Here is a 120,419-nt window from a genome sequence, read left to right on the forward strand (position 1 = left end):
CCCACAGTAGATCCCTGAGAAAGACAAAAAAAAAACCCAGCAAAACATGATCCACTTTGTTCTTGCAGAGGAAATAATTCCTTCCTGATCCCCCGATAGGCAATGAGATATTCCCTGGATCAACTTTACCTATAAATGTTAGTATTCAGTGCATATGCACATTCATGCATATGCCCTTGAACTACACACATTAATTAAAGGACAAAATCATTTTAGTGCAGCTTCATTTATTCCTATGGCTGGGCCCTATTTATGGTGGACACAGCTGTCCAGTGGAGTATGGCCAATCCATACAAATTGTGGGACAGGCACAATAGATACATGGCCTGCTGGGAACACTTTCCTACAAAACTTGTAGGGCAAGTCCTCCATCTACAAGAGCTTGCCTGCACAGTGAAGACCTCCAGAGTGGTGCTTGGGGTAATTATTTTTACTAAGTGGCCTCCACTGAGGGAGGAAGCTTTAGTAGACAACTGTATTAAAAATGAAGAACTGTTAAACAGGCTTGTACAATTTAATGAAAGGGTGATTTTTTTTCGACTCTATTAACATTCATCATACCACAGTCAGCTTGGAAGCTCAATTAACTATAAATAGATCAAGTGGTGCTGTCACAATTAGATGTACTAAAAGAACTGAATGCATCTTAGGCAAATGCAAAGTCAAAACAAAACAGTATATCATAGTGAAACACGGACATTTCAGACAATTTTCTTTTTTTTATGACCGGAATAAACGTATCAATATTAGCAAGTGTTGGTTAGCTTGATTATCATTCTATCTTTTTTTGTCTATCTACATATGTTTTACATTTTTAAGACCATATATAGCTTTATTTTGTCCACTATTTAAAAAAAATTATCCACTTTTGCTTTAAATATGCTTACAAATGGGCAAAATGTTTTAAAAATGCACACTTTACACTTAACAGTTTATAATATTTTTTTAACTTTTTTTCAACTATTGTTATTTTAATTGCAGCCTGTTCCTTCAGCTATCAATGTGACTTTATATGTGCAAGACACAGTAACAGGTGAGTGGGCATGTGATCTCCATATTTGGCTGCCATGATGATCAGGAACCATTCAGCATGGTGCCCACAGTCATTAATTTGCAACCAGTGCTGTTAGTGGGTGCCCATACTACATTGTTCAGTTAATGTCCAGTTATCACATGGAACTTTTTAAAAATGAACACAAATGTAGCACCCTCCTAGTTAGGTGCTAGGATTTGTATAGTTAGGATAAGTATAGTTGTGTTTCTCTGTTTAAAGATAGACTATTAGGAAAATCTAATTGGATTCTCTGCTTAACAGAGTGCTGTGATGGATTAGTCAGGTCTGCTCATGATGCTCTGGTGCTGTTTGAGTTTGTCTGAGTTCTGCCCACCTTCAGGAAGCCATGAGAGCCTTCCAGAACCTGAGCGGGAACTAAGCAAATGAGCAGCATGAATATGGACACAGTCCTGGCCGATTGCAGGGGAGGGTGGACCCATTGCATGCTGCAATTGGTATTTATGTTATGTAGCACATGGGTTCAGCGTCTTTTCCGGGAGAGGATTGCACCAAGCCAGGCTAGAGGCAGGCTTACCTTGGCACTTGCTGCCATGCGGGCCTCAGGTGGGAAAGCTGAGGGCCTGAAATTAGGAAGAGTGACCCTGGTTCTAAAGTAAGCTGACTGAGGGGAGCCGTCTGCCAAAGATCTGTCTGGTCTCACTGGAGAAAGTCACTTGGAAGATTGGAGGGAGGCTGCCATTCTGTCCTTGGCCTTGTGAGTACAGACACTGAGAGATCTTGGGGACTCTTTACTACCCCTCTGGTGCTTGATAGTCAGTGTGAGTCTGAGAAAAGGAAACACTGGCTGGTGTTCTGAAGAGTTTTTCCAACTGTTGCTACTGCAAAGGACCTTGCTCAGTTCTATTACTTTTGGACTGCCACAGTCTGCCGTAACAGGCTTGGATCGGAGGAGCTCAGTCTTGCAACTACTACTACTTCTAAAGGGTCTTTGCTCACTTCTATACTATTTGCTACTACAAATTAAAGAGAAGTCTGCTATCAGCTTTCAGCCAGGACTTCAAATGTGCTTGAGAGATCAGCTAGATGTCCTCAGTGTGAATAGTTCTAGTTTTGGCGTACCCTACTAAATTCCTTATCCTATTCTCCAGTTCTATAATAAAGCTCCAAAAACAAACATCCTCTAGACTGGTCATTGAAGACAGCAAGCAAAAGAATGTGTGTACCTGGCTGTGGAAAATACTTTGTGCCTGGTGAAGCAAGGAAAGACCTGGGTAATAATACAAGTGGCTCCTCCGGGGGTAGCACTACACATATAAATACAAAAAGCTACATTCTGTGGAAAAGTACAAACTCCATTTAAAACCACTGTGAAAATAAAACACAGATAATGAAAACTGGGTTTGCAAACAGGAAAAGGAAACAAGTTTTCTATGGTTGCTTGTGTGTAGACTAAAACAAATTGGTTTTCAGCATGATGGCAATGAATTCACTTATGTCCACTGCACAGTCACCATTTTTATCTGCCACCTGTAGCATTTCTTCAAGCTCTTTGTTTGTAAAATATAATCCAGCCAATTTGGAGGCTTCTCGTAAATCTGCAGCTGTTATTTTTCCATCATTATCTGCATACCAGATAAAGAAAATTAATATTCTATAAATGTTTTTCAATTTCACACTACTTCAAAGATTGAATTGGTATTAAACATATTTCAAAGATAAACATATAATAATATAGTGTGTGTATGTGCCATTCTGCCCAGATCACCTATATTACTGGCACCTAAATGAAAGAAGGATACACCTTGGAAAATAACATGAAGATTATGGTGAAGAAAATTAGATTGTACGCCCCTTGAGGGTTAGGGGCTGATGTGAATGTACAATATACTGTATATGTAAACCACTGTGTAAATTGACAGAGCTATAAAAGTACCTGAAATAATGATAGAATAAAAGTCTTTGCTCTGTTAATTTATTTCTAGTCCCAATGGAGGAATTTTCACATATCTAGTAGTTGCATGCAGTTTAGTAGCTTATCTGGGATCCAGGATGGAAACCAACTGTCATATTTGGAGTATGAAAGGATTCTTTTCCTCCAATGACATAATTAGCCAGACATGTATCTTTTCTTCTTTCTTTGGATCCACAGAGAATGGATTTGTAAAGCAGACCTAAGGAAACCTTGCATATTGGTAAATTAGTCTAAGCAAACAAAACCTATTTTGGGATTCTTTAAGGGCTAACCTTGAGTGTTATCTTGATTTATTACTAGTGTTTTGTAAACTATTTTAACCACCGTTCTGTCTATTCCTAAATAAAGATACTCAAGTTCACCATCACACTTTATCAGTGTATCTATATATTATTTCTACATTACATACACAGAAAATAGCTAATACTTCTCAAGTGACATTAATCTAGCACAAATGCTAGCACAAACTGGTCTTTGGAGTCAACTGAATTGGTCTGTCCAGTGAGTGAACTGACTTGTCTCATTACCACAGAATGTTGTGGTGTAGGGATCTGGAGTAGAACTGGGAAAAGTGGACTTTAGTGCCCTATAGACTGGGAATAGCATAGGTAGAAGCTACAGGCTGACCCTCAAGTTTTAAAGTGGTGTACACAGTGTCAATAATGACTGACACAATTTCCTTCAAGCAGAACCTCATTGTAAAAGGGAAGTTCTACTCTTGTCCTCCCCCCCCCCAACACTTTAGGACTTTTTTTGGGGGGAGGTAGTGGGTACCTAGTTTTAGTAGGTTGGATCATCTAGGCGATTCCTCTGGAGGTTCAACCCCCCTTGGTATATGCCACAGGTCCCAGGAGGCTGCAGGACCATTCATGCAGCACAGCATGGCTCATGCATGCACAGTGGGAAGTTGGCTGAGAAGTGACAAGGAGTCACAGCCGGCTTCCCACACTAAACATACTGGTGCCAGAAACCCAAACACCAGTGAAGAACCAGCCTGGGTGCGAAAGGTGTTGGATCATTGAACATGTAAGTGTCCTTTTAGTAAACATCAGCTACTACAGTATTTGTAGCTGCTGACTTTTATTTTATTTTTTTCAAACAGGCTGAATATTTTCTTCAAGTTTGGGGGTAATAGCAGAAGACTGCAACCTTTTTTTCATAGACTCTATCAGACAAAGCCTCAACAGCTGAGCCCTGTAGGGCCACAGACAGGTCAGATAAGGATTATTCAGGGGATGGCATGGAAGCATGCTTTTGGGCTTTGCGGTCAGAGACAGCAAATAAATGAGTTATTGGGGCCAATCCTGCTCAAATACTGTGAAATCTCCCCAAGTTAGGACTCAGGAGGGGACATAGCAGAGGACAATGCCTGAAAGTCACATTCCAGGCTCATGTCTGGGTACATTACTCTAACGGTAGATTTAGGAAAAGGTGATCCAGATAGCTAAGTAGAAAGACTAGCTCTACAGCAATGTAGCAGGAATGTTAAAGGAAAAAAGTATGAAAAAAGTAGCTTGCTAAAAAGTGGACTTCTAGGACACTACCAAAAAACGAAGGTGTACTGAAAGTAGGGGGGGTTATATTGGGCTGGCTACAACGTTTCTCTTGTCAGTGGCTTTAGATAAACTTTAACTCATAGTTATAAAAAAAAGCTTATATTTACTAACCAGCATACCTGAAAATTCTAGTCTGACTGCATATAGCCATTGGGCATGGCAGTGCAATTAACATAGCCCAATATAGTTTGAAGCAATTATCGGAAATACATTTTTTTAAAAAATAGATACAATTGTTTTCTCACCAGTATCGATTACTGAAAATCCTTTCTTAAGCTCTCTGTAGAAATTTCGGGCCAAACCATGCCAGTCTGAAACAAGTTTTTGGAATGCTTCAAAGCAAAGACTCCTGAAACAGATCATATACAGGAAGATCACAACACATAGTTGTTTTCATGAAAACCCTTTCACAACAGTTGATAAGATTAATCAGCAGATAAGCACCTTGGTGCAGCACATGAGGACTTATCAGATAATGGAGGTTTTACACAGTACTTCCTCCTCTACTTACTGTCTGATGTTGCTGTCTTGCTACATACAGTAGTACAGTCATCTCTAGCAGGAGAGAACTGGGAAATAGTAGTTGAAGCTGCAGCAACAAATTGGAGCCATTTGCTAATGTATTGTGTGCCTTCCCAACTCTTTCAGTAATATTTTTGTTTCTAACAAGATGCCTAAGGAAGTGTAATTTCCCCTGAACATATTGCTTGTAGGTGAATTCTTTTTAAAGTGTCAGACTTATTCTGCTTAAATGCTAAAAAGCCTGCAAAAGAAAAACAATAAAAAGGAAAGGTGATTTCAAGATTGGGTTGCTTTAAATTTATTTCAGACTGAATGATGAATAAGAAACTGAATTTGCATGCAAACCTTTGGCTAAACTTTTGAGTAAACGCTAGTGCAAACATCATCAGTTTCCATGCAGTGATACTTTCGCTGACAGTGTAATGAGTGTGGATCAATAATTGGATCAAGCTTCATTAATAAAAAAAAATCATATGGGAACATGCTGAAATAAGGTATACAAAAACATTTCAACCTTTAGAGGAGCAGGCTGAATGAGTTATATAGGAAAGCCAGCAGCAAAACAACTAAGTGTAGAATTGTACTGCGTTATATACAGTGGATATAAAAAGTCTACACACCCCTGTTAAAATGTCAGGTTTCTGTGATGTAAAAAAGAGACAAAGATAAATAATTTCAGAACTTTTTCCACCTTTAATGTAACCTATAAACTGTACAACTCAGTTGAACAGCAAAAATCATTTAGGTGGAGGGAAGTAAAAATAAAAAACTAAAATAATGTGGTTGCATAAGTGTGCACACCCTTAAACTAATATTATATTGAAGTACCTTTTGATTTTATTACAACAATCAGTCTTTTTGGGTATGAGTCTATCAGCATGGCCATTTTACCCACTCTTGCTTGCAAAAACATTCCAAATCTGTCAGATTGTGAGGGCATCTCCTGTGCACAGCCCTCTTCAGATCACCTGCAGATTTTTTATTGGATTCAGGTCTGGGCTCTGGCTGGGCCATTCCAAAACTTTAATCTTCTTCTGGTGAAGCCATTCCTGTGTTGATTTGGATGTATGCTTTGGGTCGTTGTCATGCTGAAAGATGAAGTTCCTCTTCATGTTCAGCTTTCTAGCAGAAATCTGAAGGTTTTGTGCCAATATTGACTGCTATTTTGGAACTGTTCATAATTCCCTCTACCTTGTCTAAGGTCCCAGTTCCAGCTGAAGAAAAACAGTCCCAAAGCATGATGCTCCCACCACCATGCTTCACTGTGGGTATTGTGTTCTTTTGGTGATGTGCAGTGTTGTTTTTGCGCCAAATTTATCTTTTGGAATTATGGTCAAAAAGTTCAACCTTGGTTTCATCAGACCATAACACATTTTCTCAGATGCTTTTGGGAGACATCAGATGTGTTTTTGCAACATTTAGCCAGGCTTGGATGTTTTTCTTCGTAAGAAAAAGCTTCCATCATGCCACTGTACCCCATAGCCAAACCGAGCTCCTAGTTTTCCCCCAAGCCCGCACCCCCCCCCCGACTTCTCCATCACTACCAACAATGCCACCATCAGTCCCACCCCGCAAGCCAGACTTCAGACTGATAAGGCCACATATAAAGAATTGTCTCTTCCAGAACTGGTAATTACTGTATGTAAAAGAACATCATATCTCTAATTGTGTTTTTCTACCTCCATTTATTATTTTCTGTTCTGAAATTCCAAACTATTTGTCTACTAAAGAAACAAAACTTGTGTGTACATTTCTCAATATCGAGACCAAAACTGATAATCCAGTTGATACAAAGTAATGTCTGTAATTTATTTCTCTATGTAAATGTGATTCAAAACAATGGAATCATTTCCCTTTTCTAGATATACTGAGCAAATTTACTAAACAAATTATTGATATCTAGTCATGTACATGCCCTTTGTATTTTCTCTCAGTGTTTTGACTGATAACAGTAACAATATTGCAAATTACTTGAAATAGAAAGAAAATTCAATATTACAAACACATTTGTAGAATGATTATTTGATGCAGGGAAATACAGATGATTTACTATTTTTTTTTGTAGAAAGGTAGACAATAAAATAATGATGTAGAATTAAGAGACATTTGGTGTTTTTTTTTTTTTTGCACTGGTCACCCTTTCAATGCTCCAGCGCTGTCATCCATACCCTATAATATTGTTTGGTGCTCACACATCATTACATGAGCACCCTTCAGTGCTGCAGTAGGAACTACTCATTAATGCTACTAGGCAAGAAAAGGAAGGACACATAAAGCGTTGGCAAACAGATAGCTAAAATAAAAGTGAAGTTCTACTTTAGCAGTCAAAATAAAGAAACCCCCTACTATATGTTCGTTAGGTTCCCCCATTCACAAAGCTTACCTAAAATAATAAAAACAAAACATTTTTTTCTTACCACTCGAGTTGTTTCTTTGGAGCAGATTTATATAGGACTGAAAACTATCAATCTTAACAATCAACTATCAAAAGTAACAATCTTAATGTGAGGTGTGGTAAAAGGGTGTTGGTACCATTTCCTGTTTGGCCACTAGTTGGTGCCTTCCCCATATATAAATAGTGGGTTATGTTAAAGAGTGGGAAGTTGAGAGAACAGAAGTAGGACTCCAGAGCTGGCCCCCATGGGACTTGGTGGGGTCTATTCTACAGAGATATAGTGCTTCCAGTGATTGGTATTTCCCGGCTGGGGAATACTTGGAGAGGTCCTGTTGCCCTAGAAAGGATGGAGTTGGGGGGCAGGACCAGGGGCGGACTGACAACTCATGGGTCCCCCGGACAATAAGGGATCATGGGGCCCCTGTGTCCTTGCCCAAACTCAAAAAAGCCTATGAAAAAGGTACCAGGGGCATCTCATGGGGCCCCCTACTGACCCCGGGCCCTCGGGCAGTGCCCAAGTTTCCAAATGGTCAGTTTGCCCCTGGGCAGGACATAGTTGGCCCCACATAGAAAAGTGCCAATGCAATTAGCAGCTTGGCCTCCCTGTTGTTCTTAGGGTCAACCTAAACCATTGGTCAGTTGAGGTCCAGATATTAAGTCTTCTAGTGAAGTGGTCCTTAAACTCTTGTTGGAGCACTCATTCTCTAATTGAGAGATAAAGGAAAGGCAATGCAGCTCAAAGGCAGGGCTCTGCTGGCAGCTGTAAAGTTCCAAAGTGTACTACAGATAAAGGTGTCCAAAAGCCTCTCACCACATACTGTAGATGCTTTTCAGGGGTCCTCCAATCAGCTGTCTGCCCCTTGATGGGTGTTCCTGTGGACTAGATGGAAGTAGACTGTGCCACAGGTTGGATGATGGCACATGATGGGTGTAGGCAATACCATACTGTACTGCTGCCATGTTTCTAGGAAGGGATTGGGGTTTGCCCTGCATTCTCCTCTTCTCCCCCAGTCTTCTCTCCCAACCCACTGCACAGTCCTCTTTATAGGTTTCCTGCAGCTCTCCCTTTCCCCTGTCACACTTCCAGTCCAAAGGGTTGGGGTTATCTTCCAGCCACAGATATGGTCAATCACTTTGTTGCCTCTTCCTCTCTCTCTGCCACCTGTTAGACACTGGCAGGAAGGTAAAGGAAAACTGTCACCCGTCTAACCAGCAAGAGTAGAACAGCGGGGGCACTATCACTCTCATGGCCTGTGGCCTGCAATCCGTGTGTACAAAGTGATATTTGTTTGCTCAGTTTTGCATATTGGATAACCTCCATAATTATCTACATATTGATTAGTTGTTTAAACTCGTTTGAATTGGGAGATAGCCCTATCCAATACATATTTATAGCGGATAACTTATGAGTTGAGAGGGACTGTTTTTTAATAAAGGTTTGCATGGGCTACATGCAGCATGTTCTGAATTTATATCTTTGAGCCCACCACCTCAGCACAGACCCCATTCTCAGTCCAACCTCTCAGTACAGACCCCCTTCCCAGCCTAACCCCCAGTAAAGCCTCCCTAGTACAATCCCCCTCCCAACCTAACCCCTCAGTACAAACCCCTTAAGCACAAACACCCCTAAGTACAGACTAACCAGTACAAAGACCCCCAGTACAGACACCACCTCATTTACAGCATTCCCCCACTACAGGCATCCACAAATACAGACACTCCCCAGTGCAGACACCCTTAAAACAGACCCCTAATAAAGACATGCGCTCAATACAGACCCCCCCCCCCCCAGTACAGACCCCCTTCAGTACAAACGCCTTTTAGTAAAGACACTCTTCAGTACAGACCCTCTTTAGTACAGAGGCCTCCAGTACAGACTCCCCCCAGTACTGACCCCCCAGCACAGCCTCCAGTAAAATCACCCCCTAGTACAGATGCTCTCCAACTACAGATCCACCTTTATTACAGATCTACTTACAGATGCAGGTAGTTTAGAGTGATGAAAGTTTTGCCCTCGGCTTGGTCATGTGACGATAATGGAGAAAGAGCCTTCAGTTGACTCTGAACAGCCGCTGTCAAACAAGCAGAATCGGCACTGCAGTTCCTATAATGCGTTCCTATAATGCTAGTACTACAGTGCTGCTTCTCCCCATTTCACATCACTGTGCAACAATAAAAACCACCCCTGGAGTGCAGGTACACAGTGCTAACTGCACCCCCCCCCCCCCATAAGTACACAACTTGGGTTGAGACAAACCATTTAACACTGTTGGGGGTGCTTACAATGACCAGCCTTTATTCATTTGTGTAAAATCTTTAACCCAAATGAAAAAAAAACTTTATGGTAACTGCTTAAAATGGTTTGCTGGAGTTTGGCTTTTTTTGTTAGTCAAGCCCATTTAAATGTGCTAGTGCATCTAACACTACCCTCTCCCCAGATTGATAATGCTCAGAGGCTGACTGACAACTTTTGGTAAGTTGGGGGGTAAGTACAACCCAGAGGCCCATGATGCAGTGACTTGGCTTCCATCCTGGACATTATAAAACAAAAGAATAGTAGCGAGGTGCTAATTAGTCTGCTGTGGCCTTGCCCTCTGGGTCTCTTCCATCTTGTGCAGCTACATAGGATGCTGAAAGGAAGTGATAATGGAGGTGTCACTTCTGCCCTTATCACTTCCACCCTCCTAGCACTACCTTGGAATTAGCCAGCCCACCCCGCTAGAAAAAACTCTCCTCCTCCCACCCCCCTGCAAGAACATGTGTATTCGTGTGCTGCATAAGAACAGGTGAGTGGCCTCACGGCTGCCGTGTGTGCTATTTCAGTATTAATGATAGCCAGTGTTGCCAACCTATCAAAGGGAAATTTACTGACACGACACTAAAAATGTACTGATACAGCCAGTTTTTTACTGACATTTCACAAAAGTTACAATATTATAGTTTCAAGTGCAAATTTAGGTATTTAAACTACAGGCAAGTACCATATGTGATTTGAAATGTGATTTAAAGTAGATCTGAAGGCAAAAAACATATTTCTTATTTCAGTATAGTAAGGGTGGTTATTTTAACCCATTGGTATTTTGTCACCTATGTTCAACTGGAGAGATTTCCCCTTGACCACTTCCCGACTGCCCTATAGCAGGTATACTTCTACAGGGCAGCAGGGGTGTGCAAAATCATGTATCTATGCAATTTTGTATTTCCAGGTAGGGGGCGCATGCGCAACTCGGCTGTCGATCACCAGGTCCCGGCTGGTGATTCCCATCCAGAGCCCGTTGATTACTGAGCATCTCCAACGGGGAGGAGGACTGCTTTGTCTACTAACAGTCCTTCTCTCTGTTAGCTCGGGCACACTGTGCTGGATGGCTGTGCACAGCACAGCCATCCAGAACAGTGTTCCTACAGTGAAGCACCAACACACTGCCTCCAGTAAAACACTCCCAGCACACAGTTAACCCTTTGATCACCCCTCATGTTAACCCCTTCCTGCCCAGTGTCATTAGTACAGTGTCAGTGCTTCTTTTTTAGCACTGATCACTGTATTGGTGTCACTGGGGATATCAAGTCAGTTCTAAGTCGCCGATCGCCGTCATTACTAGTAAAAAAAAAAAATTCTAGTATCTATACCGTCATTTGTAAACGCTATAACTTTCACATAAACCAATTACTTTACATGTATTGGGATTTTTTTTTTAGCAAAGACATGTAGCAGAATACATTTTGGTCTACATTTATGATAAAATTTGATTTTTTAAATTTTTTTATTGGACATGTTTGATAGCAAAAAGTAAAAAATATTGTTTTTTCCTCAAAATTGTCTCTTTTTTTTATAGTGCAAAAAATTAAAAACGCACAAGTGATCAAATACCACCAAATGAAAGCTCAATTTGTGGGAAAAAAAAGGACGAAAATTTAATTTTGGTGCAACGTTGCATGAACGCGCAATTGTCAGTTAAAGTAACGCAGCGCGTAATGCAAAAAATGACCTGGTCAGGAAGGGAGATAAATCCTCAGGAGGGCAAGTGGTTCATTTCTGTCTCCAGACAGACAGAGAGCGAGAGAGAGAGAGAGAGAGAGAGAGAGAGAGACAGCTTTGCTTCCCCACAGAGAGACTGATCCACATTGCCCACAGAGAGAGAGAGACTGCTTCACATTGCCCACAATGAGAAAGAGAGAGAGAGACCGCCTCACATTGCCAACACAGAGAGAGATTGGTTCACATTGCCCCCAGAGAGAGAGAGATACTGCTCTACATTGCCCTTACATGGAAAGAGAGACTGCTTCACATTGCCTGCACAGAGAGAGACTGCTTCACATTGCCTGCACAGAGAGAGACTGCTTCACATTGCCTGCTCAGAGAGAGACTGCTTCTCATTGCCTGCACAGAGAGAGACTGCTTCACATTGCCTGCTCAGAGAGAGACTGCTTCACATTGCCTGCACAGAGAGAGACTGCTTCACATTGCCTGCTCAGAGAGAGACTTCTTCACATTGCCTGCACAGAGAGAGACTGCTTCACATTGCCTGCACAGAGAGAGACTGCTTCACATTGCCTGCACAGAGAGAGACTGCTTCACATTGCCTGCTCAGAGACAGATCACTCAACATTGCCCACACAGAGAGAGAGAGAGACATTACTCCACATTGCCCGCACAGATAGAAACAGCTTCCCATTGCCGAGAGAGAGAGAGAGAGAGAGAGAGAGAGAGAGAGAGAGAGCGAGCTTGCTCTACAATGCCAGCAGAGAGAGAGAAAGACGGCTCCACATTGCTCCATAGATAGAGAGACTGCTTTACATTGCCCACACACAGGGAAAGAAAGACAGAGAGAGAGAGAGAGACTGCTCTACATTGCCCACACACAGAGAAAGAGAGACAGAGAGAGAGAGAGACTGCTCTACATTGCCCGCTCACAGAGAAAGAGAGACAGAGAGAGAGAGACTGCTCTACATTGCCCACACACAGAGAAAGAGAGACAGAGAGAGAGAGAGACTGCTCTACATTGCCCGCTCACAGAGAAAGAGAGACAGAGAGAGAGAGACTGCTCTACATTGCCCGCTCACAGAGAAAGCGCTCCATATTGCCCGCACAGAGAGAGAGACATTACTCCACATTGCCCACACAGATAGAAACAGCTTCCCATTGCCCACAGAGAGAGAGAGAGTGAGAGAGAGAGAGACTGCTCTACAATGCAAGTACAGAGACAGAGAAAGAGAAAGACTGCTCCACATTGCTCCATAGAGAAAGAGACTGCTTTACATTGCCCACACACAGAGAGAGAGAGACTGCTCCACATTGCCCGCTCACAGAGAAAGACCACTCCATATTGCCCGCACAGAGAGAGAGATCGCTTCACATTGCCTGCGCAGAGATAGCGAGAGAAAGACTGCTCCACATTGCCCCCGTAGAGAAAGAGAGAGAGAGAGAGAGAGAGAGAGTGTTTTACATTGCCCACAGAAAGAGAGAGAGAGAGACTGCTCCACTTTGCCTGCACAGAGGGAGAGAGAGAGACCGATGCACGTTGCCTGCACAGAAAAATACCACTTCACATTGCCCAGAGAGAGATTCCCAAGTAATCTGCTTGGCCTTGCAATGAAAAATCAAACCAGTGAACATGACAAAGATTAGGAAGGACCTGAAGGATGCAAAACAAATCCTGTGGTGCGTGTAGCAGGTCGTGGCAAACTATGGTGATGGCCGGGAATGTGCGTAACAGTGGGATTGGCTTAAAGGAGGACAATTAAACAGAAGCTGAGTATAGTCACTGTATACACTATGCACATATACAGAACCACAGTCCTTGTACCCACACTATACTCTATATACACTATACTCCTAACTACAAGTGTGCCACAAGTGTGGAGAGGGGAGAAGAAAGGAGAGAGACAGGGATAGGGAGAGAGAGTGAAAGAAAGGGGGTGCAGAAAGGGGAAGAAGGGGAGACATACTCTAACTAAATTACATTTAAAGTTCGGTCTATCAAACAGTTATGTTATACAGTACAGTGCCAAAAATGTTAAGTCAATGAACCCTGCAATATATATGCATAAAACCCTGTGCTAGCACTATGCACTCCACAATACAGTCATGGCCGAAATTGTTGGCACCCTTGATATTTTTCCTGAAAATCAAGTATTTCACACAAAAAAGGTATTGCATTAACACATGTTTTGCTATACACATGTTTATTCCCTTTGTATGTATTGGAACAAATATAAAACAGAGGCAGAAAAGCAAATATGACATAATGTCACACAAAACCCCAAAAATTGGCTGGACAAAAGTATTGGCACCCTTAACTTAATATTTGGTTGCACACCCTTTGGAAAACATAACTGAAATCAGTCGCTTCCTATAACCATCAATAAGCTTCTGACACCTCTCACCCGGAATTTTGGACCACTCTTCCTTTGCAAACAGCTCCAGGTCTCTCTTATTGGAAGGACACCTTTTCCCAACAGCAATTTTAAGATCTCTCCACAGGTGTTCAATGGGATTTAGATCTGGGCTCATTGCTGGCCACTTCAGAACTCTCCAGCGCTTCTTTGCCATCCATTTCTGAGTGCTTTTTGACGTATGTTTGGGGTCATTGTCCTGCTGGAAGACCCAGGATCTTGGACGCAAACCCAGCTTTCTGACACTGGGCCCTACAGTGCGACCCAAAATCCTTTGGTAATCCTCAGATTTCATGATGCCTTGCACACAGTCAAGGCACCCAGTGCCAGAGGCAGCAAAACAACCCCAAAACATCATTGAACCTCCACCATATTTTACCGTAGGTACTGTGTTTTGTTCTTTGTAGGCCTCATTCCGTTTTCGGTAAACAGTAGAATGATGTGCTTTACCGAAAAGCTCTATCTTGGTCTCATCTGTCCACAAGACGTTTTCCCAGAAGGCTTTTGGCTTACTCAAGTACATTTTGGCAAACTGTAGTCTTGCTTTTTTATGTCTCTGTGTCAGCAGTGGGGTCCTCCTGGGTCTCCTGCCATAGCGTTTCATTTCATTTAAATGTCGACGGATAGTTCGCGCTGACACTGATGCTCCCTGAGCCTGCAGGACAGCTTGAATGTCTTTGGAACATGTTTGGGGCTGCTTATCCACCATCCGGACTATTCTGCGTTGCAATCTTTCATCAATTTTCCTCATCCGTCCACGACCAGGGAGATTAGCTACAGTGCCATGGGTTGCAAACTTCTTGATAATGTTGCGCACTGTGGACAAAGGCAAATCTAGTTCTCTGGAGATGGACTTGTAACCTTGAGATTGTTGATATTTTGCCACAATTTTGGTTCTCAGGTCCTCAGACAGTTCTCGTCTCCTCTTTCTGTTGTCCATGCTTAGTGTGGCACAGACAGACACACAATGCAAAGGTTAAGTGAACGTCTCTCCTTTTTATCTGCTTTCAGGTGTGATTTCTATATTGCCCACACCTGTTACTTGCCCCAGGTGAGTTTACAGGAGCATCACATGCTTGTAACATTCTTATTTATCCGCAGTTGTGAAAGGGTGCCAATACTTTTGTCCAGCCCATTTTTGGAGGTTTGTGTGACATTATGTCGAATTTGCTTTCTTTCCTCCCTTTTTTTGTTTTGTCCCAATACACACAAAGGGAATAAACATGTGTATAGCAAAACATGTGTTAATGCAATACGTTTCGTGAGAAATACATGATTTCCTGGAGAAATATCAAGGGTGCCAACAATTTCGGCCATGACTGTATATCTAATAATCAGGGTACAAGGTGCATGAAATATTAACCTTTTTCATGTGCTGCCAAGAAATCACATTACTCCACTCAAAACCAAACTTCTGTATATATCTGATATCAGTATCCAGTTTAGATGTACCATACTATTCGTACTGTTTTATAAGGTTGGCCATACATTATACAATTTTCTATCCATCAACCACAGTTTGAAGGAAAGAAAGTTGCTTCCCCTTCAATACAGTTAGTGTTGATGGGGGAATCCCTCCCGCTGTTCAATTGTATTCTGTCAGTAGGAAGTTTCCCAGCCATCACCAATTCACAAAAAGAACATTGGGGAACTGGAGAAAGTATAGAGAAGGGCAACCAAACTGATAAGAGGCATGGAGGAGCTCAGCTATGAGGAAAGATTAGAGGAACTGAATTTATCCTCTCTTGAGAAGAGGAGATTAAGGGGGGATATGATCACCATATATAAATACATCAGTGGTCCATATAGCGAACTTGGTGTAGAGTTATTCACCCTGAGGTCAACGCATAGGACAAGGGGGCACTCTTTACGTCTGGAGGAAAAGAAATGTAATCTCCAAACACGGAAAGGTTTCTTCACAGTGAGAGCTGTGAAAATGTGGAATAGACTCCCTCAAGAGTTGGTTCTGGCCAGCTCAGTGGATTGCTTTAAAAAAGGCCTGGATTCTTTCCTAGATACACAGAATATAACTGGATATAACATTTATAGGTAAAGTTGATCCAGGGAATATCTGATTGCGTCTCGGGGGATCAGGAAGGAATTTTTTCCTTGCAGGAGCAAATTGGATCATGCTTTGCTGGGTTTTTTTTGCCTTCCTCTGGATCAACTGTGGGTACAGGATTATAACTTTTTTTTTTTAATGGTTGAACTGTATGGACTTTTGTCTTTTTTCAGCCAGACTAACTATGTAACTATGTAATTTTATCAGAATACAGTGATCACTGCCAGCAGCTATAGCAGCTTGAATTTGTTAGTCATGTCCATCTAAATCTGCTAGCCTAACACTACCCTCTCCCCAGACTGACAATGCTACTGTCCAAAGGTGTCTGCTTTACTACTTCCTCCAGAATGCAGACACCTTAAGCCAGGGTTCACATATATGCGGTGTGGTACATCGCATGTGATTCGCACAGGAACTGCACCGCATTCCTGTGCAAATCACATGTGATTTGTGTGCGGTGCGATTGGAGCCAAACATTTTGTATGGCTCCAATCGCACCGCAAAAAAAGGTGCAGGACCCTTTTTTTGGTCCACACTAGAATCGGATCGCATGGGTATTCACACCTATGTGATCCGATTCTGCACATTGCAACACGTTTTGCGGATCACTTTCAGGGTGTTATTAACTTAACATACACACCCGCAGCGGTTCGCATGATTGGGTTGCTATTCTGATGCGGTGCAGAATTCACAAAGAAAACTCTGCGAATTCCGCACCGCATTGGTGTGAACCAGGGCTTAGACTGGATCACCAAGTAAAATAAAGGGAAAAGGTCTAAACAAAAAAACCAATGCAGCCACCACATCTAAGGATTAGTAAATAGCAAGATGTTAATTTTCGTTTTTGGGTTTGATGCTGTTTAACATAATGTCTGACATTCTGTATGTGACCCCATGGTAAGTGTGGGTTTGTACTTAAGTCTGTATGTAAGGCCATCATTATCTATCTTATAAAATATTTAGGTTCTCTATTCACTCCTGAATTTACTGTCACTAATGGCAATAGCACCAAAGTCGATCTATTCACTATCTCAACCTAATTTTAAGAGAATGTTGTATTTTTCTGTACTTTTTTTTCAGCAATCTCACATTGAATTTTAAAATCATGTCTTTATATTGGTTGTTCAGCACAGATCACCACACCATGATCAACAAAATTAGGAAGGAAATATCTTGGTTGCGATTGCGAATTTTGTTTCCTGTTTGTCAATTCACACATATGGTGTGTGAGGTCTGCTGCAACACAAACTGAAGTTTAAATTTCATTCTGAATACTTTGCTTGCTATATAGTTTTAAGTATATACAGTATGTAGCATTTCAGTTAGCCTGAGGTTGTAATTGCTAGCCAAAAATACGAGAGGGCAGTTAGATGTGCGTGCTCTAAATCTTTTAGTTGCCTTGCACATAAACTGAATGCCTGGCTCAGCTGACCATTCCTTTTTGTGCCTAAGAAGGAGACTTCTCAAGTGGGAGGATGGGGGAAAATACCCTTCAGACAAGGTTTCCAATCCTGTATGATTACACTTTCTCTCATTCAAAATAAATAAAAAGCGGTTTTCATTGGAAATTGTTTTTTAATAAAGTGAAATTGGCTTGAGTTCTTTTTTAACCTTGTTTATTTCACATGAGAACAAAGTTCTGTTGATAGATACCCTTCCCACCCAACCACTGGTGGTGAGGGGCCCCAGCTTCTTTCTGGTGGCCGGCATATGCAGCTGGGTCCTCCCTGTACATATAGCATATCAGGGCATCATGTTATGTTCATTCCAAACCACATACTGTTCTTGTGAATGGATGCCGATTCTAGACCTTTCCTTCTCATCCTGGTCACTGCACACATTAACCCCTTTATATGTGGAATATTCTGACATATGCCTATGTTTCACCTGTGGTTCAGAAGGAAGGTCCAGAAGTCCAACCTTCCACCCGTGGCTCATAAAACATGAGGCCTGGGCCACCTGATGCAAGCTATATAAGGGGATATTGTCTCACTATCAAGCAGGTGACTCTTTTTCTTTCATCGCTACCCTCTCCAGATCTGACCACGCTTGCACCAATAAAATACATCTTCAGTCTCCCAAGCATTTCCTGTATTCTGTAATTCTGTATAAATCTTACGTTACTGTATTAGAGCATCACACTGAGGCTATTTATTGCAGCAAAACTTCTTTTACTGATAACACATTTCACAGAACAGTCTTTTCCGGGGGGGAGGGGGGAGTGCTGTAAAGGGAATTTAGGTTTTGATATGGTATTCGTGTTTTGTATTTTGGTCCTATTTTTTATGTATCAAGATGTCCTTTTTTTTTGTACTAGAAAAATTTAATAAATATATATATATATATATATATATATATAAAACAAAGAACAGTCCTTTCCAATGGTAAGTAGACATGTGCAATTTATTTCAGTATGAATGGAAATTCAGACTAGGTTTTCTTTATTTGGAGATTCGGAAGTATCCAAATCTCTGAATGACAATAGTAACAAATTTCAGCGTATCCGAAATAAATAATAACAAAACAACAAATTAATTCATATTCATTAATTTCATTTGGATGACATGATGCGATAATTTGGGCCTTTTGTTAATGTTTGAAGCATCCGAAATAATGTAACGACATAATGAATGACCTGAATTTCTGATCCATGTTGTTTTTATTTTGCATTAACATTTTTCATTATTATAAAAAAAAAATGCACTATATATGAAATGGAAACATATTGCAATAAATACAGTAGGCTATAAAAGTGAAAAAGGGTGATGATTCCTACATATTGTGTTTGGGTTGGATGGAGATGGATCCATCAGAATCTCCGAATCATAACATAACAAATGAATCCAAAATTAATTTTGTTCCATTCGTTCTGTCAGATATTGTCCAATCAGCTCATTCCATTTCTCTTTGTAATGAATGAACATAACAAAAGAATCCAAAATTAATTTAGTTCCATTTGTTCTTTCGGATATTGTCCAGTCAGCTCGTTCCATTTCTCTCTGTAATAAATTAACGTAATGAATGAATCTGAAATTAATTTTGTTCCATGCTTTCTTTCGGATATCGCCCAATCAGATCATTCCATTTCTCTTTGTGGTTTGGACTAGCAGGGATGACTCAGGATGCATAAGCAATCTGCATTTTAACACGTTAAAATGATAATCTCTGCCAATTCATTTTTATTTTGCATTAATATTTTTCATTTTTATAAAAAATGTACTAGATATTAAATAGAAACATATTGCAATAAATACAGTAAGGTATAAAAGTGAAATTGGAAGATGATTCCTACTTATTGTCTTGGGTTGGATGGAAGTGGATCCATCAGAATCTCCAACATAACGAATTAATCCAAAATTAATTTTGGTCCATTCGTTCTTTCAGATATTGTCCAATCAATTCATCCCATTTAAGGTATTCACAACCCATATTAAGTCCATAAAGGCAATGTCCCCGAAGGGGAGGGAAGCCTAAGCACCCTTCAGCTGTTCTCTCTCTTCTGTGGTGCCAGGCAATCTCCTTCATCTCCAAGCTTCTCCTACTTCTAAAGGGGCACCCCACGTCACAACGCTACTTGGAGGAGGGGCAACCCTTAAAGGAACCTCTACCTGCCTACACACTGATACTTAACTTTAAAATGCTTCCCCACCACTTGATTTGCCTGAAGAAGTATAATCCCTGTATGAGCACAGTCAGTGTTTGAGTTTTCAGAGGGATAAAGTCCATTATGTGACAGTGTTGGAGCCTAGTGAATGGCAGTTCAGGACCAAGGTCTGCATTTTGAGAGGAAATGGAGAATACACAAGTTCCTTCATACCTGGAATTCTTGGGTATTTATTGCTCCCATAGGTGAGTGGAACAGCAAAAATGTGTAGTGAAGGTAAGTGTTAGTGGGTAGGAGGATGCTCTTTCCATCCTGAATTAGAAAAGTAACAGATTATTGATAAAGGCCCTCTTAATATTATTATTTGCTTTTTTTCAATAATGAAGTGCTGAAGTGGTAACAGTTACAGTGCACAATACAATGCAAGTGAGAATACTGCTTGACATGACACTTTTGCATTACTGTTTCCTACTGTATAAAGGCCATTATTCTACCTACGCACCACATGACTTGGACTGAACATCAAGAGCAGAAAGATGATTTGGTAAGACCTTCTTCTAAGGTGAGCTTGTTTGATGTTGTATGAAACATTGCACATTTCCATCACTTACCCATTGTTTGAATCCATGAATTTCCTTATGTGCTCTTTTCCTCCATTATTAACTACTAATCCAAGTAACTCTAGAGCATTGTATACTTCAATTTCATTAAGAAATCTACGAAAGAAAAGAAATGTGATTGATTTCAGGAATCTTCACAGTGATATCAAACACACAAGGCTTACAGCACCTGGTAGCCCCAGGCGGTCTCCCATCCAAGCACTAACCAGGCCAGAACCTGCTTAGTCTCTAAGATCAGGCAAAGTCAGGGACATTCAGAGCAATGTGGCTATGGGTAAGACTTGGAAATGTAAACAGATAACCAATATAAAACAGTATCAAGAAATATATCAACTGTACAGATTACTAATGAAACAATTCAAGTCCAGATCTACATTGAGACCATTAGGGATCAAAGTGTTAGCTCTATAGATCCAAAAATTTCTCTCTTGGATAAATTTGTTTTGAAATTTCCACCTGGCCAGTGCCTTAAGGTCTTTTTGATTTCCCAAAATTGATACCTTTAACCACCTCCCGTCCAATGACGGGCGCAAGGTGGTTCTCTCGTTCTGATAGGACGTCATATGACGTCCTGCCATTCTCACCGCGCATGCGCGGCTCAGGGAGCGTGCAGCGCGGTGATCGGTGGTGCTCTGTGTCCCTCGGACACAGGGGATCACCGGTCATGGAAAGAGCCAAAGATGCACAAGTCGGTCATGTGATCAGCTGTGTCCAATCACAGCTGATCACATGTAAACAGGGAAATGCCGGTTATCGGCATTTCTCTCCTCTCGAGCTGTCACGCTGACAGCTCGTGAGGAGAGGAGAGCCGGTAATCGGCTTTCCGCGGAGGGGACATGTACACTGATCATCATGGCACGGATGATCAGTGTGCCCTGATGATCAGTGTGGCCCCAGAAGTGCCACCTGTCATAGTCCATCAGTTCCAGCTGAACAGTGCCACGTGCCAGTGCCCATCAGTGCCACAATGCCACATATCAGTGCATACCAGTGCACATCAATGCCACAAATCAGTGCCCATCTGAGCTGCCCTTCAGTGTCACCCATTAGTGCCAGTCAGTGCCACCTATCAATGACAATCAGTGCCACCTATCAGTGCCAGTCAGTGCCACTTATCAGTGCCAGTCAGTGCCGCCTATCAGTGCATGTCAGTGCCACCTATCAGTGCCAGTCAGTGCTGCCTATCAATGCCAGTCAGTGCCACCTAAGAGTGCCAGTCAGTGCCGCCTAACAGTGCCAGTCAGTGCCGCCTATCAGTGCCGCCTATCAGTGCTGCCTTTCAGTGCCCATCAGTGATGCCTGTCAATGCCCATCAGTGCCACCTACCAGTGCCTCCTCATCAATGCCCATCAGTGCCACCTATAAGTGTCCATCAGTGCATCTTATCAGTGCTCATCACTGCAGCCTCATTAGCGTACATCAGTGAAGGAGAAAAATCACTTATTTACAAAATTTTATAACAAAAACTAAGAAAAAACTTTTTTTTTCAAAATTTTCAGTGGTTTTTGGTTTGTTTAAGAAAAAATAAAAAACCCCGAGGTGATTAAATACCACCAAAATAAAGCTCTATCTGTCACAAAAAAATGATTAAAATTCCATATGGGTACAGTGTTGCATGACCGCGCAATTGTCATTCAAAGTGTGACAGCGCTGAGAGCTGGAAATTGGCCTGGGCAGGAAGGGGGTACAAGTGCCCTGTAGGCTAGTGGTTAAGGGTCCTTGTTTTGATGTAATTGAAAATGCTTGGTTAACTAATGGCCTTTAAAGCCCCTTTTTATATTGCTGTCCAGTGATTCTGTTCTTTTTTTCTACTGTTTTTAAGCGAGTGTAACCAATTTTGTGCAAAAGTTTAATAATGGGATTACGCTCTATGGGCCTTTCTTGCCATTACATTTACATGTGTTAGCACACCAGATATTGGGTCTTAAAAGTGTGGAGGAGAGGTGTGCAATAAGGAGGACTAAAAGTCCCAGCAATCCCAAGACATCTGAAGCCTCCCTGCAGTGTGGAGGAGAGCTGGCCAGCAAGGAGGACTGCACGTCCCAGCAATGCTAAGATATTTACAGTTTACTGCCAGTGTAGAGGAGCAGTGACCAGTAGGGAGAACTACAAGTTCCAGTAACCCCAAGATATCTGCAGGAAAAATGCATATGACTTCTAGCATTGCACGTTAGAGTCCACAGCTGTTGGTGAGTGTGGAAACACAGGAGTGGAGCATGATATTCTGATTTCTGCACCAGTATTGGAAGATTATACATTTACTATTTATAGTGGAATACACCTTGTTTACACTTTGAAATTTAAGCAAGATGATTATGGACATTAGTTATTTTTTATGAATTTTACGGTCTTTTTTGGTGGTTTATTATCATATGTTTAGTAGTGGGCAGCGCTTTGTTATTTATATATTCAATTATGAGGGCTTATACCTGTTATTAGCAGCAGGCTACACACACTTATTTTGCTTTATTCATTTTTCTATGTATATATTGCATATTTAATTTTTTTTTTATATTATTCGCACTGTAACCATGGTGGTGAAAGTGAATGTCCGTGCAAAGTTTAGTATATATCACAAGTTGTATGGGATTACTATATTCACAATTTTTGGGGCTTTTACTGTTTTAGGCTAGGTTCACACTTGAGCGGGTTTACAGCATGCATTTCCTGCCAAAAAGACGGTGCCCACTCCATACGATTTCCCTGCAGTTCCCAGTGAAGTGACTGACCTCAGGTGATACACAGAGATGAAACAAATCCTCCTACATACGTTGTATCTGTTTATCTGCATCCATCTTTCTACTACATCCATTCAAAGTGCAGAATTTGCTCAGGATCTCTCAGCTTGGATCAGAATCAGCACTGTCAAATGATCTGGACAAGTCATCCACATGGACATTTTTGGAACCAAGCCGGAAGGTAATGTTGAAATTAAATCTGGCAAAGAAGAGAGCCCATCTTTCTTGTCTGGGGTTCAAACACCGGACGCACTGGAGATACTGGAGGTTCTTATGATCAGTATAAATTAGAATGCGATGTGGGGATCCCTCCAGCAGATGTCGCCAATCCTGCAGTGCCAGCTTGATTGCCAGCAATTCCCGATCACCAATAGTGTAATTCTTTTCAGCATCCGAAAATTTCTTAGAGTAGAAGGCACAAGGACGAAGCTTACCATCATGCATTTGGAGCAGGACGGCCCCACTCCCAAAGATGAAGCATCTACCTCCCAGAAAAAATGCTGAAAAATGTCCAGATGAATGAGAATCAATGCAGAGAGAAATGTGGATTTTAGTCTGTGGAATGCGTCGACTGCCTCAGAAGGCCAGGTTCTGGAATTGGAACCCTTTTGAGTCAAATAAGTGATTGGGGCCACCAGTGAAGAATAGTCAGGAAGGAACTGGCGATAGAAGTTAGTGAATCCCAAGAAGCGCTGTGTAGCTTTCAACCCAGAGGGCTGAGGCCAATTGGAGATGGCTTGGAGTTTAGCAGGATCCATAAGCAGCCCTTTATCTGTGACTATGTAGCCTAGAAAAGGAACCTGGGTTTGTTCGAAGAGACACTTCTTCAACTTTGCATACAGGCGGTGGTCCCGAAGAACAGGAGAACAGTACACATGTGCTGATGATGAGTTTCTTAATGTAGAGTAAAAATGAGTATGTCATCCAGATAGACAATGACACAAACATACAAAAGATCAGAAAAAATGTCATTACCAAAGTTCTGAAAGACGGCTCAAGCATTACACAAGCCGAAGGACATTACAAGATATTCATAGTGCCCGTCTCTGGTATTGAAAGCTGTTTTCCACTCATCACCCTCATGGATCCTAACCAGAATGTATGCTCCATGGAGATCTCGCTTAGTGAAAATTCGAGCATCTCGGAGTCTGTCCAAGAGTTCAGAAATCAGAGGTAACGGGTACGGGTACCGATTCTTAACGGTGATAGCATTGAGACTGCTATAATCCGTGCAGGGTCGTAGCGTACCATCTTTTTTCTCCACAAAAAAGAATCCAGCCCCAGCTGGAGAATTCGACTTACGGATAAATCCTTTCTGCAAATTCTCTGCAAATTCTCCTGGACGTATTAAGACATGGCTTGAGTCTCAGGAATGGAGAGAGGGTAAACTTTACCTCTTGGTGGAGAAGACCAGGTTGGAGGTCAATAGCACAATCATAAGGACGGTGAGGTGGCAAAGAGCCAGCAGCTTTCTTACAAAAGACATCTTGGAAGGCCTGATAGTGCGGAGGGAGGTCCTAAGGCCAAGATAGAGCCATCAACTGCAGATACTGATAGGGGTGTCATCAAGGGAACACGAGGAATGCCCAATTCAGCGGCCAAGGATTGTTCGATGAAATTTCCGGCTGCCCCAGAGTCCACATAAGCTGAAACCTGATACGAGTTCAGAGCCCAATGGATGGAGACAGGTATAACAAATCGAGGGAAGGAAGTGGAGTTCAGGTTCTGGTCTAGATCTCCTCCCTCAAAGTGTTTACCAGACGGACCGAACAAGACTTAATTACATGACCCTTAGCCCCACAGTAAAGGCATAGACCAAGTCTTAGGCGACGCGATCGCTCTTGTGGAGTGAGGCGTGTTCGGCCTAACTGCATTGGTTCCTCGGAAGTCGGCCCAGCTGCTGAGGTAGGTGGTTCAGGGAATTTGTGGAAAACAGGAGCCAACGAACCCACTTGGGAGTGATGTGAACCAGACTTTTCCAGCTCTTGTTCCTGGAAGCAGACATTGATTTGGATGCTAAGAGCAATCAAGTCATGCAGGACGGTGGGTATGTTTCTTCTGGCTAATTCGTCCTTAATACAGTCTGATAGACCTTGCCAAAAGGTTGCAGAAAGGACCTTATTATTCCATGCAAGTTCCGAAGCCAAGGTGCGAAACTGAACTGTGTACTGACCAACTGTCATGCTACCTTGGCGTAGCCGAAGAAGGGCCCCCGCAGCAGATGAAGTCCTGCCGGGCACATCAAAGGTTTTCTGGAAAGCTTGCTGGAAGGCTGGGAGACTGGAGATAGTGGGGTCTTGACACTCCTACGGTGGTGTGGCCCAAGCCAGTGCTTCACCTGAAAGGAGGGAAATCATCTATGCCACCTTGGAACGATCAGTAGGGAAATGATCGGCTGCTAGTTCAAAATGAATAGAGCACTGATTGATGAAGCCTCGACAAGCTTTGGGATCACCAGAGAAGTGAGGCGGTGGAGGCAGCTGGAGTCTCGAAGGATGGTGTTCCACTGGGGGAACAGCGGAAGGTTGAACAGCAGGAGCCGGAGCAGGGGCCGGAACAGAAGCCGAAGCAGAGGGTGAGGAAGTGGACACAGCCTGTAGCTGATCCAACCGGGAGGAGAGTTCCTGCAGACAGTGCACAATCTGTTCTTGATAGGCCTGCTGGACATTGACTCTCTGCGCCAAACCCTGAAGTTGTTCCAGGAGAGGCCACGGTGTCTCTGAGGAGCTCATGGCCTGAGCAAACTGTCAGCACCTGTGGTAGTGAGCTCTTGATCCACAACTTGGGGTTCCCCAGGGTGCGGAGTCTAAGCCTGCTTATTCATCAGGGCCCCTGATGGTGGGGATGGACTTGCAGCAGGCTGGGACCAGGTCACGGCCCCCCGGTATACCCAGCTGAGGTAGAGGAGACCGCTAGCGGGAGCAGGGTACAACGGGAGAAGACACAGGGAATCCAGTAGGCAAGCCGAGGTCAGGACAGGCGGAAAACAAGCAGGGTCAGGAACAGAGGCAGACTGACAACTCATGGGGCCCACGGGCAAATAGGGGATCATGGGGCCCCTGTGTCCTTGCCCAAGCTCAAAAAAGCCTATGAAAAAGGTACCAGAGGCATCTCATGGGGCCCCCTACTGACCCCGGGCTCTCGGGCAGTGCCCGAGTTTCCAAATGGTCAGTCCGCCCCTGGTCAGGAACGAAGCCGGGGTCGGTACACAGATAGACTATATAGGATTCATAGTAGTAACACAAGGGAGCTCCAACAACAAGACGTTGCTCAGGCAAAGCTGTACAGACTGAGCATGTCTTAAATAGACAAGCCAGCTGGGAGGCGGCCCAGGAAGTGATAGAAGGGAAGGACATAAAGCCCAGAGGATAGCAGACGACGCCCACAGGTGAGCACAGACAAACACACATGTGAAGGAATCAAGAGCAGCAAAGAGGTAAGAATAAACACACAAGAGGCTGCAGGCTAACTTGTGACAGAAGCAGTTTTTGTCTGTTCAGGGTTTCCTAAGCTGGGTATTTGATTCCTCCCCCTGCTACTGGTAGAAGCTTCCAGAATATAGTGCAGGGACAGTTAAAGTATGGCCAATATGAATATTTATCATGCCCCAGCCAATCCCTGGAAGGAGGCTTCCAAAAGGTGGCTGGGGAGGTGATAAATGTTTGGGAGGCCTTTCCAGAGTGTTCTTTCTTCTCCAGGGAGAGCTCTGGTTCCTCTGGGACTGCTGCCCTAGGGAGATAGCTAATGAGACATACATTTGCAGCCTGGGCCTCAGAATTAGCTGGACTGAGGACCTGGAGAAGATTGCTAAGAGATTCTTTGCTGAAGGACAATGTCCTGAAATTTGGATCTGTAAAAGGATCTTTTATGTCCCTTACTGAGGATCTACCTGTGGATGCTGGGTGTCAGATAGCTCCTGGGACATTGTGGGTAAGACCTTGTTTGGGACTGTAGTGTGTGCCTGCTCCTGTAAGGATTTTCAACTAAAAAGCTTGTTCTCCCATGAATTGCTGTTATCGTTTTGTGACCTTACACCTCTCTCCTGTTAAAGCGCAGCAATAAATAATAAAAAGACATTCCCTAGACAGGGCCATTATTGTTAGTGTGCGTGAGATTGTGCTTGTGACTGGCAGCCTCTGTGCCAGCAAGGAAGATCCTCAGGGGGTAAGTGCTACATGCGTTCCATGGCTAAACCTTGTCACTTCCCCATTCTATGCTTAGTAGATGCTGAGGGGCTAAACCACTTAATTGTTTTGCATCTCTAAAAGATTATCTAAGATATCTACAGTTGAGTTCCTTGGTCTGCACATATGCTGTGGCATTTTATGAAAGGGTTTATATTGTCCATGATGGATTTTTTACATTTATTTTATATTAGAGCGATCTACAAAAGAGTAATTGGAAAATGCAAAGTGGATGCCCAAATATGGCCGGTGATCCCTCTGTTGAAGTATGAAAGATATAAGAAGCCAGACTCTACCAGACTACACCTATACCTAAAATACTAATTTTGAGTGAGCTGACTATGCATGAAAATGCATCTAGCATCTGTTCTAGGTTGTGTTATTGCTGGGATAAAATGGCCGAAACCATACACCACTTCCTTCTACTGCTGTTAGACCACACAACTAGCAAGGAGACAAATGTTTATTAGCTCTGATTGACAGCACATGTCTTGGGAACTAGGCACTTACCTGAAGTTCACCAACACTAGGTATGCAGAGGGAGGAGGTGTGTCACATTCCCTGTTTCACCCCTTCTATCTTTTCCTTTGACCACAGGATGCAGGCAGCTGGGCCAAACAGTATCATTGTTTGCTAGGATGCAGACGTCTGAGCCACATAGCATCATTGGTTGCTAGGACACAGGCGACCAGACTGCACAGCGCCTCTGGTTATTAGGATACAGGCAGTCAGATGGCACAGCATCATGCTTTTCCAAGGTGCAGGTGGTCAGTTGCCTGCACCACAACAGCCAAAGAGGCTGTGTGGCCTGGCTGCCTGAATCCTTACAGCCAATGATGCTGTGTGGCCCAGACACCTGTGTCCTAACAAGCCCTGTGCAGCCTGGCTGCCTACATCCTAGTGAACAATGAAAAGACAGAAGGGGCAGAACAGAACTGGGTGGGCTACCCCAGATGCCCTTACTGCACTGGGGGCAATGGCAACTGAGCTTAATGTTAGTTATGCCCACAAATCAAGCTGCCATCGGGGAAAAAGCAGGCTTCTTTTATTGGAGAGTCTAATACAGGTATTTAGACATGAATGTATGGACCTATTTTTAATTTTGTAATGCTCATAAGAGTTTTTCTTTAAGTTTGAACCAAGGTGGTCAAAAGAAATCTGTGGTCCCAAATGTGTTGGAATTGTGTACTTACTGTATATATGTGTATCACCCTCATAGTCAGTTGGGGGGGCTAGACTCCAATTTTAGCAAGGACGGCTGAGTAGCAACCTGGGTGTGATAGCTAGCAGGGGTCAAATTATGGTCAGAGCTGAGAGGCTCTGCAGACCAGCCCTCTGGAATTTCCCTCTGCTCTATAATTTTGGAGAAAGGTCTAGAAGCAATGGGTGGATCTGAGGAGTGGCTAGTCTTTACTCTTGAAGGATCCTGGCCAATCCCCAACAGGAGGCTTGGTAAGGGGCCAGGATAACCTTTAAGAGCAACGGAGCTTGCTCAGCAGCAGGAGAGTTCAGGTGGAAAAGGAAGATGTGAGGCTGAGGAGCAGGAGCCTGGAAGGGAGCCCAGATGGGAGGGGGGCTCCCTTCCAGGCAGAAATACCTGGGAAGGCTGAAAGTTTAGGACTTCATTGGCCCCCCGAGAGAGGACCATTTGTGTGGCAGGGAAGGAACGGCCCAGCTAGAAGGTCTGGTAGCAGCCACCAACCCAACAGCAACACAGGAGAAGGACTTAATGAGTACACCTGCACCCCCTGCGCCAGATAGGGGAAGGAGGCACTCTAGTTGGAAGCTGGATTAGCTTGCCACCAAAGACTGTTTCAATATTTACGTGGCAGACACTGGATCCGCTGCTCAGGGATTCCTCCAGACAGCTGGGAAAAGAAGAGGAAGTACTACAGGAGATGCTGGCTAGCTCTCCAGAAGAGACCGATGTCTGTAACCACTGAACATAGTTCAGGACGTTTTCCTCTGTTTCTCAGTTCAATTGGGCGTCCCGTACACCCCTTACCCTATCCAAATTGAAACCCCTCTAATAAATATCAAAAAACAAGCTCAAGGACTGGTTACTGATTCCTGAGTACAAGTTGGTGTGGAAATGTGTGTTGCCTGGCTGTGCAGAACTATAGGGGGACCCAACACTTTAGAAACTCCTAAAGAGGTAGTGCTACATATGGTAGTTCACTTACCCAGTGTTACTTGAATTTACACATTTGAAAACAAGCTCTAAATCTTTTGTGTTCTTTATTGATGCCCTTCTCTCTGTATCTTCAACCGAATTTGACATGACAGCTATTTGATGTCCATTCCCCCATTCTTGAAGAGCTGACAGCAGCTAAGATGAAGAAGAAAATCAGTAGCATTAAATAAAATGATAAGCAACTCTAAGATAACATTTTAGGATATTAAATGTCATTATGGAGTTCCATGGCCAAGGTCCCTTTCATGTTAATGTTATGTTAATTTAGCAACGTTTTTAAAAGATTTTTAATATACAAGTTTACTTTAAAAGGACTATTTTTTCCTTATTGTTTTCTACAAATATAGGCATGCACATTTTTATGAACAACTATAACATAAAATACATCATATTTGTATTATGTCAGTTGCCTATTGTATTTAGTTTTTGGCGTTACTTGTTTGTTATGACTATTTTTATAATGAGATGGCTACAGAAAGGGTACTATGTTAAAGGGAGGGCTAGTGTCATTATTAGTGCAATGATTAAGGTTACAGGGTGTCAGGTGCAGGTAAAGTTCCGCGGCGCACAAATATGCACGCAAATATGCTCATGCGCAGTCCTTGCGAACCAAACAGATGTGCAGTTGCTTGGACATAGGTGCTCACACGTGTGCGCGCGCATGCGCACTCGCGCATACAGGTGCGTGCTTGTCACTAATGCTGGTGCCAAAAGGCCTATTTAAACTGGCTGCAGTAGTTGTCCCATTGCCATATGGTCTTATCCCTGCTTGTGTTCCCTGATTCCTGTGATTGTCTCCCGATACTGAACCGGCTTGTTCCTGACCTCCGCTTGACCACTACCTGCCCTGACCTCTGGCTTGCCTTGGATTACCCTTCTGTCTAGGCTCCTGCCTTCCGCTGCTGAAATGGCCTGTGACCTGACTACTCTTCCTCCTGCCGCTTAAGCCTGATCTGTCTGACCAATACCGAACCCGACTCGTCTGACCCTGCATCCTCAGTACACTGTTCTCGGGTATCCATCCATCCAGTACGGCTGCATCAAAACCCTGCTTCCTGTCTCCGGCCTACAACACATCCGCTTACCAGCTATTACTGGACTGATCACAGGCATTCATACCCCACCGTGCCCCTGCGGCCGCTGTCTCACCATCAGCGGTCCTTGAGCTGGAGTCAGGCTCACTATCCAGGTGCGTGACACAGGGAGGGGTTAGTGTTAGGGTTTTAGAGAGAATTAGTGTGAGGGTTTGTATAAGGGTTGAGGTTACAGGGAGGATTAGTGTTAGGGTTATTAGGAGGATTAGTGTAGGGGTAGGGTTACAGGGAGGATTAGTTTTAGGGTTATTAGGAAGATTAGTGTAAGAGTAGGGTTACAGGGAGGATTATTGTTAGGGTTACTAGGAGGATTAGTGTAGGGGTAGGGTTACAGGGAGGATTAGTGTCAGGGTTACTAGGAGGATTGGTGTAGGGGTAGGGTTACAGGGAGGATTAGTGTTAGGGTTATTAGGAGGATTGGTGTAAGGGTAGGGTTACAGGGAGGATTAGTGTCAGGGTTACTAGGAGGATTGGTGTAGGGGTAGGGTTACAGGGAGGATTAGTGTTAGGGTTACTAGGAGGATTGGTGTAAGGGTAGGGTTACAGGGAGGATTAGTGTCAGGGTTACTAGGAGGATTGGTGTAGGGGTAGGGTTACAGGGAGGATTAGTGTTAGGGTTACTAGGAGGATTGGTGTAAGGGTAGGGTTACAGGGAGGATTAGTGTCAGGGTTACTAGGAGGATTGGTGTAGGGGTAGGGTTACAGGGAGGATTAGTGTTAGGGTTATTAGGAGGATTGGTGTAAGGGTAGGGTTACAGGGAGGATTAGTGTCAGGGTTACTAGGAGGATTGGTGTAGGGGTAGGGTTACAGGGAGGATTAGTGTCAGGGCTACTAGGAGGATTAGTGAAGGGGTAGGGTTACAGGGAGGATTAGTGTCAGGGTTATTAGGAGGATTAGTGTAGGGGTAGGGTTACAGGGAGGATTAGTGTTAGGGTTATTAGGAGGATTAGTGTAAGGGTTGGGTTGCAGGGAGGATTAGTGTTAGGGTTATTAGGAGGATTAGTGTAAGGGTTGGGTTGCAGGGAGGATTCTTTTGAAGGTTTCCGGGAGGGTTACTGCGGGGGTTTGTGTAATGGTTAGGGTCCCAGGGAGGATTAATGTAGGGGTTATAAGGAGGGTTAGTGTAAGGTTTAGGGTTATAAATAAATGAACATAATATACATATTAAGTTGTTGAAGTTGATTCTGGAATTCTTGATTGAGACAGCGTTGGTTTTAAGGAAAATAGTTTTTATAAAGAGGATTAGATTACTGTAAGGGTAACAAGGAAGGTAGAGAGACCCAAGAGACCTTTCTTTGTGGTCCTAGTTCTTTAAGAACTCCTTTATACATATAATTTTTTATTTTGGTAATTTCAGTATTAGCAACTAGTCTAGAGATGAAAGCATATATATGGACAACAGTCAAAATCATATATTAAGTTCCACATTGTATTTGAATTATTACACTATTAATCTAATTAAAGCAGTAGTAAACTGCAGTAAAGGGGAAAAAAAAGTCCCCTGCAAGGTAATGTCATAAAGTTCTAGTATGCATCACATACTAGCACATTATGTAAAACTTACCTTAAAATGAAGCCCTCCAGTGGCGTGCTATCACCGCTGTAGAGGATTCCATCTTCACCCATCTTCCTTCCAGGTTTTCAAGCTCCGGCAATCTGACAGGCCGGACCGCGATGACGTCACTCCCGCACATGCACGCGGGAGTCCCGGGCCATGACACACAGCTCTGAAGGAATGGCATGGATATGCTGTTCCTTCAGAGCGCGTGCGCAGGTTTAAAAAAAGAGAGAATATCTCCTAAACGGCGCACGTTTAGGAGATATTCATTTTACCTACAGGTAAGCTTTATTATAACCTTAACTGTATGTAAAATTAAAAAAAATAGTTTACTGCCACTTTAAGCTTGAACTTTGTAAACTTCACAACATCCCCACACATTTATTTCCTTGAATTCTGTGACACGTACAGTAACCACTATGAGCTGTGAGTAGGCAGTGATAGAGTTACACTTGTCTTCTGAGAAGGAAGTGCTTTTTGCTGGGATTTAAAGTGCCATACACATGGTTTTTATGTAAGTGCAATTTTAAGTGTTTTTTACCTAATAAGTAAGGTGTTACGCTATGGAAGTTTCCCAGTGGTGGAGGAGTACTGTGGATGTTCTGGAGGAGTTTTCGCAAACGATTGGTCTAGAGGCGTTTCCATATATAGAGTCCGTCATCAGCGTGTAGAGGTATCAAGACCACACAAACGGCCAACTTTCCTGCAGGAGAGCGCTGCAACATCTAATGCAATATTTTACCTACCATTCAAAGTGGTTAGTTATCTGTGGTGAGTGGGGCTCTGGAGGGGGAGCACTAATTGGAGCACTACGCACAAAGAATTGCTATGGATAAGAAGTTTTACTACTGTATCACTTAGTATTTATACTTGATGCGGATAGGGTTTTTTTTTTTGGAATTTCTTTGGAATGTTCATATGTTTGCACAATTATTGGGACTTTAATATACATACACATTGGTTTCATATAAACTTAGCGTATACACAGTTTGATGGCATTGTATATATGCTATTTTTAGGACTATTGTCGTTTGAGCACGTTGAATATGCATATTGGTTTTTATTTATTTCACTCTATGAGTAAGTTGGAAGTGACAAAACGCGACAGGGCGTGATGATGCGGCGACCGGAAGTGACGTTCACCAGAACCGGAAGTGATGCGACGGCGTCAGTGAACAGTAATCTGAAGGTGGTGAGAGCATCCACGGTCTTCTGTCATTCCAGGCTTATTCAGTAATATGATACTGGGCTTTTTACTACAGTTTGCTTGTGAGTAATGTCGATTTGGATTAATAAAGGATCTTGGTTTTAATACTACACCATTGGAGCGCCTCTCTGCTTTTTGTTTTACATGGTGATCATGAAAAAGGGGAATATCATGCTTGCATGATACAAGCATTGGAATGTATGGAATCCTTAATAGTTTGAATGCCTCCATGATGGTTGTACCCCATTTTTTTATAATCCGCTTATATTTGGAGAATTATTCTTTGAAGCCTGTTTTGCCAACCACGAAAGTGGGAGGCAACAACTATTGGCGAGTGCACATCCATGTGGGGGACACTTTGATGCATCTGGTTATTATTAGACAGCATGTGGTGGATTCCAAAGAAGGAGGAACAATTTATGTGGACTTTGGATTATTATATATAATTTCTGTACTCACAGTAAATCATTAATATAATTTTTTTGATTTATTCACATATTATTGTGTTATACTCACTATATCACCCTATCACTATTAACCTCCCTGGAGGTATTCCTGAGTGTAGCTCGGAGTAAAGTTTCAGCACCACAAGCGGTAACCCTGAGCTACACTCGGGAATACCTTGCACGGAGCGTTGCTCCGGGATCCCTTCTGCACTTACCTTGTCCTGCGCTCCCGCAATGCCCCCCCTGCAGCGTCCCCGGCAATGTCCTCCGGCCGATGCCCTTCGGCAATGTCCTCCGGAACGTCGCAGGGTTCCATTCCCTGCGACGTCAGGATGTATGGGGACAGAACTGGCGGGAAATTTAAAATGGTCGAAAAGTGACATTCACTAAACACACTAAAATCACATAGTAAAACATTACTGTATCAAACCATTTCACATACATTTTGTCCCTAGTGCTTTGTCCTGTGCCCTGCCTGCATTTTTACCGTTCTTTCTGCCTGGAAACTGAGAAACGTCCATGGCGTCCAAAAAGCGTCATTTTAGGTCAAAAGCGGTTTTAGACCAGCTAGAGAACAGCGATAGTAAATTAGAACTACTTGCAGAATTGAGTGATAATGATTCGTGGGGAAATTCGTTATCAGACACTGAAAACGATTTTGCGATTTTGCTCAGTGATGTGCAAACTTATTTAAAATTTCAGTGTTTTTGGTTTGATTATATTATTGAATTAAATTTATTGTTATATTATTATTTTTTATGATTATTTATTAAATTATAATTTATGATTTCATGTTTCAAATTTTAACAAACCCGGGATGTTTACTAGACTCTTGTTCGGACAGATTTCAGTGAGTTATTCCTAAAAATTACAGGCCTACAATAAAATAACTACATATTTCCATGCAAAAAAAGTACCGCTTTGAGCACAGAAATATTGACATAATCAGACCGCTAGGGAGGCTACTTTAGTGCCACTATAACACTTTATGTGTTGTTTTATTCACTCATTTATTATGGTTTGTTTAAAGTGGCAGCAGTTTTTTGATTAATATATATATTTATTGAATATATTAGATACACTAAGCACAATTTAATAGGTGTCGATAAATATCACATACACATTTATTTAATACACTTATCTAATACATTTGATTTGTTTTTATTTATGATTGAGTCACTGGGGAGGAGGGATAGAATTGTCAGCCCATAGGACCTTGAAGTATATGCACATTTGTAGGGACTCTTTATGCAGTAGGGTGTTTATTTATTTATCCACAACATTTTCAGTAGAGGCAGTGCAGCCATTTTTATGTTTGTAGACACTGCTGTGTCACCCATTTTACAGAGCTTGCCTTCTGCTTTACAGAAGTGCTGAGAGGAGGAGTTTCAGGAGGTGGAGTCAGTACAGGAAATACTGATTGCAGGTAGCAACGTACCATGGGATATGTAGTCCTTAGAAATTTAATGTAAACAGCAGAGGAGAAGCTGCAATGCATGCAGGGAATACAGAAAGGTGTTGAAAGAGAAGATCAACAGAGAGGCAGCATCACTGGCAGCACTCACAGCATGAAAGGAAAATTGTCAAGTAAGGCTCGGTACACATGGGCTGAAAAATGTCCGAAAATGGTAAGGTTGGCTGGAATGAGCCAACGTTTGGCCTGCGTGTACAGCTCCCTGTCTGACAGAAGCAGGCCTTACAGCCAGCTTTTGTCAAACGAGCATGTTGGAAAACCAGCATTCAATCAGTGCAGGCAGCCAATAGCCAATCACTGATCAGTGTGTTCTGGCGGGTGGGGGCTGTCAGAACACAAGAGCTCAGTTCGGGAGATTGCCGCACTAACATTGCTTAGTCTATATGGCAACCTCTCAGTTTTTTTTCATTCTGCCCTCTGAGTTTAACGAAAAAAAAAAAAACTTTACACTTGTACCCAGTTTAAGCTTAAATTGGATTGTAATTACTATGAAAATACCTCAATTTGTATGGGATGTTACTGCAAATATATATTGTTAATACTGTTAATAATTGTAAAATATTGTTAACATTCACCTTATAGTATTTTTGTAGTAATATACATATTTTAGGGTTGTAGCTAAATATCAGAAAATACATCAATGCTATAATATAATGGATTTTCAAAAAGAAATATTGTTTGTTTTGCTATTACAAATTTGATATTATAAATTTCACATCTTTTTATGTGTATTTTCTAAATCTACTATAACCAGCACTGAATAATATTTGGATAGATTATGCATACCTTTTCTCCTGGGACTGGCCTGGGAGTCAGTGTGAATGCAAACAGAGGCTTTTCTACTTGGAGTTCTTTAGAAGAGGACGATTTTTTAATAGTTTTCTTCTTTAGTTTCTTTTTAGGTGCCGGCATTTCTGTTGTCATATACAAACTTTTCTACACACACATAGACTGCACTGTTTGTTTGCATTTCTATTGGCAACCAGGAGGGAAAGGAAGAGACAACTGTAAGGTTACTAATTATCCACTAGATGGCAGGCACACATTAGAGGTTTCAGCTTTCTATACTTTTAACATAAATGTGTGCGCTTCAATAATTCGTTTTTGCTCCATAAGACGCGCCTAGGTTTTAGAGGAGAAAAACAAGAAAAAAATATTCTGAACCAATGGGCTGCAGACATATTACAGGAAATGACCAGAGACTGCGGACACAGTACAGGAGATGACCAGAGACTGCGGACATAGTACAGGAGATGACCAGAGACTGCGGACATAGTACAGGAGATGACCAGAGACTCGGGACATAGTACAAGAGATGACCAGAGACTGCGTACACAGTACAGGAGATGACCAGAGACTGCGGACATAGTACAGATGACCAGAGACTGCGGACACAGAACAGGAGATGACCAGAGACTGCGGACACAGTACAGATGACCAGAGACTGCGGACACAGGACAGGAGATGACCAGAGACTGCGGACACAGGAGAGGAGATGACCAGAGACTGCGGACACAGGACAGGAGATGACCAGAGACTGCAGACACAGGATAGGCGATGACCAGAGACTGCAGACACAGGACAGGAGATGACCAGAGACTGCGGACGTAGTACAGGAGATGACCAGAGACTGCGGACACAGTACAGGAGATGACCAGAGACTGCGGACGTAGTACAGGAGATGACCAGAGACTGCCGACGCAGTACAGGAGATGAGCAGAGACTGCGGATGTAGTACAGGAGATGACCAGAGACTGCGGACACAGTACAGGAGATGACCAGAGACTGCGGACATAGTACAGGAGATGACCAGAGACTGCGGACATAGTACAGGAGATGACCAGAGACTCGGGACATAGTACAAGAGATGACCAGAGACTGCGTACACAGTACAGGAGATGACCAGAGACTGCGGACATAGTACAGATGACCAGAGACTGCGGACACAGAACAGGAGATGACCAGAGACTGCGGACACAGTACAGATGACCAGAGACTGCGGACACAGGACAGGAGATGACCAGAGACTGCGGACACAGGACAGGAGATGACCAGAGACTGCGGACACAGGACAGGAGATGACCAGAGACTGCAGACACAGGATAGGCGATGACCAGAGACTGCAGACACAGGACAGGAGATGACCAGAGACTGCGGACGTAGTACAGGAGATGACCAGAGACTGCGGACACAGTACAGGAGATGACCAGAGACTGCGGACATAGTACAGGAGATGACCAGAGACTGCCGACACAGTACAGGAGATGACCAGAGACTGCGGACGTAGTACAGGAGATGACCAGAGACTGCGGACACAGTACAGGAGATGACCAGAGACTGCGGACGTAGTACAGGAGATGACCAGAGACTGCGGACACAGTACAGGAGACGACCAGAGACTGCGGACGTAGTACAGGAGACGACCAGAGACTGCGGACGTAGTACAGGAGACGACCAGAGACTGCGGACGTAGTACAGGAGACGACCAGAGACTGCGGACACAGTACAGGGGATGACCAGAGACTGCGGACATAGTACAGGGGATGTCCAGAGACTGCGGACACAGTAGAGATGACCAGAGACTGCAGACAGTACAAGAGATGACCAGAGACTGCAGACAGTACAGGGGATGACCAGAGACTGCGGGCACAGTACAGGGGATGACCAAGACACTGCAGACAGTACAGGAGATGACCAGAGACTGCGGACACAGTACAGGGGATGACCAAGAGACTGCAGACAGTACAGGAGATGACCAGAGACTGCAGACAGTACAGGGGATGACCAAGAGACTGAAGACAGTACAGGAGATGACCAGAGACTGTGGACCTTTGGGGAGGGAGGGGGAGCGGGTACCTGAATTTGACAGGTACCTGCTCTTACGTCCGTGAAGTCGTCCAGCGAATATGGAGAGGCCGGTCCGGTATTTCCACCTCCGACACCATGTCAGAATACTGGGCCGGCCTCTCAGCTCGTCTCTGCAGCAGGACCTTACCTGTTCCTCGGTCCAGCGCTGTACAGTCTTCCCGTGCCGGCATCTTTAGTGTGGGCACCCGGCTGTGACAGCCGGGTGCCCACTGCGCATGCGCGAGAAGCACTGCGCATGACAGGTCCCAGAAGATTCCCGGCCCTTCACAAAGCACAGTGCTTCTTGCACATGCGCAGTGGGCACCCGGCTGTCATAGCCGGGTGCCCACACTAAAGATGCCAGCGCGGGAAGACTGTACAGTGCTGGACCGAGAAACAGGTAAGGTCCTGCTGCAGAGACGAGCTGAGAGGCCGGCCCAGTATTCTGACATGGTGTCGGAGGTGGAAATACCGGACCGGCCTCTCCATATTCGCTCCATAAGACCCACTGACATTTTCCCCCCTTTTTCGAGGGAAAAAAGTGCGTCTTATGGATCGAAAAATACGGTATGTAAGCAATCTTACTGTATACTGATATATTGCATATATATGTACACACACACACACACATATATATATATATATATATATATATATATATTGCTATTATTTATTTATTTAAGTGCTTTTATAGCACTGTCAATTTACACAGCGCTTTATACACATGTGTTGTACATTCACATCAGTCATTAACCCTCAAGGGGCGTACAATCTAAGGTCCCTAACTCACATTCATACATACACATACTAGGGACAATTTAGACAGGAGCCAAGTAACCATTTTCCTGCCGCCCTATAGCAGATATACTGCTACAGGGTGGCAGGGAAGCGCAAAATCATGTTTGCATTCCCAGATAGGGGGCGCGCGTGCGCGCATGCCTTGCCAGCGCCGCCATTCTCTGTCAATTACTGGGTCCCGCCCAGTGATTATATGTCGGCGCCTGGTTATTACCAAGCATCTCCGATGGGTAGGAGGACTGTTTTGTTTTTAACAGTCCTCCTTCCTGTCAGCTTGGATACACTTGCACAGCACAGCCATCCAGAGCAGTGTGATTACAGTGAAGCACACAGACACCGCCCCCCCAGTAAAACACTCCCTGCACACAGTTAACCCTTTGATCGTCCCTTATGTTAACCCCTTCCTGCCCAGTGCCATTAGTACAGTGTCAGTGCTTTTTTTTAGCACTGATCACTGTATTGGTGTTCCTGGGGATGTCAGTGACACCAAGTCAGTTCCCCTGAGTGTCAGAATTCCCACTATAAGTCGCTGATCGCCGCCATTACAAGTAAAAAGAAACAAAAATCAGTATCTATACCGCCATTTTTAAACACTATAACTTTCACATAAACCAATTAATTTACACGTATTGGAATTTATTTTTGCAAAGACATGTAGCAGAATACATTTTGGTGTAAATTTATGAAGAAATTTGATTTTTTACATTTTTTACTGGACATCTTTATAACAAAAAGTGAAAAATATTGTTTGTTTCTCAAAATTGTCGGTCTTTTTTTATAGCACAAAAAATTAAAGACGTACAGGCAATCAAATACCACCGAAAGAAAGCTCAATTAGTGGGGAAAAAAAAAATATAAATTTCATTTGTTTGCAGCATTTCATGACTGCGCAATTGTCAGTTAAAGTAACGCAAAAAAAATGGCCTGGTCAGGAAGGGGGTAAATCCTCAGGAGAGCAAGTGGTTAACCTACCAGCATGTCTCTGGAGGGGAGGATGCCATGCAGGCACAGGGAGAACATACAAGCTCCAGGCAGGTGGTACTGCGGTTGGAATTCGAACCAGTGACCCTAGTGCTTCCAGGTGCAAGTGCTAACCATTTAGCCACTGTGCTGCACATATAAAGTGTGCTTTTTTGTCTGTCATTCACATCTACTGGTTTCAAATCTTTCTGTGTCACTGACCTGAGGAGAAGCATGCAGATCAGTTTTCAGCATCCGTCTGACCTCATTTGCAGCGTACTTGTAGGTTGGTGACTCAGCGTCTATCTAACTTAGTACATAGAGAATGTACTCTGATTAAAGTAAATATTTTCATTACCAAGTGAATGTTTACTTCCCTTAGTGAATAAGGTGAAACTGTTCACTTTGCATACCCAACCATGTGTAATATAAATTATAATTCCAGCATTTTTGCTTACAGATCATTAAAACATTGAAGGGAACATTGTTTTACCGTATTCATTAAGCTAAGTGAGAGTTTACTTTGTAAAATTAAAAATCTCTACACAGTCAGTAGATGACAGAATGTCAACCAGCATTTTCAGAAGGAGGTCAGGATGGCGGTCTACATATTTCTTTCAGTGGAGGTTTCCTTTGAGGGAAATAATTCAGTAAATTCATTTTAAAGCTAATGTTTGATCTTCTCAAGATGCTAAATTTAAAAAACAACTTTCTGTTTTCATTATTTATTTTATTTAAGACTTAGCAGCATTATCAATGGGTGTCTGTGCATCTGTTTGCAATGAAGACAGATCATGGCTGGTGGGAAGCACTATGCCTCAGTATTTCTCTCAAGAACCCTTAACCCTGATGCAAGCAGTGAGCTGACCTGTGGAAGGAGTTATACAAATATCAAAATGTCTTGATGGGTGTATGTCAGAGTGGAGAAGTGGGCATTCCTTGGCAAGCTGCATATGGATGCAAACTGTCCTAGATAATGTCCACATGTGAGTCTACATGAATAAAAGGACTGAACTATAATGAATGAATATAATAAAGTGTATGACCCGAACAACCTCAGACCCATCTCCCTGCTCCCATTTACATCTAAACTCCTCGAGCGCCTCGTCTACACCCGCCTATGCTCTCACCTCAACGACAACAACCTCCTCGATCCCCTACAGTCTGGCTTCCGTCCCCTACACTCCACCGAAACCGCCTTACTCAAACTCTCCAACGACCTGCTAACCGCCAAAGCTAATGGCCACTATTCAGTGCTCCTACTCCTTGACCTCTCTGCGGCCTTCGAAACCCCCTCCTCCTCAAAAAACTACACTCCCTCGGCCTCAGAGATTCTGCTCTCTCCTGGCTCTCATCCTACCTGTCACAATGCTCCTTCAGCATTACCTATAATGCTACCACCTCCCCCTCACTCCCCCTCTCTGTTGGGGTCCCTCAAGGCTCTGTCCTCGGGCCCCTTCTCTTCTCCATCTACACTTCCTCCCTTGGCCAACTCATACACTCTCACGGCTTCAACTACCACCTCTATGCCGACGACACACAAATCTATCTCTCAACCCCCCACCTCACCCCCTCGGTCTCTGCCCGAATCACATACCTACTGAGCAACATATCAGACTGGATGTCGCTCCACTTCCTTAAACTGAACCTCTCCAAAACCGAGTTTCTTGTCTTCCTCCCACCACCCTCCACTGACTTCTCCATCACATCCAACAACGCCACCATCAAACCCGCCCCGCAGGCCAGAGTACTTGGTGTCATTCTGGACTCCAACCTATCCTTCCAGCCCCAAGTCCAATCTTTAACTAACTCATGCAGACTCCACCTCCGCAACATCGCCAAAATCCGCACGTTCCTAACCCCAGAAAACACTAAACAGCTCACCCACTCCCTCATCATATCACGACTCGACTACTGCAACTCCCTCCTCACTGGCCTGCCTCGCCGCTTCAGTCGATCCTGAATACGGCTGCCAGACTCATTCACCTTTTCAACCGCTCTGTTTCCGCCACCCTCCTCTGCCAATCCCTCCACTGGCTTCCGATTGCGCAACGGATCAAATTCAAAATCCTAACACTGATGTACAAAGCTGTCCACGATACTGCCGCGAACTACATCACTGACCTAATATCCAAGTACCACCCAGCACGCACACTCCGCTCCTCACAAGACCTCCTTTTCTCTAGTTCCCTGGTCTCCTCCTCCCATGCCCGCCTCCAGGACTTCTCCAGGGTGTCACCCATCCTCTGGAACTCCCTGCCCCAACCCATCAGATTATCACCTACTCTCCTCTCCTTTAGGCTCACCCTGAAAACCCATCTCTTCAGGAAAGCCTACCCCACCCCCTGCTAACTTGCCGACCTTCTCCACTCTTCCTACCACTCCATCCCCCACAGCTATCTCCTCCTGTACCACTATCCCCTCCCTCCTAGATTGTAAGCTCGAAAGAGCAGGGCCCTCAATAACCTCATGTTTTGAATTGTATTGGTATTGTTCTGTCACATGTTCTGTCCCCCTTTGTAATGTACAATGCTGAGCGAACTATTGGCGCTTTATAAATACTGTATAATAATAATAATAATGTCAAGGCAAAGATAAAAAAAAACAAAACATGCTGTACATCTCTGCAATACGTGCACATTTCCCTGTTTTTTAATTTGAAGAACCTGTAAATTCAGAAAAATAACTGTTAATCTGACAGTAATGCATTAAGAAATATACACTGAGTGTTGCCAGGCCTCCTTATTGTCTTTTGCCAAACTACTTAATCACTCCTACTCTTAGTTCTCTACAACATTAAAGTGTTACTAAACCCACAACAGTAAAATCAGTCTGTATATGCAGTAAAGCATGCTTGTTATACCGATTGTGGTACCTAAGGGGTTAATCCTCTGCATTGTGTAAAAAGGCTGTTTTAACCTGACTTCTCTGATCCTCCCCTTCTTCCAGTGTCTCCCTCTTATCTCCTGATAAGACATATTGTGTGGAGTCACTATGCACATGCTCAGTTTGGTGTATATTGCTAGAGAGGTTTTTGAGTGTATGTGATCAGCACAGGGCTGACAAGCTGACAAGGCTGTCCAGACAGAGGTCAGGGGTTCTACATCCTCCTAGAGCAAAATGAAAACTCCTACAAGCTTTAACATGTGCTCTGCTGGACACTAATAGAAGTCACAAGACTGCTATAACTGCTGATGAGAAAAGGTATTTAGCAGTTTATATTTACTAAAATAATTGTATTTCCATGTTGTGTGTGCTGTTGGAGGCCAGATATAGTGAATGCAGGCTACAGGGTTTAGTAACAAATTAAGTGTAATTATTCTGTAGTCCATGATAACACAAAAAGTGTGTTTTTTTGCACTTATCAAACATATAATAAAATGCTTCCAATGGTATAATAAACAGATCAAAGATAAAGAAAATAAGGGGCCTTCATTATTATTATTATTATTATTATTATTATACAGGATTCATATAGCGCCAACAAATGGCAAATAATGAGGATGCGGCTGACATAGCAGCGGTGGGATGAAATATACTTTATGTCAGAGGGTCACCAACCAACAAAAAACTCTATCCAATACTTACTAGGGGACAAGATGTTGCTTGGATCAGGTATTCAAAAACTACCAGTACCCAGATTCGCCACCAAACACTGATGTGGATAAATATGATCCAAAATCAGATACACTAATTAGGAAAATGTACACTCCTTACATATGTCTGCAGCTGATCCATCTAAAAAACAAAGCAAAAATAACTTACTAACAATATACTGCTAGAAAGTAAGAGAGTACACAATTATCCGGTTTGTCCAGAGTAATGACACATGGTACCTACCAGTCAAGGTACAGTTATCAACCCAAGAATCCAAGTCCCTCCTGCAAGTGCTGCCATGGAAGAAAAGAAAGAGGCATAATCATCCAGCTCATCATATAGTCCCTGGGTCTCGAGGACACCCCCACCTAAGCCAAATTTTGATGTGTCTGCCAGTAAAAAGTAATGCATTCCCCCAAAAGGGTTGGGAGGGGGTTGTCCTCTCCTCAATGGAAAGCCTACTCATAAATGTCACTGATTAAGAAAACCACCAATTCCAAATAAGGGCAACACCAGACATGCCTCTTATATCCATGGCCATGTGAATCACTCTCCCAAGACTGCAAGATGACTGCCATGCTGAATGTGACGTCACCACGTGAGCACGTAATAATGTCACAATGTACATCATGATGTCATGGCACAATGACCCTGAAATAACCTCGCTACAGGGCGCACAAATGGAAAAGCAAGCAAACCGCCAGGAAGATACACAACTTACATCCAGTGGGGAAATGAGCTTGAATGGAAATGAGGAACCTCACACAATCAGCTGGAAAAAGAAAAACTGATCAAGGTAGATAAGTAATAAAGGGTAAAATAAAAGAAATTAAAAATAAAAATAGAAAACATCAGGATAATAAGACATTGCACAATAACCAACAAAAAAAAGGAAGAAAAGCCACATAAAAACATTAACCATTCCTACCTCCATCTCTAGCTCTCCTATCCCCCTGGGGCTCACAATCTACATCAGTAAACAGATTTAATGAAAAATCCTCAGATGTCAGTAAATATCGTTATGTAAACTTTTCTCTACTATGGAAAGGGAGACACCACTGGCAACCATGCACCAATCATGTCTCTATCGAAAATGAGGCAGAGCTGATGGAATCACTAAAGCAGAACTCCAGGAAAACCTTCTTTACATTGCTTATTGTTTTATTGCTGCTTTCCTCCCTTCCTAGAATATGTAGTCTGTCTTCTGGTTGACTCTGTAGTTTATGAGAATCAGCATGTGCAGTTTTTAAATCATGCGGTTAATCCCATGTGTCTTCCTATTTGTAAGACTAGCGGCTGTTATGTCTTGCATTCCCCCAGCTACTGGTTTTGGCACATCTCTCCTGTAGTTCCTATGTCAGCAAGCAGTGATGCAATTCCTGCTGGCTGTAATGGGTGGACCAAACTGAGTTTCCCAATCTGAACTGCCCACAGAGGCCGGATGCCCCTCCTCCCATCCAATAATAACAGCAGGCCTGAGGCTGAAAACATTTAACTCCGTACATGCTTCACAACAACACAGGCAGGCTGAGGTAAAGAACTGCACTGCGGATTCAGAAGGCACTGTGACACCCCAGTAGGGAGACCGACACCAGTTATCACTATTAACTGTTTTGATCCCTGGGACATACAGGGAGAGATAAGGGATTTTATGGCCACTCTGTATAAGCAGAGAACAGGAGAGGGAGCTGAGCTGCTACACAGACTAAACCCCATAACTGCTGGGGGGGGAAGCTGAGCCTGTGGCTAACAGTTAACCCCTCAGTTGCCAGACACCTTTACATTGTACTACTAAAAGCACCTACTGATTAACTTAAAGTGTTACTAAACCCACAACAGTAAAATCAGTCTGTATATGCAGTAAAGCATGCTTGTTATACTCACTCTGGAACCTAAGGGGTTATGTCTCCACATTGTGTAAAAAAGATGTTTGATCCTGTCTTCTTTGATCCTCCCCTTCTTCCATTGTCCATTAAACATCTCCTGATAGAACAGAACTTTGGAGTCACTCTACACATGCTCAGTTTGGTGTGTATTGCTAGAAAGGGTTTTCTTGGCAGAGTGCATGTGATCAGCACAGGGCCAATCAGCACCATCCAGACAGAGGGAGGTTAGAGGTCTTGCATCCTCCTAGAGGAGAATGGAAACTCCTCCTACAAGCGTTAACCAGTGCTCTGTTGGACACTGATAGAAGTCACAAGACTGCTATATACTGCTGATGAGAATTTAGCAATGAGGTATTTAGCAGTTTATATTTACTAAAATAATTAAATTTCCATGTTCTGTGTACTGTGGGAGTCCAGATATAGTGAATGCAGGGTCCTGGGTTTAGTAACACTTTAAAGAAACATTGTTGGGGTCAGGGGCGGACTGACCATTTGTAAACTCGGGCACTGCCCGAGGGCCCGGGGTCAGTAGGGGGCCCCATGAGATGCCCCTGTTACCTTTTTCATAGGCTTTTTTGAGTTTGGGCAAGGACACAGGGGCCCCATGATCCCCTATTGCTCGGGGGCCCCATGAGTTTTCAGTCCGCCCCTGGTTGGGGTTTACATATACTTTAACATGACTAAATCTGGGTCATAATCAGTAAACTGACTAGAAGGCTTTTGTTTTTACGGTGAATCTGGACAAGGGAGTACAGTGTATTATCTTATTTGCATTTTATACTTTATTTATTGCACAATAAAAAACAAAAATGATATACATACAGTATATAAGGTCATCCCGATATGCGCTGACATAGTATGGCATATTACTCTAGGAAGTAGGCTTTATAAAAATTGTGTAGCCAGGTGCTGGGCTGGAAATGGAGAGTGAGCGAAACACTGCTCTCTGTGGCTGCTGCCCTGTGGTGCTGAACTGGTAAAGAGCTATTTCAGCAAAAGAAAGGAGCTGCTGAGTAGGAAGAGTTCAATAGATTCAGTCAGCCAGCAATGCACTGTGGGAACTGTAGTCCAGAGAAGAGAGACACTTTTGTAATTCAAGAGCTTTTGAACTGCAATTCCCAAAGGCCGATTGCCAGGAGGAGTGGAAAGAGCTGAATTTTCTCAAGCTGTACAGGACACAGCTTCCTCTTGCCATGAGCGAGCCCAGAGAGTGTGTCGCTGTCCAATGTGTTAATCACCACTGCTGCATAACAGCAGCCTGAATAGGATCTGGAGTGCTGAGCCCAGATGTGCCCACAGTCAGAGTCACCTGGGTGCAGAGCAGAGAGTGGCCTAATCGCTGGGTGTGACCAGATGAGCTACAGTGTGAGCTGCTGCTGTGCGGATTTAATATCTGCTGCTAGAGTGACTGAGCCATTTAGGAATTGACCATACAGCTATTTATTAGCCTTATTGCTGCCTGCAGGCTTGACTGGAACTAGTCTCATGTGCACCAGTGGTACAACTGGGCCCCAACGCTAGCCAACTGAAAAGTTAGCACTAAACACTGTCCCTTTACAGCTGCTACACCGAGACCTTCGCCTATTGCTTCTGCTAAGAGGTACCTCTCAGGGAACACTGCACCTTATCCTAGCCATTCTCCTGGCAAGCACTCTAGACTAGTAATAGCATTATTATTCACATTACAGTTAATGTTTATATGCACGATTTATTGCTGATTTTGCTAATTAATGAATTAATGCCAATCAAGTAGTATAGAACTGTATTTTACGTTACCTTGGTATAGTGAATAAACTGTCTAGTGGATTGTGCCTCAACTTACCTTCTGTGTGTTCATTTATGCTCAAAGCACCATAACCCATACCAATACATTCAGTTCATCTACCACTTAATGGTCTTGTGTTAATTTACTGGTGTTAAATCAAAGCTGAGTTAAAAGTATCTGTACTTGTGTTCTTATAAGTGCTTTTAGTAAGTTTCATGCAGCCAGGTGTGTCAGAGGGGCTGAGGGTGTTCTTGGAGTCAAGGTGCAGAACAGAGAACCCAATTTACCAAGTGGCGCCTGCAGGGGTAGAGCTACAATAATAAAGGGTAACCAAAGTTTATTTCTTTTTAGGTTTTTGTTTATTCTCTTAGGACATATTTCTAAAAATGATCAAAGACAATTCTCACAATAGTGGCATGGTACTTTGTTTTCATCTTCTATTAGAAAATTACAGCTGGAGTCTGAATGGCTGCTATGCACACATTCACTTCCCTATTCTAATCCCTATTCTTCCTATAGTAGTTTATATAAATATTTACCTACTGAAATGGCACCATGGGAAATATTGGTTCCCCTTAAAGATAAACAAGTTCAATGGTAACTGATAGGACAATACAAAGTGCTAATTTAAAACAAATATGCCAGCAGTATTAAAGAGACCCAGTTAAAGAAATTACAATTTCAACATAAATTTCACATAGTATTATATGTGCATTTAACTTATTTTAGGCATATTATTTACCTGTAAAATTCACCCCTGACAGACTTGAGACAGCTGCTGGACACTGGCATCTTAAATCTAATGTCATCAGCTCCAGCAGACGTAGAGCTCTCACTCTGTAATATCCCCCTTCCCTCCTTTGTGGGGAGGGGAGAGTCAGAGGAGCTTGGCCAGCACAGACGGTAATTAGCCACTCCCAGTAAAGGAGGGTGATGTTGTGCAAATAGGGAGGGGAGTGTGCTGGGAATTGACTAGTCAATATTTCTAGCACATTCAAAGGCACATTGTAGGTAAATTAAAAAAAATATTTATAGAAAGGAAAATCAGTTCAAATTAACCTCCCTAGCGGTATGATTATTTCAGATTTTTGGTGCTAAAAGCGGTACCATTATTTTGCATGGAAATATGTAGTTTTTTTATTGTAGGCTGTAATATTTAGGAATAACTCACTGAAATCTGTACGAACAAGAGTCTAGTAAACATCCCGGGTATGATAAAATTTGAAACACAAAATCATAAATTATAATTTAATAAATAATCATAAAAAATAATAATATAATAATAATAAATTTAATTCAATAATATAATCAAACCAAAAACACTGAAATTTGAAATATAGCGCCAAGTTCGCACATCGCTGAGCAAAGTCGCAAAATTGTTTTCAGTGTCTGATGACTAATTTCCCTACAAATCATTATCACTCAATTCTGCAAGTGGTTCTAATTTACTATCGCTGTTCTCTAGCTGATCTAAACCCGCTTTTGACCTAAAGGGACACTTTTTGGACGCCATGGACTTTTCTAAGTTTCCAGGCAGAAAGAACAGTACAAATGCAGGCAGGGCACAGGACAAAGCACTAGGGACAATATGTATGTGAAAAGGGTTGAAACAGCAATGTTTTACTATGTAAAATCGTTTTGAAAAAAATGACATTTTTTTAAAATTTTCAAATATACCGCATTTGTTTACAAGATGAACAGAAAAACACCTGTTCGTCTTGATAGAAATAATGTGTTCTTTAGCGTATTGTACACTGAACTGTATCCTCAAACAATGCTATTCGCTTTCTCAGTTATCTTCTGTGAAAAACAACGCACCTTCTCCCTGTGTAACAAAGATGAGCGGGGGGGGGTGGTGTTCTGTAGTCCTGTCTTAAGTTAACAACACTATTCCTTCATAGATGCAATACAGTGAATAAGTATTGTCACCCTAGGACTGTTAGGGTATTACTGGCAGAATCACCAGTGGAAATTAAAGTAAAAATAGCATGAATAATTATAATAATTGGATTTTTTCTTCACACTTACCTGTAAAATCCATTTCTTGGAGTACATTACAGGACACAGAGCAGGCTATTCATGACTATGTGGGTTATAGGCCACTTATAGGGTGAATGGACACTGGCCGACCAATCAGAGAGGAGGTCCTCCCCTATATAACTCCTCCTATACAGGAAGTACTTCAGTTTTTGTAGCAAGCAATGAAAATTCCACAAAAAGGGGCAGGACCTCTGTCCCGTGATGTACTCCCAAGAAATGGATTTTACAGGAAAGTATGTAGAAAAAATCCAATGTTTTTTTATTGTATATAGACCAGGCTATTCATGACTATGTGGGATGTCCCAAAGCAAAAAGAAATTTGAGGGGAGGGTGACACCATGATAGCCAGAGTCCACAATCCCTCAGGACCTACCCAGCCGTTCATAAAATACTGCGGCCAAAGGCAGAATCCTCTGTGGCTCTGACATCCAGCTGGTAGAACCTTGTGAATCTGTAAACTGAAGACCATGTAGCGGTCTTGCAAACCTGAGCCACTTACGTCTGATGGAGGATTTCCCAAGATGCCTCCATACTCCTGGTGAAGTGTGTCTTCACCCAAAAGGGTGGAACATTACCTCTCAAACCATAGGTTTGAATGATCAATTGGAAGATCCAATGGAAATAGTCGCCTTGGATGCCATCTGCCCCTTCCTAGGCCCCTCTGGCAGCACAAATAGAGCCTCTGATCTGCTGATCTGTGCTGTCACTTTCAAGAAGATCCTTACAACACATACCACATCCAAGGTATGTAGAGATCCTTCTCTTACTGACTGAGGCCTAGGAAAGAATGAAGGCAGAACTATGGCCTGATTGAGATGAAAAAATAAAAAAACACCTTTGGTAAAAAGCACAGATGAGGTCCCAACACCACCTTATCATAATGCAAAACCAGAAATGGTTCTCTACAAGATAGAGCTACCAGCTCCAATACCCTTCTTGCAGAAGTGATTGCCACTAGAAACAACAAATTACAAGTCAACTGGACCAGTGGAATCTCTCCATTAGGTTCAAATGGTGATTTTTGCAAAACCTCCAAAAGCAAGTTCAGGTCCCAAGGACACAAAGGTAATCTGACAGGAGGAGCCATACGCATCACTATTTGTAAAAGAATGCAGACCAAATAGAGGAACGCAATGGGCCTCTGGAAAAAGATAGCTAATGCTGAAACCTGGCCCTTAATGGTACCAGCAGCCAAATTCTTCTGCAACCTTGTTTGAAGAAACAACAGAATTCTGCCAATCATATACTTTCGTGAGTGCCATTTGTGAACCTCACACCAGGCAATGTAAACCTTTCAGATTCTGTAAAAAATGTTCCTAGAAACTTTCTTTCTAGCATTCAACAAGATGAGGATGACAGAATCCGACACTCCCCTATCCTTCAAGATTTGGGTTTCAATAGCCATGCCATAAAATTTAGCAACCGTAAAGCTGGGTGCAATATAGGACCTTGAGACGACAGGTCTGGCTGGTATGGCAGAGCCCACGGCCCGTCCACTGCCATCTTCACTATGTCCACATACCAGGCCCTCCTGGGCCAAGCTGGAGCAATCAGTATCACCAAAATAGACTCCTCCCAAATCCTGCGTAAGAGACATGGCAGCAGCTGGATCAGAGAAAAGGCATAAATCAGTGAGAACTGGTTCCAAGGAATCACTAAGGCGTCTACCCCTGGACACAAAAAGACCAACCTTGTGGTTGAACCTGGATGACAATAGATTGACATCTAGGCAACTCCATCGCTGGCAGATTTTTTTAAAAACATCGGGATGCAAAGCCCATTCCCCTGGAAACAATTGCTGGCGACTGAGAATCTGCCTGCCAATTTTCCACACATGGAATGAACACTGCTGACAGACTTGGAACATATCTCTCTGCCCAGGTCAGAATGTAGTTCACCTTCTTCTGAGCACCTCGACTCCTGCTACCGCACTGGTGGTTGATGTATGCCACTGCTGTGGCATTGTCGGACTGAATCCTTAAAGGCCAACCCTGGATGTCCAATACCTCAGAGACAGCCTCACTGCTCGAAGTTCCAGGACATTGATGAGAAGAATCCTTTCCTGTGGAAGCCATGTTCCCTGAACTGTGGATTTCCTCTTAGAGGGTAGAAGAGTACTTGTACCTGCAGAAATCCTTTGGATATATTTGTCCAAATCTTTGCCAAACAGCCATTCCCCATGAAGGGAAAACCTGCCAACAATTTTTTGCATGGCCAACTCTTCAGCCACAAAACCCTACACATGTGCAGTGATAAGAGGGCCAAACGAGAATTTTGCTGAATTGAATCCTTAAGAGCATCAACCATGAAACACAAAGCACACGGAACATCCTCCAAATCCTCGTCCGAGCATTCCCCCTGTACTGGTGGTCCTCCAATCTGCTGCTTGACACAGTCAGAAAGACTCTTGCAAATGCCAATAGCTGCCACAGCTGGCTGTGAGGCAGAACCTGCCAGGGAGAAGGAGGCCTTAAGGAGAGAATCTAGCTTCTTATCCGCTGGGTCCCTGAAAACCTGTACATTATCCACAGGACATTTTAAAGATTTATTCAGGATGAAACAGCTGCATCAACTACAGGCAACCGCCATTTCTTAACAAACTTTTGTTCCATGAGGTGCAAAACAGAAAACCTTTTTGGTGGAACAAAAAACCTATCTGGAACAAAAACCTATCCCAGTCAGCATACATAATTTGCTCCAGAAGAGGATGCACCGGAAAGGCCTGAGTACTCTGTGAAGGCTTCAAAGAGCCCAATGAAGAATAAGTAACCTCAGAGGTTTCTATTGGAAGTAGCCTGAATCCAGACCATACCATATCAGTGAGGTCTTGGACTGAAACTCTCTGAGACTGAGAGGAAGAGACCTACTGCTTCTCCTCAGGCTGTGACTCCTCAGACAGAAATTCTACTGCCTGACCTTCCTCCGGCTCCTCCTCATCCTTAGGCTTCACCCATTCCTTCTCCAGGATTGGTGGTTCTAGTGAAGGGGATCATCTCGGGAACAATTGTGAGCACTCCCCCTGGTGGAAACTCACAGTCACAATACCTCTCCATTTCCTTCCAATTTAGAGCTTTTGTTTATTTCTCCTTACAGAGAGAAGAAGATATCTTACCAGTCCCGCCGCAGGTCCCTGACTTACGTCAGGCACCAACCTTCACCCATCACATTGTCATACAGACCATCAAGGACTCAGTCCCCATGCTGAGGGGCTACTGCATTAGACCCATATAGACACTTTCTCTTTATCAGGGTATAATAATTTTGACTGTGCATAAACGGATTCAGGTGAGCAAATACCAAATAAACCTACACTGTGATTTACTGCTTGGAAAGTTTCAAGGGGCAGGTTACACCAGTGTTAGCAAAGTCCTTTAAGCACAGTCAGAATTCCTACAACTTTCATCCAAGATTTCTACAACTTTCACCCAAGATTCACTTATTTTTCTAATGTAATTTAGTTCTCTTTTGGGGGGAGGAGGGGTTATGAGAAATGGCCCTCCACAATCAGGATATTGCGCTAAACCTGTAGGTAAATAGGAGATCCAGAACTTTTGTTAAGTGGAAGAGTGGGTTTAATAATAAAGTTGGCAGTGCCTCCAATCAGCACAGGGCCTCCATGAATAGAGGAGATTCCCTTTCTGGGAAATTACCCAGTAATCTCATCAAAGTAAATGGAAACAGAAGAACTACTGCAACCAGCATGTAGCATTAACCACAAGTATATAGATGCACACCAGCAGAGGCAGCTCTCAAATTAGGCAGATTAGACAATTGCCTCACGGCCATCTAATTTGTCTAACGCAGCCGGTGCCCCCCCTTCTGCTAGCACCCCCCCTCCTCCTGTGGTTTTTGGGATCTCCTGTTCTTACCGGAGCCAGGGAACACATCTGCCTGCTAGGGGAGGAAAAGCGCTGTGAGACTGAGGCAAATCCATGCAGTGGCGTCACTAGGGTTGGTGTCACTTGGTGCGGTAAACCATGGTGTCACCCCCGCTGCTCCCCCCACCAGAGACTGCAGACATATTACAGGAGATGATCAGAGATTGTGGACATATTACAGGAGACGTCAGAGACTGCAGACATATTACAGCAGATGGTAAGAGACTGCAGGCATATTACAGGAGATTGTCAGAGACTGCAGCCATATTACAGGAGATGGTCAGAGACTGCAGACATATTACTAGAGATGGTTAGAAACTGCAGACCTAATACAGGAGAAGATAAGAGATTGCAAACGTATTACAGGAGATGGTCAGAGACTGCAGACATACCCCAGGAGACTGCAGACATATTACAGGAGATGGTCAGAAGACGGTCAGAGACTGCAGACATACTACAGAAGACTGCATACATTTTAGAAGAGACGGTCAGAGACTGAAGATATATTACAGGAGATGATCAGGAACTGCAGACCTAATACAGAAGATGTTCAGAGTCTGCGGACACAGTACAAGAGATGGTCAGAGATTGCAGACATACCACAGGAGATGGTCAGAGACTTCAGGCATACTACAGGACATTGTCAGAGACTGCAGACATATTACAGTAGATGTCAGAGACTACAGACCTAATACAGGAGATGATCAAAGATTGCAGACATATTACAGGAGAAGGCCAGACTGCAGACATATTACAGGAGATGGTCAGAGACTGCAGACCTAATATAGGATATGATCAGAGATTGCAGACATATTAAAGGAGATGGTCAGAAGATTTTCAGAGACTGCAGATATACTACAGGAGACTGCAGACATTTTAGAAGAGATGGTCAGAGACTGAAGGTATATTACAGGAGATGGTCAGAAACTGCAGAACTAATACAGAAGATGGTCAGAGACTGCGGACATAGTACAAGAGTTGGTCAGAGACTGCAGACATACCACAGGAGATGGTCAGAGACTGCAGGCATACTACAGGAGATTGTCAGAGACTGCAGACATATTACAGTAGATGGTCAGAGACTACAGACCTAATGCAGGAGATGATCAAAGATTGCAGACATATTACAGGAGAAGGCCAGACTGCAGACATATTACAGGAGATGGTCAGAGACTGCAGACCTAATACAGGATATGATCAGAGATTGCAGACATATTACAGGAGATGGTCAGAAGACGGTCATAGACTGCAGATATACTACAGGAAACTGCAGACATTTTAGAAGAGATGGTCAGAGACTGAAGATATATTACAGGAGATGGTCAGAAACTGCAGACCTAATACAGAAGATGGTCAGAGACTGCGGACATAGTACAAGAGATGGTCAGAGACTGCAGACATACCACAGGAGATGGTCAGAGACTGCAGGCATATTACAGTAGATGGTCAGAGACTGCAGACCTAATACAGGAGATAATCAATGATTGCAGACATATTACAGGAGAAGGCCAGACTGCAGACATATTACAGGAGATGGTCAGAGACTGCAGACCTAATACAGGATATGATCAGAGATTGCAGACATATTACAGGAGATGGTCATAGACTGCAGACCTAATACAGGAGATGATCAGAGATTGCAGACATATTTACAGGAGATGGTCATATACTGAAGACATATCACAGTAGATGGTCAGAGACTGCGGACATACTACAGGAAACTGTCAGAGACTGCAGACATACTACAGGAAATGGTCAGAGACTGCGGACATGATACAGGAAATGGTCAAAGACTGTGGACATAGTACAAGAGATGGTCAGAGACTGCAGACATAGTACAGGAGATGGTCAGAGATATTCTGCAGTGGCACTCAGTGTATAGAGATCAGGGTTGTTAGAGAGAGAATAGCACCTGGTGTATGGCCAACTGGGCAGGAATACTCAGCTTGGCTTGTATACTCTAAGGCAGTGACACACTAAGCTGCTTGGCTGACTGTCACTGACCTGCTTCACACAATGTATGTTTCTCTGAGTCCACTCTTCAATGCACTCTCTCTGCCATCTCCAGCTCTCTTCTGATTTCGTATGCCCTACAGCTGCGCTGTGGACTGTGGCTCTGCCCCTCCACTCAAGTCACCAGGAGGGCAACTGCCCGGAGCGGCTGCTGGCTGCCCTCATCGCCATGGATCCACTCAAAGCTCTGCATCAACTAACGGCAGAGATGTTATGGTTACTGCCTCCTTCGGGCTTAACACTCCCTGATGGCGGCCCTGGATGGTGTCACCCCTCCGATGGGTGTCACCCGGGTGCAGTCCGCACTCCCCGTACCCCTGTAGTGATGCCACGGAATCCATGCCTCAATCTCACATGCAAACAGTGAAACTGGAAGTGATGTCATTTCTAGTTACAGATGCACCCTTTCCTGGCCAGTACAGCCCTGGGGACACATCTAACCAAGTAAGGAGATAAAAGTCCTATTTGAATTGCAAAATGCCCCAAATTTGGTAATTAAGAAAAATGATAAAGCGGGCAATGTTGTTCTATCAGAGGAGCAATATGAGAGGGAAGTGATCAGACTACCTATAAAACAAATTAGAGACAATCCCTTTCCAGGTCTTGTTAAATCACTAAATGAGAAAATATTTTTGGCATGGGAAGCGAATTTACTCTCTAAAAAGAAGAAGGACTATCTTAGAGTAAATTAATATAACAACCCGATCTCTTATATCATCCCCAAATTGCATAGGCCTCTAACAAACCCACCTGGGAGACCAATTGTGTCAGCCATTAGAGGCCCCCTGAAAAGGATTGGTAAATATGTGTATGGATTGATAAAATATATGGTATTTAAGTTGCCGTCGTTTGTTCAGCATACCTCAGATATGTTGTGGAAACTACTGGGGCCCTACTGGTTAGTATTGATGTGGAATCATTATATACTTCTATTTCACACATGTGGGGCCTTAGAGGGGTAGCACACTTCTTCGATACCTACTTTTCTGAGTTTGGAGCCCAGAATGAATTCATAATGGATCTCTTGGAATTTACTCTACAAAATAATTTCTTTCAATTTCTGGGAAAATACTACCAACAGATGGTGGGAAGTAGGGCTATGGGAGGAGGAGGAAGTACATGGACTGCTGATGTACCTCAGCCATGTTTCTACCTGGCTGAGGTACATCGATAATGTGTTTATGGTCTGGAAAGGAGATATGGTTGAATTGTGTAAGTTCCTTGAGATACTTAACAAAAACGAAAGGAACATTAAATTGACATTTGTAGCTGATCATGCTACTGTCTCCTTTCTCGATCTTCAGATTTATATTTCAGAGGGAAAGATTGTCACTGGTACCTTCCGAAAAAGTACTGCTGCCAATACACTATTGAGAGCAGATAGCCATCATCCTGTGTCACTGTTTAAGGGAATCCCGGTAGGCCAGTTTTTGCAGGTACATAGAAATTGTACTGATGACCAGGGGCGGACTGACAACTCATGGGGCCCCTGGGCAATAGGGGATTATGGGGCCCCTGTGTCCTTGCTCAAACTCAAAAAAGCCTATGAAAAAGGTACCAGGGGCATCTCATGGGACCCCCTAATGACCCCAGGCCCACAGGCAGTGCCCGAGTTTCCAAATGGTCAGTCCACCCCTGGGTGGGGCCTCATGTCTAAATTGTGCCTCACAAAGCCTAGAGCCGCCACTGCACACCAGTATAGAAATAATACAAGCTTTATATACAAGGAGATTAAAGGAGAAGTACAGCCAAAGCTCTTTTGGCTGTGCTTCTTCTGTGGATCACAGGAGTGCAGTTCGTTCTGCACTCCTATGACCCACAGAATTACGTCACTCAGCTGGTCCAGGCTGGGGAAATATCCTTACTTCAAAGTCGGGATCCACCCCAGAGTGTGGAGCTGCTGAGAGCTTGAACCAGTCAGTCCCTCCTTCTCCACAGCCCAGTGCTCCAGTGAGAGCGGGGGGGGGGGGGGGGGGGAGAGTAGACAGCGGAGATTGACAGTCCCGCACAGTGGATGTGAGAACTCACGTGATCGCTGAGTTCTCTTACTTAAAGTTGGCGGGACACCGATGCTGCATCCACCTAATCAAGTATAACTGGGGGGAAAAAAATCTGCACTTCTCTTTTAATAATAGTATATACATCCAATGTACAAACAGATTTTACCAGTCTGGTATAAGTCTTGGTGAAATTGTGCACATATACCTGCGTACAGGGGCGGACTGACCATTTGTAAACTCGGGCACTGCCCGAGGGTCCGGGGTCAGTAGGGGGCCCCTTGAGATACCTCTGGTACCTTTTTCATAGACTTTTTTGAGTTTGGGCAAAGACAGAGGGGCCCCATGATCCCCTATTGCCCGGGGGCCCAATGAGTTGTCAGTCCGCCCCTGCCTGCGTATCTAAAGTTATTAACAGAGATACTTCTAGATAAATATTACAGCAAAGGCTAGTTGCAGGGAACTTTAACAAAACTATTCTTATAACAGTCAAGAGCTTAGGTTTAGTGATTAGTGCCAGGAATTCTTAGCTCTTATCAGTGGTTTATGATGTTTTTGGACTTTGGAATGTAGATAGTCATGTAAATACATGTGGACTTGTGTTTTTGAAGATGCAGCCTGTGAGTGTCCTGTCATATGAAAATCTTCAATACTTTGACATTTTTCATATTGCATTCACGGAGGTTCGTTCACAGTTTGCGCAGAGCACAGCTGTCATTTATATTTGTTTTTTTATTGTAGAACAATTGTAGAAATTGTGAGCAAAATTAGATGGGTGCTTTCAGTTTTAAAAATGACCAGCAATATCACTTCTGTATTTTAGTGCCCCATGTGACCTGTAATGTCACCTCTATATTCTAGTGCCACCTGAGACCTGTAGTGTCACCTCTGTATTTTAGTATAATTGATCATTAGTATCACCTCTATATTTTAGTATTTTAGTACAAGTATTTGTGCAAATGCTTATTATCGGCACCGATACCAGTACTGGTACTGGTACAGCCCTAGTATATAGTGGATCTAAAGCTGGGTATTCACTATAGAATTGTGTGAATTTTTTGTTGTAATAATGTTCATTTGATTGTCTGTTAGTGGGGTCAAATTGATGTTCAGCTGAGAAAATTCAAAGGAGCAGGATAAAAAGTGTTTCTTACACAAATTTCTAACAGTGTATGCACTTTGCGCTCAGGCAAGTACATTGTTCCAAAATCGAATATAGAAGCAAACAAAATTACATTAAAATGACATTCATCATGACATCTAATGTACTGAGAAGTTTCGTACAAATTCATACAGTTGCAAGAAAAAGTATGTGAACCCCTTGGGATTACGTGGAGTTTTGCATGAATTGGGCATAAAATGTGCTCTGAACGTCATCTAAGTCACAACAATAGAAGAACACAGTCTGCTGAACATAATACTACACAAGCATTAGATGTTGCCATGGTTTAATTGCACATAACATGTAAACATTCACAGTGCAGGGAGGAAAAAGTATGTGAGGCCATAGCTTAATGACTTCTCCCAGAGCTAATTGGAGCCAGGAGTGAGCCAACCTTGACTCCAATCAGTGTGATGACATTGGATGTGTTGCTGACAGCTGTCCTGCCCTTAAAAAGCACACACCTGTTCTGGGTTTACTGGTTTCAAGAAGCACTGTCTGATGTGAACCATGCCTCCCAGAAAAAGAGCTCTCAGAAGACCTACGATCAAGAACTGTTGACTTGCATGAAGCTGGAAAGGGATACAAAAGTATCTCCAAAAGCCTTGATGTTCATGTGTCCATGGTAAGACAGACTGTCTACAAATGGAGAAAGTTTAGCACTGTTGCTGCTCTCCCTAGGCGTGGTCGTCCTGTAAAAATGACTGCAAGAGCACAGCGCAGAATGCTGCATGAGGTAAAGAAGAATCCCAGAGTGTCAGCTAAAGACCTACAGAAATCTCTGGCACATGCTAACATTTTTGTTGACACATCTACAATAAGGAAAACATTAAACAAGAATGGAGTACATGGGAGGACACCATGGAAGAAGCCATTGCTGTCCAAAAAGAATATTGCAGCACGTTTGAAGTTTGCAAAAGAGCACCTGGATGTTCCACAGCACTACTGGCAAAATATACTGTGGACAGATGAAACCAAGATTGAGTTGTTTGGGAAGAACACACAACACTATGTGTGGAGAAAAAAAGGCACAGCACACCAACATCAAAACCTCATCCCCACTGTAAAACATTGCGGAGGGAGCATCATGGTTTGGGGCTGCTTTGCTGCCTCAGGGCCTGGACAGATTGTTGTCATTGATGGGAAAATGAATTCCAGAGTTTATCAAGACATTTTGCAGGAAAATGTATGACCATCTGCCCGCCAACTGAAGCTCCGCAGAGGATGGGTGATGCAACAGGACAATGACCCAAAGCATACAAGTAATTCAACAAAACAATGGCTGCAACAGCACAGAATACGCCTTCTGGAGTGGCCCAGTCAGAGTCCTGACCTCAACCCGATTGAAATGCTGTGGCATGACCTTAAGAGAGCGATTCCCACCAGACATCCCAAGAATATTGCTACACTGAAACAGTTTTGTGAAGAGGAGTGGTCCAAAATTACTCCAGATCGTTGTACAGGTCTGATCTGCAACTACAGTAAACGTTTGGTTGACGTTATTGCTGCCAAAGGAGGGTCAACCAGTTATTAAGTCCAAAGGTTCACATACTTTTTCCTCCCTGCACTGTGAATGTTTACATGTTATGTGCAATTAAACCATGGCAACATCTAATGTTTGTTTAGTATTATGTTCAGCAGACTGTTCTTCTATTGTGACTTAGATGACGTTCAGAGCACATTTTATGCCCAATTCATGCAAAACTCCACGTGATCCCAAGGGGTTCACATACTTTTTCTTGCAACTGTACACATTCACGTGAATATTTGCTAATGTATGGCCAGCTTAAAGGGGACAGTTTTCTCAACAAAACTAGAGTTTAAATTTGGTCATACATTAGAACATCCATTATTCCAGCACAATCCAGTTAGAATATTATATGCAGATTTCCTAATGCAAGAAAGTAACCTGGTATTATATCAAGCTGGGTTAAACATTTCCTCCTACTGATAGGAAGTGCCTTTCAGACAGCTTGCAGCTCACAGAATGAGAAGAAGAAAGGATCCACTGATCACCAAACTGACTTAACTTTTATTCTTGTCCTGGAAGATTTAATTCATCAGATTAATTATGGTATGTGTTTACTTTAACTTTGTGTATGTGAAATTATGAGTGGATGGTTAAAATTTCCCATAAGTAAGGTAGATACAACTGAAGTTACTGGGATTATGGACTTCATATCGATATACTGTTCTTTGATAATAGTCTTCTGGGCTACTATTTTACTGAACTACTCAGATGATCTGCAAATGTAAATATGTGGGTTTTAAAATAGACTAAATTAGGTATACATGATGTATCAGAAAGTATAACAGTTTTGAGTTTGTTCAATTTTTTCAGTGTAATGACCATTAATTTACTGCTGTTACTGTTTATTAAATAGAACAGACGTATACCATATTTATGGTTTAGGTGATTTGTTAAGATACTGTAAATCAGTGTTTCTCAGCCTTTTTCAGCCAATGCACCCTTTAAAATTCTGCACACTCTCAAGCTACCCCATTCTATAATGTGAAAAATGAATCTAATAGTTTTACATAATGCAGCAGCACCAGGGGCGGACTGACCATTTGGAAACTCGGCACTGCCGAAGGTCCGGGGTCAGTAGGGGGCCCCATGAGATGCCCCTGGTATCTTTTTCATAGGCTTTTTTGAGTTTGGGCAAGGACACAGGGGCCCCATGATCCCCTATTGCCCGGGGGCCCCATGAGTTGTCAGTCCACCCCTGAGCAGCACCCACGCAGATAGGATGCTCAATATTTGAGGTGATTTATTCTTACAAAGCAAATACACCTAGAATTCCAGCATTTTTCTCCCTTAGTTTCTCTCTCACACTCAGCTAACATGATGCAAGTGCTGACATAGAGGAGCATGGGAGGTACAAACAAGGATGTCTTTGGACACCCAATGTCCACCTCATTAACCTATGATTTCTCTGGGTGTTAGGATGCTGGCAGCTGGCCTGCACTGTGTCCAAGGCTGTAATGTCAAACAATAAAGCCTGTGGCTTTGTGTAACAAAAAATGCAAGCTTTGTCCATCTGCTGGCTTGTTGGGCAGTTTTTTTTTATTTTTCCAAGGCACCCCTGCAAAACCCAGACAGAAAAGGGCTGAAATAATGCCACACAATAAATTCATGTTGCCTCTTGACAGGTATTGCCTTGCCTGGAATGTGGCAATTCTCTTGTTGAATGGAGATTCTTTATCTGTGGCCTTGTACTCTTTCCCACAAAAATAATTGGATCATTTATGGTAATTTAGGCTTTTTTCCAAGGCACCCCTGAAGAACCCAGAAGGCACCCCAGTTTAAAAAGGTTGCTGTAGATACATACTAGAAGCCCCAAACATAATATTTTGTTCTTATTTCTGGTGGTTATGCACCATGTACACCACTGTAATAGTTGGTAGTTTCCAATTTTTGTAAGCTGCAATTTCTGTAAATGCAAACCACATTGCTTAGGTTTAAAAGTAGTTTTACAAACTCGAACAAGACATCATTGTAATGTGTATTAAATGTGGTCTAGTAGGCCAATGACTTATGAAATTTTGACAAACAAAAACAGGCAAGAAAATGGGATTTTTAACAGTGCATATATTCTCAGGAATAAATTTACAACCACAAATATAGAATAAAAACAACATTTTATTGCGTACAAAAAGATAAAATCATTTTAAAATCAGCAATGAAACCTATGCCTAATGATATTCCATAAAGGGCATTGGTTCCACCCTATTATTATTCTCCCTAACAGCCCAAAACCAACTGTAGAATCGTAATGTACTTATGCACAAAATAAAGAAGTTGACCCAAAATAATACAGGCAGTTCCCGTGTTGCAAACACGATAGGTTCTCTAGGTTTGTTCTTAAGTTGAATTTGTATGTAAGTTGGAACAGGTACATTTTTAAGTACCAAAAAATAATTTGTAAGTTTTTTGGATAGTACAGGGAAGGGTTAACACCCCTGTAATGTTTGTTTTGCTGCCTGTGCCCCTGTACAGAAGATTTCACCTCACTTTCTGTCTCTCTGACAATTGGATTTTGAAAATTTTTGGTTCTCGTGGAAACAAGGATTGGTGATCAAACTTCAGTGGAGACACCTTTTTCCCATGACAACTCTTACAGGATTGAATTTTCTTTCCTAGAGGTAGATTTCCTCTCACTTCCTGTTATCTCTCTCAGTTTGTAAGTTGGATGTATGTAACTCAGGGACTGCCTGTAGTCTTCAGTATATTGAGACTTTGTGTCTGTGGCATGTATGAACTGGTCAAAAAAATTTCATGATTGGTCACTTCTTCGGGAGATCTTCAGATAATAAGTAAATGGCAAACCCAATCAACACTATTAACAGATGCTACATGCCGTCTAAAAGAGGGAAACATGATGTTCCCAAGGCTGCATACCAGTGTAAGAAAAGAGGAGGATGTAGTAGGCTAAAGCAGACCCAAAGCAAGGAACAACCTCTATAGAGATGGTGGAACCACATTAACCACTTGCCTACCGGGCACTTATTCCCCCTTCTTTACCAGGCCAATTTCCAGCTTTCAGCGCTGTCGCACTTTGATTGACAATTGCGCGGTTATGCAAGATTGTACCCATATGAAATTTTTATCATTTTTTTTCTCACAAATAGAGCTTTCTTTTGGTGGTAATTACTCATCGCTGGGTTTTTTACATTTTGCGCTATGAAAAAAAATTGCAAAAAATTTGGAAAAGAAACAAAAAAAGTTTCTTTGTTTCTATTATAAAATTTTACAAGTAGGTAATTTTTCTCCTTCACTGATGTGCGTTGATGAGGCAGCACTGATGGACCCTGATAGGGCACTGAAAGGCGGCACTGATAGGCAGCACTAATGAGGTGGCATGGATAGGCGGCACTGATAGGTGGCACTGAGGATGGGTACTGATAGACAGCACTGATAGGTGGCACTGATAGGGGGCACTGATGATGGGTACTGATAGACAGCACTGATAGGTGGCACTGACTGGCATCACTGCTGGGCACTGACTGGCGGCACTGCTAGGTATAGACTGGCGGCACTGTTAGGCATTGACTGGCACAACTGCTGGGCACTGACTGGCACAACCACTGGGCACTGACTAGTGGCACTGACTGGCAGCACTGCTGGGCTGCACTGATGGGCACTGGTGGGCACAGGTGGGTGGAACTGGTGGGCACAGGTGGGTGGGCACATGTGGGTGTCACTGCTGGGCACAGATAGGTGGCACTTCTGGATGGCACTTCTGGGCACAGGTGTGTGGCACTGCTGGACACAGGTGGTTGCACTGCTGGGCACAGGTGGGTGCACTGCTGGGCACAAGTGGGCAGAACTGGTGGGTGGCACTGCTGGGCACCGATCATCAGGGCACTGATCATCAGTGCCCTGATGATCGGTGCTGATCCCTGCTCTGACAACTGCCGGTTCTCGGCAGTACTTTCCTCACTATCTGACAGCGTGAGGAAAGTGCAGCCGAGAACCGGCAATTGCATTTCCCTGTGATCAGCGTGTCATTGGACACGGCTGATCACGTGGTAAAAGGCCGCTGTGATTGGCCTTTTACCACATCACGTGATCAGCTGTGTCCGTAGGACACAACGATCACGGCGATCGCCGGGTGCGCGTTCTGGGAGGACGTCATATGATGCCCTCCCAGAACTGGCCGGTCACAGTTGTGTAGCCGTCATTCAGCTATCTGCGGTCGGCAACTGGTTAAATAATAGATTTACCAAGTAACAGTGCCCTAGAGAACTAATGATAGGACCAGGCTCCATAAGTACCAGACCTTATGCTGATCCACCAAAGAGAGCAACATGCATCACTGTGTGCCCAAAAGACATGCCGATTTGATTGCTGATTTTAGAATGATTGTACCTTTAAAAGATTTTAAAAATCTGCCCTTTTTTGTTTGTTGGTATTATCTTGCTTTGGATCTGACTAACAAATACAAATACAATACCTAGGTGTCTCCATTAACCACTTCACCTCCGGTAGGTTTTACCCCGTATGAAGAGGGCATGTTTTGCTAATCAGCACTGTGTTATTTTAACTGCCAATTGCTCAGTCATGCAAAACTGTAAGCAAATTAAATTTTTAGATTTTTTTCACACAAATAGAGCTTTCTTTTGGTAGTATTTAATCACCAGTGGGTTTTTTTTATTTTTTGCTATATAAAATACTGAACATTTTGAAAATAAACACATTTTTCTGATTTTCTGTTTTAAAATTTTGCAAATAAATACTCTTCATAAATACTTAAAAAAACACATTTCCTTGGTAAAAGTAACCCAAATTGGTGTATATATTTTTTGTGTGAAAGTTATAAAGTCTACAAACTATGGCATATCTATATCTGAAAATGTATCAGTCCTGATGTACTGATGGCTTATCTCATTTCTTTCTTAAAGTGGTTCTAACGGCTGAAGGTATGTTTTACCTTCATGCATGCTATGAGTAGTATATAATAATTATAAAACAATAATATATGGATGTGATCAATGTTAAAAGCAATAGTTAACTGTCATGAATGGCTTTCCAATTATGACAGCTTGCTTTTTGTTGACATTCTGTGTTTGGCTACAGCTAATCACATGGTACAGGGTGTCAGATACCATGTGATAGCTGTGGGCCAATCACAGCTTCACAGCAGTGAATGAAAACCATTCATGACTGTTTTGTTTACATTGTAATCATGTGATCACAATAAATGGTCATAGCGATCACATGATATGAGTGGCCGGGTACTCAGCGCTGTGATCTGCTGTTTCCAGTGAACAGGTCATAGTCACAGGATTGTATGCCGCTGTGCCTGGCTGTGCTGCCTGCTTGCAGTCAAAGTACTGTGGGCAGGCAGCAAGTGGTTAATTTACATTATCGTTTATATCAGTTTGGTTAACTTGGTTAACTCATGCAGTGCAGATGTATTTTAAATGTGTTATTTAGGATACTTATTTTCACATTCATTGTAACTGGTTGAGAGATCTCAGCTTGTGGTCCCATGAGGCATAAGGATATCTCCCCTGGCAGTCCATCTCCCATAGCAAAGGGAGCAGATCAGTGCTCAGAGGTTCCCAGCCTGTACACTGTGTACGGCAGGGGAAGAGTTAAGTAACTGAATGCATGGAGTCCGTGCTAGGTCCACACTGGAGTTCCATTCTGCTACTGAGAGTGAGGTAATTGAGATACGCTGGACTGGTGGAGTGGACATAAGCTCAGCGTGTCACTCTTAAATGCAACAAGTTACAGTGAAGTTGTACATTGACACGGGAATGTGAGAATTAACTGGAGAACAGTTTAGAGGTATGAGTGTACCTGGTGTACAATACACAGTAAAGGTACCCCATGTGTGAGGCAGTGACCCTGCTGAAGGTGCCTAGCTTAGCCTAAAGGAACCTACCTGAGGTAGGCCCCCGTATGACCCAAACTTGGTGCCCAATGGGGAGGGAACATGGAGGAAGTGTCACCTGCCTGCCCTATACACCCATGTACAATTGGACTGATTTTCAGAGGTAGTTTGCTTGCACTGTGGGAGTCAAAACTAGAGAGTGGAGAACCACATAAACATGGGGAGAACATGTAAGCCCCATGCAGGATAGTACACTAGGTATGATTATGGAGGTGTGACATGATTGGCATGGTCAATTTATGTACTTTTTGTGAAAAAAGTGGTGTTTTTCTTCTGTATATTAAAGTCTGTAAGTAAACATTTTTGTGAAGCTCCAGAGCCAGCCAATTTAAGATCAGTTGAGCTCAGGGCATAGGATAAATCTGGCCATACACTCTATTATCTGATTGTACAATCTCTCCTTTAGATTACCAAAACCTATGTAATTTGAGGAAAAACCTAGGCAAACTAATCAATTTGTATCAAATCAGGTAGGCCTTTGCACTACATAGTTGATTGCAGATCTAAAGGAGATTGTACAATCAGATTGGATATTGTACAAGCAGCTGTACATGATGATATGGCATTCAGGATGGGAATTTGTTCAGCATGGGTCCTTGAAAACTCATCTATCCTCAAATTATTGGAGCAAGTTGTCAGCTAGCCCAACAGGCACTGTACTCCTATTTCAGTGCTGCTCACACAAGCATGTGTCTGGACTGGTCCCAGGGAAGAAAGCACTTAAAACTATGGAGCCCAGAGCGAGAAACATGCACTGACAGCACCATTCTTAGCAATGCCTGCAGCTGAATCTCACCTTGCAGAACCACAGTATTCCCATTGCACCTGTTCAATTATACCTGTTCAGGGCTGGGTCAAGGCAGAGGCAGAAGAGGCACCCCCTTTGGATGCTGTGCTGCGGAGAATGCAGCTGGGGCAGACACCTCCCCTGCCTTTGCATCTACTAGCTGTGTCCTACACAGTGCAGGACCGACCTGCCAGATAACATTGATCAGTGCTGCAGGGGTGTTGGAAAGGGAGGGCCATTTTTATTAGGTTTTAGCAGAAAAAGCAGCATGTGTTTAGTTACAAAAAGTTTTGAAACTGAAAATTTAAATAGCACATTTTATAAAGTACAGATGGTTAGTAAATAAGGCAATGCAAATAAAAAAACATGTCTTGTGGTTATTAAATGCATCCAGAAATTCAGTAGTCAAAAAATTGTTATATCTTAAGATCCAGTATTCCCAGGTTTAGTTGGAGAAGAGGGAAATGGCTAGGAATAAAGAACAAAAGTGGAAGTTTAGGGAGGGGGAAGGGAGAGGAGGGTGGAAGAGGATGGATTTGGTTTTATCCTTGTTAAGCTTTCAATTCCCAAGCTAGGAAGTATTTAAAGTATGTTTGGAAAAAAAATAGGTACTGGGAAGACACACAGAAATGTAGTTTGGAGGTGCAAATAAAAAGATAGGAAGGCGATGAAAGAAAGGGAAAATACAGTCAGGGGGAAAAGATTAGTAGGTGAGTTATGAAAAGAAGTACGGCTATGGAGAGGCATGGCTCCCAATTTCCGAAAAGGGTTCCTTACAGAGTAATCAGGCTCCTGGTGTATTTGTGAGGATAGTAGTCAGTTTTTCATTCACAAAAAAGGTTTCAACTTCAGAAACTAATGTGAATTGTGTTTTTCATGCCCAAGCTATTGTCAATTTAGAGGCTAAGAAGTGGCTAAGTTAAAAAGGATTTTTATGAGGTTTGAAGGTTTAAAGTGTGATAGAGCTAACCATGGGTCTCTAGGGATCTGCTTGTTGATTAGTTTGTTCAAAGGTATAAAGACCCTCGTCCAGAAATAACTAAGCAGTGGAAGGTCCACCAAGTGTTTAGGATGTGTCTGACAGTCTGACAACCACTGAAGCAACGCCCTCAGAGTTCTAGATATGTGTGTGAGTCTAGAGTGTACTAAGTACCATTAGTTAATACCTTAAAGGCAGACTTAACAGTAGTAACATGGATGGTACAGATAGCGCTTGTAGACCAGGTCTATAACCAGTCCTTCTGTCTTGCTGGCCTTTAAGTCTTCCTCCCATTTGTGTGGTTGGTAAAGGTACATGGTTAAGATGAGAGTAAACTATAGAAATAAGTTTGGGTGATAAGGGTGTGTAGTTGGAGATGTTCTCAAAAGTGGTCCGTTTTCTGGAAAGGTCATTTTCATGAATGAGTAATGTGACCCAAAGTCTGAGTTGTATGTACGAAAAAAATTCAGATAGAGAAGCTTAAGATTCATCTCTGATAGAGGGCCATGTGAAAATTGAACACTTCTCAAGAAGGGAGCAGGCTCCAGTAAAGCCATGTCATCCATCAATTAAAAGTGGTTGGGGATTCAAGTCCTATGGTAAAAGTGTGTTACTCGTTATTCATCAGTAGGGAAGGATACAGTGATATTAACTTGCTGGAGTACTTAGAACTGTGCCAGATTTTTAGGGTATCTCTCATCAGGGAGCACACGGTATTTTTTTCTACAGCCAGTAAACCCCGGCATGTTATCCTATGTGTCCATGCACACATAGGCTGTAATCAGCGTTTTTTGGCTGAAAAAAAACCCTTCAGAATTAGTAGGTTTCTAGAGTAGTTTTTTTAGCTGTAAAAACACTCTAACGCTGAAAAATGCAGCAAAACATGGCAAAGCAGTGTTTTTGGACTTTTTTTAGCAATTTTTTTTCTTTTAAATGCTAAAAAACAAAAACGTGGCTAAATGCTAATGCAAAAACACAAAAAAAAAATGCTGAAAACATTGGGTTTTTAACATGACTCTACACGGCTAATGCTACCAGCATTATTAACCACTTGCCGCCCAGCCACTTTAATACATATTTTATTTAGAACCACTTTAAGGAAATACTGTACATATTTTATTTTATTGCTTACTTGTAAGACTGCTTTTAATCACTTTACAGATACTTTAAATAGATACTAAAAAACAGTTCCTCATTAGTTTGGCAGTATACAATGTTGCACACATTATTATATTGTTTATTTGCATTGTAATTGTTATTTAAAAGATTGATACTATAAAATTATATTTTGCTAAATATTCTAATTCTGCATTTCATTGTTTGCTTTGTAGACAACTGAGCAGCAAATTGTGACATATGAGGTAAAACACAAACTGATTTCATTATTTATTATTTTCTACTTTTTATTGTACCTTTGTGTATGTGCTGTACTTAGTGACAAGCTCTGAGCATGCAATAGGTAGGATTTACTAAAACTGGAGCACTCAGAATCTGGTACAGGTGTGTATGGTAGCCAATCAGCTTCTAACTTCAGCTTGTTCAATTCAGCTTTGACAATGTTATTTTACACTGCAGCAAAAAAAGTTTATTTTACATAGAACAAACTGGTGCAACAGAGCTTCTTGGTTGCTGAACAATCTAAGTAAATGAGTATGGGCCTTATTTATCAAGTTGTACAAACTGAAATAAGAATAGTCTCTAGTTTTCAAATTGGATACAAAGTCACGGTGATAAATGACGTTCACATACTTTAAAAAGGGAGAATCTAATTTCTGTGGGACAGTACAGATATTCAAAGTAATCACAGACATCAAAGTGATACTAAACACACATTATGTAAATAATGTTATACCACCTCTTTCTGTATGTGGATGGTGGCACTGTAATTATTTTAATTTAAAAAAAAAATACATTCTTCCTAATCAATATACGCTGTCGAATGTTGCATGTCCCAACTCTTTCCAAGCCTGTCTGTAGGACATGGGCAGGAGGAGTTTCTAGTCCTCTGCTACTGGTCACTTGTTCAATATAAAAAATCAGCCTTTGGGATAACGAGTAAAAATGATTAATAATTAATATCAATACACTGTTTTAAATTCTCATATAACTATATATTTGAAATTAATCTTGGTGTTGGCAGATTTCTGCCAGTCACAGGCTATGTCACACCCCTGTATATATGCCCACATTCTATAGTCACATGGCTGCTCAGATGTAATAGGAATGAAATACTCAGAGTAGAAAATACACTAAAAACTGAGCATGTGGACTAGCTGTCAACTGCTGTGCAAAATTCCCATTTACAGTGGGGACATGGACAGAAGGGGGAGATAGAGAACAGCAGGAGCAACCAAAATTTTTGAAGAATACAGAAAACGAATCCCATAGTGACTGAGTGAGTATTACAAACATGTAATGCAGCATATAATTTTTTAGTTTTTAACCACTCCTTTAGTTTTTAAATCCTCCTGAGGATTTACCTCCCTTCTTGACCAGGTAATTTTTTGTGTTACAGCGCTGCGTTTCTTTAACTGACAACTGCGTGGTCGTGTAATGCTGCACCCAAATTAAATTTACGTCCTTTTTTTCCCACGTGAATGGTGGCATGGGTAGGGCATACGCACGCCTCACATGCTCCCCCTATCCTGAAATGCAAACTCACATATATATATATATATATACATATATATATATATATACGTGATTTTGTGCACCCATGCCACCCTGTAGCAGTATTTCTGCCATAGGGCGGACGGGAAGCAGTTAATGATGCGGGTTTAATGACACTTTACACTTCTGTCACATCAAAGCCGATTTTCACTTACAGTGAAGTCGCACAATTTAAAAATTGGGTGACCTGCCAATTTCATTGCGATTTTCAAGACATCTGGCACAGATGTGTATGCAAATCGCAACAAAAATAGTACATACACTATAGAAATCGTCACCGCACCGATATGACCACTCTAATAGCGGACAATAGGGTGCTACTTGACATACGATTTGCCAGTCACATGGCATGCAAATTGCATGCCAAGTCGCACCCGATGTGACCAGGGGCTTAAACATAAGCTTTGCCTCCCATAACTCTTTGCTTTTCAGGTAGGAGGAAGTCACTATTTCATACAAGTTTCCACTCTGAGTGCATATCCTGGTGACAAGCATTCATTCGCCAACCTCATCCACAGATACCGCCCAAATCGCCCACTCCGCTCCTCCCATGATATCCTCCTCTCTAGCTCCCTCATCACCTCCTCCCACGGTCACCTTCAGGACTTCTCCAGAGCCTCTCCCATCCTCTGGAACTCCCTACCACAGCATGTCCGGTCAGCCCCTACCCTGTCTGCCTTTAGGCAATCTTTGAAAACTCACTTCTTCAGGGAAGCCTACCCCACCTCCACCTCCACCTCCACCTAAGAACTGTACTTGAATCACCTCCACCAGATCATCCCACTCAGCTATCACCTTTCGTATCACCTCCCCCTTCCTTTAGATTGTAAGCTCCACAAGCAGGGCCCTCACATTCCTTCTGTACTGAAATGTATTGTAATTGTACTGTCTCCCTTACATTGTAAAGCGCTGCGCAAACTGTTGACGCTATATAAATCCTGTATAATAATATTAATTCTTCCACTTTCTTGTCCTGGTGTCACAGAGACAGCAAGTGAAGGAAAATCACAGAAAATAAAAACACCCATTTTCTCTTTCTGTCTTGCACATGACTGGGTACTGAAAGTGAACATAAGTGTTACCATATCCACTAAGGAAAGTGAACATGCTCTACTCCTTTAGTAAATCAACCCTTTGCTACAAAGAGGTTTTTGCATGTCAAACAACCATTGGGATTGGTTTATGTAACGAGTCGAGTCTGTTCACATGTCAGAGTGAATGTAGTAAATGAGGTGAAGCTGTGTTCTCTTTGAATTCCCACTTGTACACTAGTAATATATTTTTTTAATTTCCCTTTTCTAAAACTTTTTAATGTGAACATTTACTTTGCTGGGTGAACAGCCTCTAGTGTTTAATCAATCAACCACTGTTGTTTTGCAGCTGAGCAGACCCAAACCAGAAAAAAAACTAAGCTCCCATGATACAGTAGCAATGCTCTTATATGCCCTTTGTGTATTGTGCTGTCAAATTAGTGTCATGTATAGGATTGAAAGCAGAAACAAATTCAGGGTGGCAAACAACAGACTGCAAACAGACAATAACCTGCAAACTGCGTTTCGATTAACGTGTATCTGTGGTCAAAATTTAAAACCATATATTTATTTCCTCCTTATATTTTAAATATTTTTAGACTTCTCCTATTAATCTGAACAAAAGGCTTTGTGAAGATCCCTTCACATTTACTTCTTTGAATTCTGTGACACATATTCAGGGTACTCTGTTAGTAGGGACTTCTGTGTCACACATTTCCCAGAGCCTGCCTTCTGAACTACAGAGGTGATGAGAAGAGGAGTTTCAGAAGAAGGAGCCAGTACAGGAATCTAAGGTACCATGGGATATATAGTCCTGTGGTGTCAGTTGTGCGCGGGCGTAGGGCTCCTGTCGGCCCTGTTCACAGCCGGTTGGCGGGGGTGCATGTGTGGTCGTGCACGCAACGGCACGTGGGTGCGCATTCGAGATGGCACTTTGACACCAGGTGGGCTTTTTAAAATAAGATGGGGCTCTGCCTCAATGCCATTTGGTCTTTACCCTGTGTTCCTGTGTATCCTGCTATCTGTCTTACTACTGCTGATCCGACCTGTCATTGAAGTCACTAAAACGCCGCCTGCCTCGACCTCTGCCTGCCCTTTGGACTATCCTTCTGCCTGCCGATTCTGTCTGACTTGCCCTCTTTTTGCTGAACTGGACCACCTGACCTTGCTTACCCTGATCTTGCTTCTACCGGCTCACCCTGCCAGTATCCTGCACCTGCACGTCTACCTGAGTGCTGGCTACCTAACCAACCCAGCACTTCTGTCAGTACGCCATCCTCCAGCCACTCCTGCATGCCTGATGCGCATCTGTTCCATGGGAATCCATCAGGTACTCATGCACCTCTGTGCTCTGGTGCTCCCTGTCCCTTTACCAGGGCCCCTGAGCCAGAGCCGCAAGGGAGGCCCTTCTCTACGTCTCAGGTTCCACCATCAGGTACATAACATTTGGAAATTGAAAGTAAACTGAAGAAGAGGAGCTGCAAAACATGCAGGAGATTCCAGGAATTTGTGGAAGGAGATGGCCAGCAGACAGGCAACACATCATACATGAAAGGAGTTATTTCATTTAAGTGTCTATTCGATTGTCAAGAATAACTATTGTTTGTATTGTTATTACAAAGCTGAAGTTATAATAGGAAAGTCTATAATGTGACTATAGATTTCAGTTTATGAAGGTATATGTGTAGTTGAAACTATAAGTTATTTCTTGCTGTCTCTCTTCTACTACTGAGATTTCTTTTCCCTTTCTGTCCTGAAGACGCAACAGGAAATCTCACCAAAGTAGGGGGAATTTTCATCTTAGATCATTCACAAGAGAACTTTGGTCCCTATTAGAAGATATCCAATCACCTCTTGCTCTGGTGACAACTATAACATTTTGCTTTGCCCACACTTTCTGTCTTGAAGACAAGGGTCACAAGACGAATAGATGGGTGAGTCTTCCCAGTGGAGATACAGAAAGAAATCAAAGACTTAGCAGAGGGTCTAACACCACCCTAATCTATCTAAAATGAAAGGTTTTCTTTTGCATACACTTTAATTTTAGTGGACCTCACACACTTGTTTTCCAGTGATACAACGTTTTATAGATTCATGAAAATCTATTCACATAATGTTTGATTTCCGAGATGTTATCAATGAAAGGAACAGTAGACTTATTATCACGTTGGCTCCATAGCTGCAGAAACATGGGTGTGTATTTCTTTATTGCTGCCAATCTTTTTCAAGCACACTTCTTTGAGCCAAAAATAAAAATATTTTGTTACTTCCTTGTGAAACTGATTTTATTTACTTTACAGATAATTACTTTACAGACAAATAGATACTCACAATGTTTTACTTGTTTGTGCTTCAGTGTGCCCTGGTGCACACGTTTATTATATTGTTTAGTATTGCTTTTCCTATTTCAAAGTCTCATTTGCCATATTATAACATTTTTGTTTGCTATACATTCTAATTCTGTATTTTCATTGCTTGCTTTGTAGACAACTGAGCAACAGATAATCACATATGAGGTAAAACATGAACTAATACCACTGTTTAATATATTCTACCTTTTATTGTACCTTTGAATAAGTGCTGTACTTAGTGGCCAACCCTGAGCATGCAATAGGGTTGATTTACTAAAACTGGAGAGTGCAAAATAGGGTGCAGCTCTGCAAAGAAACCAATCAGCTTCCAGGTTTTTAATTTTTTTCTTTTGTCAAAACTTAAAGTGTTACTAAACCCAGGACCCTGCATTCACTATATCTGGTCTCCCACAGTACACAGAACATGGAAATGCGATTATTTTAGTAATATAAACTGCTAAATACCTTTTCTCATCAGCAGTATATAGCAGTATTGTGACTTCTATCAGTGTCCAGCAGAGCACTGGTTAAAGCTTGTAGGAAGAGTTTTCTTTCTGCCCTAGGAGGATGCATAACCCCTGATCCTCTGTCTGGACAGCACTAATTGGCACTGTGCTGATCACATGCACTCTCCCAATAAAAAAAACTCTCTAGCAAAACACACCAAACTGAGCAGGTGCAGTTTTCCCCCAAGGCTCTGTTCTATCAGCAGATGGATTGGGGACAGTAGAAGAAGGGGAGGATCAGAGAAAACAGGATGAAACAGCATGCTTACACAATGCGGAGGATTAACCCCCTAGATCCCACAGTGACTATAATAAGCATGCTTTACTGCATACACAGATTGATTTTACTGTTGTGGGTTTAGTAACACTTTAAATGAACAAGCTGACGTTAGAAACTGATTGGCTACCATACACAACTGCATAGTTAGTCTGGCTGAAAAAAGACAAAAGTCCATCCAGTTCAACTATTAAAAAAAAAAAAAAGTTATAATCCTATACCCACAGTTGATCCAGAGGAAGGCAAAAAACTCCTTCCTGATCCCACGAGAGGCAATCGGATATTCCCTGGATCAACTTTACCTATAAATGCACAGCTGCACCAGATTTTGCACTTTCCAGTTTTGGTAAATCCCAACTCCACTTTATTTATAACAGTAACATGTACATTATATTATTTTATATGTACATTATTTTATATTTTTTTAACTTTGTGAGATCCTCTTCATGCTCTGTTTTTTTTAAATCAAATTCCAGCTTTTGTGGTTCATATACAGTATTTAAAATTTTTGAAGTGCAGGTTATCTCTGAAGAAGTGACATATTATTTAGGAATCTCACAATTTTAGACCAAGGTTTCTTAACACTAAGGGATTCATTTATAAAGCAGAGCTATGACTTTACCGCTGATATACTGTTTACAAATGTGATTTTTTTTTTGTAAAGAACAGCATTGTGATTTACAAATGTGCTTTCCGTTTTGCATTTCTGAAGCAAGTGAAGCCCCATTAATTTTAATGTGTCAAAGTCAATGGGGCGATTTACTAAAGGAATAGAGGCTGTTCATTTTTGCAAAACGAATGTCCCTGAGCTTAGTAGATACAGTGTTTTACAATGACAAATTTATAAATGTACCCCTAAATCCATCAGAATTACCCCCAAGGGTATGAATACCGATTGTTGAGAACCTGTTGTGTAGTTTCAGGATACTCTGGCAAATTACATAAAATTCACCGTACACCATAGTTATAACCATTGCTATATGGTTGGCTTAGTTTACATCCTAGCATGGGGCAACAAGTGAAGTATCTCCACAATATAAAGGGTAATCCTAATGATATTTTAGTTATGGTTGACCCTGCTGGGCTAAATTTTCCACTGGTTTCTTTGAACATTTAGAGACTCCTGTGGAGAAATTCAGTGGCTGTAATTTCTACTTGACTTTCCTGGACAGCAGATCTTTACTTCATATGTTGCACAGCTAGATAGAATCCTGGCAGTATCCATATTTAAGAAATTCCCATGCCCACTGTGCTGTGGCTGAATAGCATTGTCTTAGCTTATCCAAGGCTCATTTTATTATGTACAGTATTGTAGGTTAACTCTCATTACAGGAAAAAAAAAACTTTATGTTCAATAGAGTGAAAGAGGGTTAGAACTCCTGTCAAGTTTGTATTGCTCTTTATTTCCCCGTCCAAATCACAAAGGTGTACAGAGAGCAAACTTTTTGTTATAAACCTGTTAAAGTTTCTAACCTTCCCCCAGTGTTGTTGATATCCTATGGTTCCTTCTCATCCTGGTGACAACAGTTTAGTGAGGAAATCCTCTTGAAGAGCCAGGCAGTCAAAGAAACATTATAGAGGTACCCTTCCCTGTTCTATCAAGAAAATGATTAGATGAAGTTTCACTTTAAGAACAGCTAAGGTTGTATATGATAAGGAACACTTGGGATGAGGCTAATGGAGTACAGACTCCACATTTTAAAATTATTTCCAAGTATAACATATTTGTTTTCATAGGACCAATGCCTGATCCCATGACATTACAAAAGGCCTCTTGTTTTGTCAGCAGCTGATATTCATATTGCTTAAGAATCAGCTTCTCTGGAAAACAATGGCATTGGTCTTCCTACTACTGAGCAGTTGTGTTTCAGGTTACAGCTACCGTATATAAATAACATAGGATTTCACATGTGTCAAAATGATTTTCTGTTTTGTTAGAAACGCAAAGTCTTAAGGTACCCATGGATGGTCATACCATACCATAAAGATGACCATTGTACCATAATTCAGTAGAATTATCTGTCTGTGAGATAGCTGTGAGGTTATATGTGAAATATTGTTTTAGAGAGACTCTATATTACAATAAAAAGTATTCACTAGCTTAAAACATTTAAGGTGACAGCTTATTGGGCTTTTGAAGACAGGCTCTGGTTCGTTTCAAGCGGGTTTTGCATTCCTGTCTATGGGAATACAAAGCCCACTTGAATCAGGTCAAATGCAGGTCAGATGGAGGTAAATCTGTAGATGAATTCTGAATAATCTGAGAAGCATCTCACACTTACAGTTGTGTTCAAAATAATAGCAGTGTGTTGAAAAAAGTGAATAAAGCTCAAAATCCTTCTAATAGCTTTTATTTCCATACACACAAATGCATTGGGAACACTACACATTCTATTACAAATCAAAACATGAAGAAAAATATATCAAATTTGTGTTGTTCCTCTAAAAAATTGAAGAAAAGTGAATATTAGACTGTTCAAAAAAAAAAACAGTGTTTGTATTCTTCTTTACAAACTCAAACATTCACTATATAAACTGAAAAATGTTTGAAGATTTTGCTTTCCTTTGAATCACTTAATTAATATTTAGTTGTATAAGCACTGTTTCTGAGAACTGCTGTACATCTGTGTTGCATGGAGTCAACCAACGTCTGGCACCTGTGAACAGGTATTCCAGCCCAGGATGATTGGACTACATTCCACAGTTCTTCTCTATTTCTTGATTTTGCCTCAGAAACTGCATTTTTGATGTCACCCCACAAGTTTTCTAATGGATTAAGATCCGGGAATTGGGCTGGCCACTCCATAACATCAATCTTGTTGGTCTGGAACATATACTGGTGTGTTTTGGGTCGTTGTCTTGTTGGAACACCCATTTCAAGGGCATTTTCTCTTCAGCATAAGGCAGCATGACCTCTTCAAATATTCTGATGTATTCAAAGTGATCCATGATCCCTGGTATTCGATAAATAGGCCCAACACCGTAGTATGAGAAACATCCCCATATCATGATGCTTGTGCAACCATGCTTCACTGTCTTCACAGTGTACTGTGGCTTGAATTCAGTGTTTGGGGGGTCGTCTGACAAACTGTCTCCGGCCACTAGACCCAAAAAGAACAATCTTACTTTCATCAGTCCACAAAATGTTGCACCATTTCTCTTTAGGCCAGTCAATGTGCTCTTTGGCAAATTGTAACCTCTTCAGCACGTCTTTTTTTCAACAGTGGGACTTTGCGGGGGCTTCTTGCAGATAGCTTGACTTCACATAGGCGTCTTCTAATTGTAACAGTACTCACAGGTAACTTTAGACCTTCTTTGATCTTCCAGGAGCTGATTGTTGGCTGAGTCCTTGCCATTTTGGCTATTCTTCTATCCATTCGAATGGTAGTTTTTCGCTTTCTTCCACGTCTTTCAGGTTTTGGTTGCCATTTTAAAGCATTTGTGATCATTTTAGCTGAGCAGCCTATCATTTTCTGCACTTCTTTATATGTTTTCCCCTCTCCAATCAACTTTTTAATCAAGGTACGCTGTTCTTCTGAACAATGTCTGGAACAACCCATTTTCCTCAGAATTTCATAGAGAAATGCACTGTAACCAGCATGTACAACATTTGTTGCCTTCCTTCTTTAAATAAGGGCAATAATTGCCACCTGTTTTTCAAAGAATGAATGACCTCACTAATGGAACTCCACACTGCTATTATTTTGAACATGCCCCTTTCAATTAGTGATTCAATTACACAGAATTGGCAGCATGCATGTCATGACTGTTGGGTCTGTTGGATTTCTATTACTCTACTACACCTGCTAGTAAATTATTTGCCATGTAGAAATATCATTTCTACCAAAAACAGTGATTGATCAGGTTAGTGATGTCTGACTGTTATTATTTTGAACCCAACTGTATATCAGACTGGTGCCATTCACACAAGTACAAACCTATGGACACAGGCCTTTATTCTCTTTCTTCATAGAGTTCTATCAGTGTTGGGGCTCACAGATCATTGGTTCAGCTGAGACTTTAAAATTATTTAACAGCTTTTAATTTCCCTTCCCTTGCATACTAATTGCTAAGTTAAGTGAAAATACAAAGCATTTGCCAAGAAAACATTTAAGTGAGCAGCCTCTATTCTTTTGGTATACTATAAATTCTCAAACATAAATACATAAACAAAAACAGCACTTCCACTTTTTATCATAAAATACGAGCCAAAAATAAAATATACTAATAAAAGGATTATGAAATCAACGCATAGTGAGCAAAAAGTCCAAAATGATGTATTTTTATACACTTTCAATCTTATTGTGCAAACATCCAAGTGAAGCAAGAATCCACTACCTGATAATTAGAAAAATCCATCTGAGCTGTAGGACCTTTTATTACAGAAGGTTAAATAATATCATTGTGCTTTTCCCACAACCAAATCAGTGAATTAACCAAATTCTAATGCAACAGTGGAGAGCTTGCTCATAAAAGCTTGCAATCCCAAACAGATTTAAGTAGATGGATACCATGACACACATTTCCTCTAAATAAAATTATTTGGTGCTAAATATTATTGCTGCACTTTTTCTTAGCTTTCCCCACACTAGTTGTTTTGCTTGAATATGGTTACTGTCACTGCATGCCAGTTGCCATTATTACTGAGAAACTTCCACTGTGCCTTATCTGCCCAAAGTGTGGCACAGTGGCTAAATGGCTAGCACTTCTTCCTAGCATCACTAGCGGTTGTTGGTTTGAATCCCAACCATGTCACAAACTGCCTAGAGTTTGTGTGTGTTTCCCCCTACACTCCAAAGACACACTGGTAGGTTAATTGGCTTCTGTCTAAATTGGCCCTAGTATGTGTATGTATGAATGTAAATTAGGGTCCTTAGATTGTGTGTTCCTTGAGGGTTAGGGGCTGATGTGACTGTACAATATATATGTAAAGCACTGCATAAATTGACAGCGCTATATAAGTACCTGTAAAAAATATATTGGCGAATGTTATTTTTCATTTCTGTTATAATGTTACAAGCTTACAATAATATTAAATAATTAAGCACGCCCCTCTATTAGCTGCATAAATATGAAACAAAGTAACATAAAACAATGTATTGTCTTTACATAAACCTATATGCCTCTAAGATGTAAAAAAAATATACAAAATATTGCCCCTAAAGTATCAGTATCTAAATTGCAAATCAATGCGCAGTTTATGTAACTAAGTAAATAAAAAGCCAGTTCTTAAAAATCAACAGTGTGCAATCCTGTTTTGACAATGTACAATTCCACACCCTGTGCTTTCACACACAACTCGCCCAAAACTTTGTGACCTTTTCTATGTATAAGCCTGGGTTCACATACATGCGGTGCGGTACATCGCATGTGATTCGCACAGGAACCGCACCGCATTCCTGTGCGAATCACATGCGATTTGTGTGCGGTGCGATTGGAGCCAAACATTTTGTAGGGCTCTATTCGCACCGCACCCGCACCAAAAACGTTCAGGACCCTTTTTTTGGTCCGCACTAGAATCGGCTCACATGGGTATTCATACCTATGTGATCTGATTCTGCACATTGCACTGCGTTTTTCAGACCGCTTTCGGGGTGTTGTTAACTTAACATACACACCCGCAGCGGTTTGCATGAATGGGATGTGATTCTGATGCAGTGCGGAATTCGCACAGAAAATGCTGTGAATTCCGCAGCGCATCAGTGTGAACCCGGGCTAAAGGTCTGCAGCGCTTATTCAACACTTTCACCTCCCACAGTCCTCTTATTTTCCTCCGCAGTCAAAGCTACAAATAAAAGGCTGAAATATTGTGTTATGACATCGAAAACATTTTATGAAAATTAATACAAAAAAATTACTCATAAAAGTGTTAAAACCACACTAGTTTCAAGTCCCTTGGATGTTTAATTCCTCCCAGAAGTCTAAACCAGCAGTCTGGCACCCACCCCCCTGTTATTAGGTACACTCTTTGCATGCCAGATTTGGATCCTCACCTTTGGCGCGTTTTATCATAGGAGACTTTTTCAAAGGATGGAAATCAGATCACGCATGCTGCAACTATATAATCTGTCCATCAGATTTGTAGGAATCTGTTAACCTTAACCTCTTCACACCAGCCGCACACAAATGTGTGACCTCCCGGCGTTTGGGCCTAGACGCCGAGAGGCCACACATTTGCGTTCTATTAAAAAAGGACTTATGTGCCGAGAGCGCGCGCCTTGTGCGCTCCCAGCACACATGTCCGGTACTCACGGAAAGGTCCTGATCTCCTCTTTTGATCGGGACCTTTCCCGATCATGTGACCGCCATGATGGCGCGTCACGGTGGTCACATGACCCTAAACCCTGCCCTGCCTCCCAGCATCCCAGGGGTTAAAGTACTAAATTGCATTACTCCCTCAATGCAGGTGAAACATTACAAAAATCCTACACGTATGCTACTACTGAGGTGTTCCTGCTCCTTGGAGGCTGCTAGCATTGTGAACCATATACCCCCTTATCTAAGTGGATAACAGTATTTTGTGATAAATGCAATAAAGTTCTGTGCTTCCTATATATATATATATATATATATATATATAAAAACATGGAAAATCATATGTGATAAATGATCAACTCATTTACCGTGATAAGTATACAGTGAAAAACCATAAAGTAAAATCAAAGTCCATTCAATGTGTCCTTTAAACCTATGCTCTCTTGGTGCTGAAACTCAATTGTGCACTCACCAGATCTCCATGACCCTCTTAAATTAACCACGTGCCCTCCTAAAGATTTACCCCCCTTCCTGACCAGGCCATTTTTTGCTATCCAGCACTGTGCTAATTCAACTGGTAATTGCACGGTCGTGCAATGCTGTACCCAAACAAAATTTATGTCCTTTTTTCACACAAATAAAGCTTTCTTTTGGTGGTATTTGATCACCGATGGGGTTTTTTTTTGTATGATATAAATTAAAGATACTGAAAATTTTGAAAAAAACGATATTTTTTACTTTTAGTTATAACAAAATCCAGTAAACTCAAAGTTAGTCATAAATGTAGGCCAAATTGTATTCTGCTACATTAGTCAAAAATTGGAGGGAAAGAAACAAGAAAGGGTTGCAAATGGACTTTAAAGGCACAAAAAATCTGCATATTAGTAAAATCATTTGTACTTTATTATGACAATAAGTCATGAAAAAACATTTTGCAGTTTAAAAGATCATAGTTACACTCAGGGGCGGACTGACAACTCATTGGGCAATAGGGGATCATGGGGCCCCTGTGTCCTTGCCCAAACCTGTGAAAAAGGTACCAGGGGCATCTCATGGGGCCCCCTACTGACCCCGGGCCCTCGGGCAGTGCCGGAGTTTCCAAATGGTCAGTCCGCCCCTGGTTACACTATCAACGCAGACAATGTCCCACAGCCCACCGTGTATAAGGAATTCATTAATGATTATGGATGTAAAGGCCACCAAATGGATCCTATAAAGGGGGGGTTGAGAGACATTAAGTCGCAGGAAAATGGCCCAACATGTTTTGCGACAATGATCGCTTCTTCAGGGGCTTAGTAGTAAAATCTAAAAGAAATATACATAAATTAGATATATCAAATGGCAACATGTGAATACAAGAAAAAAGGCAAATTCATACCTTAACATAGTATGACTTACATATGATATCAATATGTACCATGCAGCAACAACACCCTCCATGTACTGGGAGTAAGCCTCCTCTGTATTTCCACAAGGCAAGGGGCCGGACTTCCGCAGTTTGGTAGGAGGAGCCTAGCTGTGTACATCACGCCACCGTCAGGAAGGCCGGCGGCCATCTTGGATTTCCTTAGATTGCCAGATATTGCCAGATGTGAGTGCATTTCTGTATCTGCCTACTATTCAGCTATACGTTAATAAACTACTGCACAATCAAATATCTATTCTGGCTTGTCATTCAACGAGCCCTTTAAGGTGGATTTCTGCAAATGCCTTCTGTGTCCCCATCCATCGATCATTTACAGTTGCAAGAAAAAGTATGTGAACCCCTTGGGATTACGTGGAGTTTTGCATGAATTGGGCATAAAATGTGCTCTGAACGTCATCTAAGTCACAACTAGAGATGAGCGAAGAAATGAAAAATTCGATTCGACTGATTCGGCGAATTCGTGGACAATATTCGATTCGAGTCGAATAAATTCGCTGTGAATTTAACTTAAAAAAGGGTGTTTCTAGGCTTCAGAGAGACTTAATATTAGTGCAGAACACTGTACCTTTAATTTAAATGCCCTTGGAGTCTGCTGGGGAAGAGAAATAATACTGTCAGTCAGTATGACATGCAGATGAGTGCCGTCGATCTTAGAATCACCGCACACTTCACTCATTTGGGCAGTCACGGGGCCAAAACCAGAGTGTGGAGCCACAGTGTGGCGGTGGAGGCAGCAGCAATGGGAGGCCATACAGCACCCTATGACAAAAATGGAAACCACCAGCAGTGTGAGGAGACCTGAAAGTGGCACATGGCAGAGTGTGGCGATAGAGACAGCAGCAATGGGAGGCCGTACAGGGACCCATGACACACTCTGGACCTGGCAGCAGCATGAGGAGGCGGTACAGGGGCCCATGACAGATTACGGGCCTGGCAGCAGCATGAGGAGTCGGTACAGGGGCCCATGGCAGATTACGGGCCTGGCAGCAGCAATGGGAGGCCGTACAGGGACCCATGACACACTCTGGACCTGGCAGCAGCATGGGGAGGCGGTACAGGGGCCCATGACAGATTACGGGCCTGGCAGCAGCATGAGGAGTCGGTACGGGGGCCCATGACACACTCTGGACCTGGCAGCAGCATGAGGAGGCGGTACAGGGGCGCATGACAGATTACGAGCCTGGCAGCAGCAACTTGGACAGGAGGACGTTCAGCTTCTGCACCGTCGGGTGCGTGCTCGCAAACTGTTGTCTCTTGGAAACGGATTCCAAGAAAGACTGCTGACGGAATCCGTGAAGAGGAGTAGCAGGAGAAGGAGCATCTGAACGAGCGGAATATGCCAACAAGCGACAACAGTGGCCCATGACAGATTACGGGCCTGGCAGCAGCATGAGGAGTCGGTACGGGGGCCCATGGCAGATTACGGGCCTGGCAGCAGCTATGGGAGGCCCGTAATCTGCCAGCACCCTATGACAAAAAATGGAACCCACCAGCAGTGTGAGGAGACCTGAAAGTGGCACATGGCAGAGTGTGGCGATGGAGACAGCAGCAATGGGAGGCCGTACAGGGACCCATGAGAGACTCTGGACCTGGCAGCAGCATGAGGAGGCGGTATAGGGGCCCATGGCAGATTAGGGGCCTGGCAGCAGCTATGGGAGGCCCGTAATCTGCCAGCACCCTATGACAAAAAATGGAACACACCAGCAGTGTGAGGAGACCTGAAAGTGGCACATGGCAGAGTGTGGCGATGGAGGCAGCAGCAATGGGAGGCCGTACAGGGACCCATGAGAGACTCTGGACTTGGCAGCAGCATGAGGAGGCGGTATAGGGGCCCATGGCAGATTAGGGGCCTGGCAGCAGCTATGGGAGGCCCGTAATCTGCCAGCACCCTATGACAAAAAATGGAACACACCAGCAGTGTGAGGAGACCTGAAAGTGGCACATGTTTGGGGCATGATTCATGGCGGATTTAGTCAGTTGTGTCAGGAACTGGTGGTTTGAAATCCAGACTAATCCACGCCTGATTCATTTTCACAAACGTGAGTCTCTCCACACTTTGGGTGGACAGTCGTGTCCTCCGCGGAGTTGCAATACCTCCTGCCGCACTAAACACGCGCTCCGATGCCACGCTACTGGCCGGGCATGACAGCCTTTCAAGGGCAAATTCAGCTAGTTGGGGCCAAAGGTCAAGTTTCGTTGCCCAGTAGTCAAGGGGATTGTCTACCTCGGTTGGCAGGGTGCTGTCCAAGTAGGCCTAAGCCTGTTGTTTGAGGTCCTGCTCCAGGTCCACCTGATGCTGCTGCTGCTGCTGCGGCTGGTTAGTAGTTTCCTCACTGCGCTGGTGAAGAAAGCTACTCATCATCGACTGCAGACTGAGGCAGCCGCTGCTGGTGGAGCTGCCACTGCTCCTACCACCCCACCCCTCCCCTGCTGCCATGGCAGCGGAACACGAGCGCACAGGGCCCACAGTGTCTGAGGATGGACGTTGGCGCAGACAGGCAGAGACCAGCTGACTACATAGGTGTTTTTTATAGTACGTTATTTTGGCCTCCCTCTCAGCAGGTGTGAAAAAGGCCACCATTTTTGAACGGTAGCGAGGGTCCAACAAGGTGGACAGCCAAAAGTCATCCCTCTGTCTGATGGTTATTATTCGGCTGTCGCTACGCAAGCAACCGAGCATGCTATGGGCCATTTGTGCCAAGGAATGCGAGGGACTCCCTGCCTCCATCTCCACAGCATACTGCCACGGTGCGTCTAGGTCCTCTGTCTCCTCTTCCTCCTCCTCTACCAGATGCTCCTGCTCCTCCACTCCTGTCCGCTGAGTGGAAAAACCACCCATTTCACTCAATAATTCCTGAGCACCAATGTCCTCCTCTACCTCCTCCTCTTCTTCCAGTCCTGCCCCCACAGGGGCCATGTGGCGTTGAGATCTGTGCGCCACGTCTACCGCACCCTGACCAGCCATTGTTAACAGCATTTGTTCCAGGACGTGCAACAGAGGAATGACGTCGTTCATCCCATAGTCCTGCCGACTCACGAATAGCGTGGCCTCCTCAAAGGGCCTGAGCAAGCGCAGGTGTCACGCATGAGCTGCCAATGGCTGACATCTAAGTTACACAGGGAGTACCTTTATCTGCTTTTAACATCAGGAAATCTGTGATGGCCTTTTGCTGTTCGTAAAGGCGGTCTAACATATGTAGGGTTGAATTCCACCTTGTTGCAACGTCACAGCATGAGGAGTCGGTATAGGGGCCCATGGCAGATTAGGGGCCTGGCAGCAGTTATGGGAGGCCCATAATCTGCCAGCACCCTATGACAAAAAATGGAACACACCAGCAGTGTGAGGAGACCTGAAAGTGGCACATGGCAGAGTGTGGCGATGGAGACAGCAGCAATGGGAGGCCGTACAGGGACCCATGAGAGACTCTGGACCTGGCAGCAGCATGAGGAGGCGGTATATAGGGGCCTACGGCAGATTAGGGGCCTGGCAGCAGCTATAGGAGGCCCGTAATCTGCCAGCACCCTATGTCAAAAAATTCAACACACCAGCAGTGTGTGAGGAGACCTGAAAGTGGCACATGGCAGAGTGTGGCGATGGAGACAGCAGCAATGGGAGGCCGTACAGGGACCCATGACAGACTCTGGACTTGGCAGCAGCATGAGGAGGCGGTATATAGGGGCTTATGGCAGATTAGGGGCCTGGCAGCAGCTATAGGAGGCCCGTAATCTGCCAGCACCCTATGTCAAAAAATTCAACACACCAGCAGTGTGAGGAGACCTGAAAGTGGCACATGGCAGAGTGTGGCGATGGAGACAGCAGCAATGGGAGGCCGTACAGGGACCCATGACAGACTCTGAACTTGGCAGCAGCATGAGGAGGCGGTATATAGGGGCCCATGGCAGATTAGGGGCCTGGCAGCAGCTATGTGAGGCCCGTAATCTGCCAGCACCCTATGTCAAAAAATTCAACACACCAGCAGTGTGTGAGGAGACCTGAAAGTGGCACATGGCAGAGTGTGGCGATGGAGAAAGCAGCAATGGGAGGCCGTACAGGGACCCATGAGAGACTCTGGACCTGGCAGCAGCATGAGGAGGCGGTATATAGGGGCCCATGGCAGATTAGGGGCCTGGCAGCAGCTATGTGAGGCCCGTAATCTGCCTGCACCCTATGTCAAAAAATTAAACACACCAGCAGTGTGAAGAGACCTGAAAGTGGCACATGGCAGCAGAGTGTGGCGATGGAGACAGCAGCAATGGGAGGCCGTACAGGGACCCATGAGAGACTCTAGACTTGGCAGCAGCATGAGGAGGCGGTATATAGGGGCCCATGGCAGATTAGGGGCCTGGCAGCAGCTATGTGAGGCCCGTAATCTGCCTGCACCCTATGTCAAAAAATTAAACACACCAGCAGTGTGAAGAGACCTGAAAGTGGCACATGGCAGCAGAGTGTGGCGATGGAGACAGCAGCAATGGGAGGCCGTACAGGGACCATGACAGACTCTGGACTTGGCAGCAGCATGAGGAGGCGGTATATAGGGGCCCATGGCAGATTAGGGGCCTGGCAGCAGCTATGTGAGGCCCGTAATCTGCCTGCACCCTATGTCAAAAAATTTAACACACCAGCAGTGTGAAGAGACCTGAAAGTGGCACATGGCAGCAGAGTGTGGCGATGGAGACAGCAGCAATGGGAGGCCGTACAGGGACCATGACAGACTCTGGACTTGGCAGCAGCATGAGGAGGCGGTATATAGGGGCCCATGGCAGATTAGGGGCCTGGCAGCAGCTATGTGAGGCCCGTAATCTGCCTGCACCCTATGTCAAAAAATTAAACACACCAGCAGTGTGAAGAGACCTGAAAGTGGCACATGGCAGCAGAGTGTGGCGATGGAGACAGCAGCAATGGGAGGCCGTACAGGGACCCATGAGAGACTCTAGACTTGGCAGCAGCATGAGGAGGCGGTATATAGGGGCCCATGGCAGATTAGGGGCCTGGCAGCAGCTATGTGAGGCCCGTAATCTGCCTGCACCCTATGTCAAAAAATTAAACACACCAGCAGTGTGAAGAGACCTGAAAGTGGCACATGGCAGCAGAGTGTGGCGATGGAGACAGCAGCAATGGGAGGCCGTACAGGGACCCATGAGAGACTCTAGACTTGGCAGCAGCATGAGGAGGCGGTACAGTTGTGACCAAAATTATTCAACCCCCAATGCTGTAAAGGGGTTTAGGGACTATAGTGTACATTTGGAATTGTATTCAGAATCAAATCCTACAAGGACGTTGTAACTACCCAAATGCAACTAAAATGACATCAATTGTTTATGTAATACAGTAGTAAATGGTTCTTATGTGGTTTCTTCATTGCCACAATTATTCAACCCCTTAAAGACTACCACTCTGAAGAACAGAGGTTCATACAGGTGCTTTCCATCAGGTATTGAAAACACCTGTGGATGTCACCGAGCAGCAATCAAGCATAATAAGCACCAATTAGGCAGCTTTAAAATGACTGTGATACTCAGCTCCTTCTAGACATTTACTGGTGTGGTTACAAACATGGTGAAGGCAAGAGAATGGTCCAGGAAGACAAGAGAAGAGGTGATTTCTCTTCACAGGAAGGGCAATGGCTATAAGAAGATTGCAAAGATGTTAAACATACCAAGAGACACCTTAGGAAGCATCATTCGCAAATTCAAGGCAAAGGGCACTGTTGAAACGCTACCTGGTCGTGGCAGAAAGAAGATGCTGACTTCGACTGCTGTGCGCTACCTGAAGCGTAGAGTGGAGAGAAGTCCCCGTGTGACTGCTGAGGAACTGAGAAAAGATTTGTCAGATGTGGGTACAGAAGTTTCAGCCCAGACAATAAGACGCACACTGCGTAATGAAGGCCTCCGTGCCAGAACTCCCAGGCGTACCCCCTTGCTGTCTCCAAAGAATAAGAAGAGTCGACTGCAGTATGCCAAAAGCCATGTGGACAAACCACAAAAGTTGTGGGATAGTGTTCTGTGGACTGATGAAACAAAATTAGAACTGTTTGGGCCCATGGATCAACGCTATGTTTGGAGGAGGAAGAACAAGGCCTATGATGAAAAGAACACCTTGCCTACTGTGAAGCATGGTGGAGGGTCAATCATGCTTTGGGGCTGTTTTGCTTCTGCAGGTACAGGGAAGCTTCAGCGTGTGCAAGGTACCATGAATTCTCTTCAGTACCAGGAGATATTGGATGGAAACGTGATGCAGTCCGTCACACACCTGAGGCTTGGGAGACGTTGGACCTTTCAACAGGACAATGATCCCAAGCATACCTCCAAGTCCACTAGAGCATGGTTGCAGAGGAAAGGCTGGAACATTTTGGAGTGGCCATCGCAGTCACCAGACTTAAATCCGATTGAGAACCTCTGGTGGGACTTAAAGAAAGCAGTTGCAGTGCGCAAGCCTAAGAATGTGACTGAACTGGAGGCCTTTGCCCATGAAGAATGGGCGAAGATACCCGTAGATCGCTGCAAGACACTTGTGTCAAGCTATGCTTCACGTTTAAAAGCTGTTATAACTGTAAAAGGATGCTGTACTAAGTACTAAGATTGAATGTCACTTGGGGGTTGAATAAAACTGATAATGCTGTGAGCACAGAAAAGACATTTGTGGTTATTTCATTATAACTGTTATGTTATATTTGTCTGACCTACAAGTGGCTCTTTAATGTAAATGTAAGCAAGATGACTGAATGATCAAAAGCAATGTCAAACTGGCCAAAACACTCAATTTCAGTGGGGGTTGAATAATTTTGGTCACAACTGTATATAGGGGCCCATGGCAGATTAGGGGCCTGGCAGCAGCTATGTGAGGCCCGTAATCTGCCTGCACCCTATGTCAAAAAATTAAACACACCAGCAGTGTGAAGAGACCTGAAAGTGGCACATGGCAGCAGAGTGTGGTGATGGAGACAGCAGCAATGGGAGGCCGTACAGGGACCATGACAGACTCTGGACTTGGCAGCAGCATGAGGAGGCGGTATATAGGGGCCCATGGCAGATTAGGGGCCTGGCAGCAGCTATGTGAGGCCCGTAATCTGCCTGCACCCTATGTCAAAAAATTTAACACACCAGCAGTGTGAAGAGACCTGAAAGTGGCACATGGCAGCAGAGTGTGGCGATGGAGACAGCAGCAATGGGAGGCCGTACAGGGACCATGACAGACTCTGGACTTGGCAGCAGCATGAGGAGGCGGTATATAGGGGCCCATGGCAGATTAGGGGCCTGGCAGCAGCTATGGGAGGCCCGTAATCTGCCTGCACCCTATGTCAAAAAATTTAACACACCAGCAGTGTGAAGAGACCTGAAAGTGGCACATGGCAGCAGAGTGTGGCGATGGAGACAGCAGCAATGGGAGGCCGTACAGGGACCATGACAGACTCTGGACTTGGCAGCAGCATGAGGAGGCGGTATATAGGGGCCCATGGCAGATTAGGGGCCTGGCAGCAGCTATGTGAGGCCCGTAATCTGCCTGCACCCTATGTCAAAAAATTTAACACACCAGCAGTGTGAAGAGACCTGAAAGTGGCACATGGCAGCAGAGTGTGGCGATGGAGACAGCAGCAATGGGAGGCCGTACAGGGACCCATGAGAGACTCTAGACTTGGCAGCAGCATGAGGAGGCGGTATATAGGGGCCCATGGCAGATTAGGGGCCTGGCAGCAGCTATGTGAGGCCCGTAATCTGCCTGCACCCTATGTCAAAAAATTAAACACACCAGCAGTGTGAAGAGACCTGAAAGTGGCACATGGCAGCAGAGTGTGGCGATGGAGACAGCAGCAATGGGAGGCCGTACAGGGACCCATGAGAGACTCTAGACTTGGCAGCAGCATGAGGAGGCGGTATATAGGGGCCCATGGCAGATTAGGGGCCTGGCAGCAGCTATGTGAGGCCCGTAATCTGCCTGCACCCTATGTCAAAAAATTAAACACACCAGCAGTGTGAAGAGACCTGAAAGTGGCACATGGCAGCAGAGTGTGGCGATGGAGACAGCAGCAATGGGAGGCCGTACAGGGACCCATGAGAGACTCTAGACTTGGCAGCAGCATGAGGAGGCGGTATATAGGGGCCCATGGCAGATTAGGGGCCTGGCAGCAGCTATGTGAGGCCCGTAATCTGCCTGCACCCTATGTCAAAAAATTAAACACACCAGCAGTGTGAAGAGACCTGAAAGTGGCACATGGCAGCAGAGTGTGGCGATGGAGACAGCAGCAATGGGAGGCCGTACAGGGACCATGACAGACTCTGGACTTGGCAGCAGCATGAGGAGGCGGTATATAGGGGCCCATGGCAGATTAGGGGCCTGGCAGCAGCTATGTGAGGCCCGTAATCTGCCTGCACCCTATGTCAAAAAATTTAACACACCAGCAGTGTGAAGAGACCTGAAAGTGGCACATGGCAGCAGAGTGTGGCGATGGAGACAGCAGCAATGGGAGGCCGTACAGGGACCATGACAGACTCTGGACTTGGCAGCAGCATGAGGAGGCGGTATATAGGGGCCCATGGCAGATTAGGGGCCTGGCAGCAGCTATGTGAGGCCCGTAATCTGCCTGCACCCTATGTCAAAAAATTTAACACACCAGCAGTGTGAAGAGACCTGAAAGTGGCACATGGCAGCAGAGTGTGGCGATGGAGACAGCAGCAATGGGAGGCCGTACAGGGACCCATGAGAGACTCTAGACTTGGCAGCAGCATGAGGAGGCGGTATATAGGGGCCCATGGCAGATTAGGGGCCTGGCAGCAGCTATGTGAGGCCCGTAATCTGCCAGCACCCTATGTCAAAAAATTTAACACACCAGCAGTGTGAAGAGACCTGAAAGTGGCACATGGCATGAGAGACTCTGGACCTGGCAGCAGCAGGAGGAGGCGGTATAGGGGCCCATGGCTGATTAGGGGCCTGGCAGCAGCTATGTGAGGCCCGTTATCTTGCAGCACCCTATGTCAAAAAATTTAACACACCAGCAGTGTGAAGAGACCTGAAAGTGGCACATGGCAGCAGAGTGTGGCGATGGAGACAGCAGCAATGGGAGGCCGTACAGGGACCCATGAGAGACTCTGGACCTGGCAGCAGCAGGAGGAGGTGGTATATAGGGGCCCATGGCAGATTAGGGGCCTGGCAGCAGCTATGTGAGGCCCGTAATCTGCCTGCACCCTATGTCAAAAAATTTAACACACCAGCAGTGTGAAGAGACCTGAAAGTGGCACATGGCAGCAGAGTGTGGCGATGGAGACAGCAGCAATGGGAGGCCGTACAGGGACCCATGAGAGACTCTGGACCTGGCAGCAGCAGGAGGAGGTGGTATATAGGGGCCTATGGCAGATTAGGGGCCTGGCAGCAGCTATAGGAGGCCCGTAATCTGCCAGCACCCTATGTCAAAAAATTCAACACACCAGCAGTGTGAGGAGACCTGAAAGTGGCACATGTTTGAGGCATGATTCATGGCGGATTTAGTCAGTTGTGTCAGGAACTGGTGGTTTGAAATCCAGACTAATCCACGCCTGATTCATTTTCACAAACGTGAGTCTCTCCACACTTTGGGTGGACAGTCGTGTCCTCCGCGGAGTTACAATACCTCCTGCCGCACTAAACACGCGCTCCGATGCCACGCTACTGGCCGGGCATGACAGCCTTTCAAGGGCAAATTCAGCTAGTTGGGGCCAAAGGTCAAGTTTCGTTGCCCAGTAGTCAAGGGGATTGTCTACCTCGGTTGGCAGGGTGCTGTCCAAGTAGGCCCAAGCCTGTTGTTTGAGCTCCTGCTCCAGGTCCACCTGATGCTGCTGCTGCTGCTGCGGCTGGTTAGTAGTTTCCTCACTGCGCTGGTGAAGAAAGCTACTCATCATCGACTGCAGACTGAGGCAGCCGCTGCTGGTGGAGCTGCCACTGCTCCTACCACCCCACCCCTCCCCTGCTGCCATGCCAGCGGAACGCGAGCGCACAGGGCCCACAGTGTCTGAGGATGGACGATGGCGCACAAAGGCAGAGACCAACTGACTACATAGGTGGTTTTTATAGTACGTAATTTTGGCCTCCCTCTCAGCAGGTGTGAAAAAGGCCACCATTTTGGACCGGTAGCGAGGGTCCAACAAGGTGGACAGCCAAAAGTCATCCCTCTGTCTGATGGTTATTATTCGGCTGTCGCTACGCAAGCAACCGAGCATGCTATGGGCCATTTGTGCCAAGGAATGCGAGGGACTCCCTGCCTCCATCTCCACAGCATACTGCCACGGTGCGTCTGGGTCCTCTGTCTCCTCCTCCTCCTCCTCTACCAGATGCTCCTGCTCCTCCACTCCTGTCCGCTGAGTGGAAAAACCACCCATTTCACTCAATAATTCCTGAGCACAAATGTCCTCCTCTACCTCCTCCTCTTCTTCCTGTCCTGCCCCCACAGGGGTCATGTGGCGTTGAGATCTGTGCGCCACGTCTACCGCACCCTGACCAGCCATTGTTAACAGCATTTGTTCCAGGACGTGCAACAGAGGAATGACGTCGTTCATCCCATAGTCCTGCCGACTCACGAATAGCGTGGCCTCCTCAAAGGGCCTGAGCAAGCGGCAGGTGTCACGCATGAGCTGCCAATGGCTGACATCTAAGTTACACAGGGGAGTACCTTTATCCGCTTGTAACATCAGGAAATCGGTGATGGCCTTTCGCTGCTCGTAAAGGCGGTCTAACATGTGTAGGGTTGAATTCCACCTTGTTGCAACGTCGCAGATCAGGCGATGCTGTGGAATTCCGTTCTGCCGCTGCAGCTCAATGAGGGTGTTCTTTGCGGTGTAGGAATGGCTGAAATGCATGCACAGTTTACGTGACATTTTAAGGATGTCTTGCAGTGGGATGGTGGATTTTAGGAACCGCTTGACAACCAGATTGAACACGTGAGCCATGCATGGCGCATGGCACAACCTTCCTTGACGCAGAGCAGACACCATGTTCTTTCCGTTGTCAGTCAACATGGTTCCGATTTTTAGTTTGCGCGGAGACAGCCATCTGTCGATTTCTCTGTTCATTACACTCAGCAGTTCCTCCCCTGTGTGACTACGTTCGCCAAGGCATACCAGGTGCAGCACAGCGTGACACCGTTGCGCCCTGCACATGTGATATGCCGGTCGGGTAATGGGACTTGGCACGGGGGTGGCGGCTGAGGACACGGCGGAAAAAGAGGTGGTAGAGGCGGACATGCTTGCTGGACCAAGGACGTGCAAACGTGGAGGCAAAAGCGTCGTGACCTGTCCAAGTTGCTGGTGCGGCTGTGCCGGCACCACGTTCACCCAGTGGGCCGTAAATGACATGTACTGTCCCTGACCGTAGTTACAGCTCCACACGTCGGCGCTGCCGTGCACTTTGGCAGAGACCGACATGCTCAAAGACTGGCCCACCATCTCTTCTACATGTGAATGCAGGGCTGGCACTGCCTTTTGGGCAAAGAAATGACGGCTTGGCACTCTCCACCGCGGCGCGGCACAAGCCATCATTTCTCGGAAAGGTGCTGAGTCCACCAGTTGGAAAGGGAGGGACTGCAGCACCAGCAACTTGGACAGGAGGACGTTCAGCTTTTGCACCGTCGGGTGCGTGCTCGCAAACTGTTGTCTCTTGGATACGGATTCCAAGAAAGACTGTTGACGGAATCCGAGAAGAGGAGTAGCAGGAGAAGGAGCATCTGAACGAGCGGAAGATGCCAATGAGCGACAACTCCCCTCAGCAGAGGTGTTGGAGCCTTGACTGGCTGATAGAGGGCGATTGACGACGTCGGGTGACGGAGCAAGTAACGGAGCGGGTGATGGAGCGGGGGCTGGGGCAGGCAGAACCGCCGTATGTTTATCACGGTTTTCCCAGGCCACCGAATGGTGACGCTGCATATGCTGACGCAACGCTGTAGTCCCAACATGGGCCCCCTGGCCACGCTTGCATTTCTGGCCACATAGTCGACATACGGCTACGTTTACTTCCTCGGGCGGCTTGAGGAAAAATTGCCACACCACCGAGTAGGAAACTTTGCCCCCGCTACTCTTCACTGGCTGACTGCTACTTCCTCCGTGCGCACCGGCACCACTACTGGCCGTGGTGGTAGGCTGCAGTGGAGCTGGTGCTCTACTCCGTGGACGTTTGGCTCCACTGACACTGATGCGACCCTGCTGCTGTCTCCTGGGCAACCCACCGACTGTTTTGCTCGCTGCCAAGCTGCCACCCTCTTCTCCTGATGATGCGGAAGAAATTGCCTGATGACGACGAGGCTGCCAAGTGCGATCAACCTCCTCATCATCAAGTAGGGTCTCCGCCTCACTACTAGCCCCCTCGGCTGCGTCTGGGTCAGGAGACAGACCTGTCTCTAGACCGGCTACCGAGCCACTCTCCTCGCCAGTACTTGTTCGCTTGGCTGCTGAAAAGGCCGATGTCTCCCCCCGTTCCTGACCGCCCTCTGTTAGCTCTTCCTCACTGTACAGTGGGGCTGAGCCCACAGCATGCGATACTTCGCTTGGTGAGGGAACAGCAAAGGACAGGGGCAGGTAGAGGACACGTGATTTCAGTGGGCTTGGTCCCGGGCCATGCCAACTAACGGTTGTGTCTGACGTACCCACCGACCGTTGGCTGTAGGTGTCAGAGGTGACCTGGGAAGAGGAAGACGACCGAGCCAACCAATCAATGACGGCAGGGTTGTCGGTGGAGACACGACCGCTGGATGACACCGGGAGCACTGGCCTCTGGCTGCGAATACTGCTGCCTCGACCCCTTCCTCTGCTGCCACGTCTGCTCGCTCCTAAAACATTGCCTCCTCTGCCACTCCTCTGCATGTTGTCTGACATACTATTTAATTCAACGATTAGGTGTCCCTGAGTAACAATTCTCTGGCACGCAGTAACAATTCTGTCTGTCCCTGAGTATGAATTCTGTGGCCCTGAGTAACAATTCTGTGTCTGTGCGAGTAACAATTCTGTGTCTGTGCGAGTAACAATTCTGTGTCTGTGCAAGTAACAATTTTGTGTCTGTGCGAGTAACAATTCTCTGGCACTCAGTAACAATTCTGTCTGTCCCTGAGTAACAATTCTCTGGCACTCAGTAACAATTCTGTCTGTCCCTGAGTAACAATTCTCTGGCACTCAGTAACAATTCTGTCTGTCCCTGAGTAACAATTCTCTGGCACTCAGTAACAATTCTGTCTGTCCCTGAGTAACAATTCTCTGGCACTCAGTAACAATTCTGTCTGTCCCTGAGTAACAATTCTCTGGCACTCAGTAACAATTCTGTCTGTCCCTGAGTAACAATTCTCTGGCACTCAGTAACAATTCTGTCTGTCCCTGAGTATGAATTCTGTGGCCCTGAGTAACAATTCTGTGTCTGCGCGAGTAACAATTCTGTGTCTGTGCAAGTAACAATTTTGTGTCTGTGCGAGTAACAATTCTCTGGCACTCAGTAACAATTCTGTCTGTCCCTGAGTATGAATTCTGTGGCCCTGAGTAACAATTCTGTCTCTGTGCGAGTAACAATTCTGTGTCTGTGCAAGTAACAATTTTGTGTCTGTGAGAGTAACAATTCTCTGGCACTCAGTAACAATTCTGTCTGTCCCTGAGTAAGAATTCTCTGGCACTCAGTAACAATTCTGTCTGTCCCTGAGTATGAATTCTGTGGCCCTGAGTAACAATTGTGTGTCTGTGCAAGTAACAATTCTGTGTCTGTGCAAGTAACAATTTTGTGTCTGTGAGAGTAACAATTCTCTGGCACTCAGTAACAATTCTGTCTGTCCCTGAGTAACAATTCTCTGGCACTCAGTAACAATTCTGTCTGTCCCTGAGTATGAATTCTGTGGCCCTGAGTAACAATTCTGTCTCTGTGCGAGTAACAATTCTGTGTCTGTGCAAGTAACAATTTTGTGTCTGTGAGAGTAACAATTCTCTGGCACTCAGTAACAATTCTGTCTGTCCCTGAGTAAGAATTCTCTGGCACTCAGTAACAATTCTGTCTGTCCCTGAGTAACAATTCTCTGGCACTCAGTAACAATTCTGTCTGTCCCTGAGTAACAATTCTGTCTGTCCCTGAGTATGAATTCTGTGGCCCTGAGTAAGAATTCTCTGGCACTCAGTAACAATTCTGTCTGTCCCTGAGTATGAATTCTGTGGCCCTGAGTAACAATTGTGTGTCTGTGCAAGTAACAATTCTGTGTCTGTGCAAGTAACAATTTTGTGTCTGTGAGAGTAACAATTCTCTGGCACTCAGTAACAATTCTGTCTGTCCCTGAGTAACAATTCTCTGGCACTCAGTAACAATTCTGTCTGTCCCTGAGTATGAATTCTGTGGCCCTGAGTAACAATTCTGTCTCTGTGCGAGTAACAATTCTGTGTCTGTGCAAGTAACAATTTTGTGTCTGTGAGAGTAACAATTCTCTGGCACTCAGTAACAATTCTGTCTGTCCCTGAGTAAGAATTCTCTGGCACTCAGTAACAATTCTGTCTGTCCCTGAGTAACAATTCTCTGGCACTCAGTAACAATTCTGTCTGTCCCTGAGTAACAATTCTGTCTGTCCCTGAGTATGAATTCTGTGGCCCTGAGTAAGAATTCTCTGGCACTCAGTAACAATTCTGTCTGTCCCTGAGTATGAATTCTGTGGCCCTGAGTAACAATTGTGTGTCTGTGCAAGTAACAATTCTGTGTCTGTGCAAGTAACAATTTTGTGTCTGTGAGAGTAACAATTCTCTGGCACTCAGTAACAATTCTGTCTGTCCCTGAGTAACAATTCTCTGGCACTCAGTAACAATTCTGTCTGTCCCTGAGTATGAATTCTGTGGCCCTGAGTAACAATTCTGTCTCTGTGCGAGTAACAATTCTGTGTCTGTGCAAGTAACAATTTTGTGTCTGTGAGAGTAACAATTCTCTGGCACTCAGTAACAATTCTGTCTGTCCCTGAGTAAGAATTCTCTGGCACTCAGTAACAATTCTGTCTGTCCCTGAGTAACAATTCTCTGGCACTCAGTAACAATTCTGTCTGTCCCTGAGTAACAATTCTGTCTGTCCCTGAGTATGAATTCTGTGGCCCTGAGTAAGAATTCTCTGGCACTCAGTAACAATTCTGTCTGTCCCTGAGTATGAATTCTGTGGCCCTGAGTAACAATTGTGTGTCTGTGCAAGTAACAATTCTGTGTCTGTGCAAGTAACAATTTTGTGTCTGTGAGAGTAACAATTCTCTGGCACTCAGTAACAATTCTGTCTGTCCCTGAGTAACAATTCTCTGGCACTCAGTAACAATTCTGTCTGTCCCTGAGTATGAATTCTGTGGCCCTGAGTAACAATTCTGTCTCTGTGCGAGTAACAATTCTGTGTCTGTGCAAGTAACAATTTTGTGTCTGTGAGAGTAACAATTCTCTGGCACTCAGTAACAATTCTGTCTGTCCCTGAGTAAGAATTCTCTGGCACTCAGTAACAATTCTGTCTGTCCCTGAGTAACAATTCTCTGGCACTCAGTAACAATTCTGTCTGTCCCTGAGTAACAATTCTGTCTGTCCCTGAGTATGAATTCTGTGGCCCTGAGTAAGAATTCTCTGGCACTCAGTAACAATTCTGTCTGTCCCTGAGTATGAATTCTGTGGCCCTGAGTAACAATTGTGTGTCTGTGCAAGTAACAATTCTGTGTCTGTGCAAGTAACAATTTTGTGTCTGTGAGAGTAACAATTCTCTGGCACTCAGTAACAATTCTGTCTGTCCCTGAGTAACAATTCTCTGGCACTCAGTAACAATTCTGTCTGTCCCTGAGTATGAATTCTGTGGCCCTGAGTAACAATTCTGTCTCTGTGCGAGTAACAATTCTGTGTCTGTGCAAGTAACAATTTTGTGTCTGTGAGAGTAACAATTCTCTGGCACTCAGTAACAATTCTGTCTGTCCCTGAGTAAGAATTCTCTGGCACTCAGTAACAATTCTGTCTGTCCCTGAGTAACAATTCTCTGGCACTCAGTAACAATTCTGTCTGTCCCTGAGTATGAATTCTGTGGCCCTGAGTAACAATTCTGTGTCTGTGCGAGTAACAATTCTGTGTCTGTGCAAGTAACAATTTTGTGTCTGTGCGAGTAACAATTCTCTGGCACTCAGTAACAATTCTGTCTGTCCCTGAGTAACAATTCTCTGGCACTCAGTAACAATTCTGTCTGTCCCTGAGTAACAATTCTCTGGCACTCAGTAACAATTCTGTCTGTCCCTGAGTAACAATTCTCTGGCACTCAGTAACAATTCTGTCTGTCCCTGAGTAACAATTCTCTGGCACTCAGTAACAATTCTGTCTGTCCCTGAGTAACAATTCTCTGGCACTCAGTAACAATTCTGTCTGTCCCTGAGTAACAATTCTGTCTGTCCCTGAGAATGAATTCTGTGGCCCTGAGTAAGAATTCTCTGGCACTCAGTAACAATTCTGTCTGTCCCTGAGTAACAATTCTCTGGCACTCAGTAACAATTCTGTCTGTCCCTGAGTAAAAATTCTGTGGCCCTAATAACGTTTCTGTGGCCCTAAGTAACAATTCTCTGGCACTGAGTAACAATTCTGTCTGTCCCTGAGTATGAATTCTGTGGCCCTAACTAGCGTTTCTTTGTCCCTAAATAACGATTCTGTGGCCCTCATTAACAAGTCTGTGTCCCTGAGTAATGGTTCTCTGTCCCTAAGTAACTTCTCTCTGTCCCCAATTCTCGTTTCTGTGGCCCTAACTCTGTCCCTGTCCCTAGTACAGAGCGGTCTGCCTCTGTTCAATGACTGCAGGCAAATGAAGATTTCCAAAATGGCCGCTATATATACCTCGACCATTACACAGTGCTGGCTGGCTGGCTGCTGATTGGCTGATGCGATCACATGTCGTTGAGGAATGCATTATGGGGCAGCGCGCCTTGTCTGCGCGCCTTCCCCGACATCCCTGCTCCGTCGCCGCACATGTCAGCCGCCATTTTCTGAAAAATTTCGATTCGCGCGTCCGAATTAGGCTGTTTTTCGGATTCGGCACGAATCGAAATTTTTCCGATATTCGACTCGAATTCCACTTCGGATACTTCGATTCGCTCATCTCTAGTCACAACAATAGAAGAACACAGTCTGCTGAACATAATACTACACAAACATTAGATGTTTCCATGGTTTAATTGCACATAACATGTAAACATTCACAGTGCAGGGAGGAAAAAGTATGTGAACCTTTGGACTTAATAACTGGTTGACCCTCCTTTGGCAGCAATAACCTCAACCAAACGTTTCCTGTAGTTGCAGATCAGACCTGCACAAAGATCTGGAGTAATTTTGGACCACTCCTCTTCACAAAACTGTTTCAGTGTAGCAATATTCTTGGGATGTCTGGTGGGAATCGCTCTCTTAAGGTCATGCCACAGCATTTCAATCGGGTTGAGGTCAGGACTCTGACTGGGCCACTCCAGAAGGCGTATTCTGTGCTGTCGCAGCCATTGTTTTGTTGAATTACTTGTATGCTTTGGGTCATTGTCCTGTTGCATCACCCATCCTCTGCGGAGCATCAGTTGGCGGACAGATGGTCGTATGTTTTCCTGCAAAATGTCTTGATAAACTCTGGAATTCATTTTCCCATCAATGACAACAATCCGTCCAGGCCCTGAGGCAGCAAAGCAGCCCCAAACCATGATGCTCCCTCCGCCATGTTTTACAGTGGGGATGAGGTTTTGATGTTGGTGTGCTGTGCCTTTTTTTCTCCACACATAGTGTTGTGTGTTCTTCCCAAACAACTCAATCTTGGTTTCATCTGTCCACAGTATATTTTGCCAGTAGTGCTGTGGAACATCCAGGTGCTCTTTTGCAAACTTCAAACGTGCTGCAATATTCTTTTTGGACAGTAATGGCTTCCTCCGTGGTGTCCTCCCTTGTACTCCATTCTTGTTTAATGTTTTCCTTATTGTAGATGTGTCAACAAAAATGTTAGCATGTGCCAGAGATTTCTGTAGGTCTTTAGCTGACACTCTAGGATTCTTCTTTACCTCATGCAGCATTCTGCGCTGTGTTCTTGCAGTCATTTTTACAGGACGACCACGCCTAGGGAGAGTAGCAACAGTGCTAAACTTTCTCCATTTGTAGACAGTCTGTCTTACCGTGGACACATGAAGATCAAGGCTTTTGGAGATAGTTTTGTAACCCTTTCCAGCTTCATGCAAGTCAACAATTCTTGATCGTAGGTCTTCTGAGAACTCTTTTCTGCGAGGCATGGTTCACATCAGACAGTGCTTCTTGAAACCAGTAAACCCAAAACAGGTGTGTGTTTTTTAAGGGCAGGACAGCTGTCAGCAACACATCCAATATCATCACCCTGATTGGAGTCAAGGTTGGCTCACTCCTGGCTCCAATTAGCTCTGGGAGAAGTCATTAAGCTAGGGCCTCACATACTTTTTCCTCCCTGCACTGTGAATGTTTACATGTTATGTGCAATTAAACCATGGCAACATCTAATGTTTGTGTAGTATTATGTTCAGCAGACTGTGTTCTTCTATTGTTGTGACTTAGATGACGTTCAGAGCACATTTTGTGCCCAATTCATGCAAAACTCCACGTAATCCCAAGGGGTTCACATACTTTTTCTTGCAACTGTATATCTGAGGAGATGTCCCTGGAGAGTGTGTGAAAGGTCTACCAATCACTTTGTATGCTGACGTGTGCCAGATGATTGCCTTTGGTCCTATCCATCTCCAGATGACCATGACAGGATAACCTTTTACACAAATGCGCATTAAGATTGCGCTTCTGGTTAGTGCATTCACATTACCAATTTCCAGTCACCTAGTCACGGAAATCACGGAAACAAATTACTGCCTCATTGGACTTTTATTTACCACCCAAGTCACATGACTATATTTGTATATATTATTGTTTCCACTATTTATACGTCATATCTGAACGATTCACTTTGTCTTCACATCTACGCCTACTGGCGCTTGCACATACTTCCCTTTATTAGATATTTTAGCACTGCATCTTTGTTTACATATTTATTTAGAGGGTAAGAGGTTTCACCTTGATGCTAGCAGCTTGATACCCAGCGCTTGTTTTACACCCTATGTTTTATAACAAATGAGATCTGCAAAATACTCACCATGCCCCTTAGCAAACACCTTGGAGTGTCTACTTTCCAAAAAGGGGTGATTTGGGGGGGCTTCTACTATCCTAGAAGCTTATGCCACACATTGCCCACTTTTCTAATCACACTTTCTGTTTACTTGAAAAAAACAGGATTTTTGCTAGAAAACTACTTTGAACCTCCAAATAATATATATATTTTTTAAAGCAGAGGCCCTAGAGAATAAAATGATGGGTGTTGAAATTTTTCATCACACAGTATTTGTGCAGCGATTTTTCCCGATTATCAGGATTCTCATTCCACTGTGTCCAACGGACACAGCAGATGTGGGAGGGAGGGATTGCGCTCCTGCTCGGGCATGCAGTGCCCCCTGTGTTTGAAAAACACCAGCGACGTACAGGCACGTTGCTTGGCACGTAGCTGCCACCTGTCCACAGTACAAAAGTGGTTAATAGCTTAGATGTATGTCCTTCCAGGCAGCCTTACAGCTTTCTAAGTCAACTCCTTCCAGCTTTTGATCTTTGCCTCTTTTAATCCTTCAAAAGCATTTTGGTCCTCATAAATACACAATAAATTAGAAAGCCATAATGCAGTAACTGCAAGTTTATTGCAAGAGTAAAAATAAAACATTTTCAAGTATTCACATAAAAAATACAAATGTCAGCATTCAATTATACTACATGGATCCACCGCTGACCCAACTCCCTGTTTGCTTCCTGCATGTGTTCCACAGACCAGAAGTGATGTAGGAGGAAATTACGTCACCAGGGGTGGACTGATCATTTGGAAACTCGGGCACTGCCCGAGGGCCTAGGGACAGTAGGGGGCCCCATGAGATGCCCCTGGTACCTTTTTCATAGGTTTTTTGAGTTTGGGCAAGGACACAGGGGCCCCATGATCCCCTATTGCCCGGGGGGCCCCATGAGTTGTCAGTCCGACCCTGTGACCAGCCAAGAAAGGTCTGGGCCAGTGTTGCAGCCTTCACTATATAAGAGTCTTTGCAGCCGTCCCTTAAATTGCCAAAACAAGGACTGTGGACTATCTAAACCAGGGGTCTCCAAACTTTGCAAACTAAGGACCAGTGTACTGCCCTTCAGACTTTAGGGGGGCTGGACTGTTGTCAGGGGGAGTAGAAAATATCCTGGCATCAGTGGAAGCAAACAATGCCCATCTTTGGTGTCAGTGGGAGGAATTTTACCCCATCATTGGTGTCAGTGTGAGGAATTGTTTCCCATCATTGTTATCAATAGGAGGAATAGTTCCCCATTGTTGGTGTCATTGGGAGAAATAGTGCCCCATCATTGGTATCAGTGGGAGGAATTGTGCCCCATCACTGGTGTCAATGGAAGGAATTGTGCCCCTTCATTGGTATCAGTGGAAGGAATAGTGTCCCATTGTTGTTGTCAATAGATGGAATTGTGCCCCTTCTTTGGTGTCATTGGAAGGAATAGTGCCCCATTGTTGGTGTCAATAGATGGAATTGTGCCCCATTGTGCCCCATTGCTGGTGTCAGTGGAAGTAATTGTGCCCCTTCATTGGTGTCAGTGGAAGGAATAGTGCCTCATCGTTGGTGTCAATGTGGAAGGAATTGTGCCCCATTGTTGGTGTCCATAGAAGGGATGGTGCCCCATCTTTGCTGTCCATGGAAGGAATAGTGCCCCATTGTTGGTGTCAATGGAAGGAATTGTCTACAGTACTCTGATAGAGCTAATGTAGGAAATACATATACAGTGCCTTGAAAAAGTATTCGTACCCCTTGAAATTTTCCACATTTTGTCATGTTACAACCAAAAACATAAATGCATTTTATTGTGATTTTATATGATAGACCAATGCAAAGGCACATAATTTTGAAGTGGAAGGAACAGGATAAATGGCTTTCAAATTTGTTTTTTAAAAAAATATGTGAAAAGTGTGGTGTGCATTTGTATATTTTTGCTCATTCTTCTTTACAAAATAGCTCAAGCTCTGTCAGAGTGTCTGTGAACAGCAATTTTCCGGGAACCTCTGTACTCCTTGCTGGAAGCTCTGACATGAGAAAGCTAAGTCTTGCCTCTACCAAAATGGCCACATCCACACAGAAAATGCATGGTTAGTCTGTTATAAGGAAAGAACAACTGTAGGGACACCATAGGCAACACTGCTGACTAGTTCTTTGCTCCCAGCCTACCTTGTATTGTGGGGCACAGATTCCAGAGCTCAGTTTCTCTGAACATTTCTGCGCCAGGACGTATTGTATTTAGGTTATGTGTATGCAATATAATTTCAAATTATTGTACCATTTTTGTGTTTTAATTATTACATTGCATGTTTTACAGCCTTCAACAGATACTGTAGATACTACTGTAAGTATATTTTAATAAAAATGCAAATTAATATTGAAATAACTAATTTTTAGGCTTAAGTGTTACTAAAGCCACAACAGTAAAATCAGTCTGTATATGCAGTAAAGCATGCTTGTTATTCTCACTATGTTATACTCACCTGAGGGGTTAATCTTATGCATTGTGTAAAAAGGATGTTTGATCCTGTCTTCTCTGATCCTCCCCTTCTTCTACTGTCCCCAGTCCATCTGCTGATAAAACAGAGGCGTGGGGGCTCTGCACATGCTCAGTTTGGTTTTTATTACTAGAGAGTTTTTTTTTTCTTGGGAGAGTGCATCTGTTCAGCACAGGACCAATCAGTGCTGTCCAGACATAGGGTCCGGGGTACTGCAGCATCATAGGACAATCAGGGGAGAATGAAAACTCCTCCTACAAGCTTTAACCAGTACCCCGCTGGACACTGATTGAAGTCACAAGACTGCTGTAAATCAGCCTCATTGTCATCAATCTCATCTGACCTTAACACAGCAATGCAAAAATCACATTCAGAAACTCACTTATCTTTTTTTAACACTTTGCTGTTGTCCTTACAATGGATACCTGCAATTTTTTTTTCATTCTTTTTAATTAAGTGAGGGTTCACAGCAGAATGTGGTGTGAGAAACCTGTGTTCGAATAATAAAATCTATTTGACATTTGCAGAGAGTGTCAATAATAAGTTAATGACATCCCAAACGCAGATCTCAAATGCAGTACGTGTGCCTGCACCAGATCACATGGTACAAAAGTACCATGCGATCGGGGTGCAGTGCGCTTTCAAAAGTAGTGCACTACTTTGGTATGGTTTGGTTAAAGATGCTGAAATTGCAATGCACAGAACTGCATGGGAATTGCACAGAAAGCGCACAGTGTTCCTGTGTGATTCACATGCAGTTCCTAATGTGAACCTTCCCTAAAGCTGAACTCCGGGCAAATAGTTAAATACCTAGATGATATATATACACACTGCTCAAAAAATTAAAGGAACACTTTGAAAGCACATCAGATCTCAATGGGGAAAAATATAATGCTGGATATCTATACTGAAATGGACTGGGTAATGTGTTTGGAATGTAAGGATGCCCCATCGTTTGATGGAAATGAAAATTATCAACCTACAGAGGACTGAATTCAAAGACACCCCAATAATCAAAGTGAAAAAATGATGCAAAAGGCTAGTCAATTTTGCTGAAATTTCATTGCTGCAACTCAAAATGGTACTCAGTAATTTGTATGGCCCCCACATGCTGGTATGCATGCCTGACAACCTCAGGGCATGCTCCTAATGAGAGGATGAAAGGTTTCCTGGGGTATTTCCTCCCAGATCTGGACCAGGGCATCACTGAGCTCCTGGACAGTCAGAGGCAGGGGTGGACTGACCATTTGGAAACTCGGGCACTGCCCGAGGGCCCGGGGTCAGTAGGGGGCCCCATGAGATGCCCCTGGTACCTTTTTCATAGGCTTTTTTGAGTTTGGGCAAGGACACAGGGGCCCCATGATCCCCTATTGCCCGGGGGCCCCATGAGTTGTCAGTCCGCCCCTAGTCAGAGGTGCAACCTGGCGGCGTCAGATGGACCGAAACATGAAATCCTAGGGGTGTTCTATTGGATTTTAGCATGGGGGCCATTCAACGGTATCAATTCCTTCATCCTCCAGGAACTGCCTGCAGACTCTCGCCACATGAGGTCATGCAGCAGGATGAACTCAGGACCCACTGCACCAGCGTAGGGTCTGACAATGGGTCCAATGATTTCATCCTGATACCTAATGGCAGTCAGGGTGCCATTGTCTAGCCTGTAGAGGTCTGTGTGTACCTCCATGGATATGCCTCCCCAGACCATCACTGACGAACCACCAAATCGGTCATGCTAAATGATGTTACAGGCAGAATAATGTTCTCCATGGCTTCTTCAGACCCTTTCATATCTGTCACATGTGCTCAGGGAGAACCTGCTCTCATTTGTGTAAAGCACAGGGCGCCAGTGGTGGACCTGCCAATTCTAGTGTTCAATGGCAAATGCCAATCAAGCTCTATGGTGCCGGGCAGTGAGAACAGGGCCCACTAGAGGAACGTCAGGCCTTCAGGCCACCCTCATGAAGTCTGTTTCTGATTGTTTGGTCAGAGACATTCACACCACTGGCCTGCTGGAGTTCATTTTCTAGGGCTCTGGTACCAGCCCTGTCCAGCTCTTCTGGAGTAACTGCCTGTCTCCTGGAATCTTCTCCATGCTCTTTAGACTGTGCTGGGAGACACAGCAAACCTTCTGGCAATGGCACGTATTGATGTGCCATCCTGGAGGAATTGGACTGCCTGTGCAACCTCTGAAGGGTCCAGGTATCGCCTCATGCTACCAGTAGTGACACTGACCCTAGCCAAATGCAAAACTAGTGAAAAACAGTCAGAAAAGATGAGTAGGGAAAAACAATGTCAGTAGCCTCCACCTGTAAAACCATTCCTGTTTTGGGGATTGTCTCATTGTTGCCCATCTAGTACACCTGTTGTTAATTTCATCAACACCAAAGCAGCTGATACTGATTAACAACCCCCTCTGCTACTTATCTGACCAGATCATAATCCCAGAAGTTTAATTGACATGATGCTATACTCTGATTAAAAAGTGTTCCTTCAATTTTTTTGAGCAATATATATATATATATATGAGCTTTTAAAGGATTTCTGTCCATCCATGTGGACTCCACAGCTGCCTCTGTCACACAGTACAGCAAGAGGCAAGGGGTTGGTAAAAACAGGTTGTTATGTGTTATTAACACCCTTGACCCCCACCTAAAACCTAACATGGCAGCCAGAGGGGTTAGTATACATTCTGTAGCAGCGATGCTTTGCTTCACAGTAGTTTTAACTCAGCAAGTTGAGTTTGACTGGCAGCACCACCTGTCAAACTCGCACCAATAAAGTCAATGGGACCACTCTACAACTGCAAGCCAAACACTTGGTTCGCACACAAAATTACTGTTTGACTGTTAAAAAGAGAGCAGAGCAACCAAAAAACAGGCATTCAGGAGGCAGCAGTATCACTTTCTGTATGTCCGCAAACCTCTTTATAGTCATCTTGGAGATCATCGGATCACTTTTCAGGATACCAGATAACATTGATGCCTGCTTCCCCCAGCCTGTGACTGGACTGTAAAAGGAGAAGCAGCAGGTTGAGGAGTTCATCTCTCTCTCAGTTGGTTTTCTCTTTTATTAGTGTGTTTGTTTAGAATTTATTGGGTGGCATGACAGCCACATGGATCATTTATACATAAAGCCCAAAACTTGCTGAGAAAAATTTAAACTTGCAGTTGTTATTTCAGCTATTTTTTTGTCTTAGCTTGTTTACATACTGTTATTACCCTGCCATAGTAGTTTCGGCACCGGCAAGAAACTGCCTGTCTGGCTTATATACTTTTTAAATTATAGACCCAGAACAATTATGCAAATCAGGACAATAATGGAAGCCACCCCATTTTTTTGTGACAGGTTTTCTTTTACGTTCTCCTCTATTTTTCCTCTACCTTAAAGATACATTGCTGTTGTGCTGCTTTGGAACATCCAGAATTGCTACTGTAAAAAATGAAAACAGACCTAATTTCTATTTGCTATCTGCTCTAAACTTTGAAGATGAATTTCTCCATGATATCTACAGCTACCATGCAGTGAATGAAAACGATTGAAAATGTTTCTACTTTATGTTCAGAATATGTTAGCGCTTTAGTCTGCATAGATTAACTTTTCAAAATGGTTTAAGAAACTGAAAGAACTGAACTTCATAATATCACTTTGTATTTGTTTTTTGTGAAAAAAAGATCTTACATTAAAATTTAAGGGGTGCCTTTGAATGTAATGATCAATGTTTTATATGTATTTGAAAACCCCTTCATGACCATGGTCAAAACACATTTTAATACTCAGACCCAATTTTGCAACTTTGACATGCGTTAGTATAACTGTACATATCATTGCAACTACTTAGTGTATCTAGGTGGATTATACCTTGTTTTTTTTCAGGACAGATTGGGCTTTCATTTGATTTTAGGTGAAGGTGCATGACAGTATCAGCCAAGTCTTCAACCAGACCATGCCCCCAAAGTGTTTAACTCCACCCACAGAGCTTAGTCGGCAGAGTAAAACATGTTGTGGCGTGGCCTGGGTGAAGTCTGGGCTGAGGCTGTCATGCACCTTCATACAAGGTTTTTGCAGAGATGTGTGACTTGCAGAATGTTTTCCTTTTCCATTAGAGGTCTAAAGCTGGGATGAGCTCTCTTCTTGTCTGCACTCCAAGTGGTTGCTACATAGGAAGACCCAGTAGAGCCTTGTTCGGCATCTGTCTATTTAGTTTAGGTCCCAAAGCTTTTCATTATTTTATTTTATAAATGTTAAAACTGCACTCACATAAAAATAATGCACATCAATGTTATAGAGAAGAGTCCCCTTGACAGAAAGTCTTTCTATGACAAAAAAGCATTGGGATAAAGTCTGGCAGCACACTGAGAACCCATGATATATGTGGATACAGAGCAGTGGGCTGTGCTTTAGACAAATGCTGGACATAGACCTGGGGCTGTGGTGCTTGGCTTTCATATGCTCTTTTCTACAGTGCTGATGTGCATTACTTTAATGTGAGAGAAATTTTAATATTCATAAAATAAAATACTGTTAAGCATTATTACGCTATGCGCGATTCCTGTTGGAATTATAAACAACCAATCTAGGAAGGCTTTTGCCTGGAAAAAAAGCACTATTTACTGTCTTGAGAAAGAGAGGCTAAACAAGAGGGTGAGTATTCTGACTCGACTACAGGATGATAAACTTTATCTCCCGCCATGTATACAGCTATACCACGTGGTGTTGAATCATCTCTTGCATCAGGTCAGATAGTTTAACTCGATGAATAAACTCACATGTTGAGGAAGTCAGATGAGGAAACCCATTCGAATGTTCCATTTAATGGCGAATATCCATAGGTAGAAAAATTTTAATTTTGTAGCCTCATGGAAGATGCATTCAGGAAGAGGATACAGTGGAATGAATACAGGAAGAGGCGGGGGGGAGGAGTATACACAAGTACGTTGAGAGAAAGAGCTCAGCTTAGAAAGGAGGAGGCAGCTTAAAGACACAGAGCAATGATAAACAAGTAATGGTCACAGAGGAATAATAACAAATCAAATCCTGTAACACAACAGTGAGTGAGATGGCAAATTTTGTGTGCTGGGTAAAGAACTTGCACTTATGAAAAAAAAACCAAACCCAATGGGGATTTATTCATTTTCGTTAAAGAAGATTAGAGAATGGTTTTTCAGTTATGGAACCATGACTTACTGTGTATACAGCCTGTAAATGCACCTCTCTGTTAATCTATCTGGACATGCACATATAGGTGTTTACAAGCATATTAGAAGAGAAGTGTTTAGAGGCTGAAAAAAAAAACACACACCACCAACGCCTTCAGAAGAGGATTTAGGCAGAAAAAACGCCTAAACGGTAGGCGCATTTAGCACTTTAGCATTTATTCATTACAATGGCCAAAATAAATTAATATTCTGGACAAGTAAATCAATAAATGCCCAAATGCTTGACGTGCCTAAATGCATCTAAACGCGCCTAAATGGGTGTGCAAAATGCAGCTTTAGGCACTTTTTTAAGCTGTGCTTTTTTTCCTGCCAGGAGCAAAGCCACCCGGAGGGAACATCCTGTATGCATGAGGCCTTATTGTTTTGTTACACTGTTACACTTTGGTTAAACTGCACTAGGAGATTAGGAGATTTGCTAAGCACTGCCTTGGTGGTGTATATACTGTACATATTTGTATGTTTTAAAGTCTTAAAGGTTCGCTTTTTTTTTTTATTTTGGAAAATAATACACGTTATACTTACCTGCTCTGTGTAATGCTTTTGCACAGTGCAGCCTGGATCCTCCTCTTCTCGGGTCCCCTACCAACGCTCATGGCTCCTCCTTTCTGATGGGTGCCCCCATAGCAAGTAGATTGCTATGGGGGCACCTGAGCAGGCGTGTGCCCAAGCCACTGCTCTGTGTGTCCATTCAAACACAGAGCCATGGCTTGGCCCTGTCCCCCTCTCTCCCCTCATTGGCTGACAGTCTGTGATTGACAGCAGCAGGAGCCAATGGCTCCCTCTTACTGTTTCAGCCAATGAGAAGGCTGTGACCCGGGAGAGTCGGGGCTTTTGTGCACATCTATGGATCGTGATGAGACTCAGGTAAGTATTGAGGGGGCTGGGGGCACTGCGCTGCACACAGATGTTTTTGTACCTTCATACATAGAATGCATGAAGGTAAAAAACCTTGACCCTTAACAACCACTTTAATCTTAGACTTGTTTATTTGTCTTATCAAATAAAAAGCTATGATGTATCCATGCAAAGTATGTCTGGTAAAGAGTTTTGTAACTAAGGACAATTCAGGGTCAATTAGATTTATCAATAATAGACATTTTTCCTTTTTGTCACAATTATGTCATGTATGATAATAATAAAATTAACTTTGTGATTTCTCTTTCAAGGTAGCAACAACCATTTTTACCACATTTAATGTAAGTACCTGCAGCTCTGGATGCAGACAAAGAAGAACATTACAAAATAAATGGATGGAAGGAGGGAGAAAGGGATGGATGGATTGATGGATATCCTAATGTTGTTTGTGCATTATTACTTTTGAAATCAAGAAATATATCAGCTGCTTTGTTAATTTGTGAGCTGCCATTGATAATTGGTTTTCTAAAGGTGCAGGCCCCAATGATTTCATCTAGATATGCCTAATTACCCTGTGATTCACTGATCTGGAAAAAAAGCTTGGAGGATGGAATTTCAGATTTGTTTGAGACTTAACTGGAAGCATACAAATCCTTGTTTGGGTCAGTACCTAATGCTTAAAAGATAAGTTCACCTTTGGGTACAAGTTACATGTTCCACCTGTTTTTAGGGTGGAACATGTTACATGTTTCTACTCCCAGAGCCACTGCCTGCTCCGTTGCATCCAGTGACAGCTAGCGGGGGATCTTCTCCCCCCTAGCTGTCACTATTTTTGTTAAAAACAGGGCTGTGTGAGGCTACAAGTTCTAACAGGCTTTGCAGCTGTCAACTTGTAGTTCTCAATGAACAACCACGAAGCTGTTGAGCACTGTGGAAGTTCATTCTCTCTTCCTGTAAATGTGTATCTGCCTGTCTGTATGAGGTACGACCAGACAGATACACTGACAAGTCTGCAGGAGTCCATCACGGGTGCAATGCTTTCTAGTAAAAAAATAAATAAATGCATGTTTTTACCAGCAAAAAGATGGGCATTTATTATTTTTTTTTAAAAGGTAAACTTATCTTTTAAGGAATAAAGGAACACCAAGTTATCAGTGGTAGCTCCCGTACTTTTGTTCTCACAGGTTCACTTTAAAAGAAAATAATAAAGATAAGCGTAAAGGAACAGCAATTGATGACTTATTTTCAAAGTGTGAGTTCCATGATTGTCATTCTTATTGCTGATTCATCAAATCTTGACTTAACCAAGCAGTGAATGAAGGACGAAGTTGATGCAGTATAGATCTGCAAAACAAATCAGCATTGGAGCTTACATTTCTGTTCTCACAAATTCCTATTTAAAGATCAGCCTGCACATTTATGTTTTTTTTTTTTGTATTACAGGTCACTACTAGCGTTCCTGAGAATAATTCAAACTTGGTATGTTATGCATGCAGATATCATTTTCACACACACACACACATATATATATTATATATATATATACACTGCTCAATAACATTAAATGAACACTTTTTAATAAGAATATAGCATCAAGTCAATTAAATTCCTGGGATATTGATCTGATCAGTTAAGTAGCATAGGGGGTTGTTAATCAGTTTCAGCTGCTTTGGTGTTAATGAAATTAACAACAGGTGCACTAGATGGGCAACAATAAGATGACCCCCAAAACAGGAATAGTTTTACAGGTGGAAGCTACTGACATTTTTTTCCCTACTCATCTTTTCCAACTGTTTTTCATTAGTTTTGCATTTGGCTAGGGTCAGTGTCACTACTGGTAGCATGAGGTGATACCTGGACCCTATGAGGTGATACCTGGACCCTACAGAGGTTGCACAGGCAGTCCAACTCCTCCAGTATGGCACATCAATCCGTGCCATTGCCAGACGGTTTGCTGTGTCTCCCAGTACAGTCTAAAGAGCATGGAGAGGATTTCACGAGACAGGCAGTTACTCTAGCAGAGCTAAACAGGGCCGTAGAAGGTCCTTAACCCATCAGCAAGACTGGTATCTGCTCCTTTGCGCAAGGAGGAACAGGATGAGCACTGCCAGAGAGTGAATGTCTCTGACCAAACAATCAGAAACAGACTTCATGAGGGTGGCCTGAGGGCCCGACATCCTCTAGTGTGCCCTGTGCTCACTGCCCATCACCATAGAGCTCGACTGACATTTATCATTGAACACCAGAATTGGCAGGTCCACCACTGGCACTCTGTGCTTTTCACAGATGAGAGCAGGTTCACCCTGATCACATGTGACAGATGTGAAATGGTCTGGGGAAGCCATAGAGAATGTTATGCTGCCTGTAACATCATTCATCATGACCGTTCTTGTGGTGGGTCAGTGATGGTCTGGGGAAGCATATCCATGGAGGGACACATAGACCTCTACAGGCTAGACAATGGCACCCTGACTACCATTAGGTTTCAAGATGAAATCCTTGGACCCATTGTCAGACCCTACACTGGTACATTCAGTCCTGGGTTACTCCTGGTTCATGACAATGACTGGCCTCATGTGGCGAGAGTATGCGGGCAGTTCCTGGAGAATGAAGGAATTGATACCATTGAATATCCCCGACTCTCGCCTGAACTAAATCCAATAGAATACCTCTGGGATATCTTGTTTCAGTCCATCCGACGCCGCTAGGTTGTACCTCAGACTATCCAGGAGCTCAGTGATGCCCTGGTCCAGATCTGGAAATACCCCAAGACAAATCCGGAGCATGCCCCGAGGTTGTCAGGCATGCATACAAACACATGGGAGCCATACAAACTACTGAGTACCATTTTGAGTTGCTGCAATGAAATTTCAGCAAAATGGACTAGCCTGCTGCATAATTTTTTCACTTTGATTTTCAGGGTGTCTTTGAATTGATTAACCTACAGAGGACTGCCTCTGTAGGTTGACCAATTTCATTTCCATCAAACGATGGGGCATCCTTATGTTCCTAACAAATCACCCAGTCCGGACCAGTATAGATATGCAGCATGTTCAACGATTAGACAAAACAAATTAAACACTACATGATTTGCATGTGTAAAAGTGCAATGTTTCGTTTTGAAATTGGAAGTGATCTAACATTCTTGTGAGAGCTTACTGAGCTTCAAAGAGGGCAAATTGTTGGTGCTTGCTTAGCTGGTGCCTCTGTGACTGAAGTTGCCAATTTATTTGCAGTGACTTGAGGTACAGTATCAAAGGTTATAACGACATATACAGATTCCGAGAAAACGTCTGAAAATCATAAGCGCGGTTGACATGGTCAACTGACAGAAAGAGACAAAAGGACATTGTGCAGGATTGTGACCCAGAATAAGAAAACAACTGCTGCAAAAGTGACTGCAGAGCTCAATCTCAGTCCTGTGAAGACTGAAATTGAGCTCTGCAGTTGTTTCCTTATTCCGGGTCACAATCCTGCGCAATATCCTTTTGTCTCCTTAAAACAGCTTTCTCGGTGCCTGAGCAGTGTGAGGAATTCACTTTCTAGTGGTGCTGTCTGCCTCCTGTCATAAAGCCTTATATCTGTCTTGCCCTTTCCTACAGATGGTGTTCACTTGCTACCTAGGGCAAATCTCCGGTATTTATGATTTGCAAGCTTTTGCCAATACACTTTACCTGTTTGCCCCCAGAAATAAGTGACAATCTATAACATAGTGTATAGCCTTAATCTGGCCATACACTACTAGATTTTTTAAAAAACATTTGTACAAAATTTTGTATGAAAAATCTTGCCATATGTCATTTGAAATTACTTTTGTTTGCTTTTAACATTCGATTTTGGAATTAATGGAGGACTTTCCCAAACAAAAACCACATTCACTGTTAGAAACCTATTCATTCAGATTGATTTTCTATCCTTCTCCTTTGAATTTCCTCATCACTGCAGTCAAAAAATCAATTTAACCCCACTAATGATTAGAACGTTGAATGAATGTGGTTCAAACATTTTGAACAAAATTCTACTAGTCTATGGCCAGCTTTAACCTTCAGTCAGCTAAGCCACAAAAGAAAGTAATTTGAAGAAATTGACAACCCAGTAATTTTCTATAAAAGGATAGGATCACAGTAGTCATATTGCCAATGTGTGCTGGGACTGTTAGAAAGATTTCTTTTGGCACTGGCACACGTCCCCATGGCAGTACCCACATTCCCTTGCTTTTTCTTTGCCAATAACTTGCTTAATTGCCCTAAAAATGGCAAGAATTACTTTGAGGTTTGCAACAAAGCTTCACAAGCTTCAAGTAAGGTTCGCAAAACTTTTCACAAACCAAACCCAGGCAGATTCATTCATCCCTACTTTCTTCAATAGCTCATAGTCCACAGACTGTCCCCCATTCCTGAATCTGCAGCTTGACTCTCCCTGAAGTTGGTTGTCACTCATGAAAACCCAAAATTGAGCAGGAAGAGGTGCAGCTTGGACTGAAAGACAGCTTCTTATGCAGGAAGAAGATCTTAACAATTAATCATTTTGGTGATTGGAGTTAGTCATTTGTGCATCGAGGGCAATCCCAGATCTAAGAATCAGAAAAATGTAAGAAAGAAATGTTGAGAAAAAAAAGTTTATGTGGGATTTACATACATGAGTACAAAGGCTCTTTCTGGAGTTCTTTGACTTTACAAGCACCTCATGATTTCCTGCTCTCTGGTACAATTTTGGCTTGTTTATTACACTATAAAGACAGATAACATTGAAGGCTAAATGCACAGTTTTTGCTCTCTTATTACAGTCGAATACCAGGCTACACCTAACTAATCCTTAAAATGCCGCCCCCCCCCCAACACCAATGCTGACTAACCTTTGTAAGAAAGATGTACTGTGTCCGTTTGTTGTCCCTTGTCTCCTGTCTTGTCTTGTCTTGTGATATCCTGTCTTTTTTAGTGATGTGTCCTCTTCTCTCCTGTCCCTCTCCTAACTTTTTATTCCCCCAAAAAACCTAGGCGGGCAAAGCTTATCTCACCTGAAAATGACATTAGACTAGGTGTCATTTTCTTTACTAATTGATTTCACTTAGGGCAGTATAGGATTAGGAATGATTTTGGGTTTTTCTGACACCCCTTCTGTGTCATGTCAAAAGTTGACCTTTAACGTTGGCTAGTAAGAATATCATGAATATTAGAGATAGCTGCCTTTCTGACAGGGCTGGTTTCAGACAGACTTGTACCCATGTCACTGCAAATAATGTATTACCTCAAGTGATTCTGGAGAAAAAAAATCTACCTACAGTATATATCTTAGACATTTTCTGAGATATATTACTGAGGTTACTTATTATCTCACATCTTCTGTAGAATGCAAACGTTATAATATAATGAACTCAAACTAATTCTTTATAATGTTAAAAACATAAAATTAATAATACAATTGACAATTTTGATTAAAATATTCCTGTCAAATAATAATAACACCATATTCAATGTAAAGCTTAATATGTACTCTTTTTTCCAGGGGTTCATGGAAAAAAATCATTGTGAACAGTTATTTTGTCCTTTGTTCAATCTAGACATGGACTCATCCATTTATCGTACAATTTGGTATCGTGTCTAGTCTTTATCTTGTAGCTATCTGGCACCACCATACCTCCCCCCAAATTTATAACCTGGGAACATAAGCTGTAATGACTTTGGAATGTTTGCTCTTAAGGTTTGTGTTCAGACATCATGAAAATAGAATACTGTATACAGAACAAAATAGCTTCTAACATGCCCATGTAGAGATAAGTTCAGGCCTTCCTGTTTCATTCTGTAAGCCCAGAATATCTGACAGTGCTCGACTCTGGCGATAATCTAGATCATAGGCTCATCCACTTATCACCTATTGTATTGCCGATGACACAAATTCCGCAGGTTACCACCTTACTTTATCCCTTCCCAGTGCCCCCCCCCTCTTTTTTTTTTTTTTCTTTCGTGCTCCTATCTTTTCTTCTCTTTTCTTCCTTTTCTTACATGCTTCTATACATTTCAGTTATTCATTACAGGAACACTTGGCATGTTGATAGCATACCTCCCTTATTTTATTAGCGGCCCTCACGACAATCCACACCTGCATTCAGATACCTCTATCATCTTACAATTGTAGCAATACCTTTTACATATGCTCCGATTCTATCCTCCCTTTCTTTACAGATCTACACATCGAGATTTATTTGAAGGAGGTACGGCGCCACAATCCTCCATATCGCTTTATAACAACGCCTGAGTATTACAAGCCTATCCCTGTCGCGGCCTAGTATATTAATACTATCCATATTCTTGCATTTCATTCCATTCTTCCATGTTTCATGTTTTATGCATTGTCAACTGTCTGGTACCCGCTTTATATGCGTATTTCCTGTACCATTCTGTATTTCATTAATAAACTTTTATGGAATAAAAAAGAATATCTGACAGTATGGGACCCGGGGCTCTCAGTGAGACCCCGGCCTCTGTGCTGGGAGTGCACCATGCCGTGTACTCTCAGCACAAAGATAGGCAAATATGCGGCCCCAAGAAAAAAAGCCCAGTCCAGTGAGGCTGCCTATTTGTGTGTGCTCAGTGCCAAGGGGTTAAGATTAGTTAGGCTTAGCTTGAAATTGCACTTTAAATTAATTGTACTGAAGATTTGTTTATTATCATTTCACTTTTCCTATTCTACCTTCTAGGTATTGATAGTCGGTCTTACTGTAGGAATACCATGTGGTGTAGCATTGATCATTGCTGTGATTGTAGCCATAATCTGTCTTCAGAGGAGGAAGAGAAAGGAAAAAGATTCAGTAAGTAGCATTCCAGAGAAAGGTTTAAATCCAAAAACAAAGACTCTGTATTTTGCAGTTTACCACTTCATAGATGTGGTGGCTGCTAGAGATGAGCTGAATGTTCAGTCCAAATGTAAGCTCAGACTGAATACTTGCTGTTCGGATGTTTCGCCAAGTGCTGAGAGTTTAAGGCATTCGATGTGGACAAATGTAACTTCTTCCTGTTGTTAATCATTGCTAAGGAAGCAATGGTTGCTTGCACCCCCTGCATGCTTAACAACCACGGACATCATCTGGCCTATTCATTTACATGGCTGGGGATCCCTAGTTTTCCAGTTCTTAGATGTAGTGGCTGCTAGGAGTGAGTTTAATGTTCAGTCCAAATGTAAGTTCAGACCGAACACTTGCTGTCTGACTTTCCTCCAAACGCCAAGTGTTTAGAACACGTGTTTCGGCATGGACAAACATCACTACTTCCTGCTGTCAATCGTTTGCAGTGGTGCTTGCAACCACAGTGTGCTTACCAACCACTGGTATCATCTGTCCCATTTATTTACATGGCTGGGAATCCCCAGCCACAAAGATAAAGGGGCAGGGATAGGGTGACATTATTGCGTATGGCCACATGGCCATACTTGGGCGATAACATTGCATGAAAATTGCAATGGCCAAATTTTGGCAATGATGTCACAGCTTTTCCTTTCCTCAGGTTGCTGTGATTAGGTCAGTGGTGTCGTTGAGTTTTCTCTCTCAATGGGCATCTGGCATAGTGATTCTGACATAGTGATTGACGTGTTTCTACATCATGGGACTTTTTTTTTTTTTCCTTTTTAAATAAAGTACTTCTCAAAACTGTGTTTGCATTTTATTTACACTTTACATTTTTTGTGAATGATTATGGGTACCCCTATACCGTATTTGTTCTGTGTGTGTGAGGGCTCTATTATTCCTTTATGATCACTTAACAAATATGTGCGGAAGCAAAAGGGTGAGCTTTAACACCCATACACCACAAAAATGCATTGATGGATGGCAGATGTTTATGTGATGAGAGTGTGCTCACTGTGTACTCCCAGTATAAAGACCAAGCTGTCAAAGACAGCTCTCATCTGGAATAAAAATCAGTTGCTAGTGGGACTGACTGTCACAGTGGTCATATGGTAACCTATCCTTCCCACCCCCACCCCGGCATTCAGAACAGTGGAAAGGGATTCCGGGGTGGGAAGGAAGGGAATTAACATCTATACCAGACTCTCATTTAGGATGGGAAATAGATGAGGGAAGCCTGTGGGTGTTTGTTAACAAACAGAAATAAGAGGCTAAGAGCTGTCGTTTTTCCTGTAATCTAAACAAACTGTTTTCTTCGTAAATGTCAGTATTTCTGCAATAGGTTGTACTGTATATATTGTACAGATGTGCCACTTCACAGGCAGGGTCAGGGAATCCCGCCAGCAATTCAAAGTGGTTGTAAACCCTTATTTATACCCAGTGATGTGACTGGACTCAGGTGATACACAGAGATAAAACAAATACTGCTACATAAGCTGTACCTGTTCATCTGCAGTCTTCTCTTCTCTACGTCCATTCAAAGTGATGTATTTGAAATCTCTTGTCTGAGAGTTCACAAAAAAGGGGGCGGAGAGCTGAAGTTGTACTCTGCAGAGCTCAGTGAGAGTTCTGAGAGCTGATAGGAGGTAAAGGACACCCCCCTTCTGCACAGCTCACTGGAACAGAGATGAGTCTATCAATCTGTTGGAGCTGCCTCTCCTGTCACCATTTTTCTGTTGGTGTCAGGAAAATTTAGCAGCAAACATAGCAGCTGAATGAAAACGCAGACAGAAATGACACTTAGTGCTTTTAAGTGAGACAAGAACACACTAGCGGGATATGCTTTGTTCATATTTCATGTCTGATGTGTACAACCACTTGGAGTTTTGCATAATTAATGTTTCACTTTTTGTATAGTATTACTAAAATCACTGCTTAATGTTGGTATCACTGAGATTTAATACCCTATTGTAACCCAACAAAACCTGCTTGGATTTATCCTGTAACCATTTAAAGTTGTTGCCACTATCATTTTTGCTGGTATAATGTTACTAAACCCAGGACCCTGCATTCACTATATCTGGTCTCCCACAGTACACACAACATGGAAATGGAATTATTTTAGTAAACTATTCCTCATCAGCAGTTATAGCAGTCTTGTGACTTCTATCAGTGTCCAGCAGGGCATGTGTTAAAGCTTGTAGGAGTTTTCATTCTGTTCTAGGTGGATGCAGAATCCCTGACCTCTGTCTGGCCCTGTGCTGATCACATGTGCTCTCCCAAGAAGAAGAAAAAAAACTCTCTAACCATACACACCAAACAGAACATGTGCAGTGACTCCACACGATATGTCTTATCAGCAGATAAGAGTGGGACACTGGGAAAAGGGGAGGATCAGAGAAGTCAGGATCAAGCAGCCTTTTTACACAATGCAGAGGATTAACCCCTTAGGTTCCACAGTGAGTATAACAAGCATGTTTTACTGTATTTACAGACTGATTGTACTGTTGTGGGTTTAGTAACACTTTAACTAGCAGTCACCATTTCTTCCTGAATATTTTCATTGCTTGATTTACTCACCAGTGTCAGCTATTGTTTAGACATTATAAAAATTTATCAGGATCATGGCACACAATGACTAGTGACTAAAATTTGCTGTGCAGTAGAAAACAATGCTATTTCTATCAAAATGCCAATCCGTTCCATGCCAGATTTCAACATAGCTGATTAAATTAACATGTTTCCCTCGTCTACAGGATAAACACGAAGACTTCAACTCAACCGACTTACATACAAATAGAAATCCGAATGTTACACATGTTTCTAGAGACCAACTCTATGAAAATGTTCCTATTCCAAGAAGAGGTGATGCCATTTATGAGAACTCACAAGAATCAGAGGACTTTTATGAAACAAGATTGCCTGCCAGTTAATTGATATGAATCACCCAGACTTTGTTAGCGGCTGCTGCCAATAGAGTTGACTATTTATTTATTTTTTGTTAGTTCTTTATTCAGAAGTAATATAGAAATATTGTTCAAATTGCACGATATGTATTAGGATACATAGATCTGTGGAAAAAAGGGAAATAAATATGTGAATAAACCAAATAGCATAACCTTGGGTTAGGAATATACAATATAGCACTTTGAATAACCTTTTGTTCAATAATAATAGAAGAAAATGCAGTTGAATGCCCATCTGATTAACCACTTCTATCTGGGTTTTACTTTCAATGTGAAATCCAGGTCTCAGTAAGAGTGACTATATTTTTTTGGTATAGAGAATGCTATATGTTATTGGGAATGTCTGTTTTACACATGTGACGTGTGGCAAAATATTAACTTTATCAGTGTGTCTGTGAAGGTTTTCATGTATCCAGATCATGGTATATCTGGTAGTAGTCACATTCAAGTGGGCTGTTCTGTTATCCCCCTTCAAGTCACTCTCACTGTTGCGTGCTGTCATTGCACGACCACCATTTGCCATTGGTTGCCGCAGCACTTACTTTTACATTCTATCCCAGGGTGCCCCAGGCTTTTTATTATCTTAGTAATGCTCTACTGTTACATCTTGATTGAAATGAACCTGGACAAAGGCAGGAGAAGGGGGCCCAGTTCATGATCTTGCACACAAGCTCATTGCAGTCAGAAAATGCCTCTGATTATAGTACAGCCTTAGGGGATTAGTAATACACAAATTATTATTATTAATATTATACAGGATTTATATAGCGCCAACAGTTTGCGCAGCACTTTACAATATAAGGGAGACAGTACAATTACAATACATTTCAGTACAGAAGGAATATGAGGGCCCTGCTCGTGGAGCTTACAATGTAAAGGAAGGGGGAGGTGATACAAAAGGTAATAGCTGTGGGGGAAGATCTGGCGGAGGTGATTCAAGTACAGTTTTTAGGTGGAGGTGGGGTAGGCTTCCCTGAAGAAATTAGTTTTCAAAGATCTCCTAAAGGCAGAAGGGTGGGCTGACCGGGCATGCTGTGGTAGGGAGTTCCAGAGGATGGGAGAGGCTTTGGAGAAGTCCTGGAGGTGAGCGTAGGAGGAGGGCATCACAGTGATGCCCTCTCCTAAATATGTCACACTAGGAGGGGCGTGGCTTGGTGTATGGAGAGTTAGGCAGCTCCACTGCACAACTCCCGGTCCGGACCTCCGCTGCTGGCTGCTCTCTCCCTCATGGTCTCTCTTCCGCCCTCCTCATGGGCAAAAATCAACACCAGACCCCCCAGGGGACCAGTCCAGCAGCA

General features: G+C 43.4%; 2 protein-coding genes across 2 annotated transcripts; one reads left to right on the plus strand and one right to left on the minus strand.

Moving 5' to 3' along the window:
- Positions 1–495: 495 nt before the first annotated feature.
- On the minus strand, positions 496–35,980 carry LOC149442359 (uncharacterized). The gene is made up of 5 exons (XM_089656177.1): positions 35,822–35,980; positions 29,245–29,390; positions 20,131–20,235; positions 4,789–4,892; positions 496–2,637 (listed from the first exon to the last, which is right to left on the minus strand). The coding sequence occupies exons 1-5, from the start codon at positions 35,957–35,959 to the stop codon at positions 2,465–2,467; spliced, it is 666 nt and encodes a 221-aa protein (XP_089512303.1). The 5' UTR covers positions 35,960–35,980; the 3' UTR covers positions 496–2,464.
- Positions 35,981–59,937: 23,957 nt separating this feature from the next.
- On the plus strand, positions 59,938–119,296 carry LOC149442360 (uncharacterized). The gene is made up of 8 exons (XM_089656178.1): positions 59,938–60,052; positions 68,479–68,508; positions 73,335–73,364; positions 103,066–103,092; positions 109,629–109,658; positions 110,761–110,796; positions 116,015–116,125; positions 118,912–119,296. The coding sequence occupies exons 1-8, from the start codon at positions 60,050–60,052 to the stop codon at positions 119,086–119,088; spliced, it is 444 nt and encodes a 147-aa protein (XP_089512304.1). The 5' UTR covers positions 59,938–60,049; the 3' UTR covers positions 119,089–119,296.
- Positions 119,297–120,419: the final 1,123 nt, after the last annotated feature.

The sequence above is a fragment of the Staurois parvus genome, unplaced genomic scaffold (assembly GCF_062004578.1).
Source record: "Staurois parvus isolate SC_StPar_1 unplaced genomic scaffold, SC_StPar_1.0 ptg000894l, whole genome shotgun sequence".
Taxonomy (NCBI): Eukaryota; Metazoa; Chordata; class Amphibia; order Anura; family Ranidae; genus Staurois; species Staurois parvus.

Bases quoted from the DNA above. Each gene is read 5' to 3' on its own strand.
- LOC149442360 (XM_089656178.1), top strand. The intron at 103,093-109,628 runs GTAAGTATATTT...TTCTCTTTCAAG, and splicing joins CAGATACTGTAGATACTACT to GTAGCAACAACCATTTTTAC. The intron at 109,659-110,760 runs GTAAGTACCTGC...TTTGTATTACAG, and splicing joins CCATTTTTACCACATTTAAT to GTCACTACTAGCGTTCCTGA.
- LOC149442359 (XM_089656177.1), bottom strand. From the start codon at position 35,959: ATGACAACAGAAATGCCGGCACCTAAAAAGAAACTAAAGAAGAAAACT. The intron at 20,236-29,244 runs GTAAGTGAACTA...TTTCTTTCGTAG, and splicing joins GTAAATTCAAGTAACACTGG to ATTTCTTAATGAAATTGAAG. The intron at 4,893-20,130 runs GTAAGTGATGGA...GATCTGTTTCAG, and splicing joins TTCATGGATTCAAACAATGG to GAGTCTTTGCTTTGAAGCAT.